The sequence below is a fragment of the Panthera onca genome, chromosome B4, assembly GCF_046562875.1.
Source record: "Panthera onca isolate mPanOnc1 chromosome B4, mPanOnc1 haplotype 2, whole genome shotgun sequence".
NCBI classification, from domain to species: Eukaryota; Metazoa; Chordata; class Mammalia; order Carnivora; family Felidae; genus Panthera; species Panthera onca.
The window spans coordinates 82020002-82158632 of NC_138345.1; the positions used below are offsets into that span (position 1 = coordinate 82020002).

General features: G+C 44.8%; 8 protein-coding genes, 2 long non-coding RNA genes and 1 pseudogene across 27 annotated transcripts; 6 read left to right on the top strand and 5 right to left on the bottom strand.

The window, feature by feature from the left end:
• Positions 1–2075: 2075 nt before the first annotated feature.
• LOC132695334 (peptidyl-prolyl cis-trans isomerase D pseudogene) lies at positions 2076–13898 on the bottom strand (annotated as a pseudogene).
• PYM1 (PYM1 exon junction complex associated factor) lies at positions 13289–32796 on the bottom strand. The gene is made up of 3 exons (XM_078449807.2): positions 32310–32796; positions 14812–14905; positions 13289–14420 (listed from the first exon to the last, which is right to left on the bottom strand). Exons 1-3 carry the CDS (start codon positions 32341–32343, stop codon positions 13937–13939), a joined length of 612 nt encoding a protein of 203 aa, XP_078305933.1. The 5' UTR covers positions 32344–32796; the 3' UTR covers positions 13289–13936.
• Positions 32797–35606: 2810 nt separating this feature from the next.
• Positions 35607–57362, top strand: DGKA (diacylglycerol kinase alpha). Of its 6 annotated transcripts, none has more exons than XM_060657312.3 (24): positions 35607–35808; positions 41450–41591; positions 42007–42080; positions 42414–42546; positions 42794–42868; positions 43332–43381; positions 43745–43819; positions 44018–44137; positions 44250–44364; positions 45069–45157; positions 45295–45414; positions 45616–45714; positions 45919–46002; positions 46220–46293; positions 46454–46528; positions 47150–47235; positions 47327–47416; positions 54295–54455; positions 54708–54772; positions 55479–55569; positions 55860–56058; positions 56169–56289; positions 56481–56541; positions 56815–57362. In XM_060657312.3, exons 2-24 carry the CDS (start codon positions 41528–41530, stop codon positions 56896–56898), a joined length of 2205 nt encoding a protein of 734 aa, XP_060513295.1. In that variant the 5' UTR covers positions 35607–35808; positions 41450–41527; the 3' UTR covers positions 56899–57362. The 6 variants fall into 6 exon arrangements, with proteins under 6 accessions (XP_060513295.1, XP_060513296.1, XP_078305930.1 ...); XM_060657313.3 differs by lacking the exon at positions 35607–35808 and adding an exon at positions 36511–36634; XM_078449805.2 differs by lacking the exon at positions 35607–35808 and adding an exon at positions 38701–38723.
• Positions 57262–64884, bottom strand: PMEL (premelanosome protein). Of its 2 annotated transcripts, XM_060657314.2 has the most exons (11): positions 64758–64884; positions 62433–62543; positions 62140–62286; positions 61296–61430; positions 60807–60968; positions 59838–60557; positions 58972–59088; positions 58639–58723; positions 58323–58528; positions 58133–58220; positions 57262–57513 (listed from the first exon to the last, which is right to left on the bottom strand). In XM_060657314.2, the coding sequence occupies exons 1-11, from the start codon at positions 64831–64833 to the stop codon at positions 57369–57371; spliced, it is 1992 nt and encodes a 663-aa protein (XP_060513297.2). In that variant the 5' UTR covers positions 64834–64884; the 3' UTR covers positions 57262–57368. The 2 variants fall into 2 exon arrangements, with proteins under 2 accessions (XP_060513297.2, XP_060513298.2); XM_060657315.3 differs by lacking the exon at positions 58133–58220 and having other exon boundaries at positions 57394–57513.
• A 714-nt stretch (positions 64885–65598) lies between these two features.
• CDK2 (cyclin dependent kinase 2) lies at positions 65599–71177 on the top strand. Of its 2 annotated transcripts, XM_060657329.3 has the most exons (8): positions 65599–65952; positions 66663–66740; positions 66845–66965; positions 67630–67800; positions 68278–68379; positions 69050–69193; positions 69497–69700; positions 69981–71177. In XM_060657329.3, the coding sequence occupies exons 1-8, from the start codon at positions 65837–65839 to the stop codon at positions 70083–70085; spliced, it is 1041 nt and encodes a 346-aa protein (XP_060513312.1). In that variant the 5' UTR covers positions 65599–65836; the 3' UTR covers positions 70086–71177. The 2 variants fall into 2 exon arrangements, with proteins under 2 accessions (XP_060513312.1, XP_060513313.1); XM_060657330.3 differs by lacking the exon at positions 69050–69193 and having other exon boundaries at positions 65600–65952.
• A 1193-nt stretch (positions 71178–72370) lies between these two features.
• RAB5B (RAB5B, member RAS oncogene family) lies at positions 72371–88515 on the top strand. 2 transcript variants are annotated; one of them, XM_060657332.3, is made up of 6 exons: positions 72371–72493; positions 82846–83108; positions 84190–84341; positions 84733–84855; positions 85405–85498; positions 85837–88515. In XM_060657332.3, the coding sequence occupies exons 2-6, from the start codon at positions 82946–82948 to the stop codon at positions 85950–85952; spliced, it is 648 nt and encodes a 215-aa protein (XP_060513315.1). In that variant the 5' UTR covers positions 72371–72493; positions 82846–82945; the 3' UTR covers positions 85953–88515. The 2 variants fall into 2 exon arrangements, with proteins under 2 accessions (XP_060513315.1, XP_060513317.1); XM_060657334.3 differs by lacking the exon at positions 72371–72493 and adding an exon at positions 81862–81985.
• On the bottom strand, positions 82476–84214 carry LOC132694236 (uncharacterized). Its single transcript, XR_009617215.1, has 3 exons — positions 84159–84214; positions 83117–83217; positions 82476–82695 (listed from the first exon to the last, which is right to left on the bottom strand). It is a non-coding gene; the product is annotated as an uncharacterized LOC132694236 (long non-coding RNA).
• A 76-nt stretch (positions 88516–88591) lies between the features above and the next one.
• SUOX (sulfite oxidase) lies at positions 88592–94710 on the top strand. Of its 3 annotated transcripts, XM_060657327.3 has the most exons (5): positions 90493–90586; positions 91087–91304; positions 92053–92109; positions 92380–92557; positions 92796–94710. In XM_060657327.3, exons 3-5 carry the CDS (start codon positions 92063–92065, stop codon positions 94203–94205), a joined length of 1635 nt encoding a protein of 544 aa, XP_060513310.1. In that variant the 5' UTR covers positions 90493–90586; positions 91087–91304; positions 92053–92062; the 3' UTR covers positions 94206–94710. The 3 variants fall into 3 exon arrangements, with proteins under 3 accessions (XP_060513311.1, XP_060513308.1, XP_060513310.1); XM_060657325.2 differs by lacking the exon at positions 91087–91304 and having other exon boundaries at positions 90479–90586; XM_060657328.3 differs by lacking the exons at positions 91087–91304; positions 92380–92557 and having other exon boundaries at positions 88592–90586.
• Positions 94711–95331: 621 nt separating this feature from the next.
• On the top strand, positions 95332–121667 carry IKZF4 (IKAROS family zinc finger 4). 7 transcript variants are annotated; one of them, XM_060657319.3, is made up of 9 exons: positions 95335–95609; positions 103716–103766; positions 109078–109171; positions 111240–111344; positions 112353–112613; positions 113285–113452; positions 116418–116567; positions 117038–117169; positions 117792–121667. In XM_060657319.3, the coding sequence occupies exons 2-9, from the start codon at positions 103746–103748 to the stop codon at positions 118550–118552; spliced, it is 1692 nt and encodes a 563-aa protein (XP_060513302.1). In that variant the 5' UTR covers positions 95335–95609; positions 103716–103745; the 3' UTR covers positions 118553–121667. The 7 variants fall into 7 exon arrangements, with proteins under 7 accessions (XP_060513303.1, XP_060513304.1, XP_060513302.1 ...); XM_060657317.3 differs by having other exon boundaries at positions 103719–103766; XM_078449802.2 differs by lacking the exon at positions 95335–95609 and adding an exon at positions 104122–107324 and having other exon boundaries at positions 103733–103766.
• LOC132694235 (uncharacterized) lies at positions 112941–123801 on the bottom strand. Of its 2 annotated transcripts, none has more exons than XR_009617212.3 (6): positions 123652–123801; positions 117055–117178; positions 116304–116671; positions 115174–115304; positions 114431–114582; positions 112941–113461 (listed from the first exon to the last, which is right to left on the bottom strand). It is a non-coding gene; the product is annotated as an uncharacterized LOC132694235 (long non-coding RNA). The 2 variants fall into 2 exon arrangements; XR_009617211.3 differs by having other exon boundaries at positions 115174–115680.
• A 127-nt stretch (positions 123802–123928) lies between these two features.
• RPS26 (ribosomal protein S26) lies at positions 123929–125797 on the top strand. The gene is made up of 4 exons (XM_060657335.3): positions 123929–124036; positions 124302–124479; positions 125248–125378; positions 125688–125797. The coding sequence occupies exons 1-4, from the start codon at positions 124034–124036 to the stop codon at positions 125721–125723; spliced, it is 348 nt and encodes a 115-aa protein (XP_060513318.1). The 5' UTR covers positions 123929–124033; the 3' UTR covers positions 125724–125797.
• The last annotated feature ends 12834 nt before the right edge of the window (positions 125798–138631 follow it).

Genomic DNA, 138631 nt, shown 5'->3' on the forward strand with positions numbered 1-138631 from the left:
TTCCATAATTCCTTCTGATCTTATTATCTGTGATTTTTCTAAAAAAAAAAAAAAAAAAAAAAAAAAAAAAAAAAAAAAAAAAGGAAAGAAAGAAAGAAATTTCCCTTATTAATTATTAGGTAACCCTGAAATACATTCCTTTACATGTCAGGATATGTCTTATTCTTACTTCTATTTATAAATTTTTAGGACTATTTAGTTAGTAACATAGAAAACCTCTAAAAGTGACCAAGTTTTTCTTTGTTTGTTTCAGGGTTTTTAAGATATAATTACAAAATCATGGATTAAAGTATATATATTATGGGAATGCAAGCTGGTGCAGCCACTCTGGAAAACAGTATGGAGGTTCCTCAAAAAACTAAAAATAGAACTACCCTATGACCCAGGATTGCACTACTAGGTATTTATCAAGGGATACAGGTGTGCTGTTTCGAAGGGGCACATGCACCCCCACGTTTATAGCAGCACTAGCAACAATAGCCAAAGTATGGAAAGAGCCCAAATGTCCATCGATGGATGAATGGATAAAGAAGATGTGGTATATATATACAATGGAGTATTACTCGGCAATCAAAAAGAATGAAATCTTGCCATTTGCAACTACGTGGATGGAACTGGAGGGTATTATGCTAAGTGAAATTAGTCAGTCAGAGAAAGACAAAAATCAGATGACTTCACTCATATGAGGACTTTAAGAGACAAAACAGACGAACATAAGGGAAGGGAAACAAAAAGAATATAAAAACAGGGAGGGGGACAAAACAGAAGAGACTCATAAATATGGAGAACAGACTGAGGGATACTGGAGGGGTTGTGGGAGGGGGGATGGGCTAAATGGGTAAGGGGCACTAAGGAATATACTCCTGAAATCATTGTTGCACTATATGCTAACTAGTCTGGATGTAAATTTAAAAACATAAAAAATAAAATTAAAATATATATATTATATTTATATAAATATAAAAATATATCAAGCATCCCAAAAATTTCCTTTGTGTCCCCTTCAGTCACTATCTCCAAATGTAACCACCATCCTAACTTCTTTTCTTTTTAAGTTCATTTATTTATTTTAAGAGAAAGAGAGAGAGAGAGGGTGGGTGGAGGAACAGAGAGAGAGGGAGAGAGAGAGAATCCCAAGCAGGCTCCATGCCACCAGCACACAGCCTGACTCAGTGCTTGAACTCACAAACCTTGAGATCATGACATGAGCCAAAACCAAGAGTCGGACATTTAACTGACTGAGCCCCTTTCCACCATCCTAACTTCTAACAGTAATAATTGGTCTTACTTATTATTGAATTTATATAAGTGTAATCAGCATGATTTCTTTTTCTGTTGGTTTGGGTTTTTTATTTGTGCTTTGTTTTTTTTGTCTTGTTGTTGTCATTGTAACACTTTTTTAAAAAAAATTGTTTTTAAATATTTATTTTTGAAAGAGAGAGAGAGACATTGAGTGCAAGCTGGAGAGGGGCAGAGATAGAGGGAGACACACAGAATCCGAAGCAGGCTCCAGGCTGTGAGCTGTCAACACAGAGCCCCACATGGAGCTCAGACTCACAAATGGTGAGATCATGACCTGAGCCAAAGTCAGACACTTAACTGGCTGAGCCACCCAGGCCCTGTAACACTGTTTTATTAAGAGTGAACTATTTTTGGAGGCACTTGGGTGGCTCAGTCGGTTAACCATCCGACTTGAGCTCAGGTCAAGTGATATCATTGTGATATCAAGCCCCGAGTCAGGCTCTGACTGACAGTTCAGAGCCCGGAGCCTGCTTCAGATTCTGTATCTCCTTCTCTCTGCCCCTCCCCCACTCACACTCTGTCTCTCTCTCTCTCTCAAAAATAAACAAACATTAAAAAAAAAAAAAGAACATTTTCAGTATTCCTAAACTGTAAACAATGGGAAACTGAAGTATCAAAGGAGACACATCAGGGGTCATATGTTATATATATATATATATATATATATATATATATATCTCATATATTACAGACAATAACCTTTAAATTTTCTTATTGCCTTTATACAATCAATGCATAATATTTAAGTAAAGCTGAAATAACTGAAACCTTTATTAGGCAAACATTTTTGCATACGCTGCCTTCTCTCCATCTTTCTGTGCCTTTATCTTTTGTTTAACTTTCAACAATTCTGTCTAGATAGTTTTATCTTCCAGTGCTGTCTCCTGAGCTTTCTTAAGATCAGCCCATGCTTGATCATATTCCTTTAATCCTTGCCATCCTTGAGCTCACAGTACAATGCTTTGGTATTTAATGGGTCTATTTCAAGAGCCTCCAAACAGCTGTCAATTGCTCCCTGCCAATTTGGCATCTTCAGTTTATTAGCACCAATATTCAGCATGCAGCTTAAAGCTATAGGTTGCAGCTTCTATCTGTCCGTTTTCTCAATAACAGCGTTTGAACCTTCCATATATCTTAAAACTTTTGTATATTTTTGGGGGCGCCTGGGTGGTTCAGTTGGTTGAGCGACCGACTCTTGATTTCACCTCAGGTCATGATCTCACAGTTCATGGGATCAAGCCCCACGTGCTGTCAGCGCAGAGCCTGCTTGGGATTCTCTCTCTCTCTCTCTCTCTCTCTCTCTCTCCCTCACTATCTGTCCTTCCTCTGCTTGCTCTCTCTCAAAATAAGTAAATAAACATTAAAAAAACACTTTTGTACATTTTTAATAGCCATCTCCCACTTCTGGATTTGAAAAAATATATTTCCAATTTTTTTTAAGACTTCTGTTATTAGTAAAATTTTATCTGCATCTTTTAAATCTATATATCTGCATCCTCAGGGAAATCTGGACGACTGTCACCAGAACCATCTTTTGGGAATATCATCCCCTTCCTTCAGTTCTCTGTATTCTGCAATAATGCATAATTTGGCAAGGTTTTCACCTTTCACTTCTACATTTTCCAATATCCTTGCCATACCCATTCCTTTAATTACTTGTACCAAACACCACATGTTTCCCATCCAAATGAGGAGTGCAAACCATTGTGATTAAGAACTGAGAACCATTTGTATTGCAGCCCACATTTGTCATGCTCAATAATAGAAATTTTCATCTTCACATTTTTTACCATCAATACTTTCTCTACCTGCCCCTTTTCGATATGAGAAGTCTCCACCCTGAATCATAAATGTCTTAATAATTTGATGGAAAGGGCACCCTTTGAAATGGAGAGGTTTCCCAGTAGTATGTCTAATGCCTTTTTCTTCTGTATGCAATATTCAAAATTTTTCTGCAGTTTTGAGTACAACATCTGCAAACAATTCTAGGACAGTTCGACCAATTTGCTCCTCTCCAATGTCCACAGCAAATAAGATGGGGTGGGGGTGCGGTTTATTGGGGTTGGAGGGCTTAGTTTGGGGGTCCTGGTGCGACACTTTGAATCCCAGATGTTTGGGAGTGGACTCTGATTTCTTTTAAATTAAAAAGCTCTCCGGGGCACCTGGGTGGCTCAGATGGTTAAGCGTCCAACTCTTGATTTTGTCTCAGGTCATTATCTCTCGGTTACACGGAGCCTGCTTGGGATTTTCTCTCTCCCTCTCTCTCTACCCCCTTCCACTCGTTCTCTCTCTCTCTCTGTCTCTCTCTAAATAAACTTTAAGAAAAAAAAAAAAACCTCTTCTCTATTCTCTTATATGCCTAGAAAATATTTTAGCATTTTTTATTATATTATTATTTTTATATTTATTTATTTATCTGAGAGAGAGAGAATGAGAGACAGCACATGAGAGCAGGGCAGAGGGATAGAGGGAGAGAGAAAGAATCTCAAGCAGGCAGAGCTGGAGGCAGGGCTTGATCTCACTAACCCTGAGATCATGGTCTGAGCCAAAACCAACAGTCTGATGCTTAACCGAATGAGCCACCCAAGGTGCCCCTATAGGCTTAACCGACTGAGACAACCGGGAGCCTCTACAGGAATAATATGTTAGATGATTAGTATCTTAGGTTCAAACTGTCTCCACAAGAACACTTCGACAATTTACACCACCAGAAATATGAGTATACCCATTTCCCTGATAACCACGCTAAGATTTTTTTTTTAATAACGTAAGAGTAAATTGTATCTGGTTGTTTTACTTTTCATTTCTGATAAAGACACACTGCATATAGGGCCACAAAGATGACAATATAATTCAGAAGAAAATTGAATGACGTCTTTGAAGTACTGAAAGAAAAAAATGTCAACCTATAATTCTATACCAAGTGAAAATTGAGTTATCTTATTTCTGACTATGACAAAGTAACTGGTATCAGACTAGTCCTCCCATCACACACACACACACACACACACACACACACGCACACACCTAGAAAAACTGCCCAAAATATATGAAACAATTGTTTTAAGATATTGGGCAAAGGCAGCATAGGGTTGTAATCCCTGAGGGAAAAGGAAAGAAAAATTGTGTGCACCTTCCAATTATCCCAACTACCTGCCCATAAATACTCTTCACACTATAGCACAGGGATGGGAAACCCAACAAGAGTACAGGGGTTTTGTTGAGCTGAGGAGACAGAGATTAGATTTTGGGGAGGCTGAGGAGGCAGATTCTATGAGAAAGTCCTAGAGAGAAGAGAGGTATGCAAAGAAAGAGCTCCACAAATTTGCATAGTGGTCCAGTGTCTTTGGCTGAATAGCAGGCTACATGTGCATAGCGTGACAGAGGAGACTTCTTGAAACTGACCAAAAATCAACTACCAGGTAAAGAACAACTGCTGGGGAATTATAAAGTGAATAATTACTGGAGTTCACACAGGAATGGAAGAAATTAGAGTTCCAACCAGTCAGACTGGAGAGACTGCGTCAAATATTCGGAGCATTCATTAGATACCTTAAAAAAGCTGTCTTAGGAGTAGACTCCTACTAGCCCAAGAGTAAAGTTACTCTAGACCTTCCCTCACAAAGTTTAAAAACTTGCCTCAAATGAATCAAGCTGATATGAAAGTAATTAGCTGCCTGCCAGAACAAAGCTTAAAGACAGACAATAAAATCCAGAAATTCGATGATGTAACATTTACAATGTCCAGCATCTAATAAACATACTCCCTCCAACCACCAAATAAACAAATAGATAAATAAGCAAAAGAAAAAAAGAAAATGTGATCTCTAGCTGGGAGAAAATTTAAACAATAAAAACAGACCCAGAAATGAAAGAAATTATGCAATTAATAGGTAAAGACTTCAAAACATCTTGATATAAGTTCAAATATTCCAAGAAAACCATAAATCCAATGAGGAAATAAATGGAGACTATAAAAAAGAAATGAAAAATACCATTGTATGACCTTTAGAGAAAATTAGATGATAAAGTTGAAAAGGTCAGTGAACTTGAAGATGCAGAAGTAAGAACAACGTAAACTGAAGCACAGAGAGAAAAGGAAGATGGAGGGGAAATAAGCAAGCCTCAGCGACCAGTTGGATGATATCAAGCATTCTACCACACACATAATCTAGAGTACTGGAAAACAAGGGAGCAGGAAAGAATATTTGCAGAAATTGTGGCAAAAAATTCACCAGATTTCATGAAAAAAATATTAACACCCAGATCCAAATAAACTGATGAACCTCATGCAGGATAAACACAAAGAAAATTATACCTAGACACAGCATAACCAAATTGCTGAGCACCGATGATAAAAAATAAATCTGAAAAGAAGACAGAGAGAAAGATATATGGCATAGACTGAAGCAAAGGTTAAGTATAAGCATTAACTTCTCATCAGAAACAGTGCAAGACAGAAGATAATGGAATAACACCCTTAAAGTGCTAAATGAAAAAAAAAAAAAAAAAAGCCAGCCTAGAATAGTATTTCCAGTGGATGTAAAAATGAAGACAAAAAAGACATTTTAAGACAAATAAAAGCTGAAAAAAGTTATCACTTATAAGAAATGCTACAGGAGGTTCTTCAGATGGAAGAAAGATGATATCAAGTGAAAACTCAGATGAACACAAATAAAGGGAATGGAAATAGTAAATTTGTGGGTAAATATAAAAGACACTTTTTATTAAAAAAAATTTTTTTTCTTAATGTTTTTATTTATTTTTGAGACAGAGAGAGACACAGCATGAGCAGGGAAGGGGCAGAGAGAGGGAGACACAGAATCAGAAGCAGGCTCTAGGCTCTGAGCCATCAGCACAGAGCCCGACGCGGGGCTCGAACTCACAGACTGTGAGATCATGACCTGAGCCAAAGTTGGACACTCAACCGACTGAGCCACCCAGGCGCCCCTAAAAGACACTTTTAAAAAGTTCTTTAAGGGGAACCTGGGTGATTCAGTCAGTTAAGTGTCCAGACACTTGGTTTCAGCTCAGATCATGATCTTATGGTTGGTAGGTTTGTGCCCCAAGTCAATTCTGCACTGACAATGTGGAGACTGCTTGGAATTCTCTCTCTCTCTCTCTCTCTCTCTCTCTCTCTCTCTCTCTCAAAACAACTAAATAAACTTTTAATAAATACAATTTATTTATTTTGAGAGAGAGAGAGAGAGAGAGGGAAAGAGAAATTGCACGAGCAGGGGAGGGGCAGAGAGAGAGATACAGAATCTGAAGCAGGCTCCAGGCTCTGAGCTGTCAGCACAGAGCCTGATGGCAGGGCTCAAACTTGTGAACTGCGAGATCAAGACCTGAGCCAAAGTCAGACACCCAACCGACTGAGTCACCCAGGTGCCCCAATAAATAAACATTAAAAAATTATAATAATAATAAATTAAAAAGTTGTTTAAAAGATAATTGACTCTTTGGGGTACCTGGCTGGCTTAGTCATTAAGAGCATGCAACTCTTGATCTTAGGGTTGTGAGTTCAAGCCCTGCATTTGGTGTAGAAATTAAAAATAAAATCTAAAAAGGGTGGCTGGGTGGCTCAGTTGTTTAAGCCTCCAACTTCAGCTCAGGTCATGATCTCACGGTTCGTGAGTTCAAACCCACATGCTAACAACTCAGAGCCTGGAGCCTGCTTCAGATTCTGTGTCTCCCTCTCTCTCTGCCCCTCCTCTGCCTGCACTCTGTCTCTCTCTCAAAAATAAACATTTACAAAAATAATAAAATAAAATCTAAAAAGAAGATAACTGATGCTTTAAGACAAAAATAGTAATAATATACAGTGGGATATATGTAGAAGTAAAATGTATGACAACAATAACAAAAAGGATGAGTGAAAGGAAAATGGAAGTATACTATTGTACAGTTTTTACATTACACACGAAGTCATATAATATTTGAAGGTAGTCTGTGGTAAGTTAAAGATGCATATGGTAAGCCTTAGTGCAACTATTGAAAAAAAAAATATATATATAGTTAATAAGAGGAGATAAATGAAATACCCAAAATACTCAAAGATCAGCAGGAAAACAGGAACAAAAATAGATAAGACAAATATAAAACAGCATGGTGGTAGATTTTAATCCAACCACACCAATTAAAATTGTCTCTTCATGCATTTTGCCATTTTTTCTATTACAGTGGTTGTCTTTTCTAGTTGATTTGCAAGAGCTCTTTACATATTAAAATATAAATCATGTCATGTATGTTTTCTGCCTTTGATGTTATCTTTAGGAAACCTTCCCCTTCCAAACGTAGATAGCATTTTGACAAGAAATATGAGAAGAGTATAAACGTAGACACTGAGGTAGAAAAGCATAAGCTATATTTGGGAAATAAATATTGAGTAGAAGAGTTTGGCTATAAAAGGCATTTTAGGGAATCACACAATATAAAAATAGAAAGAGTCATTCAGGACCAGAACATAGAATGCTGTCTTAAACCATTCAGGCTGCTATAATAAAATACCACAGACTGGGTAACTTATAAACAAGAGACATTTATTGTTCACAGTTCTGGAGGCTGAAGTCCAAGATCAGGGTGCCAGCATGGCCAGGAGAAGGCCCTACTTCAGGTGACAGACTTCTTGTAACCTCACGTGGTGGAAGAGTCTAGGAAGCTCTGTGGGATCTCTTTAATAAAAGCACTAATCCCACTCAGGAGGGCTCCACTATCAAATCCTAATCACCTCTCAAAGTCCCCACTTATTAATACTATCACCTTTGGGGGTTAGGATTTCAACATGAATAGGGTGTCGGGGGGGGGGGGGCAGCACATTCAAACCATGGCAACTGACTTGACTATCAGATAAAGGAGCTTGGTCTCCATTGGGTAGACCAAAGGGAACCTCTAAAGGTTGATTTTCTTTTCTTTCTTTTTTTTTTTTAATTTCTTTTTAACATTTATTTATTTTTGAGACAGGGAGAGACAGCATGAACTGGGGAAGGTCAGAGAGAGAGGGAGACACAGAATCTGAAACAGGCTCCAGGCTCTGAGCTATCAGCACAGAGCCTGATGCGGGACTTGAACTCACGGACCTCGAGATCATGACCTGAGCCGAAGTCGGATGCTTAACCGACTGAGCCACCCAGGCGCCCCTAAAGGTTGATTTTCAATACCATAAACATTGGGAAGATAAATCTTATTGAAGATCTAAGTGTATAGGACAGACTGGAGAAATGGGTGGTAGAGAGAGATCTAAGTTGGAGACCAGCTAGTATACTTTTGCAGTAATTCATACAGGAAGTGATATCCACCCATATATTGAATAAGGATAAAAATTATATGATTACCATAAAAATCAAAAGCCTTGATCCTCTTTCAGTGCTTTGTTTTAGACAAGTTGAATTTGAACAATAACATTCAAATAGGAGGTACTGGATGGGCAGGTTTTGGAGATGACAGGGCTAGGGAAACATTGAGAGTTATTAGCACAGAGGTAATTGTTGAAATAATAGGAGTAAATGAAGTCACCAGGGGAGACTTGTGGATTTCTAGGATATTGGAAGGCTCCTAGTTATCCTTCCATAATGAAAGCCTAGGTGTCATCTCTTCTAGGAAACCTTCCCTGATCACCATCTCCCTGGCCCCCCCACCACTACTGACTTAGGGGTCCTTTCTCTGCTTCCACAGAGCCCTGTGTATGCCCCTATTTATCACACTGTATTATTGTTGAGTGTTTCCTCTTTTCCTTGAGCTTCTAGAAAGCAGGTTCTAAATTTTTTTTTTTTTTAATTTTTAATGTTTATTTTTGAGAGAAAGAGAGGGCGTAAGGGGGTGGGGCAGAGAGAGAGGGAGACATAGAATCCAAAGCAGGCTTCAGGCTCTGAGCTGTATGCTGTGCAGCGTTGGTGGTATAGTGGTGAGCATAACTGCCTTCCAGGCTCTGAGCTGTCAGCACAGAGCCCAACACACGGAGCTTGAATTCATGAGCTGTGAGATCATGACCTGAGTCGAAGTCGGTTGTTTAACCGACTAAGCAACCGAGGCGCTCCAAGCAAGTACCAAAATTTTTTTTAATAAAAATTTTTAAAGTTTATCTATTTATTTTGAGAGAGACAGAGAAAGAGCATGAGGAGGGGAGGGGTGGGGGGGGGGGGTGAACCCCAAGCAGACTCTGCAGGGTCAGTGCAGAGCTGGATGTGGGACTCAAATTTATGAAACTGTGAGATCATCACCTGAGCTGAAATCAAGAGTCAGATGCTTAACTGACTGAGCCACCGAGGCACCCCAGGTACTTAAACTTACTCAACTTCGTGTTCTCCTGGCCTATAGAAAGCTCTTGAAAAATGTTTGCTGAATATAATCAGATTCTACGATTTGTTGCTTTCCCAAGGAAGATATCCTTTAGTATCTCCTCCCTTCCCTCCTCTCAGCCAATTCTGTTGCCCCATAAACCAGTTATTCTTTTTGGGGTATAACCTCCACCTTTTTCCACTGCAGTTCAGCATCTTCTTTGATCCCTAGGGGAGAATGGAAACCATTTCTGATCTCTTTTGAGAGATGGCAATACTGACAAAAAATTTTACCTTCTTGATCCCAGATTCTCTAACCTCCTCAATTTGTAAAAGGAAGTTATAGTTGGAGAGGAAAGGGAGATCTATATGCCCTGTGATGGAATGCCTGGGAACTTGAAGAGAAAAGATTTTCTGACTAAGTAACCCTATCCGCTAATTTCAAAACAAGCTGGAGTCTAGAGACAGGCTAACTTGCAAATACCAGCCCCTCACAGCACCACCTAGTGGATAAAAAGAAACTAACACGGAGTGTCTGGGTGGCTCAGCCCCTTGAGCCACAAACTCTTTTATTTTGGCTCAGGTCATGGTCCCAGGATGCTGGGATGGGTCCCTGCCCTGGGCTGAGCATGGAGCCTGCCTGGGATTCTCGTTCTCTCTTCCTCTGCCCCTCTCCCCCACTTGCACTCTGTTTCTATAAAAGGATAAGATAGGATATGATATGATATGACATGACACGATAGAAAAAATAAAAAAATATATAAAAATGAAATGAAATAATAAAATAAATAAAATAAAATAAAGTAAAATAAAATAAAATAAAATAAAATAAAATAAAATAAAATAAGGGCTCTGAGACCATGAAGGTAAATGGCCAATTCTAAATTAACTCACTTTCAGATCTCTAGAATCTTTGCTATTTACACATTAGGAGGAATCATCAGTAAAGGGGAAAGAATTGCCAAATAAATAGTAATATAGCTTCAAGAGCATAAAAAAAGCAAGGAGCTAATTTACTTTGCCATAAGCTATAAGGGCCCATTGGGGAAATAATTAAACTAATAACCTTCTACCCCAACCATCCCAAAGAGAGAGACCAGAGAGAGAATGTGTGATGCCCCAGCCCCTTGGTATTGATTTTATCAGTGGCTTTCAAATGTATTTTTCTGCAAACCAAGGTAAGGAATGCATTTTATATCCTCACTCAACACTGGAAACAAAATTATCATGAGACATATTTATCCTTATTAAGCATCAGTCTCTGCTATTTTCTAGTCTACTCCACTTAGAAACACCACTAGTAGGGTGCTTGGCTGGCTCAGTCAGTAGAGCATATGACTCTTGATCTTGGGGTTGTAAGTTCAAGGCCCATACTTGATGTAGAAAATACTTAAAACCTTGAAGAAAAAAAACCCCAACATCCTACTGGCCAGAACTTTCTAAATTGATTTCATGACTCACATTTTGAAAAACACTAGCCAGTTTATGTGTAAATTTTCATCCTATATCAACACTGATGTTTTGCTAAGGAAAAGTGCCCCTACAGAATTGAAACCAAATTCACCATATCTCTTCCATGCTGCCAAGCCTTTGTGCACAGTTGCTCTCCCCTACCTGCCTTTGTTGAGATATGAGTCATAATCTTCTTCAAAATCCAACACCATCATTAAGTCTTTCCATTCCTCCAATCAGAAGAAATTATTTCTCTCTTAGTTCTCCCTCAAAACAGTGCTGGTACCTCTACCCTAGCACTTAATTAATGTGCCTAGTACTCAATTAGTGATTTACACAACTTATAGCTTCCTTAAATGAAGGTTCTACATACTCATAATTGCATCCCCTGTATTCATAATTGCATCCCTCCAGACTGGCACAATGACTAACAGGGCCCAACAAATATCAAAGTAAACTTGTATAAAACTACTTAAGATCCAGAAAATTTAGGGGCACCTGGGTGGCTCAGTTGGTTAAGTATCCAACTTCGGTTCAGGTCATGATCTCACAATTCATGAGTTCGAGCCCTACACCGGGCTTGCTGCTGTCAAAGCAAGGCCCACTTCAGATCCTCTGCCCACCCCCCCCCCCTCCGCCCCCGTCCCTAACCCACTTGTGCGCTCTCTCTCAAAAATAATTAAAAACATTAAGAAATACATTTTAAAAATAATTTTAAAAATAAAATAAAGATCCAGGAAATTCAAAGGTTTACTGAGGTAAATCCTTTTGCAAAGCACTTAATCTCTCCCTAGTAATAGTTAAGTATGATTCCTCTAAAACATCTGAACTTATAAAATATCAAATATCTATATACATAAGCCAATTAAGCCTTCTTTATAAAATTTTCGTAATTGTGCAGGGGTCCTACAGAAGGAAACTCAGGCTTTTAGTCTCACACTGAGGTGCCCAGGCAAGTCCTTACTAATGAGCTCAGCCATTTGAGGCACAAATTATCCTTCGTCTTCTGTTTCTACACATGGCTTGTGGCCTTATTCATTCAGTTAAGTATTTGAGAATTTACTATTTGGGGTAGTGTGATGCAATGATAAACAGTCCCAGGGCTGGATGAGCGCAATGATCTAACAAGGAGGAGGAGGGCTAACATGGAACCGAGCATAACATAATATAATAAATCCCATCACAAACCTAAGTAAGGAAGCAAGTTCAGAGAGGCATCTAGATTAATATTTGAAGCTTATGGAAGTCTTCCTAGAGAGGATAACACTGAGATTCAAAGGCTAAGAGTTGACGAGGCAGAAGGGGTCAGCAAGAGTATTATAAGCAGAGGGATCAGAAAGGACAAAGCCTCTCTGAGGCTCAGAGAATATGGCTCTTTTAACAGAAAGTAGTCAGTGCACTAGGGAGCACATTTTGACCAGAGCTGAAGAATGGCAAAAAATGAGGCTAGATTGTATGGGACCTTATGAGTCAGGCTAAGAACTCTGAACAACGGAGGCAGTTCATTACAGTTGACTTCCCTTCCATTGGTCTCTACACTAGCAGCTGGCTAGAAAGAAAGACTGTGGTGAGGGTGTGGGAATCAGATATGCAAAAATTAAGTGACAGCTCTAAATGCCTCTTCTTGTATTAGTTTGTCAGACAATGCCATCTTGGGGTAGCATCTAAGAAGGTAAAATTTCAGAAGAGCTGCCCCAGTGATGCTGTGAAATGGATTATTTTTGGAAAGAAACAGTAAGGAAGGTACAAAGGCCCCACTGTTATGCAGCAGGATAGTAATGACACATGTAAATTAACATGTCAAATTCAATTTGTTCTAAGTTTCCTTTTATTATAACCTAATTACTATTCACTGAAGTCTGAGCAAATAGGTACAGAAATCAGGGTCACTAATTTGGTCATACACTCACAATTTTTAAAAATTAAAAGGAATAGGGGGCGCCTGGGTGGCTCAGCTGGTTAAGCAGCTGACTCTTGATTTCAGCTCAGGTCATGATCTCACAGTTCATGAGATCCAGCCCTGCCTGGGGCTCCACACTGGGCATGGAGCCTGCCTGAGATTCTCATTTTCTTTCTCTCTCTCTCTCTCTCTCTCTCTCTGCCCCCTCCACCTGTTCACATGCTCCCGGAATGCTTTCTTTCCCTCTTTCCCTCTCTCAAAAAAGTTAATGGGGGGGGGGGGGGGAAGGGAACCTGGGTAGCTCAGTTGTTGAGCATCTGACTCTTGATCTCAGCTCAGGTCTTGATCTTGATCACAGGATCATGGGTTCAAGCCCGGTGTTGGGCTCCACACTGAGCATGCAGCCTACTTGAAAAAGAAAAAAAAAAAGGAATATTACTCTCAATATTTGTCTTCCTGTACCAAACTGGAGGAGATAATACACCTACTGGAAGCTGGAAAGAGGGACAAAGCCAGACATGTTGTCTACTTGAGTTTATTCTGTTCTTTAAAAAAAAAAACAAAAAAAAAAACAAAACAAAAACAAAAACAAAAACAAAAAAACGGTGAGGGATGGCGGGGGAAATAACCCATAAACACTGTGAACAGGAACCAAGACTCCGACTTGAGTGTACTCCCCCTACCCTCAACCTCAGTTCTCTAAGACATTCCCACCCGCCCAATTTTCTTTTAAACAAGACACCCAAATCAGCAGCAAAGTTACCTGGGGTAATCACTGAGATTTTGAACACTGGGAATGGGAGGGAGAAAAGTCCAAAAAATAGGAGTTGGGAAGAAGAGGGAAGGAATGACGGCGAGGCTAGGCTCTGGAGGACGGAGTTGGGCCACGAGAAGTGGAAGTGAGTCAGTAGGGAGGGGGTACCCCCCTGACTGCTGCTGCCCACATTCCCCAGGACCCCAGAGAGCCCCATGGTTTTTTCTGCAGTCCATTCCCTGCTCCCCAAAGGCCTCACAGGCCCAGCTCCAAGTCCTCGAGCTCCTCCTCTAGCGCCCTCCTCCGCGCTAGCTTCTCCAGCTGCTCTTTGCTGGGCTGGCTGATTTCCCCAGCCTGGATCCGTTGCTGCAGCTCTTCCACCTGCCGAAGCTTCTTCTTTAGGTTCTTTATCTTCTTGGCCTTCTCGGTGGTGACGGCTGAGTCAGGCTGGTCAGAGGCAGCTGCAGGGGCTGCCCGGGAGCCCTGCGGAGCCGTGGGGAGTGGGGCAGTCTCTCCCAGGGACACCTTATCGAGAGTCCGGCTTAAGGCCTCTGCCTCGCCTTTCTCTTGCTGCTGCCGCCGCTTCTCCTTCCGCTTCAGGTTGCGTTTGGCTGTCTTGGAGAGGCCTGATTCGCCACCTTCTGGCCTGGATGGGGTGGCAGGAGCAGTGGCCTCAGGGCTCAGACCTGGGGGCAGTTCGGGTTTACTCTTGAAAAACTTCACATACTTGTTCTCATACCTGCAGGGAAGAGATGCCAACAGTTTCAAAGAAGCACTGACTTCTGGAGCCCTTTTCTTAACCTTCCAAATCAATCCACTCTTTTCATTCTCTCGCTTCCTTCCTCTCCTATGGTCCCTCCCCAATTTTCTTCTGTTCTGCAGGCTGTGGGAAGGTCTCTAGGTCTCATAGTTCCATATCCTGAATGCTGTTTGGAGATTCTGATAAACAGAGGCCAATAGGAACAGAACTAGTCACTTGTAACCCTCACTCATCGCTGTATCCCAGCCCCCTCTCCTCTTCTTTCTCATATAGTTGCTCCCTCCTCGCATTTCATGAGATACTGGGATCAGTAGATTCTTCTTTTCTGTGGATTCCATTAAATACCCCCTCCTCATGCCTAACCACGCACACTGGGACCTCCTCCTGGGGCACATAGCCTTCTTTCACCCTCCGCTGCTTCCGCCAGGTCCCGTCGGGTCGTTGTGTTGAGGCAATGTATTTGCCTGCAATGAGAGAATTAAGTTAGACAGTTACTCTAACTTTCAAATAGTTCCCAATTTGAAAACATGAGTGAATGTATACAGCTTCCCTGGGCACCCATCCGTCTATTAAATGCAGCCATTAAGGCACCCTTTTCTCTTATCAACCCTCAACGCCCCTCTCATCATTATTTACTGAGTGCACATTATTTACTGAGGTATAATACACCATCCCTGCCCTCAGGAGTTTCTATTTTTACACTATTTTCTATTTTTAATCTAGTTGGCAAGAGGACAGGCACAGAGGAAGAGTTTTTAAAAAAAAAACACAAGACAATAATAGCATTGGGGCATCAAAAGGCAATAACTGAAAAAGGGGCCAAAAGAGGGCAAAAACAAGAACCGTAGCAAGGAGAAATGACGAGAGAAGATGTAGACAGGGGAAGCTTTATTAAGATGGGTCATGAAAAACAGGTCAACTTTTAAGAATCCATACTAGATATAAAAGCACCAGTACACAAGGATATTTGTAAAGGATGTTTGTTGCTACATTATTTAAAACAGCAAAAACTGAGGCAACTTGAATGACCACCAATAAATGAACAATGGAATACATGTGGATCATCCACAGGATGGAACACCATGCTCTTATGAAAAAAGAATGTCAGATATAAATGCACTGACTTTCTTTGCTGCCAGTTATACGCTGTTGTAAGTTAGAAAAAATGAACAGCAACACTGAACAGTAGAAATGCACTTTGCTCAGTAATACTTGAGTTGTTGCAATATTTGATTATCCATTTGGTTGTTACAGAAAAATTCTTAACTGTAATGATGGCTGTTGCTGTAATTGTATATTGCCTGTATTTCTACCTCTATTAATGAGCTTTATGTGCTAGATTTTAATATCCTTGTGCCTGGGCAAGTACACAAGTCTTTAAAAAACAAACATGGTTTACTTGCACAAAACTGATCAGTTTTGACGGATCGTTAATGCCCCTGAAGTGGTTTTGAGGGTGTGAAACAAATGGTGAGAATCTGAATTGGTCCCTCTTATTACAGAATTGAAATTAAGTCTACTTACTTTATCAAGTCATGTTCATGCCCTGATTTTATATAGTTGCATCTATCAATAAACATTGAAAACAAAATAAAAATAAATAAATGCATTGACTTTGGCTTGAATGGTGTTCATGACACACTAAGTGAAAAAGCAAGTTGCAGGATAACATATAGAGTAGTTATCCTCCAAGTTTTTTTATTTCAGGATCTCCCTTCTGCTCTTAGTTTGCAATATTATCCATTTCACCATGCAATATTTTCTAAAAAAACATATTCGCTAATATCCTCAGAAAAGTCTTTAGTGGGAAGCTGTCAAGCTGGCAGTGGCAAATATAACTTTTCCAAAATTCTGATTTTTACTTGAAGCCTTGAATTTTACCATCGGCAAAAAATACTGTCAGTTGTTTTCCTTGAAATGACGGGTTTACTTCCTTCGTTTTCAGGAAAATGCCAGATACCCAGTTCTGAATTACTGGTTTGTCAGTGGTTCTTTTAAGTAAAAATGGTGTTCCATGAAAAGGAAGCTGTTTAGCTTGTGACTTGCAGACAATTGCACCAGTGCTTTTCCTTAAGACACCACCTTACTCCAGTGTGCAGTAGTGTTTCATCCTTACTTCCCAATTAGTCCACAGAGAACATGAAAGAGATGAGTAACTTCCAGTTACAAAATGAGTTAAGTTGTGAGGAATCTAAGGTACAGCATGATAACCATTATTAACAGAACTGTATTGTATTCTTGAAAGTTGCTACGAGAGTACAGTTTTAACAACAAGATGGATGGCGATTACGTGAAGTGAAGGATGTGTTAACTAACCTCATTGTGTAAACATTTCACAATATATACATGCATCAAATCACACTGCACTCCGGAAACCTACACAATGTTATATGTCAATTATATTTCAATAGAGCTGGAAAAAAAATAAGTAAAAAGAGGTGTATTCAAGGGCCAGGTTTTAATAAAATTAGCAAATCTTACTGCATAAACAAGGATATTCTTAAGTGAAACTGGCCTTATTTACTGCAAGCATGTGGCGGCAAAGAACACAATGACTGGTCGTTTGGTGCAACCACCTTGATTAGTGCTAAGGGGCCAGCGGTTTTCCCCACCTTGGCTTTTGCACCCTCAGAGCAAATGTCAACCCAGAAAAAAAAGATAATGAACACCTTAGTCTATAATAAAACCAGTTATGCTTGCAGACGTCCTTAAAGTGTCTTAGGGAACCCGCAGAGATCCTGGACATTCTGAGAACTGCTGGTGTAGGGTATGCTCCCGATTTTGTTGGGGCAAAAGGAGCAGCACTTAGTAGTCCATACAGTCTGGGCACATGGGGCAAAGAGAAAGGTGTGGAAGGACACATACCAAGATACCAAGCCTTTAATGCTGGTTATTTTAAGAGGGATAACCTGGAAGAAGAGGTAATAGAAACCATTAACCATTAGGATATATACTTTTTGCCCTTATAGATATCTTTATTTTTATAATTTGTTTTTAAAAATCTTATATATACAAACATATCTTGTATTACTTTTTTTTTTTTTCTTAAGTAGGCTCCACATCCAACATGAGGCTTGAACTCACAACCCTGAGAGCAAAAATTGCATGCTCTACCGACTAAGACAGTCAGATGCCTCATGTATTATCTTTTTTTTTTTTTTTTAAGCATTACTTTTATAAAAAGAAAGATTTGTAAAAGAAAAGTAAAAAGTTAAGTCTGGGGCCTTCCACACAGATTATATATTGTTCCATGAATTGGCTTTTTTTTTTTTTAAATGTTTACTTATTTATTGAGACTGGGGGAGAGGCAGAGAGAGAATCCCAAGCAGGCTCTGCACTGTCAGCACAGAGCCCAACCCAAACTGTGAGATCTCACAAACTGAGATCATAACCTGAGCAGAAATCAAAAGTCAATGTTTAACTAGGGACCCCTGAATTGGCTTTCTGTTCAAAATGCAAATGTCATTAATAAAATTAAACTAAAAGCAAAAAAACTGTTAAAGAAAATGGTTAAGATTTGAAAGGTAGAAAAGATGGGACAAAGAACAAAAAAGCAAAAAAAAAAGCATGGATGTGGGAAGGGGGTTGGGGTATTTAAAGAATAAAAAGTAGAGGAGTCTAGTCAGACAGCTCATGTTAGGTACTAAAAAATGGGGCCAGATCTTGGAAAGCATTAAACAAAAGGTCAAGGAATTTGAAGTTTATCTGGTGAATAAAACGAGAGCCACTTGAGGATACTGCTTGCTTAAATCCAACAGTTTAAACACAAGAGTATAAATTGAAGAATCAAAAAACTGAGGTTTCATGGAGGGAAGACTGAGACCAAACCTGGGCTTTAAAGAGTCAAACTAAAGGAAATGAAAAAGGAGGCAGATTGAATTCTAAATAGAAGCTCATTCTAAAACAAAATGTCACACATGGGAATGGAAATGGCATGATCAGGAGATGGTGGGTGAGAGGGCTGATATAAAGTAAATGAGAGGAGGGGCGCCTGGTGGCTCCAGTTAAGCATCAGAGTTTGGTTCAGGTCATGATCTCACAGTTGTGAGTTTGAGCCCCACATCGGGCTCTGTGCTGACAGCTCAGAGCCTAGACTTCTTTGGATTCTTTATCTCCATCTCCCTCTGCCCATTCCCAGCTCGCATGTGCGCTCTCTCTCCCTCTCTCTCTCAAAAATAAATAAACATTAAAAAAAAATTGGGGGGGGGCACCTGGGTGGCTCAGTTGGGTTAAGCGGCCGACTTCGGCTCAGGTCATGATCTCGCGGTCTGTGGGTTCGAGCCCTGCGTCAGGCTCTGTGCTGACAGCTCAGAGCCTGGAGCCTGTTTCAGATTCTGTGTCTCCCTCTCTCTGACTCTCCCCCGTTCATGCTTTGACTTTCTCTGTCTCAAAAATAAATAAGCGTTAAAAAAAATATTTTTAAAAAAATTTTTTTAAGTAAATGAGGGGAGAATGTTCAGACCTTGAAACGCCAGTTAAGGAGTTTAATATCTGGCAGGTGGCACACATTCAGTAAATACTTGTTAATGAATGAATTCAAAGCAGTGTTTTAGGGCAATTAATCTGGCAGGATGAAAAGGTGAATTAGAAAGTGGAAACACTGGAGACGTGGAAAATCAGGGAAAAAAAGGGTGCAATAACCCTGGCATGTGATAGAATTGGCTGAAACAGTGAGAAAGGAAGAGACTTATGCCAAATCCATTATCAAAGAATCAACATTTGGGAATTTGCTGATGGGGGAGGGGTAAAGGGTTAAAGTAAAAAATAATTTGGGGCTCCTGGGTGGCTCAGTCTGTTAAGTGTCCAACTTTGGCTCAGGTCATGATCTCATGGTTCATGGGTTTGAGCTGCATGTCGGACAGTACTGGCAGCATGGGGCCTGCTTGGCATCCTCTGTCTCCCTCTCTTTCCGCCCCTCCCTCGCTCATGCACACTCTCTCTCAAAAATAAACATTAAAAAAAAAAACTCTTAAAAAAATAATTCAACACTTTATTTTAGTAATTCCAACCTTGAGAATTTAGCATAAGGAAATACCTCCAACAGGAAAAAAAAACAAAGAGGAAATAAAGGAATTGACAGTGAAAATTATGGCATTATCTAAAAAGAGCTAAAAATTAAAAACAAGCTTCAAGTCCAGTTATATAGGAATGGTGTATAACACATCCATTGCAAATGATAACAGGGTCGCCTGGCTGGCTCATTCAGTAGAGTGTACAACCCTTGATCTCAGGGTCAAGAGTTAGAGCCCCATGTTTAGTGTACAGATTACTTAAAAATAAATAATCTTTAAAGAGACAGGATATAATTTTTTTTTTTATTTTTAAATTTTTTTTAAATGTTTATTTATTTTTGAGACAGAGAGAGACAGAGCATGAATGGGGGAGGGGCAGAGAGAGAGGGAGACACAGAATTGGAAGCAGGCTCCAGGCTCTGAGCCATCAGCCCAGAGCCTGACTCGGGCTCGAACTCACGAACCGTGAGATCGTGACCTGAGCTAAAGTCGGACGCTCAACCGACTGAGCCACCCAGGCGCCCCGACAGGATATAATTCTTAAAAATGATAATAAAATTTTAAATCATGTAATGTGACATAATGTAAACCATAATGAAATTATATAAATATACTATGATTTCAATTATTAAATGTTATGCCTATTTTTAAATCTTTGTTTATTTGAGAGAAAGAGAGCATGAACTAGCAAGGGAGGGGCACAGAGAGAGAGAATCCCAAGCAGGCTCCACACTGAGCGTTGAGCCTGACGTTGGGCTCAATCTCAAGAACCATGAGATCATGATCTGAGTCAAAACCAAGCGCTGGACACTTAACCGACTGAGCCACCCAGGCGTCCCATTAAAAATAAAATCTTTAGGGGCACCTGGGTGGCTCAGTCGGTTAAGCGTCCAACTTCAGCTCAAGTCATGATCTCGAGGTTCACGAGTTCTGTCCCCGCGTCCGGCCCGCGCCGACAGCTCAGAGCCTGGAACCTGCTTCAGATTCTGTGTCTCCCTCTCTCTCTGCCCCTCCCCCGCTCACACTCCGTCTCTTTCTCTTGGTCTCAAAAATTAAAACATTAAAAGAAAAATTTTTAATAAAATCTTAAAAAAAGATCTAATTTTAGGTTTCAAACCTGAATGGGTTGGAGAATGGGTACACAATGAGAGTGAAAATACTTTTGACCTGGTAATTATTATAAAGATTTTGTGGAAGACACAGATCTGTTGTAATCTTTGGAAGATAAGCAGGATTTAGACAGGTGGAGGTGGAGAGTGTGGTTACAAGAAAAGAAAGGGAAGTATTTCAGGAATATGGGACAATATACGCAAAGGGACAAATGAGACTAGTCAGGACCCTGCTAAAAATTCTTTCTGGATTCCTATTGTCCTCAGGGTATTTACATGGAGGACAGGACTACACACAAAAGGCCAATCCTCTCAGCTACTAGTCACTCACACTCTGCTCCAGCTGACTGAAATACTCACAAATCTCACCAGACCTGTGTCTCTATTTTCTATGCCTTTTTGCTTTTGCTTCCTTTGGCCTGGAACAGGCTTTCCTTGATTCTTATCTTAGTTAATTCCTGTTGGTCTTTAAAGGTCAAGTTCAAGTATAAACTCCAATTCAGTTCCTCCTTCCCACCCCAGGCCCTTTGTATACAACACCTGTTTTGGCCTTTATCATGCTCTGATGTTTAACATAATTGTGTACTTCCTTGAGCACTGGGACTTTGTCTTTGATCTCTGAAGCAAAGGGCCTGGCGCATAGAAGACTGTAATTAAGTCAAATTAATAAATAAATAGGGGTTCCTGGCTGGCTTGGTTGGTAGAGCGTGTGACTCTTGATCTCAGGGTTGTAAATTCAAGCCCCACATTGGGTGTAGAGATTAAGAGAATACTTAAAAATAACATTTTCAGGACCCCTGGGTGGCTCAGTCAGTTCAGCCTCCGACTTCACCTCAGGTCATGATCTCAAGGTTCAAGCCCCACATCAGGCTCCATACTGACAGTGCAGAGCCTGCTTGGGATTCTCTCTCTCCCTCCCTTCCTCTTTACCCTTTCCCCGTGCTCTCTCAAAATAAATAAACTTTAAAAAAATAAAATAAAATCTTTATGGGCACCTGGATGGCTCAGTTGGTTGAGCATCCAATTCTTAGTTTCAGCTCAGGTCATGATATCACTGTTCATGGATTTGAGCCCCATGTCAGGCTTTGCACTGACAGTGCAGAATCTACTTGGGATTCTTTCTCCGTCTCTCTCTCTGCCCCTCCCCCCACTTGTATTCTCTCTCTCTCTCAAAAAATAAATATTAAAGATAAATATTAAAAAATAAATAAGTAAAATCTTTAAAAAATATTTTAAATAAGTAAGTAAATTTAAGTATCATATTAGAGAGCAAGAACCTAGAATATTTTGGGCAAAAAGCACATGTAATGGGCAAAGACACTAGAAGTAAATTAGTCAGAATATGAAAAGTAACCAATCTTCTCTGGAGTTTGGACTTAAGCTTCAGACCGTAGAAGAGCACTGAAGGCCAAAAACAGAATACAGATGATATGCTCAAAGCAATGCTTTCAGATTAACCTCAAAATGTGTAATATAAACTAAAGGTAGAAAAAATGAAAATAGCTAAAATAGAGAAAAACTGATTTAGATGGTCTCTGTGGGTATTGAAAGGAAAATGAAAGAGAAATTCATTGTGAAGAACAAGTCAACAGACTTGAAGACTATTGAGATTTGACTGCCAAGATTTGAATTAGACGAAATAATTGAAACAGTGCCACCGTGGGTTTGATCTGGTGCTTTGCACATGTATGCTCTTATTTTCACAACATACCTGTGGGTAAATAGGGCATATGGTAATAATATTTCTTCACACATGGATTTTAAATGTTTATTGAGCCACTTGGGTGTTGTGCCAGGCACTGTAACAGGAGCTAGGGATACAACAATGAATAAAGAAAATGGTCTTGCCTTTTTGTAGCATACATTCTAGTGACGAAGAAAGGTAATAAATAAGAACACAAATAAATAATTACAATATCACTCTTGAATGTGCAAAATTTAGAGAATAAAAATCACTGATATGAAGAAAGCCCAACACCTGAAACTAATATAACACTGTATGTTAATTATACTGGAATTTAAAAAAAAAAAACACACACGAAGTCCAGAGAAGATGACAACTTCGTGAAAATAACTAATTCAATTCTAGACAGGCAGTGTCTTACGTGAAATTAAGGAGAAAAGGACAATACTAGAAACATATTTAAGAAAAATGCACAAAGATTATAGCTGAAGACTTAAGATTAATAAAGATGGAAAATGAGGAAAAACAGGTCAGAAGTTTCTTGAATGGCCATCCTAACTGGAAGCCCTGCGATCCAAACAGCCAACTATTACAAAGAAGCATCTATTTTATGTTCTCTTGGTTCCATTCTCTTGACTTCACAGTATCCAAAGGTAAAGTAAAAAAAGAAGGGAGTGGTTTGGAGATTCCTACCCATAGAAATAAAAAACAAGGGCAGAATATCAGGATTTTCAGGTAACCCCCTTGGGAAAGTCAGAAACTACAGATTAGAGATTGTTATAAGAACTTGGTAAACTTACTTTCTCACATTTGCTATTTGGTAATCCTTAATCTGTTGCCTTAAACTGTAAAGGGCCTTGTTTTCGGGGGTGGCAGGAAGACAGTGAAGAGACAGGACAGCAAGCAAGGCTTGCTGGGAGAACTCTAAGGGGTTATATGGAAGTGACTGTTAAAGGTGTGTTGAATCCCTGGGACCTGCTCAAATAAGAAAGGAGATCTACAAGACAGAGCTGAGCCTAGGGGTGATCTCAGGGCCAACAATTATTATAATGCCTGGATGTGGTTTCTAACACCTAGAGACAATATAGAAAGAGAAGATCCAATTTGGAGGAATGAGCCTGGAAAAACAGTCATGATCATCTTCCTCAACAAGGAAAAGGTGTCGGCAGCAACAGAAAATAATAATTCTGGAAAAGAACCAGGAGAGTGTTATGCCATGAAGACCAAAAGAGTTTTAAGGGCAGGTGGTAAACAGTATTGAATAGTGCACAGAGATTAAGGAAAAGGAGAACTGAGAAGAAAAAGATACTGATGTTGGCGATTTGCATTTTCTAGTTATCTCCAAGAATATAGCCTCAGAAAAGTACAAATTAATGAAATGTAATAAACACTGGAAGCCTCCTAGGACACAAGTGCCCTACTAAGTGATACAAGGATTATCAAGATTGAGTAAAATGGTCCCTACTTTCAAGAAATTTACAGTCTAAGTAAGGAGAAGGGTAGGCAAGTTAGGCAAACAAAGAATAAAACAAAAATATAAATGTCTTAGGTATCTTAAGAGACTGATACATACTGGTAACAAATTTCAAGAGAATAAATAATCACATCCTGTTTGATGGGGGAAGGTAACAGAAAATCAAGAAAATCTTAGGGATTTGACATTAAATACTAGGTAGAAGTAGTAACAATAACAGTAACAAATCAGTGGCTGATATTTCTGCAGACAGAGAAAGGAAGGGAAAGGGCCTTCTAAGAGTAACAACAAAAAAAATCATAGCAGTGGAAAACTCACAGTATGCTGAGAACAGTTAGGAAAGAGCATTTATTAATAAGTATCTACATTGCAATAAGAACTTTACATACATTACCTTATTGAATCTAGACAATGGGTAGGTATTACCATCTCTAGCTGAGGTCAAGAGTCTTCAAGAAGTTAAATATATGTCCAAGACCACAAATGCACAATACTATTCCACCTTATACTACATAGTCCAGTTTCACTGGGAGTTATAAAAAGAGACCTAGTATGTGGTGATACTATACTGAAAAGTGGTTTGTGCTCATATTAAAGAGTAGTATCTAAGCTAATGGTACATATGTGAATTTCACAGTCAATTCCAAAAAGAGAGTAGCAGCTACCATTGTGTGCCTCCTTAATGCTCAGGACAGGGCTGTGTTTATATACATGACTTATTTCACTTTCATATCTCCATGAAGGATTATTCTAGTTTTTTTTTTTTTATTTTATTTATTTTATTTTTTTTTTTTCAACGTTTTTTATTTATTTTTGGGACAGAGAGAGACAGAGCATGAACGGGGGAGGGGCAGAGAGAGAGGGAGACACAGAATCGGAAACAGGCTCCAGGCTCCGAGCCATCAGCCCAGAGCCTGACGCGGGGCTCGAACTCACGGACCGTGAGATCGTGACCTGGCTGAAGTCGGACGCTTAACCGACTGCGCCACCCAGGCACCCCTAGGATTATTCTAGTTTTAATAAAATTTATTTATTTATTCTGAAAGAGAGAGAGAAAGGGAGAGAATCCCAAGCAGGTTCCATGCTGTCATCACAGAGCCCGGTGTGGGGCTTGAACTCACAAACTGTGAGATCATGACCTGAGCTGAAACCAAGAGTCATATGCTTAACTGACTGAGCCACCCAGGTGCCCCTGGATTATTCTAGTTTTAGAGATGATGAGAAATTTAATAGCCTGCCCAAAGTTACAAAGTCAGCAAACTGCAGAATTCAAACCCAGGCTGTAGGTTTGTTCCAAACGTTGTGCATTTTACACTGTTATTGCATACTGTGTTATAAACAAACAAAAAAATACAAAAAAGGCCAACCATACTAATAAAGAAAATATAAATATAAAATATAATTTTCATCTGTCAAAGTAGTAGAATTTTTGGAGATGATAATAGCAATGCAGTCAAAGATGTGGTTAAACCAGCATAGTCATATATTATTGGTCGTAAAAGTCTTTAGAAAGCAATTTGGCTTAACATAGAAAGATAACATAAGGTAATCCTATCTTTTACCAGCATTTCCCAAAGCTTTTGTTATACAAGACACTTATGGAAAACACTTCCATAAGATAGTAACAAGAGTTACCCAAAAAAATTGTTAAATAAGTGGGCACTTCTGGGTTAAACATAGAAAAAAAGGGGGGCACCCGGGTGGCTCAGTTGGTTAAGCATCAACTCTTGATCTCAGCTCAGGTCACGATCCCACAGCTCATGGGATTGAGCTGTCAGGCTCTGTGCTGACAGCAAAGAACCTGCTTGGGATTTTCTTCCTCTCTCTGTCCCTCCTCCCCTGCTTGTGCTCTCCCTCTCTCTCTCTCTTAGAAAGAGAGAAAGAAAGAAAGAAAGAAAGAAAGAAAGAAAGAAAGAAAGAAAGAAAAGGAAAAGAAAGAGGAAGGGAAGGGAGGGAGGGAAGGAGGAAGGAAGGAAGGAAGGAAAGAAAGAAAGAAAGAAAGAAAGAAAGAAAGAAAGAAAGAGAAAGAAAGAAAGAAAAAGAAAATTTGTTCTTATTGGCAGGACTTAAATGAGGAGTTAATGTGTTCTTATTCGTGTGAGTATCCACAATAGGAATGTGATCCACAGTATTTCCCAAATTTATTTGACCAAAGGAACCTTATTTTTATTTTGTTATTTTGTGTTTACTTATTTTGCAGTACATCTCACAAGACTACTAAGCATTCTGAGAATCATATTTTGGAAAACAGAGCCATTTGGTATGATCCCAATTATGTAAAATATAGATATGCTACATATGTACACAGACAGAAAAACTAAAAAGAAGTGTAACTGTAGTTATCTTTGGGTTCTGGAATTTCCAAGCATGCATGTGACTTCTATTTTATACTACTTACAAAAACATTTTCTAAGTTAGCTACAATCAACATGAATTAATAAATAAATAAATGTTTGAACCCCCCCAACCCAGTAATTCTACTTCTGGGAACTCAATCCTAAGAAAATGACTTAAATGCAGGCAAAAATTTATGCACAAAAATGTTCATGGAGTTCTTGTAACAAAAATTCTGGAAACAATCTAAAAGCCCAGTAACAGAGGCACCTGGGTGGCTCAGTCAGTTGAGTGTCTGACTCGTGGCTTCGGCTGAGGTCATGATCTCACAGTTTGTGAGTTCAAGTCCCGCATCAGGCTCTGTGATGACAGCACAGAGCCTGCTTAGGATTCTCCTTCTCCCTCTCCCTCTCTCTCTCTCTGTCTCTCTCTGCCCCTCCCCCACTCTCTCAAAATAAATAAATAAACTTAAAAAAATTAAAAAATAAAAGTCCACTGACAGATGAAACATGAGAGGGTACATGCCCAAACAGTAAAACTCTGCCAATATTTTAAAAAATATTTAGAGTTTTTAATAACAAGAAAAAATATTTATGTCATAAGGTTAAATGAATAGGCAAAATGTAGGTGTATATACCAACAAATTCAAAAACGTTTTAAAAATGTACAGAAAAAATAAAGATCAGAAAGATATGTGCCAAAGTAAACAGTAGACTCTGGGTGGATGAATTATATTGAGCAAATATTACATAAGTAAATCTATACTTAAGGAACAGTAATCTGGCAACAGTGTGCCAAATGAACTGGAACAGAGAGAGACTGGAGACAGGACAAGTATTTAGGAGGTCACAGAAATATTTGCAGGATAAAGGAAAATGGAATCTGATCAGGCATGCAGAATGACCCAAGTACTATGCTTGATATTTTGCATTTATCTCTTCTAATCCATATAATAATCCGTACATAACAGTAATTATTACAGAACTATTTGCCAGGCACTTTCTATGTGCCAAACATATACATTATTTCATTTAAATTTTAATTCTCTCAATAATCCTATGTTGTAGGAGTCATTACTCTGAATTCATTGATGAGAAAACTAAGGCTTAGTTTCCCAAGTCTTAAAATTCCCAAGGCCTGGGGTGCCTGAGTGGCTCAGTTGGTTAAGTGTCAGACTTCCACACAGGTCATGATCTCACACTTCGTGAGTTCGAGCTCCACATTGGGCTCTCTGCTCTCAGCGCAGAGTCTGCTTCAAATCCTCAGTCCCTCTCTCTCTGCCTCTCCCCACCCCCTCTCTCTTTTTCTCTCTCTCAAAATAAACAAACTCAAAAACAAATAAATATACAGATAAATAAAATACCTTCTTTACAAAAAAAATTGCCAGGGCACCTGGGTGGCTCAGTCGGTTAAGTGTCCGACTTCGGCTCAGGTCATGATCTTGTGGTCTGTGAATTCGAGCCCCACATCAGGCTCTGTACTGACAGCTCAGAGCCTGGAGCCCACTTCGGATTCTGTGTCTCCCTCTCTCTCAAAAATAATAAACATTAAAAAAAAAATTCCCCAAGGCCATATACCTAACAAGTACTGAAGATGAGATAAGGATAATAGCAGTAGGAATAGAATGATATTTTGACAATTGGTATGTGGTGGAGGATGGGGAACAAGAGAGGAATAAAAGATGATACCACAAATATAACAATATCTAGTGCTTGCATCTTGGTTTCTTGATACTATTCTTCAGTAACAGGAACAAGGGCTCCTTGGAGAAATGTCTGATTCTAGGACTGGGATAGGAAAGATAAAAGATGAGCCCGGAGCATATTCTAGACACAAGAAAGTAAAGAAGAGCTAAAAACAAAAACAAAAACAAAAACCTACACTGGTGGGGGTATGTCAAAGGGACACAGAGCCAACTAAAAGAGCTCCCAATGTCCAAAGCTGGAACATTTAGAGCAATAAAATAAATAGAATTAGATTATAACCCAAAGTCCATATTGATATAAGTAAATGATTGAATAAATGGAGAAGAGACAAATCTGCAGAAATATTCCAAATAACATATGTAAATACTCCATCCTTAAGGAAGGAAACGTAACTTCCCCCTCTTTAAGTATAGGCTGTGAATAGACACTTTCTTCTAAAGACTATAGTATGGAAAAGAGAAGGAAAAAAGGATAACTTTATACTGGAGAAAGCTTACAAATATGACTTCAGCCAGGTGACCACAATCATGGTCAATATCAACAGTAAAAACATTATGATATTGTACCCTTGATATGATGAAAATGTCACTTTTCCTCTGTGATTGTCCCCTAAAAACACATAACCCCAATCTAATCATGAGAAAAACATCAGATAAATTCCAATAGAGGGGCATCCTATAAAATACTTGATTAGCACTCCTCAAAATTCCTCAACAAAAACAAGGAAAATCTGAGAAACTATCACAGCTAATGGGAGCTTAAGGAGACATGAGAACTAAAAGTAATAGGGTACCCAGGATGGGATCTTGGAACAGAAAAAAAAAAAAATTAGGTAAAAACTAAGGAAATCTGGGACACCTGGCTGGCTCAATGGGAAGAGCATGCAACTCTTGATCTCAGAGCTGTTAAGTTTGAGACCTATGTTGGGTGTAGAAATTACTTAAAAATAAAATCTTGGGGCACTTGGCTAGCTCAGTCGATTAAGCATCTGACTCTTGACTTCAGCTCAGGTCATGATCTCACTGTCCTGAGACTGAACCCCGCATCAGGCTCCGTGCTGAGTATGGAGCCTGCTTCATATTCTCTCGTTTTCCCTCTGCCCCTCTCCCCAGCTCACGCTCTAAAAATAAATAGGGACACCTGGGTGACTCAGTCGGTTAGGTGTCTGACTCTTGATTTCAGCTCAGGTCAGATCTCACGGTTTGCTGGATAGAGCCTTGTGTTGAACTCTGCGCTGACAGAGTGAAGCCAGCTTGGGATCATCTCTCTCCCTCTCTGCCCCTCCCCTGCTTGCACACACTATGTGTGCACACATGTGTGTGCACACGGGTGCACTCTCTCTCTCAAAATAAACATTTTTTTTTAAATAAGAAAAATAAAAATAAAAGGGGCGCCTGGGTGGCTCAGTCGGTTGAGCGTCCGACTTTGGCTCAGGTCATGATCTCCCCGTTTGTGAGTTCAAGCCCCGTGTCGGGCTCTGTGCTCAGAGCCTGGAGCGTGCTTCAAAGTCTGTGTCTCCTCCTCTCTCTGCCCCTCCCATGCTCATGCTCTGTCTCTCTCTCTTAATAATAAAGAAACGTTAAAATTTTTTTGAAAAATAAATAAATAAAAATAATTTTTAAATAAAATGAAATCTTTAAAATATAAGGAAATCTGAATGATGTATGGACTTTAGTCAATAATAATGGCATCAATATTGGTTCATTAACTGCAATAATGGTACCATACTAATGTAAGATGTTAATAATAAGGGAAACTGAATATATGGGAATTGTCTATCATTTTCTCAAGTTTTCTATAAATCCAAAATTGTTCTAAAAAATAAAGTCTATTTAAAATTAAAAAGAGATGGTACAAAAAATTGATCTTGGGTTGGCTAGGACGAGGATGCCATTAACGAAATAAGGAAAAAATGATATTGATTTTGGGCAGATTGAATTTAAGGTGTGACAGTATATTCAAGAATAAAAGTTATTCACCAATCTATTAGAAAAGGGAAATAGCAACTAAGGAGAGAGGTTGGTGCTAGAAACAAAACTGTAAAAAGCTAAAGGACAAATAAGAGTGAGAAAATGAAAACAGTATGGGTAGACCTGATATTCAAGAAATCGGGCTGTGAACAGGAAAGAAACAAATGCTAGGCCTTGACTTTTCCATGAAATAGAAAGTGAAGACATCTGCTACAAGAGGGGGGAATTAAAAGGGAGGTCACAGAGTGCTGGAAAAGGTTGGGGAAAAGCCATGGTAGAATGTAAGCAAACCAAGAAAAAAGAATTTGAGAGAAGCCATGATCTTGGCAGAAGTTAACACTAAGTTATATTACACTGAATGTACAGGTTTTGCACTTTTTCACTAGCCATGTGCTGTGGGTGGTCTAGACACGGAAGCCAAAAAAATAGGTGATGAGTATGATTCAAGATAACAGAAGTGCTTGCCAAATACAGAAGATCAAAATGAATGAAGCAAACAATGAAGATAGTATCAAAGTGGCTGGTCACTAAGGTCTAGCAGAGCAGCATCAAAGATAGTCATGAAGGTACTGGTAGACTCAATGAAATGGGAAAAGTTAAGAACCTCAGAAGGGCAAAAAGTGGAATCTGTGGATGGGAAGGAGTGAAAAGGGTAACTGGTAAGGAGGCTAAAGTGATAAAGAGCACCTGAAGGGGAAGTAGCGTAATAGGTCCAGGTTGTAGTGATCTGATGTGTAGCTACTTTAAAAATACAAAGGAGGGGCGCCTGGGTGGCTTGGTCGGTTAAGCTTCCGACTTCAGCTCAGGTCATGATCTCACGGTCTGTGAGTTCGAGCCCCGCGTCGGGCTCTGTGCTGACAGCTCAGAGCCTGGAGCCTGTTTCAGATTCTGTGTTTCCCTCTCTCTCTGCTCCTCCCCCGTTCATGCTCTGTCTCTCTCTGTCTCAAAAATAAAATAAAACGTTAAAAAAAAAAAAAAATTTTTTTAAAATACAAAGGAAAGTCAACTGTCTTGTGCTGAGGAACTATAAGATCAGTATTTCAAAGATGCTGGAGACACTGAGAATAAGAGCAAGAAACAGTGGAGAAAAAAGTATGATGCAATAGGTCTGGGTCCTTGTGGGCAATAAATGATGGCCCTGAAGTTTTAGAGACAATGCTCTAACTGCATGGCAATACCTTCACAGAGATTAGAGTGACGGTGGTAGGTCAATGATCTGGAAGTAGTAGGGGAAAGAAAAAAAAGCAGTGTGATTCCTTCTCTTCTACATAGTCACAGAGAACAGAAGATATGTGTTTAAAGAAAATCGTTAAGAATAAAGAAAAGTGTACTGGACGATGAGCAATATTTTCGAAGCACGTATTAAAGGAGCTGGTAGAAGAAGGACCTACTGAATAGAGAACAGAAGTTCTGTGTACCACTTTGAAATGTGAGGCTGAGGAGAAGTAGCAGAGAGACCTGGCTTGCCACAGGATACCATAGGAGAGGTGGACTGAGATGTAAGGAACATGGAAAGCAGCAAAGCAACAAATAAAGGGCACATTTTTAAAAGACTGTATGTACCAACCACAGTATACACAGTGTCACTTCTACAGAAGACTACACATACACAGTGAAGGCTACAAAAAACATTAACACCTTGCCTTGCACAGCATTTTATAAATTGCTTGCACATACGCTATCTTATTTAATGGTCACTAGGTAGATATCACTACGCCCATGTTTCTACAGATGAGGAAATAAGGATGGGACAAAACCAAAATGAAAATATTGACTCTCAGTTTTCAACACATGAACCTCCATACACAGTGGACACTTCATCTCAATCAGCCAGGCTGGAAATTCTTCTCTAGGCAGAATTTATAGTGGGTTCTATGAACTTGTCAGAGGGCTTGAGAGGCCATTAGACACCTCTTTTTGCCTTCTTCCACCTCAGATCCCTCAATTTTTATCACCATCACCACCAGAAAAGTACAGAAAGGTGGTGCCATCAAAAAGAAAACTCAAGTTTAAAGTTATACTAGGTTACTGTTCCATTCACACCTCTGAACCTCAGTAACCCAACAATGAAGATGTGGGAGAGAATGGAAAAAGCATTATGCAGGAAGTCTACATAAAAGCAATGAGGAAGTCTTCAACAAATACAGCTTCAAGAATAAGAATTAAAATGGGGCTGGGGTAGGGCAGAAGGCAGGTACCGCTGAAAGATGGGGGAGGGGAACAGGAGAAAAGCAGGAATTGGAGGGAACTGAGAGTGTAAGAGCTCCCAAGCCTGGAGAAGCCAAAAGAGATACGAGATCTCCAGCTGCTGAAGAAAAGGTAAGGGACTGTGAGGGTCCTGGAGCAGGAACCTGCACTGGAGGACCCCAGGGCTTGGGTGACCGGAAGCGGAGACCCCCAAACACGAGACCAGAAGGGGGCGCAGGTGACACCCCATAGGAGAGAATGAATGGGGAAGGCGGTCCGGAGGGCGGGGCAAAGGAGGGGCCCCGGGATGGGCGGGGCACAGACCCCTTTCCAAGTCCGAACCCCTGCCCCGAGAGCCCGGGGAGAAGCGGCTCCGCGCCTCCCGCACTCACCGCCGGTCTCGTCAGTTACATAGGGAGTCGCCATCTTGAAAACGCAAACCACTTCCGGCGTGAGCGGGCTGGGGTCCCGCCCCCCTCCCCACCGGAAGTGGAGTCCTGATCGTAGCCAGCCACCATTTTAGTCTTAAAGGGAGAGTACACCGTTTCGTGGACGGAGAAGGAGGAAGAGAGTAGAAGCTAAAGACTTTCATAAAATAAAAGCCGCAGACTCTAGTACTGCCACTGAATCCAATATTGGGCTTCTGCTCCGTGTAAAACAGTCCTCTGGGCACCGAGAGAAGTTCTGGGGCACGGCTCCTCTCCGTCCAGGACCTTCGAGGGAAAAGGGGGCAAGGCCCACCTGCACCCCGAAAGTGGGGCTGATAAATGAGTTAGAGTATTCAGGCCCTAACCTGCACCCAGGTCCCAGAGCGGCTTCGGGACATGGGGCGGCCAAACTCCGGTAACGCACCAATCTTGTCAGGGACGAATGGAAGACCCCCAACTGACCCTCTCTTAGAAGGTGGAGAGGTCGAAATCGCGTGTCGATTGCCCTCGGCTACCCAGCTCAACCCTCGGGTCAGACCCGCGAAAGGGGCGTGCAAGGCAGGGGGTGCTGCTGTCCGGTCACCTGTCCCCGCAGCCTAAGGGCTGCCGGCGAATTCCACGACCGAGGAGGCGGCGGGCCGGGTTGGGCGGGCAGCCCTGGCTGGCCCTGCCCCTGGGGCGGCCCGGAGGATTCGGGCGGCGAAAAGACGATGGCCCAAGTTTGCTCTGGCCTTCGACCCCGGGAGCCTCCTTAGGCTGGGCCCCAGGGTCGGAGGGCAGGGTGAAGGCTTCTGGGCGGAGCCACTTAATATTCTAATTAACCTCGTGTAGGTCTGGGCACTGAGGATCCAAAGCCCCGGGCAACTCGCCAATGGTCCGGGCTTGTACGGTCACTCCCTTTGCAGTCCTGCCCTGCCCCTTGCCTCCCTACTCTTTAGATGTACCCAAATGTTTTCCCTCCCCCGCTCTTTGCAGCAGCCGTTGATCCTTGAGGGCTAAATCCTGCTAAACTCGTTTCCCCCGCAGCCTGGGAGGGACCGACTGCAGGTTCCTCTCCTCAGGTGTTGGCTCTGCCCTCTCCACGCTGCTCTTTCCTTATGGACTCTTTTACCTTCCTCCAAATCCCCCATTTTGGTTTAGGTTCATGTCCAACTGTACCTCTGGAACCCGTAGAGAGGGGCAAATATTACGATCTCCAACACTAGGCTGTATGCCTACTGAAAAAACAAAAAAGGTGAGAAAAGAAAAAAAAAGAGCAATGACGGACTAGGAACTTCCTAAAGGGTTGACATGAAACTTTTGAAGTTTTCTCAGGTCTCAGCTTGTCTTCTAGTCTATGTTCCACCTTCCTGACTTCCACCAGAGGCCCAACTCAGAAGGTCTCAAAGAGACTCCTTTAAAAATTGATTTGCATTCAGTACACAACATTGCAGGTGTTGTAACGCTGCCATCCTTAACCCCTGCTCTCTTTCAACAATTGTGCTTCAGCCTCACAGGATCAGCATCCTGTCCTTAGCCTTGTTACTGATGATTATTAGAGGTGAGAATGTGGGAGGAAGCCTTTAAAAACTAGAGGGATGTATTGGTCTTGACTACCTGAGAACTAGAACTAGTGGTAGTAGGCTGCTCAATGAATGGAATCCTAAAGTGGCCCCAGTTGACTACCCAGCACAACCCCCCCACCCCCACCCCCACCATGCCCCCTGATGTCTTGCCTCAGCTCTGGGGTTGACAGGAAGTGAAACTCAGTTGTCTGCCCGGCAAACCTGCCTAGGACCCAGCCCTGGGCCCCGGATGTGCCCCCCCCCCCCCCCCGCCCCCACACACACACATACACCCTGAGAAGGAAGAGGAGAAAGAAGAGCCTGGGGAGAACAAAGCTGTTGTTTTTTCCTTTTCCTTTGTTCATTGCGGTTTCTTTCTTTCTGATTTTTATGATGTGGTTGGTTAAAGAAATGAGCACCTGGAACAGTAGGCATTATACGCCTCCTCCTTAGAAGTTTCTGGGCCTTTCTTCCCCTCCCATCCCCACCAATAACTGACGAGGTATGATGGAGTAGAGATCCTAAAGAAGACACAGAGAAGCCTAGAGTATGACTGGTTTCACTTTATTCCTTGTTAGAGATCACCCTATGCTCCACTTTGAAGTCTCAAAAAAAAAAGAGGTCTTTAGAGGAACAATTTAACTTCAAGCAAGGACATAACTGAGGATGATGGAATGAAAAACACAGGTCATATGTAGGATGGTATCACTGCTAGTGATATTTGCAAGGAAAGCTGAGTGCCTTAGGCTTGGTATCATTCCAGAATTTCTAGATGAAGGGTCCAGGAGCAGAAAACTGGAAAAGGTAGTATGGGACTTGTGCTTTCTTATATTGTTTGTTTATGATGGCTTAGAGTCATAAGGCTTTACACACACACACACACACACACACACACACACACATGCACACACATACACACACACACCCCCAAGCTACTTATTGGTGCAGTCCTTAAGCTGGGCTGTGTCTTTGGCTGTCCTACAGAACTAAGTACAGGACCTGGTGCATAATGGGCCTTCAAAAGTGCTCTTGACTCCTTATGACTAAAGAGGTCGTATAAGAAGGGGAGATAGGGGTGCTTGGCTGGCTCAGTGGGTGGAGCATGCAACATTTGGTCTTGGGGTTGTAAATTCAAGTCCCACATTGGGTGTGGAGATTAGTTAAAAATAAAATATTGAAAAAAAAGGGGGGGGTGGATAAAGGATGGGGAGTGGCAGGGCCCTTGTCTTTTTAAGACTGGGAGACAGGAGCAGAGAGACAGACTTTCTCCAATCCCTTTCATCTCCCTCAGATTTTCAGATGCAAAAGTACTCCCAAACGCTATTACTCAGCAGCTATATTTCTGATAAAAATGGAGGACTCTCTTCCAACAAGCCTGTCTGGAAACAAACAAGAACTGCTTAGATCCCTCTGTTTCCACTAGAGGGCCTCATGTGTTCATTCCTTCTCCTCTCCACCCCCCTCCAAAAGTATGTATATACTGTGTGTGTGTGTGTGTGTGTGTGTGTGTGTGTGTGTGTGTGCGCGCGCGCGCGCGCGCACATACACAGCATATATACACCACACACGCACAGGCTTCCAGTCAGAGCTTTCCCCTCCCCCTCTCTTCTACCACCAGCTGTTAAGAGGAAAGATTCCAGGAAATCAAGCCCTTGTTACTGTGCCCTACTTCAATGAGGGTTAGGAGGGGTTAGCCTGGGTTGGGGCGGGGCCAAGGAGCAGGATGCCTGGGTCCCCAGTTCCTACCAGTTAGTCCTAGGCCTCTGTCTATCTCCCTTGCACTACCAGCCTCACCATCATCCATGCTGCCCTAAGAGCCTTAACAACTTCAGAAGTTTCCAGACAGGAACTGCTGAAAGGATCTTCTTTCAACCTTACGTTTGGCCAGGGCCTTCTACACCACCTGCCAGGGCCAGCAGGTAAAATGGGAGGGTTAGGGCATGGAGAAAGAGTGGACACAGACCAGAGTTCTCTTTGCACCTAAACCATCCCAGAATTAAGGGAAGGCCTTGAGTCTTGAGACAAGGAGGTGTACTTACATTGGGGAAAACAAGTCTGAGCCATCTGGGGTTTGGGTTTTAGGGAGGTGAGGAAACTAGAGGTAAAGGTAGGCCTCAAACACTGTTAACCAGTGCAGAGCCCATGGGAGGAGGGAGGCGTTTGTGTGTCAGGATGTAGAGTCTGGGACTCTGGGCTTGCTGCTGTGGGATCTTTTGAGTATGAATTCGGTCAATGGATGATGGAAAAGAGTTGGGAAGGGAAGTCCCCCGGATGGCAGCAACTGGGAGAGGGTTAGACGTCGCCTAGGTGTGCCGCTGCCAAGCTGTGCCATCATCGGCCCCGCCCCCTATCTTGGCCTCCCAGGGTTGGGATGAGGGGAGAGGCTGTGAATGATTAGAAAAAAGGGCAGATGGATAGAAACCGAGCTGTCCCGAGGCGGGAAGAAGAGAAGCGCAGGATGTGGAGAAAGTGGCGCAGACCAGAGCCCTACAGATATTGGGGAGGTGGGAGGATCAGGCTTGGCGAGCTGGAAACAGGGACCTCTCCAGACTGGAGTTCCCGGAGTTGGGGGCGCCGGGATTGGGCGCAGGCGGGCCGGCCGGGGTCGGGGGCGGGCAGCTGTGTCGTCAGGAACGGGGCGGCCTCGCGGCAGCCGCGCCTGCCTGGTCCGTCCCCTCCAGCCCAGCTCGGGCTTCAGCTCCCGCGCCGCGCTTCAGCTCCCACCGCGCGCCCTCCGCAGGCAAGGTAGAGACCCCGCGAGCCCCCCGCGCCTCCCTCCCTCCCACCGGAGCAGGAGGGGGCGGGGGCCGCGGGAGGGGCCGCTGCTCGGGCTGGGGTAGGGCTGCTGGGCCGAGAAGGAGGAAGCCTGACAGCTGGAGCGGGTAGCTAGAAGGGTTTGCGCCAGGACTCGGGGGGCAGCGGGAGAATGGGCCAGAGCCCCGCAGGCAGCGTCTCCCCTAGACCTTCCCCTCCATCCCTCCTGCTCATTCGGAGGGATGGTGAAGCTCGGCTCCTGGGGACCCGAATGGAAGCAAAGTCCGTTTTGGAACCTTCACAACACTGCATGGGTGCAGAAGGATTCTTGTTTGGCCTCCTGGTCCCCAACTTCCCACCCGTCCTTTCCACACCTGTCACCGGGAAGTTTCTGAAACTACCTGGATCTGAATCCCACTTTTCACCTTTAAATGGGGGGACATGAACCTCACTGAGGAAGAAATGTGATTATTACTGGGCATCTCCTCAGCCTCAGAACGTTTGAGCCCACATCCCCCAACCATGCCAACATCGTAACTTCCTCCTGTACTACACATTGACACATGCGGGCTCCCGCGCGCGTACACACACACACACACACACACACACACACACACACACCACCCCTTAATCAGGCAACACTCCCATCTGCAAGATGTATGTAGGCTTACCGAATTTCGGGACTTCAAGCCAAATGATTCCTTGGGGGGCAGGGGGCACTGACTTGTAGCAGGGATGGGCAGGAAAGACTAGACCCTCCGTCAGTCCTGGGAAAGAGGAGGAGGGTGCAGGCCCTGGTGTGGTTAAGGGATTCAGAAGTCTAGGTAATCAGACCTGGGCTTGCTGCTTGGGGTTCCTTGCTGGGTCAGCCTGAATGTTCTGGGGACATAGCTCATTCTTCAGTAATGGTAAATCTATATGACTTGAAATGGGAGTGATGAATGTTGAAGTGAAAAAGGAAATTTTAAATGTTTGCACTGGCCTTGGAAATCATATGTACCTCTTGGTTACCAGCAATTTTAGTGTTTACTGTTTAAAATAAGATCTAGAGGGGCGCCTGGGTGGCTCAGTCGGTTAAGCATCCGACTTCAGCTCAGGTCACGATCTTGGCGGTCCGCGAGTTCGAGCCCCGCGTTGGACTCTGGGCTGATGGCTCAGAGCCTGGAGCCTGCTTCCGATTCTGTGTTTCCCTCTCTCTCTGCCCCTCCCCCATTCGTGCTGTGTCTCTCTCTGTCTCAAAAATAAATAAAAACGTTAAAAAAAATTAAAAAATAAAATAAAATAAGATCTAGAAAACAGAGGCACTGAGATTTAATGGAGGTCTAGAGTCTGGGTGTCCCTGCGAGAGTGGCTCTCTGACTGGGCCTGTTTCTTGCTCTGTAAAATGTGAGAGTTGGTACCTCCCAGCTCTGAAGATGTTCTAGGATTCTCTGCCTCCAAGTCAACTTACTTTCTCACCCCAGGTTGGTAGGGGCGGGCAGGGAAGCCAGGGGAGGGAAGGGAAGGGTGAGTCACAAAGAGCTGGCAGGCGGGCAGCAGACCGACCGCACCCTCCCAGCCCTGGCATTCGCCTAGACTAGCCCAGGTTATAGCCTCAGGGTTAGTATGGAGCAGGTAGGACAAAATTGGATTTGTTCCAGCTCTAGGGTCCAGGATCCTATAGTTTATTGCGATTCGGCAACAGGGGCAGCCAAACTTTCAGTGAGGGAAGTCAAGAGGACAACTGAAAAGATACCAGGAGCCCTTATGTCCAAGGTCCCAGCCCAGAGGTATCCTTGGACCCTGATGGTCTAGTTTCTCACCACCTCCTCACCCTCCCAAAGGCAAAATGCAGTATCCTAATACTACATGTCTGTGCCTGAAATAACACAATAAGGGCAAGTGTACAACTGGGCTTCACTGCCGCTGGGAGTCCTTAGAATTTATGCCTTCCTGTGTCAAAGACATCATTTTTCCTAATTTCCAGATGAGTTTCTCTGTGTACCACCCTCATATAACTAGAACAACAACAATAACAGCAACAACAACAAGAATAGCTAACATTTACTGAGTTCTTCTTCTGTGCCATGCCGTTTGCTAAGTATATTGCATGTATTATCTTACTTAATCTCCATGCTGTGACTGATTTCTCTATGTACCCATTTTACCAATGAGGAAACAGGTTCAGGAAGATGAAATAACTCACCCAAGAGCTAGGATTCTAATCCATGCCTGTATAATTAAAACATCCATTCTCTTAAGCTGTACTAAAAACTACATGTAAGATGTGGGGGGCTAGGAAGGGTCATTGCGAAAAGAGAGACATGTCCTCTTTCCTGTTCATCGTCCCTCCTTTGCTCTCTCCTTGTCACTTTCTCAGATTTCATTTCCTAGAACCTTGGAGCCATTTAAGAATCCCCAGGGGTAATCAGAGAGGCTAATTAAGCCATACAGGCCCAATTAACCCTAACACTATTATGTATTCATTAGATCTGTTGGCAATAGAAGTTGGATTATAGTCATTGAAAAGAGCCAGATGGGTGGAGTCCTTTTCCCCAGAATATCAGTGTCCCAGAACTCCCTTCTTATTGTTCCCAGAGAACCCCAGAACAGGAATGGTATACTACATAGACAGGGACAGCAGAGATGTCCCAAGGGCAGAGGCTGCAGAGAAGATTCTTACACCATCAGAAAGGAAATTCTTGTAGGCCCTAACTGCCTCCTTGAGTCTTACCCAACTAACCCTAAATGAGTGGGCAAAGGGGAGGCAGGAGCCCTAGATGGAGTGCCCCAATAAGTGCTTTTTAGCATCATTCATTCATTTAACAAATATCTACCAAGCACCTCCTAAATGTGTTCCAAATTGTTTCATATTCCCCTGTCAGGACGGACACTATGGAAACCCATTTAACCACATTTGGACTAGCATTTCCAACATATGGCTCCCTAACTTTACACTACTATTTGTACAACCAATATGGAGCACCTACAACATGCTGAGCGCCAGTCAAGGTATTGGGGATATAGTGGTGAACAACACTGACAAGTTCCTGCCCTTGTGGAATTTACAAGTTCTTGCCCTTGTGGAAGGCGAACAGTAAACAAAGAAGCAAACAAATTAGCAAGATAGTTTCTGTGTGCGATAAGTACTATGAAGGGAACAAAGGAGAGTGCTGTGCAAAGGAGGGGGGCTACTTTAGGAGAGAATGATCAGGGAAGGTCTCTTGAAGAAGCTGACATTTCAGCTTAGGCAAAGAAGTCAGCTCTGCCAAGAAGGGAAAGGATGTTCTAGGCAGAGAGAACAGTAAGTTTCATGGCCTTGAGCAGGGAAGAACTTGGTTTAAGGAACAGAAAGGAGGGCAGTGAGATTAGAAGGCAGTATGTGGAGGGGAGAGTAGAACAAGAGGAGGACAGGGAGAGGCAGGGGCCCCATCATGTGGTTCTTGGGGTAGAGCTTTGACTCCTCCACTTACCACCTGCCTTGGGAAGTCCCAACCTCTTCAAACTCCAGTTTCTTCGTGTGTGGAATGGCTCTACCAGTAATTTCTTATCTCATGGGATTTGATTATAATTGTTAGTGCCGTGAGAACTACCATTTCTTGTAGGCCTTCTATATGCAGGTGTTACAGTGGTACTTTTCATACAGGATTTAACTTCATACTCACAACTGTGACAGATAGGTATCATTCTTCCCATTTTACAGATATAATTTGTCCAAATCACACAGCAGTATCAGATCTAAGGATGGGACCCAGATATGACTAACCCTAGTTTTGCTTGACTCCTAGACAGTGCTATACTATACTAATGTAAGATATAACTGTTATTGCTGTTATTGAATCTTCAAGCCAAGTTGCCCTCTGCTACTTGGCCCTTGTTGTCAGTGGTCAGCATGATCCGCGTGAGGGTCCCTGGGTCCCAAGGCTGTAAGTTAGGGCTCCCTAAACACTGGTAATCTAGCAGGGTGTAAGGAAAAACCTGAATCTGAGACTCCTGCGCTCAGCTCAACCCTCCTAGAACTGGGAGGCCAGACGGATAGATGTTCAGAGACTTCTCCTACCTCCTTCCAGTCGCGCGCCAGCCTGGGGTCCCCGCCCTTCCCCAGTAGAGCTCTGCGGGACTCAGGCGAGGCGGGGCCAGGGCTGGGGACACGGCCAGAGCTGGTTCTGTGTCGCGCGCGTCAAAAGCGCTAGAGGTCGTTGAGGGGCGTGGGTGGTTCGGGAAGTGGGCGGCTGAGTAGTGCTGAGGACCGAGGCCCGAGGCGGAGCAAGATGGGATCGTGGCCGGGGAGGCGTGCCACAGCCGCTGTGGGAACGGCCGGAAAGGCAGAAGGGCCGGGACTGAGGGATGCGAGATGGGAGAGGGAGCGGGCTCGGAAGAGACTGCAAAGACTGGGGGTGGTGGGAGAAAGGGTAGAAACAGGAGAGGGACAGGGACACACCCACAGAGACATACATAGACTGGGAAAGCGATGGGGGGTGGAGGAGTGGGAGTTGGGGAGGGGTGGGGGGAGGATAATGAGTGTGTGGGGAGAGTGGGAGATGGATTGGGACAGATGGGTGAGAAATCAGAGAGCTGGAGAAGGATCCAGAAATGGAGGGGAAAGAGTCAGAGATGAGTCAGAGAAACAGAGACATAGGACAGACTCTGTAAGGGAGAGACAGACACATGGGAGAGGTACACGGGGAAAGGAAGAGACTGGGGAGGGACTCAGAGAAAAGGAAAGAACAGAAATAAGAGTAGGAGTGGACAATGAACGGAGCAGACAGAAGGAAAGACGAAGACAGCTGGCTCTTCCCACCACATACTCTTGCCATTTCCCTCCAGAGTTACCCTTGGAAGCAGAGGCCCAGGCAGAGGTATTACCAAGTCATCTTTGTGGCCCTCCTTCAGAATAAAAGAAAGATGGCCAAGGAGAGGGGCCAAATAAGCCCCAGTGATTTTGCCCAGCTGCAGAAGTACATGGAATGTGAGTCTTCCTCTCAGTCCTCAAGTTCGGCAGACTTACCCCAGAGAATCCCTGCTCCACATCCCTGCTTCCCCGAGTTTCCCCAGCAGCCCAAAGCCAGCCATAGGCATGGGAAAGGGGGGAGAGAGAGATGGGGAGACATCTGCGGTCTCAGCTTTCTACCCACCTTCTCTGAACCTTAACAGCCTGCCCCAAGTCTCAGAGAAGAGATGTAAAGAGAGGTACCGCTCTGGAGCATCTGAAATGTTATCCTCGCGGTATTTCTCTGTGCATTTCTGTGTTTCTTCTTGGAATTCTTCTTTCTTTATCTTACTTGACTCTTTTTTTCCTGTTGGATGTCTGGGTGGGACTCTGGCAGAGGGCAGGGAGAACCAAACCAGACTAATGCACTTCTTTCATCCTCTTCACACCCTAGACTCCACCCAAAAGGTCAGTGATGTCCTAAAGCTCTTTGAGGATGGCGAAATGGCTGAATATCTCCAAGGAGATGTGAGTGACATCTGGGAAATCCTCTCCTTGACCAACCCCTCCCATCTTTGATTTTGCTATCCCACTGGGATCCCCAATTTCCAGTGATTATTCTGGGCCCACCCCTTGCTATCCTCCCTCTAGATACCCCTGTGTCCACTGTTACTACAGCTATTGCTATAGGACAAAGCAAGAGATTCTGATTCAGTACTCAGCCTTGAGAAGAAACTATATTTCTGCCTTGGATGCTTCTTGGCTCTGCAACTTACTGTCTCTGTCCTCACTACTCCTAATTCTTCAGTCCTCAACTCCCATCCTGCATACTTCCTAGGGTAATGCTTGTTCTCATCATAGGCCATTGGGTACAAGGGATTCCAGGAATTTTTGAAAGTCTATCTGGAAGCAGATAATGTTCCCAATCACCTAAGTCTGGCACTGTTTGAATCCTTCAAGACGGGTCACTGTTTAGAAGACACTGTGAAAAATGGTATGATCATGTAGGTGGGACAGGGCTGGGCTTCCAAAAGAAAACTCAAATTAGTATGAGTGTTGGGGTGAGAGTTTAACTGAGTCACGTGTTGGGGGCAGGGTTGGGGAAGAGAGGTAGAGGATAGCCATGCTGGTCTGGGAACTGGAGGGAGGAAAGTTAAAGGGAAGAGTTGGAACAAAGGCAAAGAGAAGAGCCACGGTGGAGAGAGGCCCAGCCTCAGAAATACTGTACTTTCTGTAACCAGATCTGGTATGTCTCAGTGATGTCTCCTGCTACTTTTCCCTTCTGGAGGGTGGCCGGCCAGAAGACAAGCTAGAATGTGAGTTGTAATCCTGGACTGGAAGAGGGGAAAAAAGGAGAGGGAAGAGGAGGTGTTCTCCAGCCTTCTTTCCCCTATTTTTTCAGGATTCCTAAGGGCTGACGGGGCCAGACAAAGATGGGGCCAGAGAATGGACCCATTTCCTCTGTTCCCCCAGACTCCTATACCTAATGCCATCTATCATAGTTATCCCAGTTCCCATGTCCTGTATGTTTTAATGTGGGTATCCTGGGGGTGTTCTTGGGTTGTGGGAGGTGTGTGTTGTCTCCCCAATCAGATTCACCAAGAGTGGAATCCAGGCCTGTTTCCCCTCCCTTTTTGTCTCCTTTCTCAGTCCCAGCACCAGGCTCTGGGCTCTTCATCTAAAAGTTCTCTCCCATGTCTTTATTATTCCTGTATTCTGTTATTAATTTTTTGGGTATCCCTCACAAACTGACCCTGGCCCCCCTAAAACACCCCACAGTCACCTTCAAGCTGTACGACACGGACAGAAATGGGATCCTGGACAGCTCAGTGAGTTGGGGGACCTGTATGCTGGCCAAGGGAGTATGTGTCCATTTGTCTGTGCCCTCCTGTCCCAACTCTTCCAAGATCCTTAAGAAGCAGAGGAAGCTAGAGGGATAAGTCAAATCCTCCAGGACTAAATTTGGGAGTGGGTCCCCAGCTCCTGCCTCCTAAAAGTAGAGGCTAGAGACATGAATTGGGGGCTGCCTTGCAAACATACCAAAACACATAGACACTCGTTTACTTGGCAGAGACACCTGAGAATGAGAGGTGGCTCTCGGGGTGGAACCCAGGAACCCTGATTTCTAGAGAAGAGTTGAATGGTGGTAAGGAGGTGGGATATGGCTGTGGCTCTTACCTTTTGGCCCCCAGGAAGTGGACAGAATCATCATACAGATGATGCGAGTAGCTGAATACCTGGATTGGGATGTGTCTGAGCTGAGGCCGGTAAGGCGGTTTTTCCTTAATGTCCCTCCTTGTGCCTTTTCCCTGGTGAGTCCTATATCTACCTTACCCCTTTTCTGACAGGCAGCTCGGTTCCCTGGGCTAGGATAGCAGTGGGCTGGATTGTCTAGGAGGCAGCACCGAGAGGTGTCAGATCTGAGAGGCCATTCACACTAAAAGTCCCCTCCATTCTCTGCTCAGATTCTTCAGGAGATGATGAAAGAGATTGACTATGATGGCAGCGGCTCTGTCTCCCTAGCTGAGTGGCTCCGGGCTGGGGCCACCACCGTGCCACTGCTAGTGCTACTGGGTCTGGAGATGGTGAGTAGGAGAGACTTGTGAGGATGGGTAGGATAGCTGCTCTGGGATGTGTTTGCCAGAGGCTGGCCCTCTAAGGGCTTAGACACTCCTTACATCTGTTGTGCCCTCCCAGACTCTGAAGGACAATGGGCAACACATGTGGAGACCCAAGAGGTTCCCCCGACCAGTCTACTGCAACCTGTGCGAGTCAAGCATTGGTCTTGGCAAACAGGGGTTGAGCTGTAACCGTGAGTGATGGGGCCTGGGAGTGTGGGAGCAGAGGGGCACCCTGGCTATCTGCAGGACATGGTGCTTTGAACTTAGAGACAGCTGGGTTTGAATCCTGGGTTCTGACACTGACTAATTATGTGGGAAAGCCATACACTTCCTCTTTCTTTCTTTCTTTCTTTCCTTCTTTTTCTTTCTTTCTTCAAATACAGTTGACACATAATATTACGTTAGTTTAAGGTGTACAACATAGCCACATAACTTCTTTAAGCCTCAATTTAAAATGAAGTTTTAAACTAAAAATGAGGTAATTGTGAGCATTACGTAAGTTGATGCACGAAGAGTAGTTCACAAGGTGCGTGTACATATTATTGAGTCTACAGTAAAAATTAGCTGCTATTATTATTATTATTATTATTATTATTATTATTATTATTACTATTATTAAATCTGGGCCTCCTTGGCATCTTTCAGCTGAGTTCCTGGCATTTGGAAAGAGTGGGGGTAGGCATGTGGTAGCAATTGCTCTTTTATGGGGAAGAGTGAGAAAAAGGCACGGGTCTTGGAGGTGAGCCCCCACCTCAAACTTTAATTCTCTACCACACTCTCACAGCAAGGGCTTATACGTCTTGTTTCAGTGAATGATCCCGCCTTACACCCAGGTAAGGAGGAAATAGAGGGAGGGGCTGCAGCTAAGGCTCTGACCTTCTTCCTTCTTGCCCAGTCTGTAAGTACGTCGTTCATGACCAGTGTGCCATGAAGGCCTTGCCTTGTGAAGTCAGCACCTATGCCAAGTCCCGGAAGGACATTGGTGTGAGTGATCCCATAACCACCCCATTACCACCTGCATCCTGGCCCTTGCCCTAGGCCTTGGCCACTTGCTGCCCTCAAGCCCTTCCACTAGTCTCTGCTCAGACTCTCTCAGTCAAGGGATTGCCTTTCTCCCCAAGGTCCAATCACATGTGTGGGTGAGAGGAGGCTGTGAGTCTGGCCGATGTGACCGCTGTCAGAAAAAGATCCGCATTTACCACAGTCTGGTCGGACTGCATTGTGTGTGGTGCCACCTAGAGGTCAGTTTGGGAGCTGTCCTCCAGCCTGTGCCTTGGGGCCCCTTCCTAAACTGCCCTCTCTGCACTGGCCTCCCTGACTGCATCTTCCTGGCAGCCACCGTTGCCCTTGCTCCCAAGGGCTCTCTTTCCAGCACTAGGCCCTCAAGTTGAGAGGTGTTGGAGTTCTCTCCATGATGTCTGCATGCCCACCTTGTCTTTCAGATTCATGATGACTGCCTGCAAACCATGGGTCATGAGTGTGACTGTGGGCTGCTCCGGGATCACATCCTGCCTCCATCTTCCATCTATCCCAGCGTCCTGGTGAGACCCTTGGGCAGTGCCTAGGAGGGGGCAGGAAGGGTGCTTCCCTGATTTAAGCCCTCCCCCCCCCCCCCCCACACACACACACACCATGCCGTTTAGAGCAGAGAGCCTATACCTTTTAGGATTCAAGTCAGACTCTCATCTGTTTAGGGATTCACACACAATCCAGTTTTCCTTCCCTTTGCTTCCCTCCCTTTCTAGGCCTCTGGACAGGAGCGTAAAATTAACAAAGCAAGCCAGAAGACCACAGATGATTTAAGTTTGAGCACCTTTGAGGCTCTGCGGGTACATGTTGGGGGTGGGTTTTTCTTGGCTGGAGCCCTCATGGGAGGAAATTAAGTGGGAAACCTGGGGAATGGTGCCTGTTCTCCAGAAGCCCCACCGTGGTAGGGGAGGGGGAAGCATTGTGGGGGAATGTCAGCCTTCTGCCCCTGTCTCCAGGGTCTATCTTAACTCTGACAAAATCCTGTTTTCGTTATCTTTGTTTTTTCCCCAAATTCAGATTGACCCTGTTTCTAACACCCACCCACTTCTGGTCTTTGTCAACCCTAAGAGTGGCGGGAAGCAGGGGGAGAGGTGAGAAGAGATATACTGGGTCTTCTAAGATGGGGAAGGAGGACTGACAGAGGTTGGGAATTCTGTGTATATGGAGGGGGTGTACTTGAGGAGGACATCAAAAGGGTAGAGTACAGAATATCCATCCCCCGCCTTGAACTTTCCTTTTTCCCTCACACAGGGTGCTTTGGAAATTCCAGTATCTACTAAACCCTCGACAGGTGTTCAACCTCCTAAAAGATGGTCCTGAGCCAGGGTGAGTATAGGTTAGGGGCTATATCACAGTGTTTGTATGTGTCTGCTTGTGTATGTTGGGGGAGAGCAGAAAAGAGTACATGTTGGAAGGGCAGGGCTAGGGGACCTCAAGAAACCAGAATTCAGAATGCTGCCTTTATTAGCATCACTGGGTATCCCCCATCTCTGACTTCCCTGGTTCATCTTTGCTCTGCTCTCAAAACATAAAGGTGGCTCAGTAGGTTAAGCCTCCAACTCTTGGTTTCAGCTCAGGTCATGATCTCACAGTTCATGGGTTTGAGCCCCATGTTGGGCTTTGTGCTGACAGCAACAGAGCCTACTTGAGATTCTCTGTCTCCCTCTCTCTCTGCTCCTCCCCGGCTTGCTCTCTATCTCTCTCTCAAAATAAATAAACATTAACAAATGTTAAAAACAAAATAGATACCAGTTTCTCCCTAACCACTGGGGAGTGTCTATAACTTTCCCCATTGTATTTTTTCTCTGCCCTTAATAGAAACAAGTCTTTTGACAAAGGGAAAGGGGGTCATAAGGAATGAAAGATAAGAAGTAATCTGCCCATCCAGGAGTTGGTAGCCTCGGTCCTATTGTCCTTCCTCATCTTCTCTCTTACCTTTTATCTCAGGCTCAGATTCTTCAGAGATGTTCCTGGTTACCGGATTTTGGTGTGTGGTGGAGATGGCACAGTAGGCTGGATTCTAGAGACCATAGGTCAGTGCAGGGAGAGGCTCTGGAAAGGGTACCGGGGCATTGGCCCTCTAGAGCTAACTCTCTCCATCCATCTCCTGACCTGCCTCCCTAGACAAAGCCAACTTACCAGTTGTGCCCCCTGTTGCCGTGTTGCCCCTGGGCACTGGAAATGATCTGGCTCGTTGCCTAAGATGGGGAGGAGGTAAGTGATTAGAAATTGTTTTCCTGGGAATTAGGGGGAGTTGGGTAGGAAGAAAAAAGCACATGGATAAGGCGTCTAGGCATCTGTTGTAGAAAGAGCGTTGGGGAAGAAGAGAGGCACAGATGGGATGTTACCAAAGTGGATTGTCCCAAAGGAAGAAAGCTTTGGAAGAAGCAAGGACCACAGTCTGAACCTAGAATGGTCAGGGGTGACAGTCCCCTTCCCTGTGTACCTAAAAATATCCTTCTGTTTTTCCCAACCAACTTTTAGGACTCAGAGAATCAAGGAATATGGAAGTAGGGGAGGACAATGTGGGAATAAGAAAGATTGTAAGAGCTAAGTCAGATGCTTAGTGATGGAGCTAGCAGGGAACTTGGCCATGATTCATTCAGTCAATCAACCAATTAATCAGAGGTCATTTGTTCATTCATAATCATTTCTTCCCAAGTCAATTGCAACAGTCTCTTAAATATAGTCTTTGATTTCTAGTCTCTTTTTCCGTTCAAACAGAAAGAGTTTGAGGGATGATATTGGTAGATAAAGAGGCCAGGGTGGGACAGGTTGAGTTTGAGGTGTCTTGGTTTGAGGCTATTGGATTCAGAGTCCAGCTCTGAGATCATGCAGAAGATTCTGGAATAGGGGACTGCTAAGGACAGTGAAAGGCATTCTAGGTGGAAGGAGTTGTGTAAGACCAGAAGAGCCACCAAATAGCATGGTAGTGCCTCCGTCAGGGAAAGTGTGAGTCATTGATTATGACTGGGACATGCAGTGCAAGGTGGGGAATGGGGAAGGGAAAGACTGAGTTGAATAGGGTGCAGATTATGGAGGGTCATGAATGCTGTGCTGAGAAGTTTTTAATTTTACCCTGCCAGAGACTGAGAGCAGATGGCCTACAGAAACAATTAATATTGTTTTGCATTGCTTGCCTGGAAGTGTGTTAAATTTTTTAAACTTTGGTTATTTCTGAGGAGTAGGTCATATGTTCTTCAGTTCACCACTTTTTAGCTCCCTGCTATTCACTCATTCACTTTACCTTTCTAGCCACTGAGGCATTTGAATGTGCAAACCCTGAACCATGGGGAACACTTGAACTCATGAAAAATGTAACTCAAAGAGAAAATAGGTATATCTATAAATTACATTCTCTCTATATAATAAAAATTCCTGTGTATATAAAATATTATTTCAGAATGTAAAAATATCTCTGAATGCATACTGTTTTTTACATTTCTATTTTTTAAAGTTTTACTATTTAAGCAATCTCTACACCCAACATGGGGCTCAAACTCACAACCCCGTGACCAAGAGTTGCATGCCCTCTAACTGAGCCAGCCAGGTGCCCCTCTCTGAGTGTATATAATAATCTAAATCTTGTATATAAACTATATGACCAGCTTTGGGAGCCAGTTTTTATTTTATTTTATATTTTATTTTATTTTATGTTTAAAGATTGTATTTTTAAGCAATCTCTACACCCAATGTGGAGCTGAAACTTACAACCCCGAGACAAAGAGTTGCACGCTCTACCACCTGAGCCAGCCAGGCACCCCAAGCCAGTTTTTAAATCTTCAATATCTAACTTTGGTTTTACTTACAATATTAGACCCTCTGAAATTGTATATTTGGGGTCTTCACTGTGTGTTCTGCAAATGAGACTCTCATAGAAGTTTCTGCCAATTCAATCTAAATCATGAAATAATGATATAAATACCACACTAATGAAAATTTGTGTTGATATTGAAAAAAATCATAAGACTCGAAGAAGAAGAGATGAAAGAAGTACCACAGTGGGAGCTCTGTGGAGGATGGATTGGAGGAAGGAGACAGGATAGAAAATTACCTACATTGCAATAGTCTGGTCAAGAGATGCTGAACACCAAAGCGAAGGCAACAGCAGTGCAGTTCATGAGGTAGAAACCACAGTACTTGTAACTAATGGGTTGTGGAGGAGTCTTAGGACATTTTCTAGGTTTGTGAACTGAGCATGTGGGATGCCATTTAACATAGAGAATACAGGAGGAGGACCAGTTTAAGGAAGATCAATTCAGTTTGGGCACATTAACTTGAGGTGTCAGTGGAGCATGTGGAGGAGATGGAGATGTGTGGTGGGTAGTTACAAACAGATGTTAGGAAGATACACATTTGAGAATCATCTGTTTCTAGGAGGTAATTGACATCCTGAGAGTAGATGAGTTACCCGAGGAAAGAGGTGAAAAGAGAAGATGGACAAGGATGGAACACCCTAGTAAAACATCCTATTTAACAGTTAAGCAGAGGAAGATGCATTATTAAAGAAGTCTGTGTTCATGTACTATTGTTGCTGCAACAAATCACCATGAGCAGTGGCTTAAAACAACACAGGTTTATCATCTTACAGTTCTGGAGGTCAGAAATCCAAATAGGTCCCACTGCACTAGAATCAAGGTATTGATTGGCAAAGGTTGTGTTTTTTTCTAGAAGCTCTAGGAGAGAATTCTTTGCCTTGACTTTTCCAGTTTCTAGAAGCTGACTGTATTCCTGGGTTCATGGCCCAGCTTCCAACCAGCAACGTTATCACTCCAACCTCTGCTTCCATTGTCACATCCCTTTCCATGAGTCTTCTTTCTCGCCTTCCTCTTTCACTTAGAAGGACCCCTGTGATTATATTGGTCTTGCCCAGATAATCTAGGATAATCTCCCCCATTTAAAAATCCTTAATTTAGGGGCACCTGGGTGGTTCAGTTGGTACAGCATGCAACTCTTGATCTCCAGGTCATGAGTTTAAGCCCCATGTTGGGTGCAGAGCTTACTTAAAAAAAAAAAACAAAAAACTTAATTTAATCCCATTGGCAAAGTCTCTTTTGCTTTGTAAGGCAACATGTTCACAGATTCCAGAGATTAGAATGTGGACATCTTTGGGGCGCCTGGCTGGCTCAGTCAGTAAAGCATGCAACCTTGATCTCGGGGTTGTAGTTTTAAGCCCCACATTGGGTGTAGCGACTACATACATACATATATATGTACATACATATATATATATATACATAAAATCTTTAAAAAAGAAAAAGGATTCAGACATATTTGAGGGGCCATTATTCTGCCTGTCACAGACACAAAGAAGAAACAGAGAGGGTCCTCTGTAGCTTAGAGAATGGTATTTTAGAGGCCAAGTGAGGAGTTTCATGAGTTAAAAATGAGAACTAAAGATATACTGTTGGTTTTGGCAGGAATTATTGGCAATCTTTGCCAAAACAGTTTCAGCAGGGTGGCATCGGGAAAGGCAAATTACAGTGAACTGAACTATCAGTGGAATGTGAGGAAGTGGATACTTACTTTTTTTAATCGTTTTTTTCCCCTGATTACAAAAATAATACATGATTGTGGTAAAAAAACAATTCAAACATTTCAGATATACATGCCAAGAAAGTTCCCTGTAATCTACTTCCTGAAGTTTTGGAATCTATTCTTCCATGTTTTTCTTTCCAGACATACTCATATGTACTTAAAAAGATCTTTCTATTGATGATGTTTTTCTTCTTTGTTTTAACTAAACCATTCATCGTGGTTATCCTTATATTTCAATATAGTCAGGTTTACCTCACTCTTTTTATTACAGAGTAGCATTCCATTTCTCTAGGAAATATTTCTAGAAGTAGAATTGCCAGCTCAAAGAGTATGAACATTTTACATTTTACTAGTTATTTTCTTTTTAAAACTTACACAAATGAGGGTCACCTGGGTGTCTTAGTCAGTTAAGCATTAGACTCTTGATTTCAATTTAGGTCATGATCTCACAGTTTGTGAGTTCAAGCCCCGCATGGGGCTGTGAGCTGACAGTGCAGAGCCTGCTTGGGATTCTCTGTCTCCCTCTCTCTCTGCTTTTCTCTCTTTCTTTCAAAAATAAATATATAAACACTAAAAAAAATAAAAGTTACACAAATAATATATCAGTACATTCTCATTGTAAAAGACTTTAAAAGTAAAATGTGTGTTTTCACATATAGGTCTCCTCCCCCTACTCCCCACCAAATTCCATGTGCCTCCCCAGAGATAACCACTGTTTCTTTTCTTGCACTCATTTTCCTGTTTTTACATGCATGCATACACACGCGCATACACACGCACATACACACGTACACACACAACTTTTAAACAAACATAAATGGGATCATACTACAGAGATTGTTCTGGGACACTTCTTTTTTCATTAAATAATATGTCTTGGGATCTTTCCATGTTAGTACACACAGATTACATTTTATATTCAATGGCTACACATTATTTCTTGGCATGAATTTGCCAAAATTTATATAACCTTCCCCTGCTGAAGGACATTTAGATTGTTTCCAATTTTGTGCTGTGTTAGACAGTACCTCAGCAAACACCCTTGTACACACATCTCTGTTCACATGTGTGTTTGTTTCTATAAGAGAAATCCTAAAAGTGAAATTGCTGCATGAAAGTATTTTCATAAAATTGGATAACATTTGGATAAAAATTGCCAAATTGCCTTCCAAAAATAAAGATCAATTATGCTCCAACTAACAGCAAATAAGAGTGTTGGCTTATTCATAATTTCACTAACACTTGGTGTTCTCAGTCTCTATGCATTTTGTCAATTTGATAGGCAACAGAAGTTAACTAATTGTTTTAATTTACATTTCTTTTAATTATTAGCAATACTGAGTGTCTTTAATGTGCATATTGGTCATTTGTATTTCTTCTGTGATTGGCTTATTTGTGTTATTTGCCCATATTCTACTAACTTTAGATTTAGTGATTTATAAGTATTTTTTTGAATGTTGAGGAAGTTAGTCTGTTATATGTGCTGTAGATATTTTTCCCCAGTTTGTATATTTTTTTCGGTGTGTGTTTATTTAAGCATACAGAAGTTTTAAATTTTAATATAATTGTATTTATCAGTCTTCGACTTTTTTGGCTCCCTGTTTTGTATTATGCTTTAGAAAGGAAGGACTTTTCCACTCAAAGAGGACAAAAACATTCACTCGTGTTTTCTGCTAGAACAAATTCGGCTTCATTTTTTTACATTTAAATTTTTTTTCATGTTTATGCATTTTTGAGAGACAGAGTACAAGCAGGGGAGGGGCAGAGAGAGAGGGAGATACAGAATCTGAAGCAGACTCCAGACTTGGAGCTGTCATGACCTGAGCTGAAGTCTGACGCTCAACCGACTGAGCCACCCAGGCATTGTTTTTTACATTTAAATTCTTTGACCTGTCTTGGGGCACCTGGGTCATTCAGTCGGTTGAGCATCTGACTTCGGCTCAGGTCATGATCTCACAGTTGGTGAGTTCGAGCCCATGGGCTCTGCACTAACAGCTCAGAGCCTGATTCCTGCTTCAAATTCTGTGTCACTCGTTCTCTCTGTCCCTGCTCTGCTTACATTCTTTTTCTCTCTCTCAAAAATACATAAACATTAAAAAAAAATTTTAAATAAATTCTTTGACCCATCTTGAATTAATTTTGGTGTAAAGAGTGACATCTACATCCAGCACCTTATTTTTTTTAATCTTAGAGAGAGAGAGAGAGAGAGAGCAGGGGAGAGGGGCAGAGGGAAAGAGAGAATCCCAAGCAGGCTCTGCATGAGCTCAGTGTAGAGCATGAGGCAGGGCTTGACCCCATGACCGTAAGATCATGACCTGAGCCGAAATCAAGAGTTGGATGCCCAAATGACTGAGCCACTCAGGTGCCCCAATCCAGCACCTTTTTTTATTGAATAGTCTATCTTTTCTCCCGTGTCTTTGAAATGTCATCATATACTAAATTCACTTATATACTTGAGTCTATTTCTGGACACTCTGTTCTTTAGTATTGAACTTTTTATTCTATTCACTGTGTCAGTATCACAGTGTTTAAATACCACTGCTTCATATTGTGTTCTCTCTGGTAGAATAGGGAAAGGAAGCATGAGAGAGAGAAAGAGAATCCTTATTCATCACTCATCTTTTCCAGCAGTTTATATTTCCTTTTTTTTAAATTTTTTTTTTTTTTTACATTTTCTTTATTTTTGAGAGAGAGAAAGACAGAGAGACAGAGACAGAGTACAAGTGGGGGAGAGGCAGAGGGAGAGGGAGACACAGAATCCAAAGCAGGCTCCAGACTCTGAGCTCTCAGCACAGAGCCCGACATGGGGCTCGAACTCACAAACCATGAGATCGTGACCTGAGCTGAAGTTGGACACCTAACTGACTGAGCCACCCAGGAGCCCCAGAAGTTTGTATTTTCTTGGCTGTTTTATTAATCTTTCAGATGAATTTGGTGTTATTGCTTTTTTGTTTGTTTGTTTTTTAATGTTTATTTATTTTTGAGAGAGAGAGACAGAGCATGAGCAAGGGAGAAGCAGAGAAACAGGGAGACACAAAATCCAAAGCAGGCTCCAGGCTCTGAGCTGTCAGCACATAGCCTGACATGGGACTCAAACTCACAAATGGTGAGATCATGACCTGAGCCAAAGTCAGATGCTTAACTGACTGAGCCACCCAGGCACCCCTAATTTGATGTTATTGTTAGATGCATATATACATTGGCAAGATTCACTCTCCATGACAGTGTGGAGAAAAGGGACAGCAAGGGGCTGACCTTAAGATTGGTCCATGGGAGGGGTATCTGGCTGGATCAGCCGATAAAGCATGCGACTCTTGGTCTCAGCGTCATGAGTTTGAGCCCCACAATGGGTGCAGAGCTTACATAAAAAGAAAAAGAGAGAGAATGGCCCATGGGAGCTCTGACCAAGCACCCTGCCCCTTCACTGGCTAGGGCTAGGAGGGTCTGCATAACTAGGGCAGAGGATCTCTGGGAAGTTGTGGGGCTGGGAGCTAAGAAGAGGGCCCTCTGAGACCCAGGGCTCAGTACTAACCTATCTTCTTCCCCATCCTTAGGATATGAGGGACAGAATTTGGGGAAGATCCTCAAGGATTTAGAGATGAGTAAGGTGGTACATATGGATCGGTGGTCCGTGGAGGTGATACCTCAACAAACTGAAGAAAAGAGTGACCCAGTCCCCTTTCAAATCATCAATAACTACTTCTCCATTGGTGTGGTCAGTGGAGTGGGGTATGGGGGCTAGGGAGGAAGTAGGGGTTAAGAAGGGAAAGGCTAGAGCTAGTTAGAAAGAGAAGGTAGAAGTTAAAGGGGCTGTGACACAGGGAAATGAGGGGTGGGGTACAGTGGTGTGAGTTGCAAGAAAAGAACATGGGACATACTGCTGCCAAATGGGGAAGTTAAAGAGAGAGTATTCTGTGCTGAGAGAAGAGGCAGGCCTCTGATCTTACATGCCCTGAATTCCCTCCAGGATGCCTCTATTGCTCACCGATTCCACATCATGCGAGAGAAATATCCTGAGAAGTTCAACAGCAGGTAAGGGAAAGGGGGGTGGGTGCGGACATCCACAGTGGCAGGGACCAGGTTATGGCCAAGTTTTTTTGTTTTTTCGTTTTTAATTTTTTTAATGTTTATTTATTTTTGAAGGAGAGAGAGAGCGTGAGGGAGGGGAGGGGGAGAGAGAGAGAGGGAGACACAGAACCTGAAGCAAGTTCTAGGCTCTGAGCTCTCAGCACAGAGCCTAACTTAGAGCCCCATGTGGGGCTCCAACTCGAAAACTGTGAGATCATGACCTGAGCCAAAGTCAGACTCTTAACCAACTGAGCCACCCAGGCACCCCATGGTTGTTTTTTTTTTAATTTATTTTTTAGTGTTTATTTATTTTTGAGAGAGACAGACAGACAGAGTGCAAGTTGGGGAGGGGCAGAGAGAGAGGGAGACACAGAATCCGAAGCAGGCTCCAGGCTCTGAGCTGTCAGCACAGAGGCTGATGTGAGGCTCAAACTCACGGACCACAAGATCAAGCCAAAGTAGGATGCTTAACTGACTGAACCACTTGGGCGCTCCTGGCCAAGTTTGACTCAGAGCACTTAGATAGGCAGTGGCACCTCTAGGAAGCTGCTCAACCAAGGCCATCCTTTCCCTGAGAGGTTGATGTCTTTCCCTGTCTCTTAGCCTTCTTCTGCCAACACTTGTGTAACTTGTCCTCTCCCTATTGGGCCTTCTTTCGGGTCTGATACAGAATGAAGAACAAGCTATGGTATTTCGAATTCGCCACTTCTGAATCCATCTTCTCAACATGCAAAAGGCTGGAGGAGTCTTTAACAGTTGAGGTGGGTGTGATGAAACCCGATCCTACATGCTTTTCAGCTTCTTATAACTTTGTTTCCCCCTCCACAGGAACCTTCAGAAACTTCCCCTATTCTTGAACATGTACTTTGACCTCCCAGCTGTCCAATCCCGATTTCCCAGGTGGCATGTGCCACCAGGCACATGCATGGTGGTGCCTATTTCCTGCCACCCTTTGTAAACCTCCAACTCCTGGCCTTCGCAGTTTGTCGTCTGGTGGAGGGAGGGCTCACATCCATGATTATGCCATGATTTGTGCTCTCCCCCTTCTCAGATCTGTGGGAAACCACTGGATCTGAGCAACCTGTCCCTAGAAGGCATCGCAGTGCTGAACATCCCTAGCATGCATGGTGGTTCCAATCTCTGGGGTGATACGAAGAAACCCCATGGAGATATCCATGGGATCAACCAGGCCTTGGGCGCTGCAGCTAAAGTCATCACCGACCCTGATATCCTGAAAACCTGTGTACCAGGTGAGAGGAGCAGCCTTGGGAACTGAGTGGGCAGGACCCAGGGGAAGGTGTGGCTCCCTTTGGAGGCACCCTGCTTCTGCAAACCTTATCTCCTTGCTTCCCACCTCCAGACCTAAGCGACAAGCGGCTGGAAGTGGTAGGGCTGGAGGGTGCAATTGAGATGGGCCAGATTTATACCAAGCTCAAGAATGCTGGACATCGGCTGGCCAAGTGCTCTGAAATCACCTTCCAGTAAGGAAAACTTTGGCCAGGGGCTCTGAGGGAAGGAGTAGGGCCAGGAGAGCAGAAGGGTCATGGGGATGGTAGGGAGGAGCTGTACTAGATTTTCCTCAGTAACAAAGGGTTTCAAAACCAAGCCAAGAAAGAGTTTTGGTATTCAGTTGGTAAAGAAATCTCCACCAATCTGTCTTGGCCTCCCACAGCACCACAAAAACCCTTCCCATGCAAATTGATGGAGAACCCTGGATGCAGACACCCTGTACAGTGAGTATTACCTATGCCTGCTCAGAATTGAACCCTCAGGCTTCATGGATCCTAAATCTCCATTCCATTGCTTCTCTACCCTTTCCCAATGTCTGAAGTTCCCCTGTGAACCATTCCTCCAAAATCCTGATTTCTTAGCCCCTGGCCTTCCTGCCATGGCCTCTCTAGGACCCTGGTAACCCCTCTGAACTCCATAGATTTTCCCCAAAATCTCTACTGCTCCAGCCCCAAAGAACTAGGTCCTACCTCTGAACATGCCCCCTTCCCTTCCAGATCAAGATCACCCACAAGAACCAGATGCCCATGCTTGTGGGCCCACCCCCTCGCTCCTCCAATTTCTTTGGCTTCTTGTGCTGAAGGGGACACCTCAGCCTCCAAGCCAGCCTTGAACCCACCTCTTCATCCCTGGACTCTACTCCTAGGCTCTGTACATTGCTGCCACACCCTCCTGCCAGCTCAGGAGAGTGTTTCTTCACCCTCAAAATATTTATTATCCTGCACCACTTCCACTATTCGCCATGCACATGTGCGTGCACACACACACACACACACACACACACACACACACACACACACATACATTGAAAGTGCCTCATCTAAATAAAATGACTTTTTCCCCCCACTGGGATATCTGTTAAGTAAATGGTACACCTCCTTTCTGTATACCTCCACTCTGTAAATGATATAGATTCTCCCAGAAGCAAGAACATAAAACAGCACGAGGTTCTGAGTATTTATTTCAGTTAATGGTAGTTTCCAAGGGAGGACTGAGAAAAGATAGGCATTGCTGTCCACCCTCGGCAAATCACAGCATCACATAAGAGTACTCAGACCTGCTGCTGCCCACTGAGGAGGGGCCTGTTCTCACCAATGGGGCAAGAGCGGAAGACCCTGGGCAGCCGCAGCCAGTGGGTGCTACCACGTGGCAGCTGGGGAAGGGGGAGGGCTGAGCCCTGCTTCAGAAGTCTTCGCCTGATTTGGGAGAAAAAGAAGAAACTGATTAGCAATGGACAAGGGAAACCTACCTGTGCTTCTCCAAAAAAGAGGACACACCCATATCCCAAGTTTCCTGGGCCTTGACCCAAGGCCCCTCCCCTTCTCACCAATAGGGTTCATCTTATCTTGTTTTTATGGTAACCTCTGTCCATTCTTCTCTCACACTACAAGCTTCAGTGCTTTGAGGACCTTGGCACTCCAGGCCTGGGGATCTGCCCTTCTCACAGGTAGAGGACTCAGTTCACCCAGTTTCCTCCACTCTTGATATTATTAATAACAACAGTCATCAGTATCATCATTTATTGCACTCTCGCTTCAGAACTGGGTGCTTTACCACCATTGTCTCTAATCCTGACAACAGCCCCATAGGGCAGGTATTAGTTTTCCTATTTTTCAGAGGCCCAGAGACATTAAGCTACTTTCCCAAGGTCCCACCAGCAAGACTGCAGCCTGGGTCTGTTTAACTTCCAAGTCTGGGCTCTTTCCTGGATACCAGGCTTCTTCAAAAAAAGTGGTGGTTCCCTCTCCTCTTGAGGAAGAATGAGTGGTGGTAATAAGGGATAAGGAGGTGTGATCTAGATGGTGGGGCCCTCACCTATATATCAGAGATACAAGCACCATAGCCATCAACACCAGCAAGATGCCCACGAACAGGGGAGCCTGTCCAAGGCCTGCTTCTCGACCTATGAACAGAATCCCAGGCACAGTTTCCGTCAGTGTCTGCTCCCTACCAGATAGCCTCTTCCTGTTCCCCCCTTCTCCCTACTTCTTGTCCAAGTACATACCAGGCATTACAAGCTGGGTGCTGACCATCGCCAGGCTGTTAGCATCAGCCAAAGACACATTGAGGCAGTAGGTCCCTGAGCCACCCTTCAGTGCTTGGTGCAAAACTAGCTGGCAGGCTGGGCTGGGTGGCACAGGCTGACATAGCCGCTGGGCAGGGGGCTGGCACCCTGGAGATGAGATGTCCATACAGGCTTCCTTGGGCAGCCTGCGAAAGGTGTCAGCTTAGGTCAGGGCAACTGGGAGGGAACATTAGACACCAGAGAGCGGGGCAACAGTCAACCCAAGAGTTCTCAGGATAACCAGTGGGACACTCACCCGCCTTGGCAAGACACGGTCAGCTCAAATGCATCTCCTTCGCTGGATGGCACAGCCTGCAGGATCTCAGCACTCTCAATACCCTCTGCAAAGTTGCAAGATTTTAAGTCTGGGTACAATGTGGGATTCCTCTACCAGGCCTCCCCAAAGGCCCACAGACAGGAAAGCCCTAGGGCTACTTCCCCAATCCCATCCTCATGCCTTCAAAATAAAAACCCTGGGATCTGGATATTTTTGTCCAGGTGAGTAACTCCTTCCAAGGTATGCTTCCACTGGTCAGTCTTAGGCGGTACACACCTCCCTCCACCAGCCCCCAAAGTAGTCAAGACTCACGGACAATGTCCAGGGTGAGAGAAAAGGAGCCATATCGATACAGCACACAATCCAGGGGGGTTTGTCGCTTCACCAGGATTAAGGTAGCTGCACCATCCGGCAGGGGGCTCTGGGAGCCTGGCAGGAGAGGATTGAAGAGGCAAAGTCAAGAGACAAATGACTCACCTGGAAGTAGCGGCTACGCAAGCGTTTTTCCAGGTACAGCCAGAGCTATTGCACCCGGGCTTGGCATCAGGCAAGGCCTGGAAAATCTCATTTTACAGATAAGGAAACTGAAGCCCCAGAGGAGGAACGAGCACCCCAGAGTCACACAATTAGGAGTAGCATTGGAGTTTTAAGAAACCCCAAATGCTTATCATACTCCACACTGTGCTAGGTCCTGATCTAGACACTCGACAAAAGTTAACTCTTCCACGTGCCACTAGGTCATTCCTACCTTTTCAGGGTTCCTACCACAATTTCAGGTTGACCTGCTTTGGGAAAGGAATCCAGGGTTGGTAAGTGGTGCCAGAATCTAAGACGGAATCCTATGCATTTATACTTGCACAGAAAGAGATACAAATTACTATGTAAATGACCACAGTCTGTTCCCTGGCAGAAGCCTCAGGGAATAGCTCTCCTGAGACACAGAGAAGCAACAAGCTCTCTCCCAGCGGCCGAGGGGCAGACCCTGGTTTTCTTAACTCCAGATGGATTCCATGTTCTTAAGAGGGACTTGAGGGCTTAATAACAGTGAGAGCTCTGATGAAACTCCATTGCTAAGCAAAGGATTGGGTAACATCTGGGGCCTGGGTAAGTAGAGTAGCTCTTTAGAGTAGTGACAAATAACCCACCTCAATGAACCTCGTTCACACTGACTTTCTTACCTGTAATACCTTCTGTAGGCACGAATGGGCGGGCATCTGGACCCTCAGGCTCACGGGTGGGTACCTCTCCAGCTGTGGGCTCTACCAGCTCTCTAGTTGTTACCTGTACAACTGTGGTTCCAGAGGGCTCTGTGATTGACACTTCAGGTGTTGTACGTATGGCCTCTGCAGTTGGCATCTCTATGGGTGTGGTATCTATGACCTCTGAGGTCGGCACCTGCTCAGTTGTAGTACCTATGTCCTCTGTAGTTGGCACCTGTACAGGTGTAGTGCCTGTGACCTCCGTGGTTGGCATCTTCACAGCTGTGGTTCCAGAAGGTTCTGCAGTTGGCACCTGACCAGATGTAGTACCTATGACTTCTGCAGTAGGCACTTGCCCAGCTGTGGTGCCAAGGGCCTCTGCTGTTGGCCCATGCCCATCTGTGGTGACTGGAACTGGGGAGGAGCCACAGGAAGTGAGAGGAATCGCAGCCTGTAACACCACCTGGGCAGTGACTGGGCCAGACTCTAAGTAAGTGTGAGTGACCACAAGTGCCCGAGAGATCAGGGTCCCAGTATCATCTCCAAAGTCCCAGGTGTAGGAGAGGTCGGCCCCAGACAAATAGCCACTGGGGTCATGAAGCCGGAGGGCAAAGGTCAGAGGATGATTTCTCAGGAAGTGCTTGTTCCCTCCATCCAAGGCCTGAAGCTGGGACACTCTCACAGAGAAGGGTACCTGGTCTGAGATAGGAGCCAGAAAAGGTGAGAACCAGACCTGGGCGGAGGGAATGTTACACACCAACTAAACTCAAGCTGACTGGCCCTTCACTGACTCTAAGCCCCACCTTCTTCTGTCCAGGTCTTCCTGGCTCTGCCCCTTTAAGGTTACATACCATTTCCCCTTTCCCCTCGCCCCTTAATGGTCAGGCCAACCCTCCCCATCTTTTACTGTTCTGTGACTTATTCCTTTGCCCATTCCTAAATCCTTACCAGTAATGGTGAAGGCTGAGCAGGAGTGAGCAAGGGGCACGTAGCTCTGGGACTCCCGGCGGTGGTAGACAGTCACTTCCATGGTATGTGTGCCCAGCATTGCCTTGCCTGTCACAATGCTCAGTCCCGACACTGGGCCCCCCAGAACTTGCCAGTACTGGCCTGAGGTTTTTGAACAGAAAAGCAAGGGTCAGGGAGGTACTGATCCAAGGGAACTGAGGGGAAGGATTAGAGACAGGGCAGTACAGAAGGAAGGTCGAGAGAGATGTATTGAGTAGGGGTCAGGAAAGGAGTCCTAATGAGGGGTTCCATGGGATGGCACAACAATTCGGGAAGGGCCCCCAGAAACAATATAGTAGAGAGAGTTGGAGCAGGCTATGTGCTATGGAAGAGGAAAGAACCATGGGGGCAATAAAGGTTAAGGAAATTCACAGCAAAACAAAAAGGGGATCAGGTAAGAATAGGTGAATCGAAGTGTGGATGACTCACCCCAGGTCTTCCAGACATAAACAAAGCTTCGTGTCTGAGACCCAGGGCCAGATGGGCAGGCCCTCCCATCAGGGAAGATGCAGGTATCATCAGGTACCTGGGGATACACTGGCTCTCCTCCCCACACCTGGCTCCCTGAAAGATCAATACAGAGTCACCCTCAAACCCTGGCATTCCCTTCTGTACACCAAAACTCCTCATATGGCTCCCAGAGAGGGGCTGTGGGAATACTCCTTAGCTACAAAGTACATTCCCCTTGGTATAACCCTTTTGGGTGGCAGCGGGAAGGATGGAAACTGGAATTAAAGATTCATATGTACTTAACGACAGACATAGGAAAGAAATTAGAAGGCCATATATCAAAATATTTAGAGTGGTTTGCTCTAGCTAGTAGGATAAAAACAAAAATAAGAGCCACCAGCTAACATTTTTTGAATCTTGCCTTAGCCTAGGGCAGGCATTATGCTAAATTCTTTATATACAATCACATTTTAATCCTTACAACAACTGTTCAAGTAGGTATCATCCCCATTCTACAGATAAGGGAATGGAAGTACAAAACAATTAAGTAACTTGCCCAGGGTCACATATTATTTACAAATTTAAATCCATGTCTGTCTAAATTCTAGGTCCCCTAGGTCTTCTGCCGGCAATTTTGCATGCTATGTATTTTTTTTTTCTTTATCTGTGTTTAAATTTTTTTTCTACAACGAATATTATAGAATATGTATATAATTTATTTTTTTAAGAAAAGTAGAAAGGAAGAGAATACTTTTTGAGCTCACTGGGGACACCAAGGAATCTGAGCCCTTAGAGTAAGGTCCTAGAGCAGAGAGGTACTCACCATTGATGATGGTGTTGTTGGCCCAGATGACCTGCCCATCTGGCAGCACCTTTTGGCTTTCAGGGAAGTGCAGGGCGATAGAGAAGGAGGCATTTGCCCCGACCAGTGTAGGGCCATCATTACTGACCTTCAAGGACACCTGGCCACCTGGGAAGGACAGCTCCATTAGCTGAGACTCCTTGTTTTTTTCTCCCCTTATACCTTTCCCCTTCCTATCTTCCCAAGCTCCATTCAACCCAGTTCTTGCTCCTCTACCCACACCCTGCCCTCCCTGGAAATTGCTAAGTTCCCACCTCTCCAGCAATCAGGCCCCTGGATTTCTGTCCACTCTGGATACAGCTGCCTGTTCCAGGATTTTGTTGTGAGCGGCCTTGAGACACCCAGCCAGTCCTGGTCTCTGGGTCCTAAAAAGAAGGTACAGTGAAGGTCCTAGGATCGCGCCTCAGTCCCGTGTCAGGGAATAGCACTGTCCCATGTCACCCTATTCACTCTCACATTCAAAGTGCATCTTAATTTACTGAACACCCACAACGTACCAGGCACTGTAATAGGTACAAAGGACTTAAGGAACGAATAAGACACGGGCACCTGGGTGGCTCAGTCGGTTAAGCATCCGACTTTGGCTTGGGTCATGATCTCACGGTTTGTGAGTTAAGCCCTGTGTGGGGATCTGTGCTGACAGTTCAGAGCCTGGAGCCCGCTTCAGATTCTGTCTCCCTCTCTCTCTGCCCCTCCCCTGCTCGTGTTCTATCTCTCACTCTCTCAAAAACAAATAAACATTAAAAAACAAGAACAAAACCAAAAACAAACAAGACATGACCCTGAAGGGATTCAAGGTAAAGTATTGGAAATAGATACATCCATAAATTATAATAATTGAAGGCACTGTTCAATATGAGTCGTTGTAGACATTCACAAAGTACAACAAAATGACAGATTAAAAAGATTAGTTCCACTCTGGTGAATTGGGAAAGACCATCGGCTTGATGAGTTGGCCTGTGGGATAGAATACTCTGGGCAGAAGGACCAGCATGAGCAGATGCATGGAGGCATGTTAGCATGAGGCATGACAGGGACTACCAGTGTGGTTGATGAACACTGTAAGAGATGAGGCCAAGAAAACAAGTGGAGGCCCTGAATGCCAAGCAAAGGAGTTTGGCTTTTATTCTGTAGACAAGGCCATGGCAGAAGATTTTGTGTCATTGACATATAATTCCCATGCCAAAAAATTCACCCTTCAGAAGCTTTTTTAATATGATCAGATCTGTATTTTAGAAGGATCATTATAGCAAGCAATGTAGAGGATGGATCAGAGGCAGGCAGAGGTTGGGAGTGAGGACCAAGCAGACAAAATTATTATAACTGACCAAGAGAAAGGTCTGAGAAAAAGGGGTATGAGGGATCTACATATACCTCACCCAGATACAAAAACTATCCTTTTTCTATCCTCCGTTATTGTTGTTTATTTATGTGTTGGCTAAAGTATTTAGAAGTAAATCCCAGACATCTTGTTATTTTAACCCTACAATTTCAGTATATATCTGTAAAAAATATGAACATTTTCTTGAATCAGCACAATGTCATTTCACACTGGACACAATTATCAAACCCAATTCATATAAAATTTCATGAATATCTAACATGTCTTATGATTAAAAAAAATCATATCTAAAAAGTAAGCACAATCTTTTTAAGAGGGTCAGGTGGACAAGTATGAATAGAATGTTTCCAAAATACAGTTAGGAGCATAGTAAAAGAAAAAGACTTGAAACTACAGCACAAATGAGGGAAGTCAGATGAAGGAGAAGCTCCTAGAAGTCTGTGAGACCAGGGATCTAGAGAAAGAAAGGGGAGACTGGGACATGATATCTATATTTTAGCACAGGAGAAACTATCTTTGCTCCATTTCTAATGTATACTGGATACTTAGCTGAGTCTGCTTGGGGAGGGGAGATCTGGAATCATTTCATAGAGCATCCTACCACTAGAGCAAGAGAATCATAAGATGCCCCATTCTTTCTTCATTCCCAACCCTCCCTCCTCAGAGCAGCACGGGACATTCCAGACCCTCTCACCACCCACACCCCCACCCCTTGCTCCTGTCACGAGGCCCCAATCCCCCAGAGCCCTTTCATGTGATGCTCAGCTGAGACCCCTCTGCCTGTCTCTTCCAGCCCCAGAACAAAAGCCTGAGCTATGTTCACCCATCCCCATCTCAAAGAGGGTAGGTGGTACCTCCTTACTTTTTCAATCCAATACCACATTCTCTCACTTCTCACTTCAAATACCCTATCCCAGGCACCTAAGTCATTGCCTAAAAGAGTCTCCCACTCGTTTCACTTTTGAAGCCCCTACTTGGACTCACTGCCCAAGGGGCCTCAGGATTAGGGCTACAAAGACCCACTATCCTTGTGCCCTTACAAGCAGATGGTATTATTCTCAGGCTCAGTCCCAGATCTCCACATAGGGAGGGAGCTCAGATGCCCATGTCCTCACTAACTCAAATGGGTGGGAGAAGCCTGAGATATTGCTGGTATCTCCCATAAAGAGGGGAAAAACCAGAGCAGGTGTGCAACCCCAAATTCACACTTGTTCATGGCAATACTCCCCACACTCACCTTCTGTAACCCCCACAGCCAGAAGAGCACTCATCATAACCACATGGAGAAGGCATTTTCTCAGCACCAGATGCATCCTGTTCTTTCTTCCAGCAACCAAAGGCGCTGGGGGGCTGGGGCAAGCCCCTATATAGGAGAGGGGTGCTCATTTGCATAGCCCTTCCTCTTCTCCATCCAGAGGAGTCTTGGGAGGGGCAGGAGGACGGAGAAAGGCAGAACTGACAAGGGATCCTGGTCCCTGAACATCCCGCTACTCAACCACAGTTTCTAGTTTCACTGGGTCGCTCTCTTCTTGACTGGGAAATAATTGACTGAAGGGCAGGTGCATAACATGTACCTAACACATACGATTCATCATAGGAGAGTGAATCAATCTGTTTTTGTTTTTTTAATCAAATCAGGAAATCTTTCAAAAAAACAAAGACCCTGCATCCCAAAAGAGAGAGTATAGAAAAGACAGAGGGCGGAGGCAACTGCATCTCCGGGGCCCAGAAAACCCGTACAATGAGATTCCCAGTTTCCTGCTTTTCAAAGGAGGCTCCCTGGGCCAGGTGGAATTTAATCTTAGGGAGAGACACATTTTCCCTACAGGTGGTGAAACGGCGAATTAGAGATCAGGAAATCCCTACAGACTCAGGACACAGGTAGGAAACGCGAGTCCAAATCAGGTACTTGGAAAAAGACATTTTGCTTCCCCACAGAGGCAGAAACTTGTCTTAAGTATCCTCGTTAATAAACTTGCGTGAGGTGGGGTCATTTGCTGCAGCTAGGCGCGCTGGGCTCGCCCCCCGCCGCTCTGACGTTAACCAATAGGAAGGGCCGGGGGCGGAGCTAGGGAAACGCGGGAAGGAGGGGCGGGGCCTCTGGTGGCGGTAGGGAACTGGAGGGGAGGCGGCAACATTGTTTCAAGTTGGACAAATTGACAAGAGCGAGAAATACACTGCGTTCCATCCCGACCTGGGGCCGCGGAGCTGGGCGCGGTTTTCCCCTCCTCCACCCCCCGAGAGTCGGGGCCCGCCTTTTGCAGGTTTCCCAGGCCCCCGCTCCAGGGCCGGGCTGACCCGACTCGCTGGCGCTTCATGGAGAACTTCCAAAAAGTGGAAAAGATCGGAGAGGGCACGTACGGAGTTGTGTACAAAGCCAAAAACAAGGTGACGGGAGAAGTGGTGGCGCTTAAAAAAATCCGTCTGGACACGTGAGTGGCCTCTGTACCCGGGACTCCTAACTCGGGAGCTCCTTGAGTGCCCCCTGCCCCCACCCCAACAGGCGGGTAGCAGTCCAAGGACCGGAAGGTGGCAGGGAGGGACTTCTTTTTAAGTGGAGAGGTGGGTTGGAGGACAGCGATGGGTTTCCCGGTGGAGAGTGTAGGGCACTTAGAATATATGGGAAACTTCCTCCCCAAAGTCGAGGGATGCCCCCAAATGTGCAATCAGAAAGACTCAGAAAGAGGAAGGAGGCCTCTGAGATGGGGTCCAGGACTCCCCGTGGAGTTGGGTTTTGTGGGAACCAGTGAAGAGCACCTTTCTGAATGAAGAGTCCTCCTGACTGCCCCAACCCCACCCTCATCTTAGAATTCTCTACCTCTTTCAAAAGAATGGCAGTTGAACCTCACTGGCCCTTCTAGGGAGGCTGGGTGCTGCTACTCCTATTTTTTTCCCTGTTTCCTTCTCTCTTCTTTACCTCCACCAGGAGGCTTTACTTACCTACCGCTGGGAAAAGAAGAATAATGACCTTAATATATCCCCTGTCCAAAGGCGAATTAACTCCTACAGCACCCTTTCTCTTCTCTCACTTCCCTAGGGGATGCTGGGGTGGTGTCTCATTGGGAAGAAAAGAATGACTGAGCTGGGGGAAAAGGAGTGTTTGTAACCACATTCCTATCTCTGCTTTCTCCACCTCTCCAAGTGAGACAGAGGGTGTACCCAGTACTGCTATACGAGAGATTTCTCTGCTTAAGGAGCTTAACCACCCTAACATTGTCAAGTAAGTATATCTGGGAGGTGTTCTGACAGTAAAGGAGGTGTTCTTGTCTGTGTAGCCTGGGTATTATTCTTCCTCACCTCCATTCCTGGACCTCCCTTCCCTAGGCTGCTGGATGTCATCCACACAGAAAACAAACTCTACCTAGTTTTTGAGTTTCTGCACCAGGATCTGAAGAAATTCATGGATGCCTCTGCTTTGACTGGCATTCCTCTTCCCCTCATCAAGGTAATCCTTCTCATTAACTCCTCCCCAGCATGGGCATGTTTTGGGGGGACTGAAGGCAGGCAGTGCAGACTGAGTGATGATTTGTGATCTTGGCTTCCTTCCCAGCCCTCATCCCCCTGCACACACAGACACAACACACACACCCCTTTCTTTTGTGGCTCTCCCACTGCTCATTATGCTTATTAACCCTAGGGCTGGGTAGGAGAATCAAAGAAGTTGAAACTCTAGTGAGTCAACTTCATAGCTCAGGTGGAAGGTCAGATGAAACTCAGATAAATGGGACTTGAGGGCACTTGGTAGGTTCCTCCAAGAAGCCCTTCCACCTGTTTGGTAGGAGAAATAGCCAGTGAGTTTCTGTTGTCTGTTTTAGGGCTGGGTTCTTTACTCCCCGAGTTATTTTCAATCTCTCAACAAACGTTTATTCAATGCACATTTATTGAACACCTTCAATGTATTAGGTACAGGATATGGAAAAGAGATGCAAAACTGAAGAAGAAGACCTGGTCCTTATCTTCACTAGACTGATAGTCCAATGGGAGATACAGTTTATAAACATGTAATTATAATCTAATATAGTAAAAGGCTTTGGTAGAGCTTTGCAGGCACAGAGCAGATCCTAGTAGCTCACTGTGGTAGAGAAAGTTTTCTCTCTCTCCTTTGTCAGAGCTATCTGTTCCAGCTGCTCCAGGGCCTAGCCTTCTGCCATTCTCATCGGGTTCTGCACCGAGACCTCAAACCTCAGAATCTGCTTATCAACGCAGAGGGGGCCATCAAGCTAGCAGACTTTGGACTAGCCAGAGCCTTTGGAGTACCTGTTCGTACTTACACCCATGAGGTGAGACCCTCTCTGCATTTCTTCTCTGAACTTCCTGGGAGGTGTTAACAAGAACATTCACAAAATTTTAAACATCTCTGGCCAGCAGTTTCTCTCTCACTACATGGAAAGTATCTCTGGCACTCCAAGAGGTTTTAGAGTATGTACCAAGTTCCAGTTGTGGGGAACTGGGCTTTGATAGATGCCAAGCCAGGAGAGCTGGATGGCACACTATTAAAATTATGAGCACTTTTCTCAAGTTTTCCAGGAAGGTTGTAAATTCTGGGTTCAGAAAATATGGTCCCCAGAGACTAACTCTGGTCTAAGAAGTTGTATGTAGTCATCTATACTTAGGGGAAGTCAGAAAGATGGGAAAGATGGAGGGAGAGAGGCTGCTTGTTAACAGGCTGAGAGTTAACAGAGTAACACTGAAGAGCTGAGATACGGGAATCACCATGCCCCACGCACCGCCCTTCCCCTTCCTGCTCTTGTCCCCAGGTGGTGACCCTGTGGTACCGAGCACCTGAAATCCTTCTGGGCTGCAAGTACTACTCCACAGCTGTAGATATCTGGAGCCTGGGCTGCATCTTTGCTGAGATGGTACGGAGGCAAGCCCGAGTTCCACCCAGCTCACTCCCCCACATTCAAGAACAACAGAACTGTTTCTTGGCCTAGACTCATGGCCGTTCTATATTATCACAGGGTTCCTTCTCTAGAGTAGCACCAAGGTGGGTAGGGGGAAAGGATAGGACTGTTGTCCTTGATGTTAACCACAATGTTAGTATATCCTCAAACAGCCTTAGCATCCAATACACATCTCTTATACCCAAATTGAGCAAAATTATTTCTGCAGCTGTTTTTAGTCTGCATATACTTGGGAGAATGAGTACCAATTTAGTGCCTCCTTCATTTGGCCTGTAGACCTTCTTGTAGGGTTCCAGGATTATGGTGAAGTCAACTATGTTCACCTTATTCATACTTTTATTTAAACTGCAGGCTTAAATCATGTCCTCCCCAACCTCTGGCTTTTCAGTTTGAAAGATCCCTGAGGCCCAGACTTTTCTGGGAGCTCTCATTTTCTTTAATATAACAGTGGAGTGGGCTGAGTTTTCAAATCAAATCAGCAATTTGTTTTATGGTCCTTTATCTGGGTTGTAACTGGGGGCTTGGAGACCATTAACCTATATATAAAATGTGCATTTATCCCCCAGTACATTACCTTACAATTGCCCATATTCCTCTCTCAATTCATCAAAAAATATTTGTTAAGCACCTAGTGTGTACCCAGCACCATGCTAGGTGCTGTGGGGAACACAGAAGAAATGGAAGACACAGTCTCTGCCCGCTGTGCTCCTATCTAGAAGTGGCTGCATCACAAGGAGGGGGGATGACCGCAGTGTCTACCCCACACCCCGTGAGTGGCTTGGGATCCCTTTGCTACATGTCAGTGGCACCCCAGACATTCACCCCCTCCCAGCCCCACCCAGCCTTGGGGATCTGCAAAGGCATGGTTGGGGGAAGGAAGGAGGGGGCGAGGAGACAGATGAAGGGACTTCATTGTCTCAGGCTCTGTGTGACTGACCCCATGAAAGGCCCTGGGGAGGGAGTCATGGGGCCCTCCTGACCTTCCACTGCCTGTGGGAACCTCCGGTGCACAGGGAGCAGCTTTGACTGACATCAGTGCGGGTCTTGGCCTTTTCTCTTTACCCATTTTCAGGTGACCCGCCGAGCCCTATTTCCTGGAGATTCCGAAATCGACCAACTCTTCCGGATCTTCCGGACTCTGGGGACCCCAGATGAAGTGGTTTGGCCAGGAGTTACTTCTATGCCTGATTATAAGCCGAGTTTCCCCAAGTGGGCCCGGCAAGATTTTAGCAAAGTTGTTCCTCCCTTGGATGAAGATGGACGGAGCTTGCTGTCGGTGAGAGTTGGGAGTGGGCACCCATTTCCTCTCATTTACTCCCCCAGGGCAGGTTTTTTTCCAGGATGTAGGAAGGATGAGACCCTGGACTCTGGGTCTTGGCATTTCCTTAGTCCCTGCTTCTCTCTCCCTGTTGGCACACCCATTCAGATGTAGGGAGGAGGGAATTGGGAACCCTGCTTGGGTAAAAGGAATTCTGCTTTCCTGATTTCTCGGAACACCTGCTGCCCATTTAGTCCAATGTCACATCACTGAAGTCAGCATACATCTTTCCCTCCAGCAAATGCTGCACTACGACCCCAACAAGCGGATTTCGGCAAAGGCAGCTCTGGCTCACCCTTTCTTCCAGGATGTGACCAAGCCAGTGCCCCACCTTCGACTCTGATGTCCTACCCCAGTTTCACCCTCTCCTCCAGTGGGGGCCTGATCTGCCTTGGCCCTGGGCTATTTGCCCTCTGATCTTGTCTGGCTGCCTTAACACCTCCCCCTCTTAGCCAGCCAACTCTGAGGATATAAGGGGTGGAGAAGAGAAATAGGTGAAAATGAAAGGAAGCTTCAGTATTAGATGCACTTAAGTCCCTCCACCACCCTCTCCCCCTCTTCTTAGTCATTGCTGAGGAGGGCTGGTATTTAAAAAGAAAAGAAAAGACTGCCCTCCACATGGGGCTTGCCATCCCAATCTCTGAAAGCCCTGAAAATTATTTCCTGTGTTCGGGATGACAGACACCCCAAGCCTCGCTCGGCCACTGCGTTTATAAGGTCAACTGATAGCAGAGAACCTAAGTTGGGACTTTAGAAAACCAAGCAAAACAAAACAGAGGGAGGGGCCTGTTTTAAAGAATTAGGTTAAAAAATAGATCCAACCAGTTTATACCCTAATTTTAGTGTTTCATCTCACCTAACAGTCTGGGAGACTCAAGACTCCCAGTCTCTGCAGTCTTGATGAGACTGCAGTAGAAACAATTGCCCCTAGTCCCTCTATCTGTCCCAACTATGGGCAAGAGGTATCTGGGAGGCTCTAGGACAGGGATTATACTTCACCGTGGCCTTATGGGGCAAGTAAAAGTTGTCTGAATTTTTCTCTTCCTTTTAAGACTCTTGGTTCTTCACATGCCAGGTCCCATCTTCCTCTGAAGGCTACCCCCATAGGAGTGGAAGTTAGGGTTTAGACATCATTTTGAAAATGCTGACACTTTTTTAGGGCTGTGACTGAGCGAGGGCATTGGGAAAATTTTTTTCTTTAAAAGAAGGATTAACAATTATATTTATATTTCAGGTTATAGTGTTTTTTAAGTGGGAATGGGTGGATTTGTTGCCATGTGCACCTTGGGGTTTTGTAATGCAAATGTTTTAAAAAAAGTATTTTTTTTCTTTTTTTGATGTTTGTCTCCCTTCTCCCACCTCTTGTCTTCGAGTGTTCATGCTATTAACATTATTTGTAATTTAGTTTGTGATTCATTAAAAACAAAAGTTCTTAGTTTTATAGTTCATCTCTTTCCTCCTTTACTTAGGTGTATTTATTTACACAAAGAATGATGTGTGAGAGAGAATATGAATGTGTATATGTGATAGTTGGTTTCAGAGCTCCCCTCTTCCTAATCTCTGTGCAGGGCTATCCACCTCACCCCATCACCCCAGTTTAGCTTCTATTATGCAATTGGGATAGTGCCCAGGGTGGACAAAATGGGAATTACTGCCCCATTTTAAGGCAAGGTTAATGGAAGCCTACTTCATTTTCCCCACGAACCTGAATCATCCCCTACCACACACATGTACACACAGGGCGGCAGTTCCTGGATTTGAGGTTTAGGAGGGACTTAGGAGCAGCATGTGGTTGGAAGTGGGCTCCGTGGGAATTCGCCTTGACACTGCATTTCCCAGTAAGCTCGTCGTTTTTCCTTTTTGTTGCGTATCACAGTTTTCTAAAGATACTTTAATCACATTTACATATAGTTCAGAATATATAAATCGTCTGTATGAAAAATCATTAAGGGGGCTAACGTCCCCCCACGCTACCACTTGTTGGGAGTTGCCACTGTCTCAACCCCACCAAAAAACATCTCAGACCGCCGGCGCGAGCCACCCGCAAAATTCCTGTCTTCTGGGGTCGCACAAAAAGGAGGACGCACCGACGTGAGCTATATTTTAATTCCCGGACTCCGGGTCCTTAGGTGAGGTATTTCTCTTTACGCCGCCAATTTGTCATAAAGGGCGGGGAGCTAGAGTCAGCCCCCGCCAAATTCGGGGGGAGGGGCGAAGGTCAGTAGCGGCCTTCCTAAGGCTACTTTCAACCCGCCTTGCCTGCCATTCAAGTTCCGAATTTTCCCAGTACTGGTTAAATCTTCACTTGGACCCGCCTCCATCACTCACCTGATTAGATGTTTATGAGTCAGAAGGAGGGGTCATGAGGGCGTCGAGATGTTATTGGTTGATATGTACGCCTGTCAGCAGTGCACCGCCCCCTGTCTCAGAAAGCTAGCTCTTTACTGGCTCCTCACTTCGTCCATCTTCGAGGTTTCCCTCTCTATATTGGTCCGGAGCCCCGCCTGTCCAGTCCCTCGCTGGTACCCGTTGGTGACGGCGCCGGAAGAGGCCCGCCTTTCTCCAGAGGATTGGCGGATTAGTGCATACATCGCCCACCCTTGGTGGTAGGCGGGTAATCGTGCTATTGGCTGGGGCCCCCACCCCAAGGCGAGGAGGAGGAGGAGGAGGAGGGGCAGGAGGTTTGGTTGAGCTGCAGCTGTTTGTCTGTTCGACACAGGCTTGGGCCCGACGGGGGAGACGGAGCCCCAGGTACCGGGCTGATGGAGCCCACAAGGGCAGGGGCGGAGGCGCCCAGGAGAGGAGAGCGGACTGGCCTGAGAGCAGAGGCGGGTCTGGACCTCAGCGAGGGGTCAGGGCGGCCCACTGGAGAGGGGAGCAGGGGGCCGGGCCCCGGCAGGCCTAATGGGGGCGCTGAGGAGGGGGCCGGGCGGGCTGGGAGCCCGAAGTTGGTGAGGCCGGGAGGCGGCCGGGTTGTGTTGGCGGCCTGCGGGGGCCGAGGGCCGGCGCGGGAGGCCCGGGGCTGTGTGAGGGCAGGGGCAGGCCTCATTGAGCAGCTCTGAGGAGGGAGGAGCTGGGGGAAAGGGACGGGGCAACGGGTGAGGTAAGCCCATTTGCCGGGAGGTGCGGAGGGGTCAAACCAGACGCCCGGGCCGCGAGGATAACCCGGGCTGAGGCTTTCGAGCTGTCTAGTTGGAAGGGCCTGAGAAGGCATCTTAGTTGGGTAAGGGGCATTCTCTTCAGGGAAAGTGGCTATTATGAAAATAACTAGGGTGCTCTGAATTGAGCTGAGAGGGATTTGGGTTCATTGAGGGAGAACTGAGGCAAAGGAGGAAAGCTTTTCTAATCTAGAAGACTAGTTGGAGAAGTGGAAGCAGGGCCTGGTATCAGTTATGGGAGCTTCTGGGAATGCTCATGGGTGGACTGGAGGATCTGGGTCTTGAAAGGACCCACTCTTTTGTTCCTCTTAGTGGTGAGTTGTGGTGACTCGAAGTTTGTTGGTACTCCCGGGGTAGCGAATGAAGACAAAAGTTAAAAAAAAAAAAAAAAAGAAAAAAATTGTGACTGTTGGCTGTTCCAACTGTTCCCTACACTTTTCCTTGGCTTCAACTTGTTTAAGGTGCAGTCTGTGTTTCTTCTTACCAACCTCAGCTGGGTTAGGGTGCAATGCTGTCTAAGAAGTAAGAAGTTGGATTTGGGGGGTGTTTGTTCTCACTTAATAATCTGATCTATGGTGGTTACAGTATCTCTGACCTAGAAGCAGGGGATCAGCGATTGTATTATCCGCCCTGGAAAGGGGCTTAAGAGATCCCCAGCCACAGATCTTCTGACCATAGTTGGTGAAACTTTTATGGGACTTCAACTTGGGTATTTCCCAGGCAGGTAATGGTTAGGTGGAACAAGCCTGGAAATATGAGGTGATATCACTGAGGAAGGGATTTGAGGAAGAGTGAGAAATTCCATTCCAGAAGGTTGGCATCACCCCTATTCTTTGTCTACTTCTTCAGGAGCCCAGGTAAAAGTTGGGTCAAACAGTGAGGCATATGAGGAACGGGTGAGTAGAGAAAAAGATGGATTACTAAGGCACAGGAATCACATTCTCCACCCCACCCCCACCCCCATATATATTTTTAATGGTCTTCTGATCTCCTTAGTCCCCTATAGTTGGAGTTTATTGGATTTTCCCTTATACTTCCTCCTTTTACCCTCTTATACAAATGTATTTTATGATTATATTTCTTCTTAATTACACAAGTAATATGTACATATTTTTAAATATTCAGGCTGTACAGAAGTGTAAAAAGGGTAAATCTTCACACACATACTTCACTCATTTTATCCAGAAAGGTCAGAGATAAGAGACAACAGATCAGACTAATCTTACTTTGGGGGATGTGCCACCAAAGGCAATTCTGTTTTCATGTTCCCACTAAACTCTGGTTTGTCATTCTTTCCAGTTTTCTCTTCTGGAATGATACTCTCTTATTTATTGTGCTCCTTTCACAGATCATTTTGTCTTCTACCAAATTCACACAAGCAGAGAGCTATACTTTGGGTTATTCCTCCTCACCTTAAAACACACAGAGCACCGCACCCCCCCCCCCCCCCAGCATCCCCCAGTTGTGCATTAGGTATCCTAGGAAATGCCCAAATAGATGGCCAATACTTTTTTTTTTTTAATTTTTTTTTTTTTCAACGTTTTTTATTTATTTTGGGACAGAGAGAGACAGAGCATGAACGGGGAAGGGTCAGAGAGAGAGGGAGACACAGAATCGGAAACAGGCTCCAGGCTCCGAGCCATCAGCCCAGAGCCTGACGCGGGGCTCGAACTCACGGACCGCGAGATCGTGACCTGGCTGAAGTCGGACGCTTAACCGACTGCGCCACCCAGGCGCCCCATGGCCAATACTTTTTTTATGGGCAGGAAAGAAGCATTGAGGTAAATCTTTTTGTTTGGGAGAATTATTGGCATCTTTGCTAAAGTGAGGAATTTGAGACCTCCGTCTTCTGGTTCATGGCCTCTGCGTGTTCAGACATTCATTGAATATCTTTTCGTTAACCCAAAAGAAGACAATGGCTCTCCTAAGGGGCCCCTGTATCTGTCTTTCTGTAGTGATGTGAGAAGCTCTCAAGTTTCTCTGGATTTGAAATTGGTTTTCCTCTAAACCTCAGTACAGCTAGGACATTTCATACTACCACCTTATTAATTGAATTTGTTCTTACTGGCTCTAGAAGCCCTCTAATGTGCCCAGCCTTTGTACAGTGCCCTCAGAAACTTCAATTATGTCCCCCAGGAGTTTTTCTTTTCCTTCTGCAAAGCCAGTCCTAGAGAAAATTGTGTGGATATGTGTCTATGTGTGTGTTTTAATCCTCTACAGGCTTTGCCATTTTCTACATCCTGGTGGTATCGTGTCCCTTTCTTCTAGACTTTTTTTTTTTTTTTTGTCTTTTCCACCTTCTTTTTAATCCAAGTCTACCTTCAAGAAACAATCTGACACAGATCCAGAATTATAAAAATGTATTTGGAGAAGAGGGCTTTCCCATTGTCCTTCAAGTCATACCTCCTATCTTCTAACTCACCTTGCCCAGGAGCAAGGATTGCTTTTCTGTAGTTTGCTTATTTGTATGCATTGATACGAATTTGACTTCTGAGGATATATAAGTTAGGAGAAGCAAGTGTGTAGGCTGCTCCCTAATCCTAAAGCATTTCAGATTGGAAAGTAACCAAAGTGTAAGACAGTAAACTCAAAATAAGGAAATGCAACAGCCCTCAAGGAGGAAGGATACCTTAAAACCCTACACAGTACACTCCCACTTCCCAAGAGTGTTTTAGGAAAGAATTAGTCATTGAACAGTAACTGAGCTTAGAAAGGAGCCAACCAGGTGGGCAAAGTGTATGCAGATTTCTGAGCCAGGCTGTAACTTTGGTTTAGGGGCAGTGGATACCTTTTCAGAATGTCCTCTAACTGTGGTGGTGTGATGGTGGGTTTTTTTGTTTTTTGTTTTTTTAACTTGTGTTTCTCAAGTTCAGGAATTAATAGAGATAATGACCCAAAGTTTTTTGAACACTTAACATTAACTGAAAACTCAGGGAACTTGTTTTAAGCCACAGTTGCTTCAGTGTTAAGGTGGGAGGGCCACATATTGGGTGTGATTAGGCCATCTGAGCATAGTAACGGGTGACAGGAAAAGCAGTTAGCCCATGTGAGTTGCAACAGTACTTTGTGGGCTGGGTCTCAAGGGGGCCCTACATCCAAGGGAGATCACAAAGAGGCCAGGGAGAGAATTGGTATTCTGAGGACTATTAAAAACATTCCCAAATGGAACTGAGTAAGAAGCTATCCAGGTGGCACAAAAAGGGGAAGAATAGATGGAGGAAAGCAGGACTGCTTTAGCCTTAATTAATCTAGAGAGCATTTAATGAACACCTACTAGGAACCAGGCATTGTGCTGGAAAGTCAAAATGACATAAAAAAAAATAGTAACACTTTTTGAGAGGTTGATAGTTCAGCAGAACAAACACACACAATTAACTCATATAATGTAATAAATGCTGTGATAGAAATACCATCGTAATTCTAGGGGACCCCAGAGGAAACTGATGAATTCTGCTGGGTGAGAAGGTGTCTCACAGAGAAGGTGACATTTAAGCTTGGCCTTAAAAGATAAATTACGAGTTTACTCGTCTCACAAAGTGGGGAAGGACATTCCAAATCTTTCCTAGGTCAATAGAGTTTGTACTACCATACTGATAAGAGATAAGTATGCTTTTTACCTCTTAGGGACATAGAAGGGAGAGTGGGGGGAAGTGGAAGGACTCTCTCATTTAAGACAGTGACTCATTAATTAACATTGGTCAACACAATGAAAGAGCTGAGCCAAGTAGTAGAACTCTCAGTTCAAGATTTTAGTAATTTGGGGTCTAAAAGAAGTTGAGAGTTGAAGGTATTCACTGGCTTTTGTCCTATCTTCCCTAATCATTAAATCTCTTACATTAGTCCCCAGCACACAGACCCTTGTAAAAGTTACCACTCTTTCCCTATCATTTATTCCATTAAATCATTTCTATTTCAGCCTTCCTGGCAGGGTTGGTCAAGACCTTCTAGAGAGGCATGGTAATTAGTGAATTGTTCTGTTAGAAGAATATAGAATTGGATTCTAGTTCTCAGGGAAGTCCTGGGTCTGTCTACCTGGTTTTAGTCCCAAAGGAAGTACTTATCTAAACTGAATAGAGGCAGAAACTATCCAATCTAAGCTCTTGATCCAGTCCTGGTGCCCTCTTCAGGGTTCAATTCAGAGTTAGCATCTCCTGCTTCCTTAAGAGGTATAGTGGTATACTACTAGCAAGAGTACATGACTTGGAGTACTTACCAAAAGGAGATTTAGCTGTCTGTATGGTAACACCTGGCAAGTTGATTAATATTATGTGCCTCAGTTACCTTACCTGTAAAATACAGAGACTGGACTAGACCTCTAGACTGCCTCTTATCTGGCAAACTGACCTTATGGGACTGACATTTGAGTGTGGGCTAGACTCCAGTGGCAATGTATCTGGAAGTTAGTCTCTGTTAATAGGTGATAGTCTTCTAGAGGCTTCATAATGTGTTTGGCTCAGACACTCAAAGATACCAAGTGGAAGGGGGGCTGAAGAATAGAGTCTTGCTCTGCTGGAACCAGCAAACTGAGAAACCTTTCCTATGCATACTTTTCCTGAGCGTTTAGGGGAGCTACCCAAACTAATGAACGGACCCCTTCATCCTCCACCTTCCCCTCCCCAGTGGGCTGATGCCATGGTCAAACCTCAGTCCTCCCTAGTCAATGGTCATTTGATAAACCATTTTTGTGGAGCTGCACTTCTAAGGGAAGTTAAATCTGATTTTTTCTCTCCCAATCTGAAAGGGTTGAAGGGAAGAGTAACTTCCTTGTCCTCCCTTTTTTTGCCTCAGGTTTGAAGGTAATCATCACACCCCTTGGCTGGGTGGCAGTGGTTTATGTTTTGTCTTTGAATGGATCATTTGCCTACTGTCAACTCTTAGGAAAAAAAAAAAGTCACCACTAGGAATCATTTGAATCTTATGTATATTACTTCACATCTGTACCCCTGATCTTTTGAAAGTCTAGCTATTGCATAAAAAACATAATAGCCTTATATACATGTTGGGGTTGAAGATCAAGGCACAGTGATGGGCAGCCCATCAATTACTGTGAACAGGGAAGGTAAGACATATTATTGAGGTGACACATCGGGTAGGAGGTAGTTTTTTCTAACCCACTAGTTTCTAATCTGTGACAATCCAAGGTTGCTTAGTAGCAAGAAAGTTTGCTGATTTGTCTGTGGGGGTAACAAGGGTTTTGCAATCTGAATGTGCTTGTGACTTTCCTATCTCCACATTTCCCCTACTCCCTACTACTATTTTCCCAGGCCTAGAGCCATGTGCCTATGAAAATTCAGTCCATTCTAACTCCCATGTTTTCTCCTTGTAAAGTAGTAACATTGAGGCTTAGTGTTCTGCCCTTTAGATCACATGCTTTGAAATAGTTGAAAATGTAAGCAAATAATTGGAGCACCTGGGTGGCTCAGCGGGTAGAGCATGCAACTCTTGATCTTGGGGTTGTGAGTTCAACCCATCTTGGATGTAGAGCTTACTTAAAGAAAGGAAGGAAGGAAGGAAAAGGAAAGAAAGAAAAAGTGAGCAAATAAGTCAAAGAATCTAGTAACTTTTCCTGTTGTGTCTTAAAGAATATAGCATATGTATGTCACCTAAAGGAAACTTGATCAGCTTATCATCTGTTTTTTCCTATTGTGTCATCTGTTTTCTGTTCTAAACTGTAGAGTTATAATGGCCTATCTTTTCTTATGAAACAGTGTATATGAAGTGCCACACAAATATGTTTTTAAAAATCATTCCTCACAGATTCTAAGAAACTCTAAGGGAAAGAAATTTCTTTTTTTTAATGTTTATTCTTTTTTTTTTTTTTTTTTTTAATGTTTATTCTTGAGAGAGACAGACAGACAGAGTGCAAGCAGGGGAGGGTCAGAGAGAGAGGGAGACACAGAATCTGAAGCAGGCTCCAGGCTCTGAGCTGTCAGCACAGAGCCTTGACACAGGGCTTGAACCCATGAACCATGAGATCATGACCTGAGCCGAAATTGGATGCTTAACTGACTAAGCCACCCAGGCACCCCAGGAATTTCTTAAATGTACCCAGAACTTTGGAAGTGAATTCAGATTTCACTCTTTACTACTTTTTCCAACCCCCTCCCTCCCCAAAGATCCTTATAGATAAGGAAGCCAGGGCTCAGAAAGGCAAAGGGAGTAGCGTAAGATCACAGTGGATTATAACTGGCAAAGCAGAGTGTAAAACCCAACCTTGCTTGATTCCAAAGCCGTTACCAGCACTACACGGGACTGCCCCTGTCTAATTTGACTCCCCATTTTCATAATTGTGTCATAACTTCAGTAGCAGGGTTGAAGAATCCTCTGACCCCTGGAGAGCTATAGTCAGCCCTCATCTTAATTTCATCTAGATGTTTTATAACAGTAACCATAACCTATAGGCTGGCGAGAGACTAGACTTCCTCCCATCCTTATTAACCCCTCCTTCCTTGTCAGGCCTCTCCAGAGCAGTTTTTTAAACTTTTTTTTTTTTAATCATGACTCCTAATAAAACAAAACATTTTACATCATAATTCAGTGTGTGTACATAAAGTGAAACATTTTCACAAAATGATTCTTATTTACAACATACTTGTTATTTTTTTCTTTAAAAAAAATTTTTTTTAATATTTATTTATTTTGAGAGAGAGAGGAGAAAGAGAATCCCAAGCAGCCTCCACACTGTTAGCACAGAGTCTGACATGGATGGGGCTTAAACTCTTGAACCACGAAGTCACGACCTGAGGCAAAATCAAGAGTCAGATGCTCAACCAACTGAACCACCCAGGCACTCCCCCCCCCCTTTTTTTTTAATATACTGATCATGATCCACAAGTGATTTCAAGGTCATTATTGGTTTACAACTCCCAGTTTGAAAAAGAGCTAAAGCATGTGACTAGTGGCTAAGAACCTAATTAATACCGATTCTTGGAGTACTGGATCCCAGAATTTAGGATTTTGTGGACCAATTAATTTAAATTTGAGGGTTTTTGTTTTCCCACATACTGGTATTTAGAAGTCTTACTATTGCCAATCAACACCATTATATTTTTAAAGCATTAAAACAGTTATTTAGAAAGCTTTTAAAAAATATGCTTCCTAAAATATAATTAAAAAATATATATTTCCTCTTTAAAAAAAAAAAGAATTTGGTAGAATGAAAACCTCTTAAGTCCTTCACATAACACCCTCCTCAATCCTACTCTCCTCAGAGAGAGGTAACAAAATTGTTAACAAATTTGTATGTATTCTTCCAAAATGTTTTATATGCAGAATTTTGTTTTACATATGTAGGATCCAACCATGTGTTTTGTACTACAACTTTTTAACAACAGGTGTTAGAGGTTTTTCTATATAATACATATTTACCTTTGAGAGGAAATTGATACTAAGAAAGTAAGAAGTTAGAAGTCTTGTTACAGAGAATATTCTTTTAAATTGAATAAATTTAGCTTTATGAAAAACTTGCTATATCGTCTTTATTTTTACCATTTCCTCATGAACCACTGAAAACACCACAAAATAGCCTGTGTGTATCTGGATTCGTAGGACTCACTGGCCTGGGGAATATAAAATACCCAGTAGAATCAGAGTAATTTCTTACATTCCTCTGTCTTAATCTAGTCTACTTTGGGACTTTTTGGAGTTCTCATTGATCTTTTCTGTAAATCAGGGCCACTAAATAATACTTACTTTTTTTTCCTCAGGTTTATTTATTTTGAAAGAGAGAGTGCGAACAGAAGAGGGGCAGAAAGGGGGGGGGGGGGGTCGATTTCATGACTGAGATCACGACCTGAGCCAAAACCAGGAGTTGGATGCTTAACTGACAGAGCTGCCCAGACTCCCCAACAATACTTATTTTTTAGCACTATGCTAAATATATCTTTTCCTTAATCTTTATTGCTACTCTGTGAGTTAGGTGTTTTTTCCATTTTATAAAGGTGGAAGGAAAGGCTCAGAGAAATTTCTTGATGTCGTTAATAATGAGGAGTGACTGGATGGCTCAGTCGGTTAAGCATCCAACTCGATTTCAGCACAGGTCATTATCTCGGGGTCCAGAGATAGAATGTCAAGCTTTTGCTCCACACTGGGTGTGAAGCCTGCTTGAGATTCTTTCTCCTCTCTCCCTCCCCAGCTCACACATGCACACTCAAAAAAAAATGATTAGTGGTTTAATCATGAAGCACTTTTTGCCGCATATTTATTTTTTAAGTTTATTCATTTTGAGAGAGAGAACATGCGCATGCTGGGGAGGGGCAGAGAAAGAGGGAGAAAGAATCCCAAGCAGGATCCACACTGAGCATGGAGCCCAAGGCAGGGCTCAATCTCACAACCATGAGATGATGACCTGAGCTGAAATCAGAGTCAGAAGTTTAACCAACTGAGCCACCCAGATGCCCCTGTCAATACTTATTTGTGTTATCTCAGTCCTCACAACAGCTTTATGCAGCCCATAAACTATTATCCCATTTTACAGATGAAAGAAATGCACAGATAGATTTAGTAATCTGCCCAAAGCTTCACAGGTAGTAAGCAAAACTGTAAAATAAACCCAGTGAATTAGACTTCATAGTCTTTGTTCCTCTGCACTGCCTCCTGTATAATTTTTCTCTTTACTATCTTTATTCTATCTTTACTAGAATTACAGATTGTTAATGCTGATTTGACTCCAAAGCATCTTGCTATAGTGACAAAATAATGTTTCCCCACGTGCCATAAAGTATGTTTATGGAGTTATTAGAATCAGCCTTGGAGAACAGAAAGATTAATTTGAACAAAGTACAACCAAAGTAATGCTTAGGTTTTGGACAGAAGTTTTGCATATTCTAATCATGCTAACACCTTTGAATCTTATAGTTCCTTTCCCCTCAGAATCAGAATGATGAAATATATTCAGGTTTGGATGATTAGACTCTCAGAAGTCTCCACTTCTGTCTCTGTCTCCTCTTCTACCACCAGCTTTCCAAGCTCCTTGGGAGGTTAAAAAAAAAAAAAAAAAGGTGGTTCAGTTTCTTTTCATCAAATGTTTATCGCTTGAAAACTTATCCCTGCATCATCCTCTGGAGACTCCTGCTTGTGTCAAAAGGTACACCTTTCTCTGCTTCAAATTTGGAGGGCTACAGCTGTTAGGCCCATTTAGTGTGGAGAGTAATCTAATCCCTAAGCACCAGGAAGACAGCTGCAAGTTGAGAGGTCAAGCCTACTGATTCTTAGACATGGTAGATTCTCAGACTCAGAGAGGTGGCAGAAGCAAAAAGAAAGAGTTGATCCTGAATGCGATTTGTTAGTTGTCTATGGTCTATTTCTCTACTCACCTTTGACCAGAAATGATAAAGGGACAGATTTCTCTGGCAAATGGACCCTGGTTAGAGTTTCGGAAACATCAAGAAGACTGGTTGTGTATGAAGGATATGGACCCAGAAGCTACCCCTCTGCTCCTAGGGAGGGGTGACTCATCCCACACCCCTAGAGTGCATCTCTCATTTTGAAAGCTAGAAAAAAGAGGGGGGTGAGGGGAAGGACAGCACCAGGGATACCAAGGAGATACTGGGGGTCTACGGTACTTGTGGGTAGATTTGGGTGTTCTTCGGGCCAACTAAAAATTGATCAATTTGCTGTTTGAAGATCTGGTGGAAAAGTAATGGGAAATAAACTTATTTCATACCATTTTCAGTCTCTCCATTTCAGCTCCCTTAGCAGTTGGAGATTATGTAGTAGGGCAGACTCCACTTCCGATGCAATTTTTATTTTATTGTTCCGCATTCTTACCACTGAGTGTCAGCCACCTGGGACCCTCTCCGTGGGGTTGATGGGGTTAATTGGGTTGATTTTAATTATTAAGTCCTCATAGGAGCAAAGAAATTAGGAGATTTATCTTTTCTCTAAAACTGATTGTAGCAGCAATGGCCCGGTGTTTAATTTTACCCACTTTTTTTTTTCTTGCAGGACTGTTGAAGCCTGAAGTCCCCTCCCCTTCCCCCTTCCCCCTTTGCCGCTTTGTGGCATCCCCCCTCCCTCCACCCTTTCCCATTCGGATAATCTAGCCATGACTAGCAGAAGCACAGCCAGGCCCAATGGGCAGCCCCAGGCCAGCAAAATATGCCAGTTCAAATTGGTCCTGCTGGGTGAATCTGCAGTGGGGAAGTCTAGTCTGGTATTACGTTTTGTCAAAGGGCAGTTTCATGAGTACCAGGAGAGCACCATTGGAGGTGAGTACCTCAGGGAAAGAGGAGGTTCAGTGTGTAGTGAGGCTTTTTGAAGGGAGATCTAGAGACCTGATTGTGGAGCTGGCCTTTTTAGCTCTCTGGAACGGAAATCCTTTATAAAACAGAAGAAAAAAAAATTGTCATAATGGCAAAAAATAGATATATGTTTGTCCTCTTGCTTCCTAGAAGAAAATTAGAAAGGTTGACCTTTGCACACCAAGAAAATCACTATTTTTTTTTTAATCTGTTTGTCTTCTTCCTCTCACTTTCCTCTTAATCCAATTGAAGTTTAGTTGAGTGTCATCTTGAGCAGGGTTGGCTTAAAGCAGTGATTCATAATCAAAAGTGTACATCAGAATCACCCGGGGAACATTTTTATCCTGTCATGCTTGGGCCCTGCCCTAGATGTACTGATCAGTATGGGAAGTAGGGTGAATTTGGTGGAGGTGTAGACATGTATGTTTGGAAAAGCTCTGTAGAAGAGGCTGGAACTAAATATAAAAGATAAAAGACATCTGCCTTTCCCACCTTTGCTACCTTCTCCCTTCTACTACTCCCAAGGGCGGTAATTCAGTAAAAGATCTTTTATGAGAACTCTCATGTTACACCTTCCCTACTTTTACTAGTAACCTTGGAAATGCAGTGTTCTTGGACCAGCAGAAGATTATATAAAAAAGTAACAGCCAAATTATATTGCTAATAGTGGGATCTGTCATCAGTCTTTAAAATCTTCTAATTAATTATTGATGTGACCTTTATTTGAAACTTATTTTCTGTCATTATCCCTTATTCCTCTATTTTGGTTAGAAGAGAGATAAGTGTCAGCTCCTCTCTCTAACATTCATAGCTTATGTGCCCCCACTACTTAGAGGAACTTCTGGCAGGAAGGACTTAGCCAAGGGCAGTCTTAATCCTGGTTCTAAGACCTATACATAAGGAGAGGAACTCTAAACCTTTTCCTTAGCTGAATGACCTGGTTGGTAACTGGTCTTAGACTGAGAATGGAGATATTATGAAGGGGGCTGGGATTTTCCCATTGATCCTCCTACTTACAACTTCTTCCCCTCCATTCTCTCATCCACAGCGGCCTTCCTCACCCAGTCTGTTTGTCTAGATGACACAACAGTCAAGTTTGAGATTTGGGACACAGCTGGGCAGGAGCGATACCATAGCTTGGCCCCCATGTACTACAGAGGTGCCCAAGCTGCCATTGTGGTTTATGACATTACTAATCAGGTAAGTGGGCTGTGAAGTTTCTTGCTTTTATTAATAGGAATTAAATTAGGTGGGGAAGAAAAAACAAGTTCTTGAAATGGCAAAATAAAATAAGAGTATAAATTCTACTCCCAAGTGCTGGTAAGACAGAGGTAATGACACAAGTGGTTTCAGTGAGGGAAGGTTGCCTAGAAGAGGTGAGTTTTGAGACAGGGTTTTGAAGGTTATGGGCCTGGGGCACCTGGCTGGCTCAGTTGGTGGAGCATGTGACTCTTGATCTTGGGCTTGTGGGTTCAAGCCCCACGTTGGGTATAGAAATTACTTAATAAAATCTTAAGTTAAAAAAAAAGAAGGTGATGGGCCTAGATTGGCAGTCATTCTAGCCTACCTTCTCTTCCTCATGTTTTCCTAGGAAACCTTCGCTCGAGCGAAGACATGGGTAAAGGAACTACAGCGACAGGCCAGTCCTAGCATCGTTATTGCCCTGGCGGGGAACAAAGCTGACCTGGCCAATAAGCGCATGGTGGAGTATGAAGTAAGTTGGCCCATAGAATCCCTCTGTAACACACTCCCTCTGTACTTGGGATCTTTAGTCCCCAAACCTGCCCTCTCTGAAAACCTCATCTGAGGACATTTATCATCTCCATTCCCCAGTTCCACACCAGGCTAAATACAACAATACTGTGACCCTAATGACAGCTATGAGATTTTAGAGGAGTCAGAAAAAAACTTTAGAGCAGAGGGGTAGGGGAGTACCAGCTATAGGGGTATCAATGTGAAAACAGGAAAGAGGGAGCAGGTGAATTTGAGGTAAGGGACTATTCAAGTGTCACAACCTAAAAGCCCCCAACCAATTTACCTTCTCCCTCATTATCAAGATTCCTGATATCTGCTTGTTGGATTAAATGGTCTAGACCATGAGTTATCCTTGAGGAAGTCGTCACCAAAATATGAGTCCAGAGCCAGCTGGCTCAGAGGGCAATTAAACCTAGGATACTACCTAGCTCTGGTGCTACATGGAAGTGGAAAGACAGTACTTGTTCCTGTCTTACATTCTGAGTACCAGTATACCCACCCCTTGCAGGAGGCCCAGGCGTATGCAGATGACAACAGCTTATTGTTTATGGAGACTTCAGCCAAGACAGCTATGAACGTGAATGATCTCTTCCTGGCAATAGGTAAGGTCAGAACAGCCTGGGGTCTTCCTGTCTTTTTGCCTTGCCTCTTGGCAAGATCACTAGCCCAAGTCATAAAGACAGAGGGGAGTGTCTCCTCCTGTGAAAACTTTAGGTATGGAAATAACTTTCCATTATGACTTCCATCCTTTGGCTACAGCTTTAGCCCCCATCCCCCCACATCTTTAATGTAGTTTACAAAAGTGAACCTTCCCCTCTTCAAAACATTCTTTTAATCTCTCACATTTCCCCTTTCCCCATATCACTCCCCCACCCAATAGTCTTTTTGGAGAGATGAGTAAAATCTACCATACTTTTTTCCCTTCTCTTTTTATCTCTAGCTAAGAAGCTGCCAAAGAGCGAACCCCAGAATCTGGGGGGTGCAGCAGGCCGAAGCCGGGGTGTGGATCTCCATGAGCAGTCCCAGCAGAACAAGAGCCAGTGTTGTAGCAACTGAGGGGGTGGCTAGCAGCAAACAAGTATGGAGCTAGCACGAGAGCTAAGAAATAACCTCCATCCCCACCCCTCAGCACACAACCCCTACGGTAACAGCACACTGAGCCCTGGCTCCCAAGGGCTGCCTCCTGACAGCTCCGTCATGGCACTTTTTAACGCTTCAGCAACCAACACCAGGCAGCTGTTGCCACTGGCCTCCTACCCCTACTCTGGGGCTTGGGGGTCAGATCCCCCAGGACTTACCTTCCAAAACAAACTTTCTTCACTTTGTATTATAGGTGCAAGACAGTGACCTACTTATCTTTCCTCCTCCTCCTCCTCCTCCTCCTCGTTTTTCCAGAAAACATTTTTTTGTCTCCTGCCCCTTCCCCTTCTGCTTTTGGTCAATCCCTGTTCTTGATCCCCTTTTCCTCCTCTCCCCAGGATGGAGAAGGTGGTGAACCCAGGAACTGAGGAAGGAGGTTTCCAGTTCAGTCACATTAAAGGGCCCTGGGGGAGAGTAAGGCTCAGAGCCGGAGGGAGTAAGGAAACCTTTCCTTTTTGTTTTTATTTGGTTGGAGTTTCTCGTATTTGAAAACACTGCAGTCTCCATGAGTTGGCCTTGTGGAGGGTGTTTCTAGGTAGAGATGAGAACGGGAAGGCAAGCTCTCGGGTACCAGGTGGGAGTTGTGTTGTTAGCTAACTGGGCAGAGGTAGAGGAGGTGGAGATGCAGTGTCACCTGTGGCTCTGGAACTGTTCCAAGGCCTGATTTCCCCCTCACCCAGCCTCTTAGGTAGCTTCTCCCCCATAGTGGGGGAGACTCTGGACCCCAGAGTCCTCCAAAGAATCTTCACTGGTTGCCTGCATCTTTGGCTCTGCTGTGATCTAATTAGAGGAGGGACCAGTTTCTGAATCCCATCCTCTGATTTATACATATGCATTTTTTTCTCTGGCCTTTAGATGGCCTCAGCCCCAGCCACTATATTCCCCTGCAGTTTGCACTTTAATTGGTGGTAGTTCAGTTGGGATACTTGTTTTATGGGGGTTTTGATTGATTTACCTGCCCTCTCACCTTTTTAATTAAATGGAACCCAAGGTAGTATATATATGAGGTTTGGGGAGGGGCTGTAGAGAACAGGACCAGTGGCAGCTACTCAAGTCCAGTCTCCATTGCTTGCTTCCTCCAGCTCTGACTCTTAACCTATATTCTTGCCAACCTAGCTCTCAAGTATAGGTTTGCCTTTCCTGGGGAATTAACTGAGCAACTGGAGAGTGGTCTCGGGATAGCCTAGGCCATTGTATGGGAGTGAAGAGGGGTGTCAGGCAGGAGGGAGGAGTTTTCTGTCCTTTCCTAGGGTTCACATTCAATTTGATCCAACCATTACTGTGTCTTTTCTACTTCCCTGTAAATAGGTATGATCTTTATTCCCATTGTACAGTCTGTTCTGTCCTCCACCTCCCATCAATCAGGCCCTGTTTCTTTTCTCCTTTGTTAGTATCTTCCATTTAGTCCCTCAATTCTTATCCTCATACTCACCCCCAGCCAGTGGTTTAATCCATGTACCACTAGAAGTTAATACCACAGGCCTACTTGTGGACCCCTCAAATCATAACACCTGTTCCTGTGGACAGGGAACAACTGCCACTGAAGGTCCATCACAGCTGTCTCACGTCACCAGAGGATGTTGGTCCCTTCTAAATCTCTAGCCACTCTTCTTGGCCTCTCTCATCTGGTGTTCTAGCATATCTTTGTGAAGCCATCAAGGCAAGAGAGAGCTCTAAACTCCTTGTTCCAGCCCAGAATTTTGGGAAAATTGGGGGAAGTAAGATAGGAAAGGTCACAGTGACCTAGGATTGGAACCTTTCTACCCTTTGATTTGCAGACTGCCCTCTGTCCCAGAGCAGCTGAGAAATCCTTGAAGCTGAGATTCCGAAGGACCCAGCTTAGGTTCTTCCACTTAGGCCTCAATTCCCTTCCTTTTCCAGGGGCAGCCTTAGTTCCCGTGGCCCTGAAACACATATATTTTTCTCTTCCTTTCCCAGCACCCACTAGCCCCCCAAAGCACCCAGTGCATCCTTATAAGTGGAAGAACTAGGATCGCTCTCTTAAATTCCTTAGAAATGAAGGGTTTTTTTGTTTGTTTTTTTTTCTCTGTGCATCTTTCCCCCTGGAATGGGAGTGAAGTGGTTCATTGCCTTGGGGCTGGGAAACCATTTCTCCAGGCTTTTTCTCCCCTCCCCAGCCCCCTTAGGAACAGGATTGGCCTTAGCTTTTAGGCCTATCTGCTGCTTTCCTTCTACTTCCTACCAGTTCTTCTGCTTTCCTTTGAGCTTTCTTGGGCTTGGGGATCTTAGTTTTTATTTCCCAGCTCTTCATTTTTTTTCTTCCCTTCTGATCAGTTGTTTTTTTTTTTAGGCGGGGGTGGGGGGGTGTCCTTTTTTTTTTTCTTCTAAGAAAGCATTTGCCTTTTTTCCCTTTTCTTCCTCTCCCAACATAACAATCGTGGTAACAGAATGCGACTGCTGATTTACCGATGTATTTAATGTAAGTAAAAAAGGAAAAAAAAAAAAAAAGAAAAGTGTATTGGAGTGTTGCTTCTTTTTTTCTTTTTTCTTTCTTTTTTCTTTTTTTTTTCTTTTTCTTTTTTTTTTTTTCTTTTGCTATTTGATACTAGAAATTTGGAAGAAAGGGCATTCAGTGTTTTCGTGAATCAGAAATATACCCTCTCCTACGTCATTGTACTTCCTTATAAGTTCCCTTTAATCTTTCTTGAATAGTGAGATAGCCCAATTTGGAAAATATTCGCTTTATTGCTGTTTAATCACTCCTATTCCCAAGCCACTAGAGAGCTCATCAAATCTGACATAACTTATTTTTATAGACCTCTTAATACATATTGGGCAGGGTGGGGTGGGGGGTGTGGTCTGTGGACCTCTGGGCAAACAATTGATGAGACTGGAAGGAAAGGTATTTGTGAATCCTTTGAAGTATTCTGCAAAAGTTTATATGCATTTCTCCAGGGAAAGTGTGCCATGCTTGCCTTGCTAGTATCTTAGAGGGGTCCGTGACCTAAAGAAGGTTAAAGAAAGCACTAAATTTGTATTTTTAATTGATCATTTCCACCCCAACAGGAAAATTTCTCCTAGATCTGCTCTTGTTTGCTACTGTACTTGAAGCCCTTCAGTCCATCACAGTCTAAATGAAGGTGGGTGGGAGAGAATGACACAGAGAAAGATCAGGCATGGTTGCAGAAGTACAGGAAGAAGGACTGGTGCCAGACAGAGCTGGCATTACAATCCCATCTACCAACTTATCAGCTGCGGCCTTGACCTAGGTACTTAACTGCTCTCTGCCTCAGTTTCTTCTTCTGTAAAATGAAGAAAAGTTGAGGTTCAAAGGTCAATTGTGTAAAGTATGTGTGGAGCACACAAGATGACACTGTTATTATGGAGAAGTCTTATCCTGCAGCCTCAGACAGTCCCTAACTGATTTCTCTGTATTCTTGGTCTGAGCCCAATTTTCAAGGCTGGTAGGATAGGTTGGGCATCAGACCTCTCCGATGATTTAATTGAACACGGTTGAGTTGGAATTTCCAAAACCCTCAGGGCCAAACTCACCTTTTCACTGTCAATTCCCCTTTCCTTCTGTCTCTTAGTACTCCCCCCAGGGCTCAATGATTCTTGGCAAAAGCTCTAGTTCACTTTAGGAGAGCAGAAAGGGAGAGGAAATGATCTTCCAAAATTAAAGATGAAGACCTTCACTTAGTAAGGTTGTAGTTCAACCTTTTGGCCTCTAGAGGGCAGTGTGGACACGTTCGCCTCAGGTTCACAGCCAGCCAATAACAAAGTAAGTTTTCAGTACTGCACCAAAGGATGAAAGGATAATGGCAAACGTATTCTTAGTGCTCTCCACTGTGTGATTATGAGCGATTATAATCTTTATACTTGGGGGTATTAAAATATTGTTCTAGTTATGACAATGATTTTTTAATTGGCTTAACTAAAAAAAAGTCGGTATTTGTATTGTTCCATACTTTGGGAAGAAAATAGACATGTCCAAGGGAACTAGTCTTTGAACCACTATTTAAGCCTCGTTTCTGTATTTATTCTTGGATATAAGAGAATTGAGCGCTTGACCTTGTTTTCACTAAAAGGCAAACCGGGCTGTTTTAGTTGCAACACATGTTTGTCAAAAACAGGGTAGAGGTGGAGCTCACAGCCGGGAGAATGCCGGCTGGATTCCCAGGCCTTCTCAGTGAACGCACCTTGTGTCACAGCCGTAGGGGCAGGGCGGGGGCGTCTCAAAACCTCCCACCTCTCAGCCCAAGCTTTGGAGTCCTCCTCACCTTCCACTGCCCAGTTCTGGACAACAGTGAGAGTCCCATTCCTTGTCGAGCGGGGACTGGAAACAAAAAACAGCCAGTCTTAGCTCCGAGCCCTCGTGGCACCCCTCCTGCCTCCGCCTCCAGAAGGCGGGCACAGCAGCTTGCAGGCGCGCGGCCAGCCAATGGCTGGGGGACGAACAGAAAGGCGAGAGTGCTCCTTCACTCGGCCCCAACGTCACGATGCTGGCCCCGCCCCTTCGCCAGCAGTCTCTGGGAGCCGGGCGGGTGAGCCAGCCGCCCTGCGGACGCCTGACGCCGAACCCGAACCCGGTAAGGGGGCTGGGGACTGGGAGTGGGAGGAGGAGGAGGAGGAAGGACTGGTAACCTGGGAGATGGCCAGGGCCTTGGGACCCGGGGGTGCTCCGAACCCCATGGGTTCGAACAAAAACCCACTACCACCTCCACTCCCGCTGCTCCTCTTAGGAGCGCAGTGTGTTGCTACGAGACACTCTTGTACCAGCTGCTGGGCAGGCATTGGACTGGGTGCTTGTGCTCTGGAGTTGGACATATCCTCCTACCTAAAGTGCCCCCCGGGGGGTGAGGCGTCACCACCCGCAAAAGGGAGGTGGCGTCTGTTTTGGAGCAGAAGGCTGCTTCTCCCAAACCTGGGACACTGGGTTTACCAAGTTTACCCGCAAGTCAGTCCTACCTGGACCACTCCCGTCTGGTTCAAGTGGGCTGCTGGGACTAAGGGCAGGTGGGAGGGAGAGTGAGGATCCCATGGCCCAGGAGTAAAATGCAGACTGCTCCTGTTCCTATCTCCCTCACAGTTTCTCGGCCTGCCCCCCTTTTTAGCATTTCGCCAGCAATTGGGACTCTTCTTACTCTTCCTGGATTTGGCCTTCCTGGGGTCAGTGAGCTGCTCAATGCTGTGAGGAACGAACTGCTGCAGGGCAGAGAGGGGAAAAATTACTTCTTTAGCCCACTCCCTGACACCAAAGCCATTAACTTCTCCATTTGCTGAGTTCACGGGAATGGCATAGACAAGGTAGGGGTGAGAACCCTAGGTTGGAGTCCAGTTCCCAGCCAGGTTCAATTTTCTTTTTTCCTAAGGTTGGTAGAAGGAAAGGAAGGGACTGAAAGGCCTTCAAAAACCATGTTATTATGTGTTTGCTCCTCACAGCCGCTCTGCTAGGTAGATATCATTTCATAGATGAGGACATAAGTTCTGAGAGAGTTGGTATTTTGCCCAGGAAATGGGGCTGGTTAATGGTAAGGCTCATTTCACAAACCCAAAACAGTTTGACTCCCCAGAATCTGAGCTGGTTCACCCTGTTAGGGTGAACCACTGCCTTTTTCATGTTTTTGTCCCTAAGTTGGTCTGCCTCTCATTTGTCCTCTGCTGACTTTGGAAATAATAAACCAGCAAACTGGACGGTCGACATTTTGGCTTCTGACCTTTAGGCCCATGGCCCTGAACATTGGTCTCTGTAGTGGACAGAGTAGAGAATGGAGGATGGTGATTCTAGAAGCCCCCTACCCACTGCCCCATTTCCCTTCCATCCTGTCAGCACAGTCTCTTTGAAGTCCTTTATGTTTTCTCTAAGGACCCATTTGGACCTCCCCACACACATAGCCCCTTCCTTTGGCCTCATTACCACAGAAAAAGTCTCTTCATTTGACTAGAGAGCACCTTGCTGACCTCTGTGTCTTCCTTCCACTCATTTCCTCAAGTTTCACTAATATCATCCCCTCCCAGAACTCCTTATCTTGATCCTGGAATCTTTTTCCCACAGGTCTGTCACAATGCTGCTGCACAGGGCTGTGATCCCCCATCTCCGACAGGCCTGCAGGTAGGCCATCGCATCCTAGAACTTGTCTCTTAGCCCATATTCCCCACCCCCAGTATCTTTATGACATTTATCTACCAGATAAGATAGTTGAAATACTGGCTACTAAGGAGGAAAGGGAAAGCCATATCTCACCTGCTTGTTCCACTCAACCCTGGAGAAACTTAAGTCGCAACTGAAGGAACCAATGGCCAACCTGGTAAACCTCAGGCCTTCACTGTCCCTTTCCTATGATCAGGAGTGTGCTGCTAAGAGGACCTCTCTCTCTTCCAGACTCAAGTCAGCCCCCTCAAGGCTCTATATTCGGGCTTGCTCTACAGATGATTCACTTCAGCCCCAGTGCCCCAGCCTTGCCTTCTCTGGTGATAACTCCAGCACCGGGGGATGGAAAGTCATGGGGACTCTGCTAGGCCTGGGTGCAGTGTTGGCCTATCATGACCACCGGTGCAGGGTAAGTGGGGAAGAAAGGGACTTCACTGTCAGAACAAGGGGGCCCTAATAAACTCCCCAGGCAACCCAGGCTATTACCATAGAGCCCATGGTGATACTGTCTTCATGCAGAGTAAAGATGAAATCTGCTACCTCTCTTTCACAGTGGCCATGACTTTATGGTTTGGGTCAGGGTAAGCAAGAGTGATTCCTTCTTACTGTTTATGTTTCTTTTTGCCTTACCCCTGCGTTGTCTGCAGGCTACTCAGGAGTCACCACACGTATACACAAGAGAGGAAGTGAGATCTCACAGCAGCCCTGAGACTAGGATCTGGGTGACTCTGGGCTGTGAGGTGTTTGATGTTACAGAATTTGTGGACTTACACCCTGGGGGGCCATCAAAGCTGATGCTAGCAGCAGGGGGTCCTCTAGAGCCCTTCTGGGCCCTCTATGCTGTTCATAACCAGCCCCATGTGCGTGAGATGCTGGCTCAGTACAAGATTGGGGAGCTGAGCCCTGAAGACAAGGTACCTTCCACCTTGAAGACCTCTGACCCCTACATTGATGATCCCGTACGTCACCCAGCCCTGAAGGTCAACAGCCAGCGCCCCTTTAATGCAGAGCCCCCCCCTGAACTTCTGACGGAAAACTATATCACACCTAACCCTATCTTCTTCACCCGGAACCATCTGCCTGTACCTAACCTGGACCCAGAAACCTATCGTCTGCATGTAGTAGGGCCACCTGGGGGTCAGTCACTGTGCCTATCCCTGGATGACTTGTACAAGTTCCCCAGACACGAGATCACTGTAACTCTGCAGTGTGCTGGCAACCGGCGCTCTGAAATGACTCAGTTCAAAGAAGTGAGAGGTCTGGAGTGGAATATCGGGGCCATTAGCACTGCACGCTGGGCTGGGGCACGCCTTTGTGATGTGTTAGCCAAGGCTGGTCACCAACTCTGTGAAACTGAGGCCCATGTCTGCTTTGAGGGACTGGATTCAGACCCCACAGGGACTGCCTATGGAGCATCCATCCCTCTGGCTCGGGCCATGGATCCTGAAGCTGAGGTCCTGCTGGCATACGAGATGAATGGGCAGCCTCTGCCTCGTGACCATGGCTTCCCTGTGCGAGTGGTTGTTCCTGGTGTGGTGGGTGCCCGCCATGTCAAATGGCTGGGCAAAGTGAGTGTGGAACCAGAGGAAAGTTACAGTCACTGGCAGCGGCGGGATTATAAAGGCTTCTCTCCATCTGTGGACTGGGACACAGTAGATTTTGACTCAGCTCCATCTATTCAGGAACTTCCTGTCCAGTCAGCCATCACAGAACCCAAGGATGGGGAGACAGTACAATCAGGGGAGGTGACTATCAAGGGCTATGCATGGAGTGGTGGTGGGAGGGCTGTGGTCAGGGTGGATGTGTCTCTGGATGGGGGCCTAACCTGGCACGTGGCAGAGCTGGATGGAGAGGAACAGCGTCCCCGAAAGGCCTGGGCCTGGCGACTATGGCAGCTGCAAGCCCCTGTGCCGGCTGGGAGAAAGGAATTGAACATTGTTTGTAAAGCTGTAGATGACAGCTACAATGTGCAACCAGACACCGTGGCCCCAATCTGGAACCTGCGAGGTGTGCTCAGCAATGCCTGGCACCGTGTCCATGTCCATGTCGCCCCATAAGAAGGTGAAATGGAATTACCTACTCCCCAGAATCATCATCTCAACCCCTTTCCACACACATCCTTTTGCCTTGTTACCACAGGAAAACCTTTCCTTCCACCCCCACTTCTTGGATCACAACCCTATACTATGCCTTCCTAAACCACACACAGATATGCACATTGCACATTTCCACCCAGACACCAGCTCTCCTTTGACACTATGTTACATATTCCTATTATGCCAGAAGTTGAGAGCTGTTGAAGATGGAGGCTAGAAGTGGGAAATTTCTGTAAACAAGCACTCTTCTCCTCCTACCCCACCTCCACTTCTAGTGTCTATCATCACTTTATTTTGCTTTTCCTCTTGGGAGTCTTCAGAAAATGTGTGTGGATATGTGTACAAAAAGTGTATATGCAACTTTCTACTGACTTTCTGGTTGCCAGGGGTCGTGAGAGGTGCAATCCTGCCCCTTTATAGTTCTACTTTTCTAAACGCATCAATAAAGTATCTGTTTAAGACACAACTCCGAAAAAAGAAAAGATTATGACTTTGGGGACTTCTTGAGGCTGGAGCGTGAGCATATTGCAGGAGGGAGGTGCACTGGTACTGGGATATGTAGTGAGATAATCCCAAACAAGGTGGGGGGTGGGGGTGGGGGGAGGGAAAAGGGAAGTAGGTGCAGGGAAGTCAAAAAGTGGGGCTTCCTTCTCCGAGGTCCGCCAGTATCTGTAGCGTTGCTTAGGTGACTCACCTAAGAATACCCTCAAGAGAGATTTTTTTAAATGGCATTGTTAAGCTCCTCCCGCCCCTCCCCATTTCTAAACACTTAGCAGGAAAAGCAAAGAATTCTAAGAGGCTAAAATCAATATTGCCATAGCAGAGGCAGGGCAAAACTTGGCACTAGGGGCAGATATGCCACGGCAGGTGGGGGCATCCAAAGTGCGCCTAGCTTACAAATCAAACGCAGATGCAGGGGCAGTCATCGAGTTACCCTCCGCACGCGACCGCTCCTTTCCGACTTGAAGCTTTCGGCGCTCGGCTACTCTCCCCTAGCTCTTTTTCCTTTCCCCAGCAGTCTCCCTGGCTTGGGGGCGCTCGGTGTTCGGCCACGCCGCCTGTCGCCTGGTAGTGGGACCGGAAGTTGTTCGGGGGAGGGGGGACGGCTCTGGTGGGGGGGGTTGGTGGGGGGGGGCCGGTCCCTCCTCAGGTGAAGCCGCTGATGGAGATGGAGCCGCCGCCGCCGCCGCTGAGTGCCCGGGTCCCGGGTCCGGCCCGATTGCCGCCGCCTCAGTGACCCCACTCCCCCCGCACTGGGCCGCCCGGGCCAGAGTGGGGGACCCCCGCCGCCCCGCCCCCCTCTTCCCCAACACCGTCCCCTCTCCCTCACCCCCCCCAGCTTGCGCGCGCGCGGAGCTGCCTCAGGTGAGTGAGGGGCGGGGCTTGGGCGAAGCGCTGGGGGCGGGGCCTCGGTCGCCGGGGGCGGGGCCTGAGGGGCTTGGGCGTGAAGCTAGGGGAGACCCGGACTGGGGGCTGGCGGGAAGAGGGTGGCCGCCTGGGCTGTGGCCCGAGGGGAGGGAGCTGGCCCAGCTAGTGGGGGAGTTAGGCTCGAGGCTCCAAGGTTGAGGGGAAGGTAACGGAGAGCCAAAGGGTCCTAAAAAGGCGGGAGACGGGTCAAGACATCCAGGAGCTGGGTGCGCGAGGCTCCTTGGTGGGGTACCGCTGGGGTAGAACAGAAGAGGGTGAGAAAGGAGAAGCAGAGGGGGTACCTGGGCAAAAAAGCGAGAGGACTGGGGGGGGGGGGGCGGTTTGTCGAGAAGGTTAGAGAGAAGGACATAGGCCTCGGTGGGAAGATCTGGGAGGCAATGAGCAGAATGAGAGAAACAGTAGAGAAGAAACTTAGAGTGCAAGTGGAAAGTGCGGTCTAAGGTACCATGTAGGGTGAGACGTCTAGGGAACCTGAGAAGCAGGGCTGGGAAGGAAGAGATTCACTGCATATGAGTCCTAAGAAAGAAATGTAACAGAGGAAGCCCTGGGTCTGAGGACTCTAAGGAGAGACAGACTTTGGGAAGCAGTTGTAAACTAAAATAGGCCTCCGTGTACCTCTTCGCACAACCCATCCCCAGTTATTTTCTTCCCCCTTGTCCGCTAGAGTTGTAGATTCTCACTTTTGAAATTTTCATTTGACTTCTCTACTTTTTAATTTTTTCAAATTTTTAATGTTTATTTTATTTTTGAGAGAGAGAGGGAGACAGAGGATCTCAGTCAGGCTCTGTGCTGACAACAGAGAACCCAATGCAGGGCTCGAACTCATGAACCACAAGATCATGACCTGAGCCAAAGTCCCCTGCTTAACCAACTGAACCATCCAGGTGCCCCGCTTTTTAAATTTTTTTAATCGTGACTGGTCCTGTCATTAGGACCAGTTGGAGTCCTGTCATGAGTTGGGTTTTAATGGAACACAGATCTTTAGGTATAAGATGTTTAGGAAATAAAGTACCCCATTTCTTTCTCCAGGGTCAAGAATTTACTAACTCTGCTTCCAGGAAGATTTGATGCATTACCAACTATATTGTGTCAAGTTTTGCATACCTTCTTTCATTTCAGTCCTTTCTCTCATAAGCAAAACTGCCAACTGTTGTGACTCTTACAGATCCCCCACTGACATGTTTCATAGCCCCACCTGTTTCCCAGTCTACCCTGCCTGAACCCTTAAAGCATCAGTGGTGAGCTTAGAAAGTTTCTGACTCCCTCACATATCAACGCTAGGCCTTCCATCATCAAGGCCAAGCAGAAGACCATTTGAGGCCAGGGCACCTGGGTGGCTCAGTTGGTTAATTGTCCCACTTGGGCTCAGGTCATGATCTCACAGTCTGTGGGTTTGACCCCCGAATCAGGCTCTGTGCTGACAGCTTGGAGCCTGCTTTGGATTCTCTGTCTCCCTCTCTCTCTCTCTCTCTCTCTCTCTCTCTCTGCTCTCCCCTGCTCATGCTCTCTCTCTCTCTCTCAAAAATAAATAAACATTAAAAAAATGTATAATAAAAAAACATTGAGGCCTGCTGTTTCCCCTTACTGCTATTTGTTCACTTTATCTGTGTGAAGGTACATGTTGATATTCTTAGGAAGCATTAAAAACAGGTGTCTGACTACCTAATAATTCCACCTAAGATAACTGTGATTCTGAGGACAAGACCAGGACAAGTCCAAATCAAACAATCGTTGAAATTGTAGCTTCTTGTTTGGTAGAAGTATCTCCTCATTGGTCTGTCAGTAGTTCAGTTAATATTGCTTTGTGGTGTAGGGAACTTCAGCCTTGCCTGAACACCCGAAAGCCAGAGAATCCAGACAGCTCCCTGGATCATGAGAATAGTCAGAAGAGTGGCTCATGAGATAAAAACAATGTCTTAAAAGGAGAAAATTTAAAAAAATAAAATAAGAAAATAGTGTAGCCATTGGGAAGCAGGATAGATCTCGCTGGAGCTTCTAGGGTGGGTCCCAGGTGGTGGGAGCTGCCCTCAATTTGGCAGGGTCGGAATTATATCTTGCCCTAGTCAATAGATGCTGATGTCTCAAACACAGAATATAATGTCTTTGTTGCCCACTGAGTGCAGGTAGTTCAGTTGTAGCTTCTGGGCAATCCCCTTCCTCTTAGTAGGTTAAGGGCAAAGCATGTTTTGGGACTTGGCTCAGAAAGAAGTCCTGACTTTTTTCCAGTGAAAATGCAACTGAACATTTCTTCTTTATTTTCTCCTAGTTTAAATCTGCAGCTTGTACTTCCCAGTGTGGGAGGAACATTATCCCACCTTTTACCTCCTACTAACATCCACAAAGAAATTATTTTCTCCCAAACTGGCCATCTTTTTTCCTTCAACATACACACAAAATAACCAAGGAAAAATGAAGACAAATTATTGTAGGGCAGGTATTTCTGGGCTCATTTTACTCTACAAGAACAAATAAGAATGTGGAGCTCTGTGGGTGTAGACAATGCTACAGGCAGAGGGACTCTCTTTCTTTGTTGGTGTCATGACCCTGCCTAAAGAAGGCTCTGAATTCCCAGCTGTTTGATTTGCCTCCTTCTCAGAAGAGTTGTAGATTCTGTATTGGAAACAGGGAGATAATTTCAAGGTTTATCTGATGAAAGCATCTAAGAAAGGATAGTGCTGATATGAATGGCCTGTCCCCTACTACCCCACCAGTGGGAGTGGCATCAACCTTGTAGACTCTGCTGGAATACATATGCTGGTGTAATCCTTGAGCCAAGGAGCTCTGTTTCTACCTTAAAGAGACCTAGTAAGGGCCTAGGTTGGCATTTCCCTCAGGCTCATAATCTCTAAAAAGAGACATGGGAGGGAGAGGATTATTTTTTCTTCCATCCATAAACCAGTGTTTCTAGTTTAAGGATTTAAGCCACAAGATGCAGACCCCCAAACTTTTCATTTCAACATCCGAGAAAGAAGGTAAGCATGGGTGGTCCCAAACCTTCCCACTGTGGCAAAATTTAACTTTGGGCTGTAGTAGAAAGACTGGTTACCAGACTGATAACCTGGGTTCTATTTGGTCTTAATTCTGTCACTAACCAGATAGGTGACTCAGCTTAGTTTCTTCTTCTGTTAAAAAACAAGAGATTGGAGATCATCTCTCAACTCCATTCTAGCTGCAAGATTCCCCAGGTCCTACAACATTCCTGCCCTAGGCCCTCCACAAGAAGAGAGGCTTACTTGTCAGGGCAAGATTCTTTGTTAGCAGAGGAGCCTGAAAATATCTGTCCCGCCCAAACAACAGTGAGCCCTTTTGATCAGCATGCATTAGAGACTTCTGGTCAGGACTGCCACCAAAGGCAATTGTTCCCATCTCTTCCCCCTTTTTGCTACTCTATACCAGTCAGGATAGTTCACTGAACCTTCCACGTAATTTCAAAGTTCACTTGAGCTAACTTTGTTAGGGGCATCTTTGGCTTCAAAACTAATTATTAAGAAACTCAAATCGAACACTGCTGGCCTACTTTTCTCACCTTTACCCAAACATACAGTTGAATAGCAGTGACTTTGTGGGGCCTTTCTATAAACACAGGGCTCAAATACTTCAGGGTATACCACAAACCCAGAGAGTATCAGCTCGTGCGCATCACCTAGTGATTTACCTGTTTAGTTTAGCCCCTCCATAGTTTCTTAAGTCCTAAAATGAGACATGGGAGGGGTACGATTGTTTCTCCTCCCACCTATAAACCTTAGCCTTCTCTCTCTTCTGCAGTCTACGTGGGGAGGACAGGGAAGTGCAAAGAACAAGAGAAAATATTCATCCTTCTGAGATCTAAAAGGAGACAATGAGGTGATATTTTCCCACTCCCCAGACGTTGTGTTTCCAGCTCATACCCCTTCTTTTTTTAGAGACTGGTCATTCCTAGGATTACCTGGGAATTCATCCCCTCAGCACTGCTCCCCAAGCACTTGGATAATGAAGCTGAGCTGTCTTCGTCTGTCTTATATGTAGACAGAAGGTCATCATCTACAGCCTGGTGAAAAAAATGAGTCAGACCTTTCTACTATAAAGACAGACACATGAGCTGAGAAAAGGTTGGTGGGTTTCCTTCAGAGAGTACTAGGTTGACCCAAAGATCATTTCAGAGCTGCAGATTGCTCAATGTCAAGGTCTGTTTCCTGGAAAGGGGCACGTAGTCAGGCTGCAGACAATGCCTTATTCCATCTCTTCCCTCAACCATTTACTTCTTTCCTGTCCCCAGTTATGCAAAGCCCTGATAGACCACAGAACCAGCTATGTGACTCCAACATGTTTTTGTGTCGCTTTCATTCAGTTCATGGAGGTACAGACAGGAGAGGATGATGCTGTGGGTTTGGTTTACTTGCAGTACCTGAACTGCTCACTCCCATGCAGGTGAAAAGTTCTGTCTTGCTAATAATCACCGGGCTACACTTCAGGTCCCAGGTCCTAAGAGAGACCAGAGAAAAGATTGCTACTCTCTGCTGCAGTTCCGGAACAATAACCAAAAGGATGGCACAAATCCTTGCCACTCTCTCCACCTCCACTTTCTTTCCCAACAATATCCTCCTTGCTACCTTTCTACACACTAGACCACATGGAGTATATTTTAAATTCCAATTTTGGAGTGTCACTGGATCAAACAGGATTCTTTGAAGGATTTGAAGAGCTTTAAATACTTGTGATATCCATCTTATTTCAGGCTTTCAGAGCTACCACATACAGAAAACTTGACTTTCTGACATTTTTGTCACCCAATAGTGAAAGCCGTGGGGATGTTTTTGTGGAGATGAGAAGCTGGGGGTGGTAGCTGATGCCTGACCTGCCCCTGGAAGTCAGACTTTGGATTGGTCATGACCTGGTACTTGTCTGGAAGTGTGGTGGGAAATCTTCTGTCTAAAAGGAATGTCCATTCCTGCCCATTCCTGTTCAAATGTGATACTGTGTTGATGGGAGAAAGCCAGGGCCATGGAGGACTCTTGTTACAGTGCCAAGTGGATTCAAAAGAACAGGGAAGAAAACCTTTGTCTCCGGAGGTTACAATGACCAACCTTTCCTCCCTCACAGAGACGCTTCCTTTTGAATTAGGAGACTAGCTATTTCTAGTTGCTTTGTATTCAGCTCACTGAACTGAATTTACAGTACATATGTGCCTACCTCCATCACTGAATGATGCCTATGTTGCTATAAAGCCGGTTTCTTTCCCAGATCTTTGAGCCAAACCTGTCTTGTGTAACTAACTTCTCTCTTTTTATGCCTCCTCCCCCTGCGGTATGTCTCCAATTGGCAGTGCCTAATTTGACCCAGTTCCTCTAAGGAGACACTAAGATCTGCCTGCCTGGCCAGGCAGGGGAGGAGGTGCTTTGAGGGGCGGGGAGTGGGAAGGCTGGGAGGGATGTGCTGCCTGGAGACTTGAACAAACAGTGAAGTACATCTACTGATTTCCTTCTGGCTCTCAGAGCACCAAGATTGGGAACAGCAGAATCTCGATCCCCTCTCACTTCCAGGGTTACCAACTTGGCATGTAGACCTGTTAGAGGCAGCCAAATGCTGATTTTGCCCAAGATGTGTCATGGAGCACCTGTTAAGAGCAATTAAGAAGCAGAAGAGCTCAGTTTACTGCTAGGAACAAAGTCCAACTCAGAAAACAACTCCTTCAGACCCTTCTGGAAATTGTTTGGGGACCATTTGGGCAGGTGTCCAAGAATGAGATGTACTTCCTGAGCCAGTGCTAGCTGAATGCTATGCTTCAACTGTTTTGCCTACCTAGTGCTTATCTAGCCCCTGGTTCCTTCGTGTTCTCTCTCTCTGTCTCTGTCTCTCTCTCTCACACACATACACACACCACACACACATTACATTAATATATTTCTCCCTGTAGAGCCTGCTCTACTTTTTCCTCCTTTTTAAGTAACAGACCCCACTCCCACGGAGGTCATACCAAAGGAAAAGATGCCTTAATTGATGTTAGAACCAGGGGAAAGCAAGAAGATCCATGAAGGCCTTGAGTATTCTGACTTTCCAAAAGAAACAAGACAGTGGGGCACCTGGGTGGCTCGGTCGGTTAAGGGGCCGACTTTGGCTCAGGTCATGATCTCACAGTTTGTGGGTTTGAGCCCTGGGTCGGGCTCTGTGCTGACAGCTCAGAGCCTGGAGCCTGCTTCAGATTCTGTGTCTCTCTCTCTCTGCCCTTGCCCTGCTTGTTCTCTCTCTCTCTCTCTCTCTCAAAAATAAACATTAAAAAAAATTTATTTTAAATAAAAGAAACAAGATGGTTTAATGGGAAGAGCACAGCTCAGGAGAACTGTGTTCTTTTGTTTTGTTCCAGTCTCACCATGAGCCCAGAGACAAGTAACGTCACTGCTCTGAGCCTCAGTTTCTCCAAGCAGAAAATGAAGGAAATCTTGCCCATTCTTGCTTCTCCTGTTTGTGTGCATGTGTGCGTATGTGTAGGGAAGTCACATGTGGCATCTTAGCTCTGCAGTAGTTTTGAAAAATCCTAAAAGGCAATTATGGAGCTAATGATTCAGAAATGAGAGGGGCCCCATGAGTACCAGACCGCCCTTCCTCATTCTTTGAATCTCTGACCACCACAGTTCTATGGCTAGTTCCAGGGGGTATGAGTTTGCTAACCACTGTGGACTTGGGCTCTTCTAATCATTACCCCTAAGGGAACCTTCAAGGAACCACTTATTATTGTGGCTTGGTCTAGCAGTCTGATCCCAAAGCTGAGACCATCTCAGGGAGGATGTGAAGAAAAGAAGAACTGAAAATAAATTTAGATAAATTTTTCTTCCACACCCAGGTTTCCTGGGTGAGACTAGGACTCTCTGATGAAATCTAAGGCAGAGCTGCTTTGTGAAGTGAAGGAAAGCCCATGTTTCAGGCTTTGTCTTGAGACTTTTCAGAAGAGTATGATGTCTCTCGGCGCAAGAGTGACCTGGGGGAAGGGGGAGACAGGGTAATAGATACTTTTCCCCTGTGCATCCTCCAGAGTCCCCGATCCTTGCCTCTAACAGTATAGTATTACAAGCAAACCAAATTTCCATCCATCCACCTCAGAGAGATCCTTCAAAGAGACAGGAATCCTGGTGGCAGCTCCAACTGTTTCCTTTCCCCACTCTTGCGCCCTCAAATCTGCCCCTGGAGTATTTATTTTTCATTAGGTGACTGGTGAAATCAATTTTGGAGGTATGTAAATTTCTACCAAAGAGATTTTTTTTTTCTTCCTCCCACAGGCTCCTAAAGAGAGAATTCATTGCAACAAATTATCACTTTTAATTGTTCTCAGTTCTTGATTTGTTTAGCACTCTACTGCCAATTACTGCTTGCTTCTGTCAAATAGACTAACCTGCATTTTAAATTCAGGGTTCCCACCCTAAAAAATAAAATAAAATAAAATAAAATAAAATAAAATAAAATAAAATAAAATAAAATAAAATAAAATAAAACATAGCAATGTAAGTGACAAGAATATGGGGAGAAGCCACTTGAAGATTTAATTTGTTCATTATACCTTCAGTAGTGGACTCCACTGAACCTGAGGTGGGCTGCTCTCCTCCATATTTACCTTCCTGTCCCCCAGCCTCCCCCATATACCCCCCCCCAAAAAAAAGAATCCCCTGAGACAGAATCCTGTTTCTTCCTTTTATTACTACCCCATCCTTAAGGTACAGAGGTTCTATAGAGCTGGTTTCTGTGCCTCCAGAAAGCTGGGCTGTAACCTGTCTCCTTTCCCACAGCATCAGCTCCACCTACAGGAGGAGGGGTCTACTCTCAAAACAACACAACCAGGACCACTCTGGAGTAAGACATTGTTTCCACTTCGGAGGCTGGGGAAGCCTGTAGAAGTTGTGGGTTGGACAAGACCCTGGGGTCTGTAAGTCAGGGTACATTGTCTTTCTCATCAGGACAAAGTATGAGGTTTTTCATCTTTAGGATAGGGTCAGAACACACTTGCTAATTCCAGAATGTTAGAAACCTCCTCCCTTCCCAGATCTGCCTTCTGATAGCAGCTATTTTCTCTTTCAGCAGACTCTAAGATGGATATAGAAGACTGCAATGGCCGCTCCTATATGTCTGGTATGCCCTCTTGTGCATTCTGTTTGTAAGGGGCTGGGAGCAGACACTCGCCTGTGGAGCAGAGTGGAGAGCCTTCAGCCTAGCACAGGACCTCTGAGTGCCCCAGTCGTCACAGAGCTGCCACTCATGCTTGGTTTGCTTGGTAGTGTGCATCTATTTTGGTCATTTTACATTCCCTAAATAGTGATTCTCTTCCCAGACTTCTTGGAGGATAAGGGTAGGGGAAGGGAATAGGAGGGGAATACGAGTGGAGACTAATAGAGAGGAATGATTTAAAAGTAAAGAGATTGAAGGAAGATGTGATTCCTTCTCCTGTTCTCTGAGGTCACCAGCCAAACAGGATATTCTATCCCAGCCAGGTAGACAGTGGAGCAGCGTTTCAAACCTCAGAGGCCTGCAGGAGCCAGTTGGGTATGTAAATGAGTGAACTGGGTTGGGATAATGAGCCGAAGAGAATGTGGGGACTGTCATGGACAGAGAACACATGTCCTACCTCAAGGAGCAACTGCTCCTCGGTGTCCACCAGTTACTGCCATGCCAGAATGTGTATCTGGTGTGGCCAAAACTTCCAATTTTTCAACAGAATTCAGAAATCCATATTTTATGTGAAATGTCTCCATTTTAGAATAATGACTCAATATTTTTAAAAAATGTTCCATGGAGCAAGCCAAACTTATCTATGGGCTGAATTCAGCCAGTGGGCCAACAACGAAGAGCCTTTGAAGGAGCGATATAGAGCCCACTTCTCATTTCCCCCAGTCCTTTGTCATGGTCATAACATGCTATGGCTTTTCATACCTGCCAAATACTCTTACTGAGGCAGAAGAGATCACTGCTTATACTACAAACGGCTTTTAGAGATATGAGAGTAATCAGGGTCCTCTCAGAGTTTAACAACAAGGTGAAAAAAAAATGCGGAATTTTATCTGGCCCCCTCTCTGAAGGTGCAGAAAAGGGCCTAAGACAGAGTTTGTCTCTAAGACGCCAGGACTCCTTTTTTGGATCATTAGAATGTCAGGGCAGGGAATGATTATAAGAGATAAGGGGAGCCAGATTTGGGTTTTGACATGTTGAGTATGCCCATCAGAAATCCAAGCAGCATTGTAGAAATGACCCATAGCATTTTATTTTTTATACCTTGAAGTGGGACCAATGGAATTATGGGTACATTCAAAGATGATAGCTAGGTGGGTCAGACACACATATAAGAGTCATTGGCAGCACGTGGGTAACATAAGGTAAGACATTGACTCTGACCCCTTTCTTATTTAAGGGGGAAGGAGTTGGAATGGATTAAGGCATTCGATACCTGCCACACGCTGGACACAGTGACAGGGATCAAGTGGACTGATTTAATTGAAAGAGATTTTGTTGGAACTAAAATCATGGCCCTTCTGAGGAACCACCCAGTCCTTCTATCTCCTGCTCAGTTAGGCCTACTCAGAAAACCACTACTGAGCAACAACCACACTCAGGACGCTGTTTTATTGCTGGGGAACACTCAGATAAAAACCAGTCCCTGCCCTAATGTAGGTAAATGAGAAACTGAGAAAGTGGCTGGGGAAATATCCCATGGAGCTCTGTCTCTGGAGAATGCTGGATATTAGAGGAAAGCCCCTAGGGTGGTTGCTTCACTGTGCTATGAAACCAAATTTTCCCTGCTTTCAGCGGGTTGACATTTCCTAGACAAGAGAAGCCTCTGCACAGCATAGTTTTTGAATGGAAGTAGAGGCCAGAAACCCCTCATCTGTGTTTCGAGAATTCTAGGTGCCAGCAGCCACCTTAAAGAGAAGGAAAAGGGAAAGCCAAGGCTAACATTAGTTCTGAAAAGTAGCCCCCGCAGGAATGGGTATGTCTGAGACAGTCCATTTGAGGGGCATCTGAGAGTCTCTAAATGACCCATCTCTCCTGGGCCAATATGCAAGCAGTGAGAAAGGCTGCTGTGTAGACCCCTCCTAAAGCACACTTTGGCCCTTCAAGGTCATCACAGCTCTTCTGTCTTCATACCAGGTGGCCTTCCCTCACCTGGCCACTTGATGAAGGGAGTATCTCTCCTGTTCTTTAAAGAGATTTTCCCACCTCACAGATCCTGATTCAGAAAATCCAGCTTCTCTCCCTTTGTCTCTTTCTAAAGGTGCAAGTCAGTCCCTCCTGAGGGAGAGAGGGAAGAGAAGGGATCCACTAACTTACCACACAGATTTTCTCCCCACCTCCATTCCCTGTCTTTCAGGGGAAACTGAGTTGCTCAAACCCAGCTCATGCAATTAATTGACTGAGCAGTGCTTTTCACAAGTTTTCTGGGACTGTGAACTGTTTAAGGGAACCTTCGAAAGGGATCCAGGGGTAGGCAGCCCAAAGTTTCACAGCCCCTCCCACCCCCAAATTCTTGGAATCAGAAAATCTAGTCTCCAAAGTAGGTCAGCACGTCAGTGAGCAGCTCCTCTGGAAGGGAAGGGAGCAGAGGCCTTGTCTTGATAGAAGGCGGATTCATCCAGGGCTGTCGGCTGCCCAGGCCCCAGGGGCACAGGAGGGAGGGGAGTGGAGGTGGGGAGAAGATACCAGGATTTTGCCTGGGATCTGAAAAGCCTCAGGGCCACAGAGCAACACTAGCCTGAGACCAGACTGCTGGGCCTTCTCGCTGCTGGGAAGGAGGGGGCTGTCAGTCCCCAGATCTAAAGAGCAACCTCCCTCCTGGAGGAGGAGGGAAAAGAGGGAATCTGAGTGCCTGAGTTTAGTGGGGGAGGGGCTTTCTGACGATCTGAGAGCCTTGAAGCTGCCCCATGTCCTGGGCCCCATGACCTCTGGGGCCTTGGCTTCCCCAGCTGGCAGAGGATTGGGCCTTCCCTGGGGGCCCCCCTTTCTCCCTCCCACCCTGAGGGCCCATCCATCTCTCTCTCTCTCTCTCTCTTGCACACACTCTTGCCTCTCTCAGGCATTTGTTGTGCAGTTCCTCTTTGTCTGCTGGGCACGAGGGCAACGGCATCTGCCTCCCCCTCCCTGTGCACACCCCCCCACCCCCACCCCTTTACTGGCTTGGGAAAGGGATGCTGTAGCCTAGCATCCCCCCCACCAGACACACATATACATTCTCTCCAGCCCCCTCCCCAAGCACATCCAAGCGTGCTCTCGCTTGCTCTCTCTCTCCCTCTCTCCCTCTCTCCCTCTCTCTCCCTCTCTCCCTCTCTCTCCCTCTCTCTCCCTCTCTCCCTCTGCCTCTCTCTCTCTGCCTCTCTCTCTCTCTCTCTCTCTCTCTCTCTCTCACACACACACACACACACACACACACACACACACACACACTCACACACACATACACCCTGGGCTGAGCTCTTCTTGTTGGCTGCAGCCGTGGGCCCCTGCTCACCGTGCCGCTGCCTGCGAAATGACGGCGGTTCCCCTCACTTCCAGGAATCCACGCTTCCTGGAAGGTGAGTGGCTGGGCTCACCCCTGCCTGCCACCGAGACGCAGACATGCACACACCACCCGCACTCCCTCGCCGTTTCCAAGGCGGCGGCCGCGTTCGCACCCCAGGGTCTCACCGGCAAGGGAAGGATAATGTAAGTTCAGGCAGAAGGTGGCTAGTGGAGGGGGAAGGGGGGTGCCGGGGCTAGGGAGCCAATTCAGTAACAACTCCCAAGCCTGAGGAGAGGGAAAGGATGGGGGCTGTGTGTGTGTGTGTGTGTGTGTGTGTGTGTGTGTGTGGCGGGGGAGGGGGCGTTCCTCCTTACACTTGCGGAGGATGGGAAGGGTGTTTGGTGTTGCTAAGCAAAGACTGCGACTTGGACAGTGGGAGATTGTGGTGACATCTTGATTAGGCCTTGGGGACAGATGTAGAGCTGCCCTGGGTGAAATGCCGAGACAGGCCTGGGTGGGAATGGGTAATAGAATCTAGGTAAAGAGGAGCCTTGGCAGCAGAAGCCTCAGCCTCGAACAGAGACATCCGAGGGCCCTCAGCCTCTTCCCCACAATAGAGCTGGAGATGGGCGTCTTTCTTTGCTCCTGTACCCACTGTTCCCTGCTAGCAGGCTAGCAGGCTAGCATCCTGCCACCCTGGAGCCCATGGTCAAGACAGGGAAAGCAGTTAGGATAAGATTCCTTGCTGATAAGTGTGGAGGTTCTTAGACCTCATGGCTGTTCCCTAGAGGCAACCACTCTTTGAAGGGATCGAGGAAGGGCAGCAGGAGTGGAGGGCTTGTCTCCTTCAGCATGTGAAACACATTTAGCTGGTGGGACCTTGCCCCATTTCCTCTCTCTCCCTCCTGTTTTTCTGCCCCATACCCGCCTCCTTGTTCCTCTGATGTCAACCTCATGATTTGGCTTTGCCCTCTGGGGGTTCAGCCAATCTATGATGACTTTGACCAAGAAAATTTATCTGAGACCTGAGAGTGGCCTTAATTCTTGGCTTTGACAGTCTGGGGTTTCTTGGGAGTCCCAGGCATTTGAAGTTCCCTCACTGGGGTTTCTGGGACTGACAGAGGAACTGCTGAACTTCCTAAATCTGACTCTAGTCCCCTTCACCCTCCGGCTAGAACTCAAAATCCCAGGGTCCCCATAAAGACTTTCTGACCCCTAAAACAGATTCATTTTTACGTATTAGTGCCACAAAAGTAGACTTGAACCTGTTTTCCCTCTTACCTTTATCCTAGGGAGGGCAATGGCATCTAAGACCCACTCAGACTAACGGTGTGACTGTGGAGGCACCTACTCTTCCTCCTGTTCCCAGGCCTTAATAAGGAAGGGACAAAGGATATTTTCCTCTTAATGTCCCTAAATATTCCTTTAAGCATATTTTCCCCATATGTCAAGCCCAGTAGGCTGGGACTAGAGATGGATTTCCAGCAAGTTCACTCATTGTTTTAGGGTCCAGGGCTCAGCACCAGGGCCCAGAGCTCAGTTCTTCCCCCATTACAAATATCAAGTGATTTAGGGCAAGTTAGCACTAATGTCTGAAAAGGAACAAGGAGACACTCCTTTTAGCCCTTTTAACCATAGTAAACCCTACACTCTGTTAAAGGACGTATTGTAAAACTGGGTCTGAGTCTACACGTCTCAACCCACAACTCCTGAGATGCTTACTTTGATGATATGCATGTGGTTCTGACTTGGGCAACTTTTCTAGATAACCATGGTTCATCTAAAGAGCCCCAGCTGGGAAAACTGAAAATGCCATAAGGCATTTTCTATAGATAGTGAACAAATTTTCCTCAGGCTTTGATGGGATAGAATGGGGGAAATGGGACTTTTAGAAGAGGATATGAATGGGAAATGGTCCCAAAGTCCTGAGTGGTTGTTTTCTTCCCACTGACCAAGCTGGAGAGGGATCCCTCAGGAGGGTGTGTTCCGGATTTCTTGCCTCAGGCCCAAGACTCCAACCATTTTATAATGGAATCTTTATTTTGTGAAAGTAAGTATGTACATAGCTGGGAAATTGGGTAAAGTACTAATAGGTGGACTTTAGGGATGAATTTTAGGGTTTGTCTCTCTCTCTCTCTCTCTCTCTCTCTCTCTCTCTCTCTCTCTCTTCCATATTTAGGCTTGTGTGTACGCATCCATGCATGTTCATGTTAGCAGATAATGTAGAAGGCTATGGGTGTGTTTACCCCCGTAGGTATGTTCTCTTTATGTGTATCTACATGTGTGATATATGTCTGTGTTTCTGTGTGTGTTTACCTACTTGTATGTTTTTTTTGTTTGTTTGTTTTTGTGGATTTTTTTACCTATAAATTTGTGCAAAAGATTGCGGGGAGGAGGGATTTTTTTTTTTTTAAAGACATGATTCATATCTTCAGATATGTTAACTAATTTTTAAAGACATAACCAAACTCTCAAAACTCATTTTTACAAAGCAATTTATCAACAAGTTAACAATGAATATATTGAGAATAAACTTATGTCACTGTCAAGGGAACATCAAGTAGTATTTAGGTATTTGGAATCATATCAGATTGGAGGCTTTCTAGAGTAGTCAAATTTTTACTGATTTCAGAAGAGAAGATCTAATGGGCCCAACTCTCCTCTGCTGAAACAATGACTCTCAACTGGCTGTGTAGAGGGTGCCTAAGGACATGAGTGCTTACTGTTTATGTTCCATCCGGGTTCCACCACTACCAGCTATGTCACCTTGGACAAGTAACACAGCCTCTTTTGTGCCTCAGTTTTCTCATCTGAAAAATTAAGACAATATTGGCACCTGCTTCAAGAGGGTTGTTCACATAAAGTGCACAGAACAATACCTGGCACAAAATAAGCACTCAGTAAGTGTTAGCAGCTGTCATTATGATCACTTTTATTATCATTAGACTCAGGGACAATTCCAGCTGCCCTTCCTACAGATCCCGAACCTGGGTGCTGGGCGCTCCGGAGAGGAACAATAGGGAAGAGCATCTGTCCTGAACCACCTCCCTTTTGAGGCCCCCATTTTCCTCTCCACCCTGGCCCGCCCAGCCTCAGCCTTCCTTCCTGTAGATGTCAGGCAGTGATGCTCTTCCCCTCAGGCCTAGAAAAAGGTAGGGTGAACAAGATGCAGCCACTGAGCTTGCAGAAGTCAGCACTGGGCACCAGGCTGACAAGGGCACAAGGTGATGAGGGAGCATAAGTTAAGCTGAGGACAAAGTACAAGCTAGCCTCCTGGGCCACTCCCCCCCACCCCAGGTGGAATATATGTGCTATTCCTCAGACACTCCTGGCTACCCAAGAACAAAGGAAAGGGGCTTAAGTGCTTACCATGGTGATGTGGGAAACAAAGGCAAATGAAAAATTAAATTCCCTTACTGCCTACAGCCCATTGACAAGTCCTTGAAACAGGCAGAGTGACCTTCCTCTAGAGCTCAGCTGCCTCGATGATGACACTTTGCTATGGGCAAAAGAGAATCTTAGCTTAACATTATCCCAACCCCCAGGATCCTGTAAGTCTACTTTAACATATAAAAATTCCTTTGGAAACTTCCTTTATCTCAACTCCCCCAAGATATATGCTGGCAATCATACCCCAAGCTTATGGTCCTCTGATATACATCTGAAGGGTCTCATGATTGAGATTTTACTAAATGGTAATAAATGGCATTTTCCTAATAGTATCTGGCCCCTTGAAGTCCTGGAAAGCTTGCTTCCAAAATTCCTTGGAGACTTACTCTGTCCCTAACCCCCTCCCAATCTGAGGGTATATAATCAGTTACCCGTAGCAACCCCAGTGCAGCACTTCCTGCCCACGGGTCCTGTCCCCGTGCTTTCATAAAATCACCTTTTTGCACCAAAGACGTCTTCAAGAATTCTTTCTTGGCCGTCAGCTCTGGACCACCCCACCATCACCCCAAAACTTCATCACAAGGTATGGTGCTGAACGTATAACACTGCCTTGTACATGGCTACAAGATGAGTGTTTGCAAAGCATAACAGAATTTTGAAAAGGTGAGGCAATGGACAGTAAAAGGCCCGGCTGCAGCTTCACCTGTCCTCTTATTCTCTCCTCCAAGGTAGCGGGGACTCATCTCTGGAGAAGGAGTTCCTTGGGGCCCCGGTGGGGCCCTCGGTGAGCACCCCCAACAGCCAGCACTCTTCTCCCAGCCGCTCCCTCAGTGGTAAGTGCAATCTCCTGCCCTGCCCTGGCACTAGGCACCCTGTTTGTGTTTGGCCCTCAGTTCACCCTCCACTGGCAGCCATTTCCCCATTGCTGCCTCCCTCTGGTTTCCTGCATACAGCTTCTAAAACACTAAGGAGTTCAGCATCTAGGGTCCTTCTGACTTCTGGAAGGAGAGTGGTCTCTGCCAGATAAGGGTAGAATTAAAAGAAGCACGGGTGGGATTAAGCTAAAGTCTCCAAAGAGAAACCCTGGAGTTGGACAAGCAAGGACATAGGAATGGTCACAAGCTAGAGTCAGACAGGAAACAGAGATGAGAGGGATCTCCTCATCACCACCAACCCAGCCCCACCCCCATTCTCCTGCCCGGACAGGGTCCCCATTACTGCCTCTTCTAGCTGGCCCTAGATCTGTGACATTCTCTAAATGGTTGGAATAGCCAGGAATGTAGGTCAGAGCTAGAGCCAAAGCTTACTCCTCAGTGGCTCCTCCCTCCTTCATCCCCCTCTCCAGATTTTAATGGAGGGGAGTAGAGGGGGTTCACTCTTATGGGGAGGGAGGATAATGTGAGCCATGTCTGTCTTCCAGTTTTGCTCTCTCTTTAGCCTGCCGTCTCTTTGGTCTTCCTAGGACCATTTTCCCGCCACTGTTACTTGCTGGCTTCCTGCCCAGGGCCAAGCCAGACGTCTTTCTTTATGACAAGAGAGTGGAGAAAAAGGCTCTCCTTAGCCTCCTCCTCTCCCCAGTGGGACAGAAGACATCCAATGTACCCCAACTTCTTTCTCTTGAAGCCTATTTGCCTGGGTGGTGAGATAGAAGGAAAAGGTTGTTTCAGGTCCCAGCAGGAGTGCCATATCACCACCAAGGATACCGAGGGTATTGGCCACTTTTAAAGCCCACGTGTCTCAGGGCCGGGAGAAAGCCTTCTGGACATTGGGAGTGACATTCTGGTCTGCGGGCAGGTTCCCCCTTTGCCTGTCTCTGTCCTAAACACCATCCCACCCTTCAGCCAACTCCATCAAGGTGGAGATGTACAGCGATGAGGAGTCGAGCAGACTGCTGGGGCCAGATGAGCGGCTCCTAGAAAAGGACGACAGTGTGATCGTGGAAGACTCGTTGTCAGAGCCCCTGGGCTACTGTGATGGAAGTGGGCCAGAGCCTCACTCCCCCGGGGGCATCCGGCTGCCCAATGGCAAGCTCAAATGTGATGTCTGCGGGATGGTCTGTATCGGACCCAATGTGCTCATGGTGCATAAGCGCAGCCACACGGGTGAGTAAGCCAGGGGGTTGAGGAGGAGCTCCCAGGGTAGGCTGGAAAGGCAGAGGCCCACAATGCAGTGGGACAGCCTCAGAAAGGGAAGAGTCTCTCCCAGCACATTTTCTAGCCAATGAAAGAAAGGGGGGATGGCGTTTGGATTCCCTCCACACTGTACTTCTTTGGCACTCTCATCAGCTGTTGTTATAAAGAAAAGCTGGTATTTTTCTCAGGAGGTGAGGGAGAGGTAGATGTAGCCTCAGGATGAATCCTACAGCCCAACAAGGGTAGGACCCTGTTTGGGCCCTGTTGATTTAGACAAACAAACATACACAAACAAAGAAAAGGAAAACAAAAGCCTCTTCTCAGCTTTCTCAGCCTTTGGGCTCCAGGGGCAGAGTGGGTCTTATAAGGCTCAGTTTTGGGTTAATGATCTTTTGGCCCAGAGTTCCAGGCCTGGTGCCCTTTGCCCTGCCATTCATCCTGATCCACACCTTCCCAGGGTAAGGCTCTTCCCAAGAGAATCTTTAGAAAGCAGGAATTTCCTGTGTGTGCCACAGCTCTGCCTCTCAGTAATTGTTCTGAGCACCGTCCCTTAGGCAGGGTGGGGCAGAGGGTGACAGAAGAGGTTCAGCCTTCAAAATTCCTCACATGCAGTCCTCAGAGATCTGTTCTTTCTCTTGCAGGTGAAAGGCCCTTCCACTGCAACCAGTGTGGCGCCTCCTTCACCCAGAAGGGGAACCTGCTGCGCCACATCAAACTTCACTCTGGGGAGAAGCCTTTCAAATGTCCCTTCTGTAACTACGCCTGCCGCCGGCGCGATGCTCTCACTGGCCACCTCCGGACACACTCGGGTCAGTTACCTATTTAGGGGGAAGGAAGAGTGGGACCTCAGTACCCCCAGAAAATAGAGCTCAGTGACCTCTCTGACATTTGGGGAGTTACAGTGTCTGTCACTGAGGAGGGCAGAGCACTCACAGAGCAGATAGGGCCCTGCCTCTCTCACCCCTCGTCTGGGCAGCAGGGCCCCATGGGGAATTTGGGGGACTCTTTGGAGAGGTATTTTACATCTGCCACACTGTGACTTGGAGCAAAAGGAGCAGGGGTGATTTTCTTGGCTCTTAACAGTCACTCGCCCTTTGTTTTTTAAAGTTTCGTGCTAATGCCAGAACCATCTGTGCCTTGTCACCCCCCCCACACACACATACTTCTAAGCATCAGGAAAACCCTTCCTCATACTCCCCTGTGCTCGAGGCCCCACACTCATCACCATCATCACCTCCCTCCAGAATACCAGATGTCTCGGACAACCACTGTCTGTCCTCTCCTTTACTTCCTACTGGTTCCTGAAAATAGCCGTGGTCCTCCAAACTGGGAGAAAGGTAGCCTAGGAAAAACCTCTGTTCCCCATCCCAAGAGGTTGTCACCTTCCCAGAGGCAAGAACAAGTCATGAGGGTGTCTAGAGGGTAGTGTTTGGATCAGTGCCAGTGAACCAGACTACCCGGGTTTCCTACCCCAGCCAAGACTGTTTGAGTCAACATCTGTCTGAATCAGCTGGACAGATAGCACTTTTGAAGCATCTTACTAAATTTTAAGTTTTTGACTTGGCCTTGTGAAGAGGCCGGGAGTCACGCTGGCAGGAAGGAGGAGCTCAAGAGTGGGGAAAGGCTGGAAGAAGGGCAGAGGGAAAAAATTAGTAGGATTTGTCCTTGGAAATGTTCCTTGCTATTTTTCTCTTTTCCTAAACTCTCTCAGGCCAGGATGTAAGGGGACAGAGCAATCACCTCATCACCCTTTTCCCAGCCACCTACCGTGTTCTAGGTTCTCTCACCTTGGAGGTGAGTAGAGAAACAGGGAGAAAGGTCATCGTTGATTCAGGCTTTATAATCCACAAAGCATTTTGCTTGTCTTTTCATGTGATCCTCATAACGACTCTAAGGTAGATGGCATTATCCTTGTTTTGCTGACAAGGATACTGAAACTCTGGGGGAGAAAGAAAGGAAGAAAAAAAAAGATTTGCTGGTCACAGAGCTATCCTGCAGCCTTCCTGGACCCCTATAAATGTTCTGTGTCAAAGAATCCTACTCCTTTTCCTCAGAAAAGGGGCGGCTCCCCCTGCTGGTTTGGAACAAGGATGGCTTCTCCCTAGAATTCTTGAACCAATAGCAATGAGGCCAGCTGGGTAAATTTTGGATGTTGTTCTGTAGGAGACTTACTAGGGACAGAATTAGACACAGGTATACCACTGGGTCCCATCTCTGTGATATGCTTTCTGTTATAACCCACACTATAATGAAAAAAGGGGCTCCTCTCCCAGATGTTAAACCATTTCCCCCAAAGTCTTGAGTGGACAGGGACCATGGCATTCACCTCATCTCCCAAATACTAGGATTTACAGAGCAAGGTCAAAATGGCATTAGACTGATTGAATCAAGGCCCAGTTTATGGGTGTGTGTGTGTGTGTGTGTGTGTGTGTGTGTAAGGGCCGCGCGGCTAGTATTACCAGCCTCCTGGAGACACCTCCTATCTTCCTGCTCAATAGTAGCAAGATACATAAAATAAAATATACAGTACCTTGTTTCTCTCACTTTCCTTCTCCTGTCACAAATATCATCTCTCAAAAGTTGTCTTTAAATGAAGTGTCCATCTTAGTTTTCCTGACTTCTTCAGTAGAAACAAAATCTTCTTTTTTTTCTTTAAGTAATCTGTACAGTCACCATGAGACTTGAACTCACAACACTGAGATGAAGGGTTGCATGCTCTCCCAACTAAGCCAGCCAGACACCCCAGAAAAAATCTTTATAACTTGTTCTTTATTTAAAAAAAATTTTTAAAGGCCCTCAAAGTTGTTGTTTCTCTTCCTTTTACTCATCTCCTTTATTCTCCTCTCTGTCCTTTTATTCTTTTTCTCTTCTCGGAATTTCTCTATCAGTGATAGTTGTTCTGGGGCTCTCTTGGTATCTCAGTGTAGAGAGACAGAAAAATAAGCAGTAGAGGTGCCTGGCTGGCTCAGCTGGTGAAGCATGTGACTCTTGATCTTGGGGCTGTAAGTTCTAGCCCCAGATTACTTAAAAATAAAATCTGAAAGAAAGGAAGAAAGAAAGAGAGGGAGAGAGAGAGAGGGAGAGAGGAAGGGAGGGAGGGAGGGAGGAAGGAAGGAAGGAAGAAAGAAAGAAAGAAAGAAAGAAAGAAAGAAAGAAAGAAAAAGAAAGAAAGAAAGAAAGAGGAAGAAAAGCAGTAAAACTAGGCTAAGGATGGAGGTAAAAGTATAAGTAAAGGTCAGTGAGAACTGTCCCTCCCCCCATTGACAGATCTAAGGGCTCTCATTTCTGTTACCCCAGGTCACCAATTTCCCTCAAACCGAAGCAGATAACTCATAAGCAAAAAAATCCCCTTGTCTGATAAACAGCACTTACACCCGCTTGCCACATGGAAAGGTTAAACCACAGTCTGGGCCCCAGAATCTGAGACCCTGGGGTGGGGCCAGCCTGCCTGCCAGGGACGATCCCCTACAAAGTCCCTGGGTCCTCCCTTCCATTTTTAGCAGCAGTTTGGCCATCGTGAGGCCCACCAGCAGTCCAAAGCTATATGACCTGGCTCGCCTCTGTCCTCCCATAGCTGCGCACTGGCCCTCTTCTCCACAGTTTGGTTATCTGTCCATGCTTGCAGCTGGAGTCAGGGAAGGAAAGACAAGCCGAACTCACCTGAGCGACATCCCTTCCTCCTCAAGCCCATGAGCCTTTGCTCCTGGATGGTTTTGTAGAGCCAGGGTACAGGGAGAATTAACTCATGCCATCTGTCTCCTGTCTCCTCCACAGTCTCCTCTCCCACGGTGGGCAAGCCCTACAAGTGTAACTACTGTGGCCGGAGCTACAAACAGCAGAGTACCCTGGAGGAGCACAAAGAGCGGTGCCACAACTACCTACAGAGTCTCAGCACTGAAGCCCAAGCTCTGGCTGGCCAAGCAGGTAGGGCTGTAGGCAGGCCTGTGGGGGAGTTGAGGGCTGGGTCAGAGGGAGTGCAGAACCAGGATGATTCCAGCATCTACCCCCTCTTCACAAAGGGATGCGATCTGTGGAAAAAGGACAGTTACCTCAGTAAATCTGCCAAGCCCTCCAGTCGGTGCAAAGCCCTGTGGTAGGTGCTGCAGGGAGATCCAGGGGTCAGAGAGGATTTGATCTATGTCCTCAGTGTAATGGGAGAGAGAAAACACAAGGAAGTATAAAATCAAGGGTCACATGTACATAATTGTCCTTAAGTTACTTGAAATGTTGCTAGGATGAGCTCTGGATGGGCGGGGAGTGAGCAGAACCTAGTTTTCCAGGTATCGGGTATGACCTTCCTTGGCTACCGACCTGCTGATTTTCTCCAGGCAAAGGCTGCTGGGCTAATGCTACCCCCATTCAGCTATTACTTGTCTCCACCTCCTTCCCCCCAGGTGATGAGATACGTGACCTGGAGATGGTGCCAGACTCCATGTTGCACTCATCCTCTGAGCGGCCAACCTTCATTGATCGGCTGGCCAACAGCCTCACCAAACGCAAGCGTTCCACCCCCCAGAAGTTCGTAGGTAAGAATCCTGTTGGAGAGAAGACATCAGCTTTAAGCCACAGCTCATCTAAATCTGAGCTCTGGTAGCCATTTGACCAGCTAGGTCTGGAGATTTGATTTGGAAAAGTGGTCTGGTAGTCTCTGGTGCTCAGAAAACATCCCCAGAGAACAGGAGGGGAGTGAAGAGGGAGAAGGTACCTCAGGAGGGTGGAGAGGGGTCAGTGTTGAGGGGTCTCGTGGTAGTTGTAAGAGGGAGGGGTCAGGGAGCTCAGGTTCTTCCAGGTTTTGAGAATAGCAAGGACTTCAGCCTGTGGGAACTGAGAGAATGACTCTTAGTGTCAGAGGGAGGAGGTGTGAGTGTGGGGTCCACCCATCTGGCCTTGATGGCCTTGTTCACTCTCTAGCTTTATAAAGAGTAATGAAGGAAGTTTTAAAGATCAGTGGGCTGGGACTGAGTCCTTCCCTAAGATTATAGCCTGGAGTTGGGGAGTGGCCCCAAAGAGGACCTGACCTTGAGGGAAGTAAATGAGGGGTGGTAAATAATATTACAGCCATCCCCATGGTAAGAAAACAAAGAAGTAATCCTGGAGGAGCTTGGGAATTCTCCAAACCCAGCTCTGCTGAGGTCCTCTTCTCCACAGGTGAAAAGCAGATGCGTTTCAGCCTCTCAGACATCCCCTATGATGTGAACTCGGGTGGCTATGAGAAGGATGTGGAGTTGGTAGCACATCATGGCCTGGAGCCTGGCTTTGGAGGTTCTCTGGCCTTTGTGGGGGCAGAGCATCTGCGTCCCCTCCGCCTTCCACCTACCAATTGCATCTCAGAACTCACACCCGTCATCAGTTCTGTCTACACCCAGATGCAGCCCCTCCCCGGCCGACTGGAGCTTCCAGGGTCCCGAGAAGCAGGTGAGGGACCCGAGGACCTGGCCGATGGAGGTCCCCTCCTCTACCGGGCCCGAGGCCCCCTGACCGACCCTGGGGCATCCCCCAGCAATGGCTGCCAGGACTCCACAGATACAGAGAGCAACCACGAAGATCGGGTTGGGGGGGTGGTATCCCTCCCTCAGGGTCCCCCACCCCAGCCACCTCCCACCATTGTGGTGGGCCGGCCCAGTCCTGCCTACGCCAAAGAGGACCCCAAGCCGCAGGAGGGGTTACTACGGGGCACCCCAGGCCCCTCCAAGGAAGTGCTCCGGGTGGTGGGCGAGAGTGGTGAGCCCGTGAAAGCCTTCAAGTGTGAGCACTGCCGAATCCTTTTTCTGGACCATGTCATGTTCACCATCCACATGGGCTGCCATGGCTTCAGAGACCCTTTCGAGTGTAACATCTGTGGTTACCACAGCCAGGACCGGTACGAATTCTCTTCTCACATTGTCCGGGGGGAGCACAAGGTGGGCTAGCCACCTGCTGCCCTCCCCTCAGTCCGCCACTCCACTGCCCTGCCTACACGAGTCTAGCTCTGTCCCCACTACATCCCAAGGAGTTTTGCTCGGTAGCCCCCACCACTGGCTACCTGACTTCATACTTGACCCTGACCCCTCTTCACCTATTCTCCTCTACCCTGATTGATTTAAGCATTGTGATGAAACAGGCTTTTTTGCTTACATTTCTCCTTTTCCTCTTCTCCTCTCATCCCAGCATATTCAGAGTTATTTATTAATACAATTTGTGGATGTTTCTTTTGCTTTTTTCTCTTAACTTGTATCAGTCGCTTGCCACTCCCCCCACCCTCCTGCCCACAGTCCCTTGCCACTTTAGACCTCATTTTTTTTTTCTTTGATCCAGCTTTCTCTAACAGCCCTAGGGGTAGGAAGCTCCTCTTAGTCCTAAGAGTTCTGAGCTTCTTGTGTTAAGTCCTCACCTTTTGCTTTATCTGATTCTTCAGTTTTGATGCTGATAGCTCCCTCTGGCCCTCCGTTTGCTCTGTGGCATTATATCTCCTCTCTGGGACCCTCCAACCTGGTACTCCATACCTCTTGTGCCCTCTCACTTTAGGCAGCTTGCACTATGCTTGAAAAAATGAAGCTTTCCTCATTTGGAAGTAGGAGGGGCTGAAGAAATTCTCCCCAGGCACTGTGGGACTGAGGGTCCTCTTGATGTTCCCCTAGTAACGTGAGTTCCCCAAAGCCCACATTCGGGAATCTCCCTCTGGGATGTGATCTATCTCTTCTCTCCTCAAACAACCCCCAACACAGCTACTCTCTTCAACCTCCTCGTCTACTCAGTGGTGGTTTTTCTCTCCTTGGAGTGCCCCAATTTTATATTCTCAGGGGCCAAGGCTAGGTCTGCAATCCTGTCTCTGACACGTTGGGAGCCACAGGTGCCTAATTGGGAACCAGGGCATGGGAAGGGGGTGGTTTAAAATTCTTCTCTTTCTCTTCCACCTCTAAACTTCTTCACTCTAGTGACCTTCCTAGGCTCTCAGGGGCTCCTACAGTCCTTGTCCTATGAGAAACTAGTGGGTTGCTGCCTGATGACAAGGGGCATCTCAACCCCTCAGTCATGCTGCCTTCTTCTTCTCCCCGCAACCCCCTGCAAGATTCACCCTCATTCCCAGGCTTCTGGGCCCTGTTCTTAAGATCAGTGGCAGGGAGAAAAGGGTGTCTCTTTTCTCTCTTCTAATTTTCAGTATAACCAAAAAATTATCCCAGGATGAGGAAGGGCATTTGCCCCTCACCTTATTCCATTCTTGTCCCGGCAAGAATGGGATGGGCACAACTGAACTGGGGGTCATCCTTTACTGCCCCCTTCTATACTCAGTTCCCAGATGTAGGGCAGGAGGGGGCACTCTCCTCCTGGCTACAGCAGAGACCCCCTGGCTTTTTGGGTAACCTAGTTAGTGAGAAGGGGGCAGGAGGAGATAGCTCTACTGCAAGTGGAGGTCTCTTTCTACAAGCGTTTTCTGCCCCCAGGCCACAGCTATCCCATTCTCTGCTTCCTTGAGATTCAAACCAAAGGCTGTTTTTCTATATTTAAAGAAAAAAAGAAAAAAAAGAAAGTAAAAACCAAACACAACACCTCACAAGTTGTAACGCTTGGTCCTCTCTCTCTCTCCTTTTCTCTTCCCTTCCATCTTTCTTTCCATATGTCCTTTCCTTATTGGCTCTTTTGCCTCCTACTTTTCTCACTCCCTATCAGGGATAATTTAGGGGGATGGTGAAGGGTTGGCTAAGGAACAGACCCTGGGATTGGGGCTCCAAAGGGCTCTAAGAAGAGTCTACCTTACCCTCTTATGGGAAGGGAGACCCTAGAAAAACTTCTCCTCTTTTTCCTCCTTTTTCTCCCCCATTATGTAGTCTCCCTGAGAGAACCAGATTGTCAGGAAGGGGCATTGTGGGTTGATTGTTCCTCCCAATGTAGCAATAAACAGATGCTGCCAAGGGCAGAGGATGGGGGAGTTAACTGGAAGGAGAGTGGTCTCTAGATAAGGGGAGAGTCTTCTCAACAGCACCCTAGGGAACTGGCTCCTTGTTTCAGGATGGCAGCAGAGCTGAGATTAATATCTAGGGTTCTCCTCAACTGTTCTGGTTATTGAGCCCCTTCCTGTTAAACTTACCCCTCACCACCTCTTCTGCGTCTGCTGTGTACTTGGTGACACCTCATAAGGACTAGTCCCTTCTGAGGTATCAGAGCCTTAGGGTGCCCCCATCCCCTCCCCCAGTCAGCTCTGGCACCTGTAACCTCCTGAAACATGAAGGACTATGCTCTGAGGCTATACTCTGAGCCCATGAGAGCAGAGACTGGAAGGGCAAGACCAGGTGCTAAGGAGGGGAGAGAAGGGCACTCTGTCTCTCTCCAGACCATCACTGCACTTTAACCAGGGTCTTAGGTACAAAATCCTACTTTCCAGAGCCTTCCAACTCTGGAACCTCAAACATCCTCATGCTCTCTCCCAGCTCCTTTTGCATAAAAAAAAAAAAAAAAAAAAAAAGTAAAGAAAAAGAAAAAAAAAAACCCACATTGAAACCCACATGGAGAAAAGAGGTGTTTTCCTTTTATACTGATATTCAAAACCAACACCACACACAAAAAATTTCTAAATAGACACTTTTCCAGACCTTTGTTTTTTTTGTGTCAGTGTCCAAGCTGTGGATGGGATTTTGTAATACTTCCAGCAGCTTCTTTCTTTGTGTACATAATATATATATATTATATATATTTTTAATCAGAAGTTATGAAGAACAAAAAGAAAAAAAAATAAAACACAGAAGCAAGTGCAATACCACCTCTCTTCTCTTTCTCTCCCAGGGTTTCATTTGTAGCCTATGCTTGGTGTCTCCTTGGACCGTACCCTTTCACCTCCTCCTCTTCCTTTGGTTTCCTCCAACCCCCTTTTTTAAAGAGTTTTTCTCCTTTCTCAAGGGGAGTTAAACTAGCTTTTGAGACTTATTGCAAAGCATTTTGTATATGTAATATATTGTAAGTAAATATTTGTGTAACGGAGATATACTACTGTAAGTTTTGTACTGTACTGGCTGAAGGTCTGTTATAAATAAACATGAGTAATTTAACACCCTTGGTTGTTTTTGTAGACTTCCTTTGCTGTAACTTTCTGCTGGGAGGAAGGGGGGCCTCCTTGTTGTATATTGTACTAACTACTAAACGTTTTGAAGGTGAACAAGTCTAAGACTAAGAGGAAGCCAAATAAGAATGCTCAAGTTGTTCCCACAGAAGAACAGATTTTTCGACCTACACTGGGAAGTGGAGATTTTCCTACCAGGAGTGCCTTCAGGATAGAGAAAGCCCAGCTTGCCTATCCGTCCAAAGTAGAGATTCATCAAACATTTGTAGAGTACCTACTATATGCAAAACACATTACATGCCTAGGGAGATACAAGTTACAATAATATGAGAGATTAAAACAATAGGATCTACCACTTCCTGAGCATCTCATAAATGCCAAGCGCTGTGCCAAGTATTCATTTAATAGTAGAAACCACCTACAAATAAATGATCCATCATTACTAGTGAAGAAATAAAAACCCAGAAGAGAATAAATAACTTGTCCGAGACTCATCAGCCAATAAATGTCAAAACCCAGATTTGAACCCAGGAGTGTGTAACTCCAAAGTCTGTGTCCATACCTTTATGCCAGGGAATGCAGCCACTGAAACTCCTAGGTTATAACAATCCAAAGAAAAGCCAAGATAGGAACATTAACTTGATTCTTAAATCTTAATTATTTTCTGTCCCCTTCACGCTGCACTTTTTTCTGTTTTATCTCACTGCCAATCCATACACTAACGTCTGCCTTCTGTTTTCCATGAGACTATATTGAAGTGAAAATTGAAGACACTTCCATCTAAAGTCTATCATTTTCTGTGCCTCATTAAAACTAACAAATTCAAAATTGGGAGAGACCATGAATACAGTTGTTCTGAATCCAAAACAAAGTTAGAAAATAAATTTTAACCCCAATAAATTGGATTAGAGATTAAAAGAAACTGAAAGAAAAGAAAAAACAAAATAAAACAGATGGGTTTCTTTTGAGAGAAAGTAACTGGTGTTCAGACTCCAGAATGAGTCATGAATGAATTGTGGATCTCCATCTGTACCATCTTGGGTCTGAATTCTGGGAGGTCCACTTGACACTCTAATTTTTTCATATTTGGAGACAACTGGGTGGTTGGCCGCCCATGGATAGCATTCCGGCTCAAAGCTGAAGACTTTCTGAAGACTCTTCAGAGGTAATTGGAACTTCTGTGAATGAAAGTATGTTTCAACCATAGGCCAAACTCATCACTGAGTGATGAAATCACTTCAGTGGGGCTTGGTCAACATTTATTAAAGCAAAGTATAAAATAGAACATATCATTGCACCTTACGTCCTAAGGCAAGTACTGTTTCATGAAGTCTGTGTTTGCGTTTTGTAGGTTTGTGTATTTGTGTTTGTGTTTGTATTAAGTACCAACGTAAAATATATTTCTACTATGGGTGGAATCAAAATTGTTGAAGTTACTGTTCCAGACTATATACCAGCATCCATTTTTTGTTGTTGTTAGGTGGGAGGCAGCATAGTGGAATGGAGCCAGGACACCACCTACTAACTCTGTGACTTTTCGGCAACCTCAGTTTTAACGGCTCTACACCTCAGTTTTTCAATCTGCAAAGTGAGGATAATAATAGTACCTCCCTTACAGGTTTGTTGAAGGTAAAGTGAATTAATATTTATAAAGCGCTTACTACAGCGCTTGACACTATGCTAACAGGATCCAGGGATTTTTTTTTAAGTGAATAAAAAACAGCCCTAACACCCACGTACTTCCCAACGGCCCTTCAAAGGGTTTTGTCCGTATTGGAAGGAAGAATTAACAAAATGTTTTGTTCCCCAACCCACTCCCGTCCTCCGTTTCTCAATCCCACACCAAGTAATATGACTGTCAGAGAAATAAGCCGAGAGCGTCCCCAGGTGGCGTAGCTCCGCTTTCGTTCTAAGTGGTCGCAGCCAAGGGCCTGCCACCTTCGCACTACAACTCCCATGCATCCCGCCAACTCTGACCTTTAATAGTACGGTTTGTGGTCTAGCCCCGGGCAATATCTGCGTATAGCGTCGCAAAAACCGGATAATTACAACGCCCAGAATTACTTCCGGGGTAGGGTGCCGTGGTGCTTGGTGGGAAACGTATAACCTTAATTTTCTTCCGCCAGCTGGTTAAATAGTCCCATGGTCACTGTCTGCCACGGATAACTAAGCTCGAGAAACGCCTTTCTACCCTAGATTACAGCGTAAACGCGGGATAATAAAGAAAATTTGAGTAACGTGGGTGGCCGTTCTTGGTATGTGTCTCCTAAATAGTGTTCCTGTGTGAGCGGAGGGATTTCGTGCTATATAAAAGAGCCGGGCTGAGCTCAACATCCTCTCTCGGGGTCTCGTTTCCAAGATGGTGAGTAGTGGCGCGTGGTGAGTGCGGGGGTCCTGGTGAGGCCCGAGAAGAGCAGATTTGGGAGGTTTGGGGATTTCAAAACCTGGGCCATGGTGGGGAGGACACAGAGTGTGTATATTTGTTCCGAACTTGGAGGGATTTGCGGACGGACTGAAGGTCTCAGTGGAGCCTTTTTAGGGGCTGCCGGCGAGGACTGAAGCTGGTAGGAGGCTAAGGTTGGGAAAGTTGCGTCCCCTTTATAATAAAGACCTTCATTCTGATGCAGACCAAGAAAAGAAGGAACAATGGTCGTGCCAAAAAAGGCCGCGGCCACGTGCAGCCTATTCGCTGCACCAACTGTGCCCGTTGCGTCCCCAAGGATAAGGCCATTAAGAAGTTCGTTATCCGGAACATAGTAGAGGCCGCCGCGGTCAGGGACATATCTGAAGCGAGTGTCTTCGACGGTGAGTGAGCTCTTGGTGCAGCCCTTCCCCACTTGCAGGCTCTTTTCGTTGGCGCGTTTCTGCCGCGTCCTAGGTACCTTCTATGCACATTTAGAACTGTTGACGGTTAAAGAGAACGGTAGTTTTATTATGTATCGTTCTTTTTTTGTTTTTTGGGTTTGTTTTTTTTTTTTTTTTCCACCCTTGACTGGGCGGTGTCTTTTATAATAGTGCAGTCTTTGGGTCATCGTTTGTGTCTCTTTAGAGAGTGAGATTCCAATGTGATAAATGTAGCAACCTTCACGGATTGTTGAAGAACGTTTGAATACTTACGAAAATGTACAGACTAAGTCTTTTGAATAATGTTTCAAGAATGAGGGTAGTCTCATTTGGTCAAGGGTAGACTTTTTGTAGCAATAGGCTTCCTGTGGTTTTGGTCACTTTTTCTTATGACAAATTAGTCTTCCTAGGGAAGGAAAAGGGGCCCAAGGGACAGACAGTGGGATTGGTGCAACTGTTGAAGGAACTGGATTGATTCTCTGTTTATAGGCTGTGGATTTGGTACCCATGATGACAAGATGGGTTAGTGTAGGGGTCCGGGGGTGTTCATTTGTGAAAATGCAGGTGTGTTAAATTATCAGAAACTGAACAGTTGCTTTCCAAGTGCAACTTTGTACCTATGCATGAGAGACACTTAATTGTTTGTTTTTAACTGATAGAATAAAGGAGAGAACAAGTGCAAAGTGGGTATGATATCTACTGTTATGCCTCTTATTTTCTGTCTCTTAGCCTATGTGCTTCCCAAGCTGTATGTGAAACTGCATTACTGTGTGAGTTGTGCCATTCACAGCAAGGTAGTCAGGAATCGCTCTCGTGAAGCACGGAAGGACCGAACACCACCACCCAGATTTAGACCTGCCGTAAGTATCCTTAAAAAGATGTGGGAGGCAGAAGGGTGATGGACAGAAGATAACATGAAGATCCAGGGAATATCAAATTAAGCCCCTAAGTAGGTATGGTAGATGTAAAACATCTGCTTGAAGTCTCTTCTGAAGAATTGTTAGTCCCTTTCCGGTGGAGTAATGTGAATGGTGCACACCTACCAGTTTTTCTTGCATCTATGGCCCAAGTGCATTGTCAGTGCTGGGAGGGTAGTTGTCGAGTTCTTTGAGGGGATATTCTTTCATTGATGTTTTTAAAATTTATTCTGTTTTTTTTCCCCTCCCCAGGGTGCTGCCCCACGACCTCCACCAAAGCCTATGTAAAGAGCTAAGTCGTTAAGGATTGAAGAAAAACTGTTCTCTGGAAAAATAAAATAAAACAGATTGTACTTTATAAATAGCATGTTGAGTATATCTGTTAGAGTGGGAGTTGTATGTGTCACAAGTACTGTAATTACTTTCCATTCAAGTGTGGAGTGCTACATGGTCTTTTCATGGGGGAGAGAGTTTATCCATGTAAGTAAAACCTTAACTTGGTTTCTTTTGTATTTGTATCCTTGGCCTCCCCAACTTGCATAGCATTGTGGGGGGTGGGGGTAGGGTTAAAGGTACCTCTGGGTGTTAAGTCAATGCCACGTGCCTAGTGGATTAAGTTGGTGTCTTAAAACCGGGTCACGAGGGGTGCCCTGTCTAGGTGGCTCAGTCAGTGGCGTCTGACTCCGTTTTGGCTCAGGTCATGATCTCGTGGTTCGTGAGTTTGAGCCCTGCATCAGGTTCAGCACTGCTGGTGCCGAGCCTACTTGGGATTTTCTCCCTGTTTTCCCCTCCCTTGTTCACACGTGCTCACTCTTTCTCTCTCATAGGATAAGGAACTAGGAGGGTAAGGGAAAACTTGAGGAGTACATCAGGAGATGCTTTAGACTAAGGTTGCGTTTACCTCTAATGGGGGACATAAAGACTTTAACAGGAAGTACATGACTTGGATAGCTTTTCAGAGGATCTGTATTTCAGATCCTTTATAAAACTAACCTTTTTTGGGATTGGTCTGCTGCTGGGCTTGTTTTTGGCCAGCTTTCACCTTTCTATGATGTATTTCTCTATGGAGTAAAGATGTGCAGGATACCAGAAGCATTCCTGGGAACTTGTAGTCCCACAAGAGAAAAGAATTTCCATACAAAGTATGGAAGAAAGCTGTATTTTACTTTGTGTGACAGTGGCTCGTTTTTTCTGGAGTTCAGAAATTAGAAAGTTACTAGCTATGAATATATATGTTTGAAAAATCCATTTGGGAGTGGGTTGATAATGACTGGTTTTGCTAGTTAGGTTATATGATTATTTTCCGCCTCAAACTAAACCTGTAGCTTGGAAGTTTTGATTAAAATAACACATTTTGGGCATCTGGCTGACTCAGCCACTGGAGCATGTGACTCTTGATCTTGGGGTTGTGAGTTCAAGCCCCACATTCGTATGGAGATCACAAGTTTAATTGATTTATTTTGAGATGGCATGTGCAGAATGGTGAGAGAATCCCAGGCAAGCTCTGCACTGTTAGCACAGAGCCCAATGCAGGGCTCGAACTGTGAGATCATGACCTAAGCTGAAATCAAGAATGGGACACTTAACCAACTGAGCTACCCAGGCGCCCCACATAGAAACCTTTTTTTTTTTTTAAGTTTTATTTTGAGAGCATGCCAGTAGGGAAAGGAGAGCCGAGAATCCCAGGCAAGCTCTGCACTGTTAGCACAGAGCCCAATGCAGGGCTCGAACTGTGAGATCATGACCTAAGCTGAAATCAAGAATGGGACACTTAACCAACTGAGCTACCCAGGCGCCCCACATAGAAACCTTTTTTTTTTTTAAGTTTTATTTTGAGAGCATGCCAGTAGGGAAAGGAGAGCCAAGAATCCCAAGCAGGCTCTGCACAGTGCAGATGCAGGGCTCAAACTCCCTGAAAGGTGAGATCATGACCAGAGCCAAAGAGTTGGATGTTTAACCCACTGAGCCACACAGTGGCTTTTTTTAAGATTATATATTTCTTAATGTTAGTTTTGGGGGAAAGTTTGCACACAAGCTGAGAAGGGGCAGAGAGAAAATCTCAAGCAGGCTCTGTTCTGTCAGCAACAGAGCCTGATGCAAGGCTCAAACCCATGACCCAAGCTAGAATGCAAGAGTCACTCAACTGAGCCACCCAGACACCCTGCTGTTTATGTTTATTTAGCACATACATGATCAGGGGAGGAACAGAGAAGTGGGGAGAATTAGAAGCCAGCTCTGCACTGTCGGCACAGAGCTGGATGCAGGGCTCCAACGCAGAAACCAGGAGATCATGACCTAAGCTGAAATCTAGAGTTGGATACTTAATCAACTAAGCCATGCAGGCACCCCAGAGGTAACCCTGTTAATTGAATTCTTTAACTGGGGAAAAAACCCAGAAACCGCTGACTCCCAACTTTGCTCATGGTCAGCATACCAATGCATATGCTGAAATAGCAGTGGTAAATGCTGAATTTGTCAGAACAATGTAGATAATATCTGCATCCTTTGGGGAGGCCCACGATACCATCTGTTTTGTTCCTGTAGGCCCTTTACACCAAAGGTAAACAGTGGATAGAACACTGAGGTAAAAATGGATGCTAAACTGGTGCTCTAAAACCGTAGCTTGTTCAGTAATGCCAGGTTCAGGTAATAAATCAAGGCCATATAACTACTCCCAGAATTTTTCTTGAAATATGGATAGGCTCAGGCTTTTTTTTTTTTTTTTTTTTTTTTTTTTTCTTCAGAGTAGGTTTTAACTGAGTTTTGCAGAACTGGGAGTGTAAAAGTTGATTTGTGCTTTTTTTTTTTTTTTTAAGATTTTATTTTTAAGTAATCTACAACAACTTGGGGCTCAAACCCACAACGCTTTAAGATCGAGAGTAACCTTACCAAACCATTTAGGTGCCCCTGGTTTGTGCATTCTTGGTGCGTGTGTGCGCACACACGCGCGCACATGTATACATGCTTAAAAAGTATGAACGTGCGGCACCTGGCTGGCTCAGTACAGTGTGCAACTCTTGATATTGGGGTTGAAAATCCAAGCTCTGTGTTGGAAGTATAGGTTACTTAAAATCTTAAAAAATACACAGTGATCCTGTCTCCAGGGATTGTACATTCCAGAGCCTAACCGAACTATGAATAGGTTTAGCAATTTCTCTACTTACAGATAATCTCAAATTCATTGAAATTTTGGAGTGCCAGAGATGACAGATAAAAAAGCTTTTCATGTGCTTCAGGCCCTAAAATAGCCCCATTCCACCTCCCAACCCAACACCCATTGCAAATAATTCAAATTCACGCCTTGTCTGGTGGACAATCAGGTTATTGCTCCCATCTATGGGAAAGATCACATGCTGTGCCACCAGAAGTGACCCACAAGTCAGCTTAAGGTTCTCCAGATGTTGACATTGCAAAATGAACAGCCTGCTGTGCTTAAGCTATTGTGGACTAAAGTTGTAGCAGTTGGTTGCAAAAAAGGTGGTAGAGTCATCTGAGTCCCCACCTCCCACTCCCATCTAGTTTGAGTGGACTTATTTTTGAAGAAGAGAGAGTGTGAGCAAGGGAGGGGCAGAGAGAGACAAATCTGAAGCAGGCTCCAGGCTCTGAGCTGTCAGCACAGAGCCTGATGTGGGGTGTGAGATCATGACCTGAGCCAAAGTCAGTGCTTAATCAACTGAACCACCCAAGTGCCCCCCCTAACACTTATGATGTATCCTCTAGTCTCCATTTGTAAAGTATTCAAGCCAGGTAGAGGTCTCTGGGATATTCCAGTCTTTGGTTCTTTTCTTTAGTTTATACATTTAGCTTATTCTTTCAGTAACTATTAGGTATAGAGGAGTGTCTACTTCATCTGCATCAACAAGCTAATAGGCTTGTCGAAGCTGAACCAGCGGATGAAAGAACAGGCTAGAATCTAGATTCACTCATTTATTCAGTAAATGTTACTTGCTGATATGCTTGGCACTTTGTTTCTCAAGCCAAGTCCCCCACATTAAACAGCTGTCTGGTTAAGAACCTAAGAGTGGACTCTTAGATGTGAATCTTCTGCTTCTAGCTCTGTGACCTTGAATGAGTTACCTAACCTTTCCAGTTTTCTTTTCTTTCTTTTTTTAAGTGGGCTCCATGCCCAACCCACAACTCTGAGATCAAGTCATAAGCTCTACCAACTGAGTGCCAGCCAGGCACTCCTCTCTCCAATTTTCTAGTTTTTAGGTGGCCATTTTTTTTTTATTATTATTAATTTATTTTGAGAGAGAGGAAGAGGGAGCATTCCAAGCAGGTTCTGACAGAGCCCAATGTGGGGCTCCAACACAGGAAAGGTGAGATCATAACCTGAGCCAAAACCAAAAGTCATGCTTAAAACCTACTGAGCCACCCAGGCGCCCCCACGTGGTCATTCTTATTTCATAGTATTTTTGTGAGGCTTAAGTGATACAAAACATTTATTCAAGAAATACTGTGTTAAGTTTATTTATTTTTGAGAGAGAGAAAGTGTGAGTAGGGGAAGGGCAGTGAGAGAGGGAGAGGAAGAGGGAGAATCCCAAGCAGGGTCTACACTATTAGCGCAGAGCCTGACACAGAGCTCGAACTCATGAATGATGAGACCATGACCTGAGCCAAAACTAAGTCAGAAAGAAATATTTTTTAAAAATGGAAAAAAAGGGAGCACCTGGGTGGCTCAGTTAAGGGTTTGACTTTGGCTCAGGTTATGATCTCACGTTCGTGGGTTCGAGGCCTACGTCAGGCTTTGTGCTGACAGTTCAGAGCCTGGAGTCTACTTCAGATTGTGTCTCTGTCTCTCTCTGCCCCTCCCCTGCTCACTCTCTCTCTCTCTCTCTCTCTCTCTCTCTCTCTCTCAAAAATAAAACATTAAAAACTTTTTTTAAAGAGGGAAAAAAGAAAAATATTGAGTTTCTACTATGTGCCAGCCATCTAAGTTTTATATAAATGGCCTTATGCTGATAAGGTTGATAGATAACATTTGATCAAAAAACTGAAAAAAGTGAAAGCAAGCCATTTGAATAAATGGGAAAGAGCTTACTAGCAGAGGGAATACCAAGTGTAAATGTCTTCAGGAAACTATGCTTGGCATGTCACAGAAAAAGCAAAGCAATCTGGCTATATTCAAGTGAACTAGGGGGAAGTGGTTTAGATATATAATCCTTTATATGAAATCCTTAAGACTTTACTTGCTTTGGAATTGATTTTTACTTTAGAACAGTAATATAGAGCATATACTATTTAATATATAATATCCTCAGAGGGATCTGGAGCAGCACCCAGGATAAAACACATTACTATTTCTGCAGCACAACGCAAGAACAGTCATGTAAATTACCCAACATGAGTTTCGTGTCAGGTTTTTTGCCATATGCGTTCCAAAAATCTTTGGTTTAGAGCTGTTTTATTTGTCAACTTCAGATAAGAGATTGTGTATCGGGGTGCCTGGGTGGCTCAGTTGGTTAAGTGACCGACTCTTGGTTTCTACTCAAGTCATGGTCTCACAATTCATGAGTTCAAGCCCTGCGTCGGGCTCTGAGCTAATGGCATGGAGCCTGCTTGGGAGTCTGTCTCCCTCTCTCTCTCTCTGCCCCTCCCCTGCTTGTTCTCTCTTTCAAAATAAATAAAATAATATTAAAAAAAATTATGTATCTACCTATGGTATACAAAGTTAGATCATGTAGGTCCTTATAGGCCCTGGACTTCACTCAAAATGTGATGGTAAACAATGAAATACTACTTCACACCCACTAAGATGGCTATAATAAAAAAGACAATAACAAGTTCTGGACAATGTGACAAAGTTGGAACCCTTGTACACTACTGGTGGGAATGTGAAATGGTACAGACACTTTGGGACACAGCCCTCAAAAAGTTAAATTTACCATATGACCAAGGTATTCCATTCCTAAGTATATACCCAAGAAAACTGCAAATATATATTCACACAAAAACTTGTACATGAAATGTTCATAGCAGCATTATTCATACTAGCCAAAAAGTAGAAACAACCAGGGTTCCTCACTGGTTCAGTTGGTAGAGTATGCAATTCTTGATCATGAGTTCAAGCCCCACATTGGGTGTGGAGCCTACTTAAAAATTTTAAAAATAAGTAAATAAAAAAGGGGTGCCTGGGTGGCTCAGTTGGTTGACCATCTGACTGCAGCTCAGGTCATGACCTCAGTTCATAAGTTCGAGCCCCTCATAGGGCTCTGTGCTGACAGGGCAGAGCCCACTTCAGATCCTCTGTCCCTTTCTCTGTCCCTCCCCAGCCTGTGCTCTCTCAAAAATAAACATTAATAAAAAAAAAAGTAGAAACAATCAAAATGTTCATTAGCTTGTGAATGGATAAATAAAATATAGTATGTCCATACAAAGGAATATTTGACCATAAAAAGGAATGGAGTGCTGCTATGTGCCACATTGATGAACCCTGGAAACATGCTAAGTGAAAGAAGCTAGTCATAAAAGACCACATGTTGTATGAGGGTGCCTGGGTGGCCCAGTCAGTTAAGCATCTGACTTGGCTCAGGTCATCTCATGATTCATGAGTTCAAGTCCCGCGTGGTGTGAGCCCCACTTCTCTCTCCCCGACCCTCTCAGCCCCACACTCACTTGTACCCTCTCTCAAAAACAAAACAAAAAACACATGTTGTATGATTCTATTTACATGAAATGCCCAGAATAGGCCAAATTACAGAGACAGAAAAGAGAATAATGGTTACCTAGGGATAGGGAGGTTGGAGGAGAGAGGAGTGACTGTTAAATATATGGGATTTCTTTTAGGGGTAATGAAAACATTCTAAAAGTGATTGGTGATACTTGCACAGCTCTGTGAGACATACTAAAAACAGCTGAATTGTACACTTTACATGAGTGAATTATAGCTATATGAATATAGCTCAGTAAAGCTGTTACAAAAATAAAGTGATAGTAATCCATTGGGGGAGCACAGCGGTGACATGATCTGACTTAGATCTAGTGAGTTCATGATAAATCTTGGCTATTCTCTTTTTTTGTTTGTTTTAGAGAGAGAACACGACCTGGTGGAGGGGGAGAGGTGAGAGACAGAGAATCTTAAGCAGACTCCACACTCAGCAGGGAGCCCAAGGTGGGGCTCAATCACAACCCCGGGATCATGACATGAGCCAAAATCAAGAGTGGACTGAGCCACCCAGGTGCCCGGCTATTTTTTTTTTTTTTTAATTTTTTTTTTCAACGTTTTTTATTTATTTTTGGGACAGAGAGAGACAGAGCATGAAGGGGGGAGGGGCAGAGAGAGAGGGAGACACAGAATCGGAAACAGGCTCCAGGCTCCGAGCCATCAGCCCAGAGCCTGACGCGGGGCTCAAACTCACGGACCGCGAGATGGTGACCTGGCTGAAGTCGGACGCTTAACCGACTGCGCCACCCAGGCGCCCCAAGGCTATTTTTTTATTATACCACAGCTACCTCTGAAACGCTAGATGAGTATTTCCCAACTTCAAACATTTGTATACTTCTGTTGGTATTTCTGTCATATCTAAAACTGTCATTTTCTTTAAATTGATTCACCTTTATATATATTAACCATGAAAGAGGATTCTATATGATGAAATTAGTATTCTAAATGAAAAACTAATAACTCTTGCCATAAATAGAAGGTAATGCTTTTTTAAAAGCAAACTACATAATCTTTTAAGTTAAAAAAAAGTTTATTGCTATTTTTTTATCCCCAAAATGGTTTTTATCACTGAAGATGGTACCGCCAAAGTCATCCCATGTATGTCTATGGGAAATGTTTCTTGAGCTGTAAACTTAAGAGGTCAGAGACAATGTCTAGATGGTCAATTATATTGCCTGACATACAGCAGGTGCTCAACATTTTGAATAAATAAATATTGCTAGGCTTATTGAAAAGTCAGGGATGAATGAAATAATCTCCTAAGATTATTTCTGCCAACTGAATAAAATTCATTCCTAATGTCACCTCTAAAAAGCAGGATTCAAAGATCTTGAGGGTATGGGGCACCTGACTGGCTCAGTCAATAGAGCATATGACTCTTGATCTTAGGGGTCCCGAGTTACAGTCCCACGTTGGGCGGAGAGTTTACCTAAAACATCAACAACAAAGATCTTGAGGGTGGAGTTTGGGACTCTGCATTTTAATAACACCCCAAGTGATTCTGATACAAGTGATCTGCAGACCATACTTTGAAAGATATTACAGAATTGTACTAGGAGGGCGCCTGGGTGGCTCAGTCGGTTGAGTGTCCGACTTCGGCTCAGGTCATGATCCCGCAGTTTGTGGGTTCAAGCCTCTCATCGGGCTCTGTGCTGACAGCTCAGAGCTTGGAGCCTGCTGTGGATTCTGTGTTTCCCTGCCCATCCTCTGCTCATGCTGTGTCTCTTTCTCTCTCTCAAAAATAAATAAATATTAAAAAAAAAAAAAAAAAGAATTGTACTAGGAAAAGAATATGCAGGATTGGTTTGCTCTAGTTTGGGAATATAAGCATGGAAATTACAGTGCTACTTCAGTCATGATTGGTGGATGGAGAAGTCCAAGATCAGTTGGGAGAAAGGGGAACCAGAAAAGAACTGATTGGAAAAAATAAGGGTGGCTGAGGGACTGAGGGTGTTGAGCAAGAAGACAAGATCTGAAGGTGTAGGGGAAGTGGTAAAACATATAATGAAATATTTAAGACACACAGCAGATTGTCTATATATCCACCTCCCAGCTTAAGAAAGAAAAGGTTGCCTGTAGAATTGGATTTCTCTGTGAGCTCCCCACTGGTTGCATCCCACTCTCTTCCTCTAAGTGGTAACCACTAAACTGAAGTTTCATCATTCAAATGAATTTCTTTTTTAAAATTGTTTGGGTAGGCTCCACACCCAGCATGGAGTCCAGTGTGTGGCTTGAACTCACAACCCTGAGATCAAGACCTGAGCTGAGATCAAGAGTTGCACGCTTAACTGACTGAGCCACCCAAGAACATGAATTTCTTTGTACTGATATTGTGTATGTATATATTTCTTCACATCTTATATCAAAGCGAAAATGTAAAGTAGGCAGCTGGATATAAAGGTTTGGAATTTAAGGGAAAGAGGCCTACATTGGAAATAAAAATTTGGGGATTATCACTTTATTATTATTATTTTAAGTTTATTTAGAGAGAGAGAGTCTGTGAGTGTGAGCGGGGGAGGGACAGAGAAAGAGAATCCCAAGCAGACTTTGCATTGTCAGCACAGAGCCCCATTTGGGGCTTGATCTTGCAGAGACATCATGACCTGAGTCGAAATCAACAGTTGAAAGCTTAACCAACTGAGCTACCCAGGCGCCCCTAGGGATCATCACTTTATAATTTTTTTTTAAGTGTTTGTTTATTTAGAGAGAGTGGGGAGAGGGACAGAGAGAGAGAGGGAAACAGAGGATCCGGAGTGGGCTCCACACTGACAGCAGAGAGCCTGATGCAGGGCTCAAACTCATGAACCACGATCATGACCTCAGCTAAAATCAAGAGTCAGATGCTTAACCAACTGAGCTACTCAGGTGCCCCTATAATTGGTTTTTAATTCACAAAACTGGATGAGGCTATCTAGAAAGAGAATATATAGATAGGGGTAGGGGGAGAGAGAGAAGTCTAGAGACTGAATCCTATATACTACTGTAAGGTTTAATAACCAGGGAAGTGAGAAGAAACCAGCAAAAGAGAAAAGGAAAGGCCAATGATGTAGGAAGAGAACTAGGATATCATGAGTGAATAAAATGTTGCAAGGAAGAGCAAGTAATTAACTGTGCCAATTGCTGTTAATAGATTAAATAAGAATTGAGAAATGACTATTGGCTTTAGCAACATGGAATCATTAGTGACTTTGATGAGAAGTTTTAATGAAGTGGTGTGGACAAAAGCATGATAAGAATGGGTTCAAAAGAGAATGGGCAGAATGTGTCTAACATATATTATTGTTAAATATGATAATAATTGTAAAGAGAGAGAGAATGGGAGGGGAGAACATTGGAGACATCTTTTTCAAAGAGTTTTGCTGAAAAAGGAAGGAGGGAAATAGGGCAGTGGCTGGAGGAAGAAGTGGGGTCAAGAGAGGGATTTTATAGAATGGTAGAAATGTCAGCATGGTTGCTTGAGGATGGGAAATCGAGGGAAATAGAGAAAAATAGACAGTGTAGGCAACAGAAAGAGCCATGTCCTTGAGCAGACAAGGGGTGGAGTCCAGGGCACAGGTGGGGAGGTTGGCCTTGGATAGGAGCATGGACAGTTTATGTACAAAAACAAAAGAGAAGATAGAATATATAATCCAAATGAAGTAGGAGACAAGGTCATCACCTGAGAATGAGAATACAGGGAAGGGGAGTTGGAGGTTTGAAGAGAGAGAGAAGAAAGAATGAAACAGGTATCTGGGGAGTGGAAAGTGAGTGGACTAGGGAATGCAGTGTGATGTAGTGTGATTGCCCAGCAGCACTAGAGGTTAGAGGGCAGGAATTTAAAGTGAGACCAGTTGGCATGATCATGTACTTTTCTCCATCTATTCAATTGTATGAGTATAGATCCAAAATGGATAGAGAGTTGGATTTAGCCAGAGCTGTGGGTTAGCCAAATGAGCACACTGAAGTGAAGAGGCAAAGGAATTGAGAGTATATTCCAGAGAGTGGCTATACTGACGGACCATGGAAGTTAAGGTAGATAAGGAGGAAAGATAAGGCATGGGGAGGGTGAGGCCCAATGGAAAGGGCATGATCAATGGATTTGAGTTCTGGTTGGAGTTAGGACAGTAGAGCTGATAAAAATAAGAGGTCAGAGAGTAGGATGTTTATTTTTTTTTTTTTAATTTTTTTAACGTTTAATTATTTTTGAGACAGAGAGAGACAGAGCATGAATGGGGGAGGGGCAGAGAGAGAGGGAGACAGAGAATCGGAAGCAGCCTCCAGGCTCCGAGCCGGCAGCCCAGAGCCGGCAGCCCAGAGCCGGCAGCCCAGAGCCGGCAGCCCAGAGCCGGCAGCCCAGAGCCCAACGCGGGGCTCGAACTCACGGACCGCGAGATCGTGACCTGAGCTGAAGTCGGATGCTTAACCGACTGAGCCACCCAGGCGCCCCGAGAATTGGATGTTTAAAATGGAAATTATGGTGGGTTTTCAGTCACTAGTCAAGGGTCCTTTGGGGAGATCCAGGTTTCCTTTAGAGCCAATGGTGAAAGGAATGTCGAAGATGGGGGATTTTACTGATAATGAATTCTGACTTCAGAGGGCTGTGAAAGAGGAAAATAGGAAACAAACAAACAAAAAACAAAGAGAAGTTCTAAGGGTACATCCTTTTCTCCAAGTTAAAACACTACCCAGACTACCAGGGTAGTGTTAAAGTTGGGTTAAAGATGATGTATGTCAGAGACAGGAAGCCAGCCTCATAATTTCAGTACTGAGGAGTGTTCATAGTGGCAGCCTAGTGCAGCAGTTAGGAGCTCAGTTTTGCAATCTAACAGACCTGAGTTTGAACCCTTCTTTTGCTGTGACCTGGGGCGAGGTACTTACTGAACCTCCATAACTTCATTTAAAACTTGCAGGGGTGCCTGACTGGCTCAGTTGGTAGAGCATGTGAGTCTTGATCTCAGGATTGTGGGTTCAAGCCCCACATTGGGTGTAGAGATTACTTAAAAATAAAATCTTAAAAATATATATATGGGGTACCTGGCTGGCTCAGTCAGAAGAGCATTCAACTCTAGATCTCAGGGTTGTGAGTTTAAGCCCCACATTGGGTGGAGAGATTGCTGAAAAATAAATAAACAAACTTAAAAAAAATTGTAGCAGTTAGGGGGTGCCAGACCGCCTCAGTCAGTAGAGCACACAATTCTTAATCTCGGGGTTGTAAATTCAAGCCCCATCTTGGGTATAGAAATTACTCACAAAGAAAATCTTTAAAACAAAATTGTAGGGGCGCCTGGGTGGCTCAGTCGGTTAAGCGGCCGACTTCGGCTCAGGTCATGATCTTGCGGTCCATGAGCTCGAGCCCCACGTCGGGCTCTGTGCTGACAGCTCAGAGCCTGGAGCCTGTTTCGATTCTGTGTCTCCCTCTCTCTGACCCTCCCCGTTCATGCTCTGTCTCTCTCTGTCTCAAAAATAAATAAACGTTAAAAAAATAAATAAATAAATAAAATTGTAATAGTTACATTTCAAAGCACTGTTTGGAGAATTAAATAAGATAACATATGCAAGAAACTTTCCATAGAACCTGCTAGGTAATGTAACATTACAAACGGCAGTAGTTATTATTCCTGGCCCAGTCTTCAGTTTTGTTATGTCATAAAAACTCAATTTTTAAAATTGCTTTATTAAGGGTAAATGATATACAATAAACTGTAGATATTGAAAATATATAATTTGAAAAGTTTTGACATATGTGTATACCCATAAAACCATCACCATACTCAAAATAATGAACATATAGATCACCCCAAAAGTTGCCTTTGCTTCTTTGTAATCTCACCATCCTATCATTTCCAGCCCTTTCCTGAGGCAACCACTAATCTGCTTTTTGTCATCATAAATTTGTTGGCATTTTTCTAGAATTTTACATAAATCATACAGGGGTGCCTATGTGGCTCAGTCAGTTAAGCACCCGATCTCAGCCCAGGCCTGGGTCTCAGGGTCATGAGTTTAAGCCCCACATTGGGCTCCACACTGGGCATGAAGCCTGATTTAAAACTAAATAAATAAACAAGCAAACAAATGATTAAATCATACAGTATGTACTTTTTAAATCTTGGCTTTTTTCACTCAGCATAATTATTTTGAGACTCATCATTGTTGCATGATTGCTCTTTATTGCTGAGTAGGATTTCACTGTACGTATGTGCCACAGTTTGTTTATCCATTCATCTGTTGATGGGCAGTTACGTGTGTTTCTAGTTTTTTTGGCCATTATAAATAAAGCTGCTATAAACATTTATGTACGAAGTGTGTGTGGACATATGCTTTTGTTTCTCTTGGGTAAATACCTGGGAATAGAATCACTGGCTGGATGAGCCATACTGTAAGTGTATACTTAACTTTTAAAGAAACTGCCAAAAAAATTAAAAAAAAAGATGCTGCCAAATTGTTTTCCAAAGTGATTATACTACTTTACATTCCTCCCAGCAGAGTATGAGAGTTCCAGTTTCTTCACATTCTCTCCAGTACTTGTTTTGTTTTGTTTTTTAATTGTAGCCAT

What these genes read in the sequence shown, in the direction of transcription:
- DGKA (XM_060657310.3), top strand. Translation starts at nt 40,894, where the DNA reads ATGGGATCGTGGCCGGGGAGGCGTGCCACAGCCGCTGTGGGAACGGCC. An exon ending in GCCAGAAGACAAGCTAGAAT is followed by an intron (nt 42,869 to 43,331) that starts GTGAGTTGTAAT and finishes AACACCCCACAG; the next exon opens with TCACCTTCAAGCTGTACGAC. An exon ending in TGCTACTGGGTCTGGAGATG is followed by an intron (nt 44,138 to 44,249) that starts GTGAGTAGGAGA and finishes GTGCCCTCCCAG; the next exon opens with ACTCTGAAGGACAATGGGCA.
- RAB5B (XM_060657332.3), top strand. Translation starts at nt 82,946, where the DNA reads ATGACTAGCAGAAGCACAGCCAGGCCCAATGGGCAGCCCCAGGCCAGC. An exon ending in CCAGGAGAGCACCATTGGAG is followed by an intron (nt 83,109 to 84,189) that starts GTGAGTACCTCA and finishes TCTCATCCACAG; the next exon opens with CGGCCTTCCTCACCCAGTCT. An exon ending in AGCGCATGGTGGAGTATGAA is followed by an intron (nt 84,856 to 85,404) that starts GTAAGTTGGCCC and finishes CACCCCTTGCAG; the next exon opens with GAGGCCCAGGCGTATGCAGA.
- CDK2 (XM_060657329.3), top strand. Translation starts at nt 65,837, where the DNA reads ATGGAGAACTTCCAAAAAGTGGAAAAGATCGGAGAGGGCACGTACGGA. An exon ending in GCTGCATCTTTGCTGAGATG is followed by an intron (nt 68,380 to 69,049) that starts GTACGGAGGCAA and finishes ATATTTGTTAAG; the next exon opens with CACCTAGTGTGTACCCAGCA. An exon ending in ATGGACGGAGCTTGCTGTCG is followed by an intron (nt 69,701 to 69,980) that starts GTGAGAGTTGGG and finishes CTTTCCCTCCAG; the next exon opens with CAAATGCTGCACTACGACCC.
- IKZF4 (XM_078449802.2), top strand. Translation starts at nt 107,238, where the DNA reads ATGCACACACCACCCGCACTCCCTCGCCGTTTCCAAGGCGGCGGCCGC. An exon ending in GGAATCTTTATTTTGTGAAA is followed by an intron (nt 109,172 to 111,239) that starts GTAAGTATGTAC and finishes CTCTCCTCCAAG; the next exon opens with GTAGCGGGGACTCATCTCTG. An exon ending in AGCTCTGGCTGGCCAAGCAG is followed by an intron (nt 116,568 to 117,037) that starts GTAGGGCTGTAG and finishes CCTTCCCCCCAG; the next exon opens with GTGATGAGATACGTGACCTG.
- RPS26 (XM_060657335.3), top strand. An exon ending in TGAAGCGAGTGTCTTCGACG is followed by an intron (nt 124,480 to 125,247) that starts GTGAGTGAGCTC and finishes TCTGTCTCTTAG; the next exon opens with CCTATGTGCTTCCCAAGCTG. An exon ending in CACCCAGATTTAGACCTGCC is followed by an intron (nt 125,379 to 125,687) that starts GTAAGTATCCTT and finishes TCCCCTCCCCAG; the next exon opens with GGTGCTGCCCCACGACCTCC.
- PMEL (XM_060657314.2), bottom strand. Translation starts at nt 64,833, where the DNA reads ATGCATCTGGTGCTGAGAAAATGCCTTCTCCATGTGGTTATGATGAGT. An exon ending in GCCTACAGAAGGTATTACAG is followed by an intron (nt 59,089 to 59,837) that starts GTAAGAAAGTCA and finishes CTCTCCTGCCAG; the next exon opens with GCTCCCAGAGCCCCCTGCCG. An exon ending in CTTGTATCTCTGATATATAG is followed by an intron (nt 57,514 to 58,132) that starts GTGAGGGCCCCA and finishes CTCCCAAATCAG; the next exon opens with GCGAAGACTTCTGAAGCAGG.
- PYM1 (XM_078449807.2), bottom strand. Translation starts at nt 32,343, where the DNA reads ATGGCGACTCCCTATGTAACTGACGAGACCGGCG. An exon ending in TGTAACTGACGAGACCGGCG is followed by an intron (nt 14,906 to 32,309) that starts GTGAGTGCGGGA and finishes CTCTCATTGCAG; the next exon opens with GCAAATACATTGCCTCAACA. An exon ending in CCCCAGGAGGAGGTCCCAGT is followed by an intron (nt 14,421 to 14,811) that starts GTGCGTGGTTAG and finishes TCTTCCCTGCAG; the next exon opens with GTATGAGAACAAGTATGTGA.
- SUOX (XM_060657325.2), top strand. Translation starts at nt 92,063, where the DNA reads ATGCTGCTGCACAGGGCTGTGATCCCCCATCTCCGACAGGCCTGCAG. An exon ending in CATCTCCGACAGGCCTGCAG is followed by an intron (nt 92,110 to 92,379) that starts GTAGGCCATCGC and finishes TCTCTCTTCCAG; the next exon opens with ACTCAAGTCAGCCCCCTCAA. An exon ending in ATCATGACCACCGGTGCAGG is followed by an intron (nt 92,558 to 92,795) that starts GTAAGTGGGGAA and finishes CGTTGTCTGCAG; the next exon opens with GCTACTCAGGAGTCACCACA.